The 144,179-nt window shown below is 45.9% G+C and overlaps 3 protein-coding genes across 7 annotated transcripts; all 3 read left to right on the top strand.

Moving 5' to 3' along the window:
* Positions 1-6,248: 6,248 nt before the first annotated feature.
* On the top strand, positions 6,249-6,830 carry LOC137519302 (platelet glycoprotein Ib alpha chain-like). Its single transcript, XM_068238248.1, has one exon. It carries the CDS (start codon positions 6,249-6,251, stop codon positions 6,828-6,830), a length of 582 nt encoding a protein of 193 aa, XP_068094349.1.
* Positions 6,831-43,974: 37,144 nt separating this feature from the next.
* STEAP1 (STEAP family member 1) lies at positions 43,975-90,184 on the top strand. Of its 5 annotated transcripts, none has more exons than XM_068238574.1 (6): positions 43,975-44,045; positions 44,734-44,809; positions 52,530-52,631; positions 68,429-68,566; positions 71,952-72,116; positions 89,305-90,184. In XM_068238574.1, the coding sequence occupies exons 1-6, from the start codon at positions 43,987-43,989 to the stop codon at positions 89,560-89,562; spliced, it is 798 nt and encodes a 265-aa protein (XP_068094675.1). In that variant the 5' UTR covers positions 43,975-43,986; the 3' UTR covers positions 89,563-90,184. The 5 variants fall into 5 exon arrangements, with proteins under 5 accessions (XP_068094675.1, XP_068094671.1, XP_068094672.1 ...); XM_068238570.1 differs by having other exon boundaries at positions 68,429-68,941; positions 89,305-90,180; XM_068238571.1 differs by lacking the exon at positions 52,530-52,631 and having other exon boundaries at positions 68,429-68,941; positions 89,305-90,183.
* An 8,722-nt stretch (positions 90,185-98,906) lies between these two features.
* On the top strand, positions 98,907-132,689 carry STEAP2 (STEAP2 metalloreductase). The gene is made up of 5 exons (XM_068235543.1): positions 98,907-98,993; positions 113,148-113,667; positions 115,855-116,382; positions 119,711-119,875; positions 131,551-132,689. The coding sequence occupies exons 2-5, from the start codon at positions 113,179-113,181 to the stop codon at positions 131,833-131,835; spliced, it is 1,467 nt and encodes a 488-aa protein (XP_068091644.1). The 5' UTR covers positions 98,907-98,993; positions 113,148-113,178; the 3' UTR covers positions 131,836-132,689.
* The last annotated feature ends 11,490 nt before the right edge of the window (positions 132,690-144,179 follow it).

Raw genomic sequence — 144,179 nt, 5'->3', positions numbered from 1 at the left:
TGATTGACTCTAAACTTTATTCCCAACCTTTAAATTGATACATTACTAATTTTAAAATGTTACTATGAAGGAAAATGAAGCAGGATAAAAAGGAATAATGTGGTTTGAATTATAAAACAACATATTTTTCTTATGAAATCTTTATGGTATGCGTGACTAGAGGCGTGGTGAGGGCGTGGCCAGGGGTGTGGCAGGGGCATGGCTTAAGTGTCCCTTTTTCTCATCTCAAAAAGTTGGGAGGTATGAAGTTGTACTATGTCTGCTGGCACTGGCAGCCGGGGGAGGGGCAGCAAGGCCAAGAGGAGAGACAGTAGCATTGCCGCCACCGTCAGCAGTTCTGCCGCATCAGTGTCCATTCCGCCGCTAGCCACTGGCCATCCAGCTCTTAGGGGGAGTCGCTGCAGAGGCGCAGCAGCGTGTAGCGGCCATTTTCCAGCTGATGGTGGATGAGCAGGCCACCACCAGCTCTACAACAGAGACCTCCACCCCTACCAGCACTCCTGTTCGCAGGAGCAGCAGCTGCCGCCCAGCAGTTGCTGGGGACTCGGTCATCACGTCGACCCCAGCGGGCAGCCTACCCTCAGTGAGCGCACTTTTCACTCCAGGCACCGCGATCGAAATCAGGGCTGTTACCAGCAGCGACTTTGAGGAGAATATTCTGGGCGCATTGGGCTATGTGGAGGAGTCACAGATGCAGACGATGGTTGTTGGGAGGGGGGTCCTTGCATGTGGCAGCAGAAGAGGAGTTTGGGGGGACATCATCCCAGCAGCAGTTGTTTGAGAAACGGGAGTATGATGTTGATGATGAGATGAAGGACCGTGACTACCATTCACAGGACAGGGATGTCAGCTCTGACTCTGAGGATGCGTCAGTGGGTTTGGCACAGAGGATCAGCATTGCAGACAGTGGCAAGAGCAGCAGTGGGCTTTTAAATGCGGGACCCACAGCCTGCTGCTTCATCTTCTGCCACTACCACCAGCCGCACCACTCAACCCCCAACCGCCACAGGGAGAAAAGCAGCAGCATCCCATTCAGGCCGTAGGGGAATCTTCACGTCCCCAATCTGGTGGTTCTTCATTCTGCCAACAGTGGACAGCAAGTTTGCCACATGCAATGTGTGCAAACTAAAGCTGAGCAGAGGTTGTGACCCCTCCAAGTATGGCACCTTCAGTTTCAAACATTTTGTTCAGCATGAGGAGTTCAAGAGGCTGAAGGAAGCTGGCACTGGCAGTGGTCAGACTCGGAGCAGCACCAGAATCCCCTCTGCCACTCCTGCCAACACTGAGGCCTGTTCAGGCAGCCAGTCCTCAGTGGCCTCCTCTGCTCCCTCCTTCCCGACCCGTGCAAGGAAAAAACACCGCCAGATCCTGTTGGGCGAATCTTTCCCTGTTGTTGGCAAGAGGGGAACATGAAGTGGCTGGGAATCACTATGCCTGCCCTACCACCCTTTACCACCACAACCTCCTGGCTCCGTCCTGATTAATAAGCCTGGTTGACAATTATTTTACAGCGGTGGTACCATCTCTACGTGCCATGGTACAATCTCCGGCATGCTCCTGGCACACGTTACACCTGCTGCATTGCCCTGCTCCTGCTGCCTGTGCTGCTCCCACCGCCAGGGTGCTACAGGCCACTGCTGCTGCTACCTATTATGCCCAAAACATAATTGCTGTGTAATTTTTTTGGAGGTGTCTGGGATGAAAACTGTGCTGTCCGAGTTGTGGGGAGGCCCCAACTGCGGCCGGACGACCACTTCCAGGAACCTCACGGTTGTTATGGTTTAACTGTGCCATGGTACCAACACTAGGTGCCATGGTGGACCATCTATGCTGCCTGCCACACTCCTCCTCCTCCTCCTGTCTCCTGCTGCCTGTGCTACCACCGCCAGGGTGCATCTACCTACTCCCCTGCTGCTGCTGTCTGTGTTACCCACCACCAGGGTTCACACAAAACTATATCTTCTGCTGCCAGTCTGCCACCAGCTATTACGCCACTACAATAGCTGTATTTTGTTGGGGGGGGGGGGAACTGTTTAATTTTTTTGAGGTGTTTGGGCTGAAAACTGTGATGTCCCAGTTGTGCATTGGACTTTGGACACAATGTGGGCTGCACGCAGGGCCGGCCCGCCCATGAGGCGGGGTGAAACATTTGCCTCAGGCGGCACTTCTGGGGGGGCGGCACCCGCCCCGTGGGTGTGGGGGAGCCGCCCGAGCTGGAGGGGATAGCGGGCAGGACGGGGGTATTGGGCCTAGCGGCGGGGAGGGGGGTCGGACCCCCCCCCTCCCTCGCCTGGGTCCCCCATCCTCCGCTCCCCTCCTGCTTTAAGGAGTTATGTCACTGGCTGAATTGTAAGAGGCAACGGGCGGGGTCACTCACCTCTTCCTTGTTAAGCGTGCGCTCCACTGACGACACTTCCTGCGGTCCGACCCCCCTCCCCGCCGCTAGGCCCAATACCCCCGTCCTGCCCGCTACCCCTCCAGCTCGGCGGCGGCGGCGGCGCCCCCCACGGGGGGAGGGGGGGGGGCGGCAGCAATAATTTTTTTGCCTCAGGCGGCAAAAAGTCTAGGGCCGGCCCTGGCTGCACGACCGCTGTCTGGAACCTTCTGATGTTAATTTACAGCCATTTCTTTTTTTTTTCTTTTTGTATTATAACTCCCCACATAAACAATTACTGTTTTCATTAAAAAATATGATGCTTCGTGCATCATTTACTATAAAAGATGTTTTGGAAGCAATTTAACCTCCTTGGCGGTAATCCCGAGCTGAGCTCGGGGTATGCCGCCGGAGGTCGCCGCTCAGGCCCTGCTGGGCCGATTTCAATTCTGAAAAAAGCAGCACACGCAGCTGGCACTTTGCCAGCCGCGTGTGCTGCCCGATCGCCGCCGCTCCGCGGCGATCCGCCGCGTGCAGCGGCGAAAGAGGGTCCCCCCAGCCGCCCGAGCCCAGCGCAGCCGGAACAAACAGTTCCGGCCGGCGCTAGAGGCTGGATCGGGCGGCTCTGACGTCAGGACGTCGACCGACGTCCATGACGTCACTCCGCTCGTCGCCATGGCGACGACAAAAGCGAAACAAGATAGGCCGCTCATTGCGGCCTATCTTGTTACTTTCGATTGCCGGAGGCGATCGAAAGAACGCAACAGGAGCGCCCTCTAGTGGGCTTTCATGCAGCCAACTTTCAGTTGGCTGCATGAAATATTTTTTTTTTTATTAAAAAAAAACCACGTTGCAGCCTCCCTGGCAAAATAAATAAACCGCCAGGGAGGTTAAAGGCCACTTCCGGTTTTCAATCTGGATACCCGGATTTACCCGGATAATGGGTATCTGGATCTATTCATACTGTTTGAATTCGGGTATCTGGATTTATCCAGATATTTTACTATCCGGATCTGGATCAACCCGGATATCAAAAAAAGGTATCTGAGCATCACTGGTGGTCACACTTCCGTCTTTCACCTGCATGGAGAGCTAGTCTGACCGCATGTTCTCTGCTCACAGCAATATCTTCAACATGCAAGCACCGCAAATAAACTCCAGGCCTTTTATCTGCTTAAAGAGGAACTCCAGTGAAAGCAACGTAATGAACAGAAGTGTTTAATTTTTTACAATAATTATGTATAAATGATTTAGTCAGTGTTTGCCCACAGTAAAATCTTTCCTCTTCCTGATTTACATTCTGACATTTATCACATGGTAACATTTTTACTGCTGGAAGGTGATGTCACTGGAAGGAGACGCTGCTTGCTTTTTTGGCAGTTGGAAACAGCTGTTATTTCCCACAATGCAACAAGGTTCCCACAGTGTAATGTCAGCACCATGGTCATGACATCACACTGTGGGAGGGGTTTCACCACAATATCGGCCATACAGAGCCCCCTGATGATCTGTTTGAGAAAAGGTAAAGATTTCTCATGGGAAAGTGAGAATCAGCTACTGATTAGGATGAACTCGAATCCTTGGTTACGGTTTCTCTTTAATTGATAATGACGGTGGACTTGCCCACACCTGCTAGACACACATGTACATCAGACACATATACTCTACATTCTAGGTTCTCAACGCGTGGTACGTGTACCCCAGGGGGTACTTCTGATGGTTCCAGGGGGTACTCGGGCTTCATATACTTAGCCAAGAATAACACATTTAGAGTTTTAGAAAATTAGAAATCTTATATAAACAACTCCAAATTAGTATTTTAGCTAATTAAAAGCAATATTAAATGCCTGGAAATGGTTTAGAACCAATTATGTACTATGATTAAATATATATTTCTCAAGGGGTACTTGTGATAATGTTTACTATGCTAGGGGGTACTTGGTTAGTACAGGGTGTTAAAAGGGGTACATACTGATAAAATGTTGAGAAACACTGCTCTACATCACACACACACACCCCAAGGGCTGCAGTATTTACACTCATGACCATAAAGCGTAAAAAGGTAGCTTGGTCAGCTGAGTTCAGGCTGCAGGGCAGGAGCTACCATAGGAAAAAATAGGCAGTTGCCCCAGGGCCAGGGCCGGCGCTACCATAGAGGCAAAGGAGGCAGCTGCCCCAGGGCCCCAGAGCTTGTAGGGGCCCCCAGTGGCTACAAGAGGAACATTTTTTTTTCAAATCGACCTTATAGTTTTTGAGAAAAATCGATTTTAAAGTTTCAAAGGAAAAAAAATACACATTTAAAAATCAGCCGACTTTAATGGTTACTAGCAAATCCACCTTAAATGCTAGAAACCTTAAATTTGCAGGATATTTTAAGGAGATCATTGGGAATAAGAGGAAAAAACAATTTTTCAAAAAGGCCTTATAGTTTTTGAGAAAATCGAAAGTTTCGAAGGAAAAAAGAATACTTTTAAATGCGGTAAATGTCACTTTTAGTACCTAACGGTAGTGTAATTTTAAATGTCTCAAAAGAAAGAGCAATAAATTTCCTGACGGGGTTTCCAGCGGGTCCATACGCAGCCGCGGCGCTTTGGCCAGGGATCGCTATACAGCCGCAATATGGCTGTATGAACATCCCTGGCGTTTGTTTCCTATTTTCCCAATTTTTGTTTTATGTTTAGAGTGTGGGAATTTTTTTTTTTTTTAAATTATGTGGAATCCCGCCTCCTGAAACTTTTTAACCCCTTGTCCCCCATGCAGGCTGGGGTAGCCAGAATGTGGAGCTTCGACCGATTTGGGCTTCAAACCCTGACTATACCAACTGCAAAAAAGGTCCCTTAATGCCAATTTTTTGCTCCGGGGTATCTGTTGGGGGGGGGGGGCAGGTTTATTTTGCCCTGGGGCCCCATTGTTGCTTAAACTGGCCCTGCCCAGGGCCCCAGAGCCTGTAGGGGCCCCCAAGGTGTCCCTCCCCCATCTTAAAAGTTGCTCCCCAGGGACTCTGTAGAGTCTATTAAGTTGGGGGGTGATTGGGGGAGGGTCAGCAGCCAGCTCAGGGGCCCAGGAGGGAAATTTGGCTGCAAAAAAAGGGCCTCTAATGGCGCTTTTTGCTCGGGGGGTGTCTGTTGGGGGGCCCCTAGGCTAATTTCACCCTAGGGACCAATTGTTACTTGAACCGGCCGTGTCAGGCTGACCATCTTCTGCATGAAAGATCTCATTCATTATTTCAGTTATATGAGATGAAATCCTAATTTTCCAGGACTGATTCTTTTTGCCTGAGGATCACAAGATGGAGAAACCATAGAAAGTGCAGCTGCTGGCACTGTAAGGCGTGAAAACAAAACAATGTATCTGTTTCTCAATGAACAAACAGCAAACATATATGATATCATCACCAGCTAAACTTTCCACACTCCCTCACTTGTCACAAGAGTAAACTTCAGTCTCCATGGTGATCCCACTCCTGAGAATTTCATGGAGGCAGATGTAAGTTCCTGGCAATCCCAATGCACTTTCATGCCTGCTTCACATTGGCACTAAAATGGTCCATTTGGCAGAGCTAAAGGTAACGAATACTATCGGAGGTGAACGGATCTTATGTTAATCAATAGGATCTGTTCCCATTGGCCCATTGCTCCATTAGAACAGACCTGTTCGGCCCATTCCACCATAGGAACAAGTTTGGGGAGGCTGTGATAAATCCTGAGCGACAGATGTGTCGCATTGACTGCACGCTAACAGAACAGAGGGTCGTGGATAAAAAACTGGTGCCTATTAAAAACTGATCCGTACCATGGATCAGGTTTTGATGTCTAGTGTGAACCGGGGCTAAGGGCTGAATGTTTCAGCAGGTCAAGAATGCTATTCAAGCAAAATGCCTCATCACACCTCCACTTCCACAACCTGCTGCACCTCCAGTAATGGGCCCACCACACCTCTGGCCACACCCCCTACTCCAGCTCCAGTCATGCCTCAACACACCTCCCCAACCTGCCACACCTCCAGTAATGTGCCCACCACACCTCTGGCCACACCCCCTGCTCCAGCTCCAGTCATGCCTCATCACACCACCACTTCCACAACCTGCAGCATCTCCAGTAATGGGCACGCCACACCTCTGGTCACACCCCCTGCTCCAGCTCCAGTCATGCCTCATTACACATCCATAACCTGCCACACCTCCAGTAATGTGCCCACCACACCTCTGGCCACACCCCCTGCTCCAGCTCCAGTCATGCCTCATTACACCTCCACAACCTGCCACACCTCCAGTAATGGGCCAGCCACACCTCTGGTCACGCTCCCTGCTCCAGCTCCAGTCATGCCTTATCACACCACCACTTCCACAACCTGCAGCATCTCCAGTAATGGGCACGCCACACCTCTGGTCACACCCCCCTGCTCCAGCTCCAGTCATGCCTCATCACACATCCATAACCTGCCACACCTCCAGTAATGGGCCCACCACACCTCTGGTCACACCCCCTGCTCCAGCACCAGTCATGCCTCATCACACCTTCACTTCCATAACCTGCAGCATCTCCATTAATGGGCCCACCACACCTCTGGCCACACCCCCTGCTCCAGCACCAGTCATGCCTCATCACACCTCCACTTCCACAACCTGCCACACCTCCAGTAATGGGCTCACCACACCTCTGGTCACACCCCCTGCTCCAGCCTAAAAATGGGTGTGGCCACGCACCAGATTGTGGATGTGGTTATGGGTGGAGCCAAATTTACACAAACTTAACAGTGGTGTAAGTAGGCCTGCCCAGCGAATTGTTGAATGAAGCCCCCTCTCCATTATTACAGAAATAAATACATAGCATATTACATACTGTAAATAGGCAGTGTCACTTTAACATAACTAGGCAGAGATACATGGCTTCTGTGCTGCTGGCTAGTCTGGCTTTCTGACTGCTGGGTGGGCTGGCCTGCTTCCAGCTTATCTGACAGTCCCCCCATAGCATTCCCTGGCCTTCTAGTGGACCCCCTCCCATGCTCCTACGGGTCTCCCATTGAGGCACCACAACTCCCAGCATGCCCCATAGAAGAACCACAGCCCCCTGCATGCCCCCATAAAGGTATTACAGCACCCAGCATGGCACTACAGCACCCAGCATGCCTCCATGGATACACCAGAGCTCCCAGCATGCCTGCCAATGCCACTGAGGCACTACAGGAGGTGGGTACTGCACCCTGACTCTGCCTGGGGGACATCCGGGGCACCCTAGAATAGGCCACTGATCTTTGGAGCTAGCAACGCCACTGTGCCTCGTCACAGCTCCACGCCCTCAAACTGACACACCTCCAGTAATGGGCCCACCCTACCTCTTATCACACCCCCTGTTGCAGTCCTAGTTATGCGTCATTACATCTCCACTTCTTCAACCTACCACCCCACCTCTTGTACCTCACCATAAACTATTGCATCCTGCCCCACCTACAGTCACGCCCCTACCACACCTCCACTTTTACAACCTGCCACCCACTTTCATTCAAAAATGGCTCGGGCAATTTTGGACACAGGGTGAAGCCAATAAGATGGTTCAATCTGCTCATGATGTCACTAGCGAGGTACTAGCACCCGCTTCTCACTGGTCGCTGGCTGATCAGAGGCCTGCTGGCGAGCTGCCTTTCACATGATAGGCAGCGGGAATGACTGGGGGGGGGCAGCTGAAATTTCGCCCCTATGTGCGAACGCCCATGTAGGAGAGAGTGATCAGCAATCGGGTTGCTTGTTGACAATTGACAAATTTGTTTTTGAGTCGAGCTTTGTATTATAAATAAAAGTGGATAAATAATTTACTTCTGGAAAAATCTGGATTCGGACAAATGATTTTGCCTGTTTCCAGTGTGCTTGAGGGCTGAAACCCACTAGAGCGTTTCTTTTGAGCGTTTAGGGAGCGCTTTAAATCGCTATCGATTTCCCTAAATGCTCTGCCAATATAAATAAATGGGACAGATTCCACTAGAGCAATTGAAATTGGGGAAATCGCAATCGCAGGACGTGCAGCATTTTGGGAGTGTTTCCATTCTAATGAATTGTATAGGAGCAGGCAAATTGCTCCCAATATTGCTTGCAAAACACTGAATCACAAATTGAGAGCAATTGCGATGGCGCTTTGCGCTTTCTAGTGGGTTCCAGGCCTTAAACGACTTACAAATGCTTACACAATGCTGTAACGTTTAAAGGACCACTATCATGAAAAATTGTGACATGTAAAATACATGAGTATGCATACTTATAAGAAGCACAATTCTCCCAGAGTAAATTGTACTTTAATACTTATAGTTACTTATCAATTTTTCCTTTACTCTTAATTACTAAAGCACTAAAGGGTAAGATGCCAGCTCACCCCTCTACTTTTTTTTCTTTAATTCTTCGTATTCAACTTTTTGCATTAACCACTTGTGTACCAGCAGTAGTCTCTGGCCCCTTACGGACCAAAGACTGCGGATACCAAAAAACTGGGTTTACAGATGAATCGCCGCATGTCTGGACCCACCGCTCTCGCTGGTCACACTGCTCACTCACCGCTGCACGTCCCTCGCTCTGCCATCGAGATGACGGCAGAGCTCTGTGAGCCAGTCAGGAGCAGATTTCATTGGCTCTTGAAGCTGTCAGCAATGTGATTGGCTCCCAGTGATCACGGGGTCAGAAGCCAATAAAATCATCTCGATGGCAGGGCAAGGTGCATGCAGTGAGGGAGAGATCGGCGGGAGCAGTGTGAGAGGCGGTCCGGGTGAGTGCGGTAATTGAAATCTATGCCTTGGCAGGAATAAGCAGCCACACACAGGGCATAGATTTCAATTACACTGGCCGGAAGCAGTTGAAGAATAACTGCAACTGCCCTCATTGTCACATGTAGGTGAGGAAGCACACACAGAAAAACAACATTTGGGCTACCCGGCTACAACATGTAGCTCCAACAAGTGGATATTACCTGCCTATTACCCCCACCCACGTCTCATCCACTGCACAGTGCAGTTAATCGAGGTGAACTAAGGTGAGCTACAGAAATAGTACTAAATCCAGGGTTGCAGTACATGCAGTTTTAGTACCACTTGTACATCTAAGCAATCATATAGATTCTACATGCAAATGTTGGCAATCCATGGAGGGGGGGGGGGGGGGGGCAAGATATGCAGCATTGTACAAGGTATACAAGGTATTATGATCAGCGTTTTCCTCCTTTTCTCGTTTGAACATTGTTTTGGCAGTTGGACCGCTACTTCAGTTCAGTAAATGGGTTTAAAAATAAATAAAAACACCGAGACTACCCCATGAAGAGATAGACTATTCCAAACCCTGCCACATATTTACTACTTACTGTAAGTGACTATTCTGGAACAAATGCACATTTTATACATATGCATTTACATGTATTTATATTTTACAATTATCCACAATAGTGGTTCTTTAATAACAGAAATACATAACAAAGGCAGTACATTTTGTACCAAAGGACAACTTGGTGTGCATGAGACAATATGAGACATTTGTAACTCTAGTGTTTGTTAGTAGGGGACTATTTCTGTACTTACTGGATGTATATTTTCAGCCTGGCATTCCTGTTGTATTTTAGACTTGCCATAAGGCCTTATGGCCACTAGATGCCCCCATATCATAAGAAATGTCTCATTGTGTAGACGTGCTGCTTGTATTATGGACAGGGAGTGTAATGGGCAAACATTAAAGAGGAACTGTAACGCCAAACGGCCCCTGGGGGGTACTCACCTCGGGTGGGGGAAGCCTCAGGATCCTAATGAGGCTTCCCACGCCGTCCTGCGTCCCTCGGGGGTCTCGCTGTAGCCCTCCGTACAGCCGTGACGCAATATTTACCTTCCTGGCTCCTGCGCAGGCGCTCTGATGCCTCTCGGCGCCGAAGTAGGCGGAAATAGCCGATCGCCGTCGGGTCTGCTCTACTGCGCAGGCGCAAGTTTCCGGCGCCTGTGCAGTAGAACGGACCCGTCGGAGATCGGGTATTTCCGTCTATTTCCGTGCCGAAAGTCGCCACAGCGCCCCCGCTGGAGCCAGCAAAGGTAAATATTGAACTGACAGTCGGCACAGTCGCCGGCTGTTCGGAGGGCTGCGGCGAGACCCCCGTGGGACAGAGGACGGCGTGGGAAGCCTCATTGGGATCCGGAGGCTTCCCCCACCCGAGGTGAGTACCCCCCAGGGGAGGTTTTTGTTGTTACAGAGTCTCTTTAAAGGGGAACTGAAATAAAAGGTATACAGAGGCGGCCATATGTATTTCCTTTTAATCAATACCAGTTGCCTGGCAGCCCTGCTGGTCTATTTCTCTGCAGTAGTATCTGAATAACACCAGAAACAAGCATGCAGCTAGTCTTGCCAGATATGACTTTAAAGTCTGACACACCTGATCTGCTGCATGCTTGTTCAGGGGCTATGGCTAATAGTATTAGAGAAAGAGGATCAGCAGCAGGGTTGCTCGTAAACAACGCCAGCGCGAATCTACGCGTCGTAGTACGCAACTACGCATCGTAGTTCGTAGGCGAAGTTTAAGAACTACACGTACGCATTTCCGCATAGTCGTAGTCCCGACGTATGTATTGCGAAGTCAACTACGCGTGCGGTAACTGCATCTAGATGGATCATTGAGCATGCGCAGAAATATTATTGCCCTTTTATACGCATACAATTCCGCATTGGAAGGTGGAATGTACGCTTATATTAGTTTATATATGAACATAGGTAGCAGATTATTGCGGAAATTTTTCCGCATAAGGGCATAAGCGGTCGCATCAACAACGCTAAGCACTACGCGAAGCTTGCGTATTTTAACGCGTAGTCTACGGAATGCAAACGTAGTGAAGTTTCTGATTACATAGCCGTAGATTGCGAAGCGTATTTGCGTAAAAATACGCGTAGTTCCAGCGTAGCGAAGTTGGCTGACTACGACCATCCCTGATCAGCAGGGCTGCCAGGCAACTGGTATTGCTTAAAAGGAAATAAACATGGCATCCTCCATATACCTCTCTCTTCAGTTGTCCTTTAACAACTGAAGTGAGAGGGATATGGAGGCTGCCATATTTATTTCCTTTTAACCAGTAGCAGTTGCCTGGCAGCCCTGAGGATCTTCTGCTTCTAATACTTTTAGCCATAGCCCCTGAACAAGCATGCAGCAGATCAGGTGTCTCTCTGACAATATTGTCAGATCGGACACATGCTTGTTTCTGGTGTGATTCAGACACTACTGCAGCTAAATAGATCAGCAGGGCTGCCAGGCAACTGGTATTAGTTAAAAACATGTCAACCTCCATATCCCTCTCACTTCAGTTCTTTTTTAACAATGAGTAAAATTTTGTAAGATTTTTGTCCAATTTAGGGCTGGTACTTCACACAGACGTCCGCACGGCTTCTGCCGGCATCTCGTTCGGCTGTGTCTTGGCGGCGTGATGTTCAGTAGAGTGACCAGACGTCCCGGATTGCCCGGGACACGTCCCGGATTCGGGGTCCGCTGTCCCAGGCTTAATGAGGTCCCGGGAAACGTCCCGCTTTCAGCAGCGGGACGTCCCGGCCTCGGGACTCTGGCCACTCTCTCCTCAATGAACTGGCAGCGGCGTCTATAGACGCCGTGCCAGTTCATTGCCTGCAGCCCCGCTCCAGCCTCCTCTTCCGGTGTCTGTTTCCGACACCGGCAGGCGAGCAGGGCTACGGCAAGATGGCTGCCGAAGCCCTGTACTGGAGACCTATTTGTGTATACAGGGCTTCGGGCGCCATCTTGCCGTAGCCCTGTCAGCGCGGGAGAGAAGAGCAGGAGGAACAAGACGGTCCCGGGACGGAGCAGCGCGCCAGAGGCCGGACACTTCTGCCAGGTGAGTAAATCATTATGTTTGCCCGCATTAGGTTTCTTTTCCAGGTGAAATGTTTGCCCGCATTGTTTCTTTTCTAGCGAAATGTTTGCCCACATTGCGTTTCTTTTCTAGCGAAATGTTTGCCCGCATTGTTTCTTTTCTAGCGAAATGTTTGCCCGCATTGTTTCTTTTCTGGTGAAATGTTTGCCCGCATTGTTTCTTTTCTAGCGAAATGTTTGCCCGCATTGCGTTTCTTTTCTAGCGAAATGTTTGCCCGCATTGTTTCTTTTCTAGCGAAATGTTTGCCCGCATTGTTTCTTTTCTAGCGAAATGTTTGCCCGCATTGTTTCTTTTCTAGCGAAATGTTTGCCCGCATTGTTTCTTTTCTGGTGAAATGTTTGCCCACATTGTTTCTTTTCTAGCGAAATGTTTGCCCGCATTGCGTTTCTTTTCTAGCGAAATGTTTGCCCGCATTGTTTCTTTTCTAGCGAAATGTTTGCCCGCATTGTTTCTTTTCTAGCGAAATGTTTGCCCGCATTGTTTCTTTTCTAGCGAAATGTTTGCCCGCATTGCGTTTCTTTTCTGGTGAAATGTTTGCCCGCATTGTTTCTTTTCTAGCGAAATGTTTGCCCGCATTGTTTCTTTTCTGGTGAAATGTTTGCCCGCATTGCGTTTCTTTTCTGGGGAAATGTTTGCCTGCATTGTTTCTTTTCTAGCGAAATGTTTGCCCGCATTGCGTTTCTTTTCTGGTGAAATGTTTGCCCGCATTGCGTTTATTTTGTACCGACATGTTGCCCGCATTGCGTTTATTTTGTACTGACATGTTGCCCGCATTGCGGTTATTTTGTGCTGACATGTTGCCTATTGCGTTTATTTTCTGGTGTCCGGGGTAACTGTTACTACATTTATTATTTAATGGTCATAGATGGCTATGTTTGCTGCTTTGTGGTTACGGTATACTATTAGCATCACACAGTTTCTGCACACCCATGATGCAAAGTCTCGTTTGTCCACATCATGGCGTAAACACTGCTTTCTTATGCCTCGCTGTTACATCATTACGTTAGCTCCGCCCATACAATGTCATGGCCACGGCCCATTTTTTCGCCCCCCCCCCCCCCAGTCTTCGCCGCTGCGCGCTCAGTCCTCCCCACTTTTCGACGCGCCCCCCCCCCCCCACGCCCCCCTCCCCGTCCCAGGTTGGACCCACAAAAATATGGTCACTCTATGTTCAGGCTTTCGGCAACTTTCAGTGGCGTCCTGATGCCATCTGCGTTTTTCATCCCCATGGGGGGACACTAGATGCGGAGGTTAATTGACCCTGGATGCTACATGTAGTGTCCAGGGTCAATTAAGCTCCGCGTCTAGTGTCCCCCCATGAGGATGAAAAACGCAGATGGCGTTGCCTCAAACAACGGGGAAAAAGAGAATCAGACTGCTGCATTCAAACAAACGCCGGTAAAAGCCCGGTATAAATGGGAGCGTTTAATGATGAGTTTCGGACGCCAGTGGTAAACACCCGCCAAACGTCCATGTGAACCAGCCCTTAAAGTGTACCTGAGACGGGGCCCCCTCAATAAAATATACATGTCTGGGGCGTCCTCCAGCCCCCTCCGGCCGGATCGCTCCCATGGCGTCCTCTTCTCCCTCTCTGTTCGCCCAATATTGACCCTGGAAAATCCGTCACTTGGGGGCCAATCGGCGCATGCACAGTCCGGCCAGCCGCGCTCCCCTGTCTTACTCCCGTCACTGGGAGTGTTCTGCGCCTTCGCATCAGTAGTACTGCTCAGGCGCAGTGCACTCCCGGTGAATGCGGCAGGAGCGCACAGGCCAGGACACGCATACGCATTAGTTGGCAGGGCCGGTTCAAGTAACAATTGGGCCCTAGGGCAAAATTAGCCTGGGGGCCCCCAACAGACACCCCACAAACCAAAAAGTTTCATTAGAGGCCCTTTGTTGCAGCCAAGTTTCCCTCCTGGGCCCCTGAGCTGGCTGCTGACCCTCCCCCAATCACCTCCCAATTTAACAGACTCTGCAGAGTCCCTGGGGAGCAACAGTTAAGATGGGGGAGGGACAACGTGGGGGCCACTACAGGCTCTGGGGCCCTGGGGCAATTGCCTATTTTTTCCTATGGTAGCTCTGGCCCTGGTAGTTGGCCCCGAACCGGAGGACTTTCCAGGGCCAATTGCGGGAGCATGGGAAGTCAGAAGAGGACAACGTGGGAGCAATCAGACCGGAATGTGCTGGAGGAAGCCTCAGGTATGTATAGTTTATTTATGTGGCCCCATCTCAGGTACACTTTAAGATCAGCCCGTGAGAATCGCGCAAAACGGTTTTGCAACCTGGCACATGTGATTTACTATGTGCACAAGCGGAAGCGAGATTTCACATGACACGTGTGCATGCAGTAGTACAATGTAGTTTAACAAATTGTACACACCCGGCCGACTGCAGGATATCGGTACAACAATCATCTGAGTTTATCTGCCTGTTGGACTCACAGCCACTTGGCTCCTCCACCTATTCTTGTATTCTCTGTTACTTTTTAGCTGCTGGCTGCTGCCACATGGCGGTAGCAAGAATTTTGGGCACCCGCTAGTGGCGGAGGTTTGGGTGTCCATTGAAATAGCGGTATTTAGGGGAAATGTAGGTGCCTGATAAATAGGGGGCACTGGGTTCAGATTACCCCTCAATGCTGCTATTTCAATGGGTGCCTATGGCAGCAACTGAAAAATTATGGTTTTTTTTTTTGGTTTTTTTTGCCGCGATTGGTGACAGACAGGGCTGGATTTACTATAAGGCACTGTAGGCACCTGCCTACAGGCGCCTGATGATGGAAAGGAAGCTCACTCACCTCCCAGAGTGCCTCCCTCCCTCCTTCCCTATGCAGAGTCTCAAGTGGAACATAAATGAGAGGTCTCTCACACAGATCTTGGCATTCCAAGCACCTCTAGTCACTTAGTATTAGGCAGCCCAGAGGTACACTCAGTATTAGGGGACACCTGTGGCTACCTACTCTAGACAGGGGAAGTATGGGGAACCAGTGACAGCAGGGCCAGCCAGCAAATTTGTGGTGCGGTTGGGGGTGTTTGTGGAGGACGTAGTGTAGGGTGCCAGAACATCTGTGCCTATAGGCTCCATGTAAATCCGGGGCTGGTGACAGATGGGGCAGTTAAAGAGACACTGAAGCGAAAAAAAAATGATGATATTATGATTTGTATGTGTAGTACAGCTAAGAAATAAAATATTAAGGTCAGATACATCAGTCTAATTGTTTCCAGTACAGGAAGAGTTGAGAAACTCCAGTTGTTATCTCTATGCAAAAAAGCTATTAAGCTCTCCGAGAGGGCTGTTATCTGACTTTTATTATCTCAACTGTAATTGAACTGTTTACTTTTCCTCTGCTAGAGGAGAGTTCATTACTTCACAGACTGCTCTGAAAGACTCATTTTGAATGCTGAGTGTTGTGTAATCTGCACATATTATAGAATGATGCAATGTTAGAAAAAACACTATATACCTGAAAATAAAAATATGAGAATATTTTCTTTGCTGCTAATCTTCTAGTAATTATTCATAGTACACAACCAATTCATTGTATAATATATTTTTTTTCGCTTCAGTGTCTCTTTAAAGTGAGGCGGGGGGGGGGGGGGGGCAAGGTGGCTAAGACAAGATTTTGTCAGAACTGAAATATATCAGTTGCTGTCAGTTATATATCAGTTGCTGTTAGTTATAACTGAAAGGACAACTGATGAGCTAGGTAATGTCCATTGTTTCCCTGTGGCTCAAGTTTAACAGCATGCTGACTCGAAAGCTGTTCTGGAGTAATGGCCATTTCCAAAATGGAGGACGGTGATTTCTATTGATCACAGTGGACAAATAGGACGCGGGAGAGGAGAAAGAGATGAGTAGACTACATGGGAGGGACAGTAAGTATGACTTGGGTATGTTTATTTTGACTGTTAATTTTCAGTTCAGGTTTGCTTGAGGTTAGACGTCCGGTAGTGTGTTTGTGTGGGGTGAAGGGGAAGTGGCAGTTAGGAATAGACATCCTGTGGGGTGTTTGTGCGGGGGGAAGGGGGAGTGGCAGTTAGAAGTAGCCGTCAGGTATGGTGTTTCTGTAGGGTGGCAGTTAGAGTTAGGTCAGGTAGAGTGTTGGGGGGTTAGGGTAAGAGGTCAGGTAGAGTGTTGGGGGGGGGGGGGTTAGTGTAAGAGGTCAGGTAGAGTGTTGGGAGAAAGGGGGGTTAGGCATCAGGTAGGGTGTTTGTGCAGGAGGGAGGTTAGGCGTCAGGTAGAGTGATGGGGGGGTTAGGGTAAGGTGTCAGGTAGAGAGTTTGTGCAGAGCGTGGTTAGGCATCAGGTAGGGCGTTTGTACAGGAGGGAGGTTAGGGTTAGGCGTCAGGTAGGGTTTTTGTGCGGGGGTGGGAGAAGTTAGGGTTAGGTGTCAGGTATGGTTTTTGTGCAGGGCGGTGGTTAGGATTAGGCATCAGGTAGAGTGTTGGGGGGTAGGGTCAGGCAGAGTGTTGGGAGGAAGGGGGGGGGGGGGTTAGGTGTCGGGGGGGGGGGATTGTTCTGTGGGAGAGAGAGATTTGGTTTAGCCACATAGCAAAATATCGGTGTTTAGTACCGATATTTTGTGGTCCTTATTTACTCTTTAATAGTAGAATATAGGAAAATGTACCAATATCTTACTATTGGCTTCCCTGGGTGCCCAGGCACTCTTTTATTACCTACACCCAGGGGCGAGCCTGGGGTGCCTGGCACCTGGGTGCAAGATTTTCTCTGGCGCCTATGGGACTGGTTAAATTTACCGCGCCCAACCACATAACCACACCAGTGTCCTGCCTAATCACACCCACACCTTCCACCTCTTTCCGCATGCATGTGATACCCCATTCCTACCCCTCTTCCATGGGCTTGCTCCTGGCTGGCTTTGGCTTCCTGCGAGTCTGCTAGTCTCTGGACTGACTCAGGCTGAGAGGCTCTGCGAGTGCGACACAGTCACACACTGCGTATTTATGGCTGCCTGCGGCCACCCTACTCTCACTGTCGTAGGCTCCTCCCCCCGCCAAGCCCAAGCGTGAGGTGGGCTGCCTGTATCTTTCCCGTTGCGCCGCGCAGCCTGCCAGTTTTGCCAACCTTTCACGTTATTTTTTTTACTGACAAATACCTAAAAATTTACTGACAAAAGATTATTTTTACTGACAAAATTTCCCCACTAAATGCACATAAGAGACAGCTTTTCCCCATGTAAATGCACATAACAAGAGACAGCTTTTCCCCATGTAAATGCACATAACAAGAGACAGCTTTTCCCCATGTAAATGCACATAAGAGACAGCTTTTCCCCATGTAAATGCACATAAGAGACCGCTTTTCACCAGCAAATGCACATAAGAGACCGCTTTTCACCAGCAAATGCACATAACAAGAGACCGCTTTTCACCAGCAAATGCACATAACAAGAGACCGCTTTTCACCAGCAAATGCACATAACAAGAGACCGCTTTTCACCAGCAAATGCACATAATAAGACCGCTTTTCACCAGCAAATGCACATAAGAGAGATTTTCACCAGTAAATGCACATAATTGACAAACAGACAGTGTCCCCAGAATATATAGCCAGGGATATATGTCCCCAGGATAGGTAGCCAGGGGGTATGTGCGCCCAGGATAGGTAGCCAGGGGGTATGTGCGCCCAGGATAGGTAGCCAGGGGGTATGTGCGCCCAGGATAGGTAGCCAGGGGGTATGTGCGCCCAGGATAGGTAGCCAGGGGGTATGTGCGCCCAGGATAGGTAGCCAAGGGGTATGTGCGCCCAGGATAGGTAGCCAGGGGGTATGTGCGCCCAGGATAGGTAGCCAGGGGGTATGTGCGCCCAGGATAGGTAGCCAGGGGGTATGTGCGCCCAGGATAGGTAGCCAGGGGGTATGTGCACCCAGGATAGGTAGCCAGGGGGTATGTGCGCCCAGGATAGGTAGCCAGGGGGTATGTGCGCCCAGGATAGGTAGCCAGGGGGTATGTGCGCCCAGGATAGGTAGCCAGGGGGTATGTGCGCCCAGGATAGGTAGCCAGGGGGTATGTGCGCCCAGGATAGGTAGCCAGGGGTATGTGCGCCCAGGATAGGTAGCCAGGGGGTATGTGCGCCCAGGATAGGTAGCCAGGGGGTATGTGCGCCCAGGATAGGTAGCCAGGGGGTATGTGCGCCCAGGATAGGTAGCCAGGGGGTATCTGTGCCCAGGATAGGTAGCCAGGTGGTATCTGTGCCCAGGATAGCTAGTGAGTGACAGGAGAGCGCGCCCCGCCGCCGCCACTCCCTCCTCCGCTCCCCCTCACCTTTCAGCAGCTTCAGTCAGACCTCAATCAGCGGGCGACCCGACCAGGAAAAGGGCGCCGGACCTACCCGCTCTATATGCGGAAGTGATGTCACTTCCGCATATCAGTGCGGCGTGCTAGGTCCTAGCGCCCGCCCGCCTGATCGAGGTCTGACGCGGCGGCTAGAGGGAGGGAGCTTGAAGCGGCGGCGGCGGCGGCCACAGGGGGAGAGCGGGGCCAGGCGGCGCCTCTCAGAGGCAGGCGCCTGGGTGCCTTGCACCCGCAGCACCCGCCCAGGCTCGGCCCTGCCTACACCCACATGGCACCTGTCTCTGGATCCCTTTGTCATTTTTAACAGCAGTTTTGAAGTATTTTTTAAGGTACCCTCAGCATGTCTGTTACATACTTTTATTCGTTTTTTGATGGCACCCATTACTTACCACCCACTAATTGGCACCCACTCACGGAAACAGTAAAAAAGGGCGCAGGAGGCTAGTGGACAAATCGGGCGCCGCCATTCACTCCCATAATAAATATCGTTTACTGGGCGCCGAACAGGAAAAAAAGGGCGCCCAGGAATAATAACGTTTTCCAACGGCGCCCGAAAATTTTTAATGTTTTATAACTGCTTGTGATGATTTACGTTTTCTATTTCAATGAAACATTATTTTAAATGTTATCCCTTACTGTTTGTAAAACATTATTATTCACAAAATAAAGCGATCAGTACGTAACGTAAATTGTAATATATTTTATCCCTTACTGTTTCTAAAACATTATTCTACACACAATACAGTGATCACTAAGGAGGGTCTTAGGTTTAGGAACCACCAGGGGAGTCTTAGGTTTAGGCACCATCAGGGGAGTCTTAGGTTTAGGCACCGCCAGGGGGTCTTAGGTTTAGGCACCACCAGGGGGGTCTTAGGTTTAGGCACCACCAGGGGGGGGGTGTTAGGTTTAGGCACCACCAGGGGGGTCTTAGGGTTAGGCACCACCAGGGGGGTGGTTAGGGTTAGGCACCACCAGGGGGGTCTTAGGGTTAGGCACCACCAGGGGGGTCTTAGGTTTAGGCACCACCAGGGGGGGTCTTAGGTTTAGGCACCACCAGGGGGTCTTAGGTTTAGGCACCACCAGGGGGGTCTTAGGGTTAGGCACCACCAGGGGGGTCTTAGGTTTAGGCACCAATACGGGGGTCTAGGGGTTAGGGGTAGGTACAGGGAGGGTTACTTACTAATTTTTTTTTAAACGTTATTATACATTTCACTTTTTAAACGGAACATTAACGTTTTCACAATTGCCGATTGCATGCACATTATTTAATGATTTATAACTTTATAAAAAATTATTTTTAAACGAAATATAGTACATTATATTTTTAAACGTTATCCATGTTTATCGTTTAAAAACCCCGCACCCTTTTTTCACGTACGCCCCACTCACACCTAGAGGTTCTGATGGGGTGGCTAATGTGTCAGAGCTGAGGGGATATTTTGACTACAGTTTTGATTCTATAGAGCTGGCTGCACAAGAAAGTAGCCTGTGTGGTTAAAAAGTTTTAAACCAACCAGAACCAACATCTGCCTGTGGCAGAAAAATAAGCTCCATTGTGATGTACAGAAGCGTGAGATGAGTCTCGATTGATAATTTGATAGGAGCTGTCCACACCTTGTAATGTGTTGGAGAGCCGGGGTGGGTGTGTTGTAGTGATGGGTGTGTCCTGCAGGGGGCGGACTGATGGTCGGGGCTAATGTGCTCTGTCCACAGCTTGCAATGTGCTGGAAAGCCGGGGTGGGCGTGTTGCAGAGATCGGTGTGTCCTGCAGGGGGCGGTCTGATGTGCTCTGTCCACAGCTTGCAATGTACTGGGAATGCATGTGTGGGCGTGTTGTAGTGATAGGTGTGTCCTGCAGGGGGCGGGCTGATGGTCAGAGCTGCACGCTCTCCGCACACTGTAATCACTCTGAGGGCCCGTTTCCACTCTCGCGGAAACGGCCGCGAATCCGCAGAGTTTCCCCGCAGGCAAATCGCGCGGGGAAACTCTGCCATAGGGGACAACGGCGCCGCCGGCCGAATCGCTTGCAGTAGCGATTCGGCCGGAAACCCCCACAGAATTCGCGGCGGAGGCTGCGATTCCCATAGCCGTGCATGGCACGGCTGATGGGAATCGCCTGCGATCCCGCCCACCCGCTCAGTGCCGGCGTGCGTCTACGAGACGCACGCCGCACTAGTGGAAACGAGCCCTGACTGCAGGATCCGGTGAGTTCGTTATTCACTCTCTCCTATCAGATCTGTCTTCAGGTCCTTCAAGTCTCAGCTACGTTTATTTGTTGTCTGTATAAACTCCAGCCGCGCTATACACGTTCTCTGCGTTACCAGTCGCTGTCTGTGATTCACCGGTGCTGACTGTAATTCACTGTTTTTTAACCCTTGCTTAAACTCCACTGATTGTGCATTAAAGGGAGGCTGCATTTATTAATTCATTGACTCCTTTTGAAAATGTTATATATCAGGCTGCTGTTCTGGAAGTATATACAGTTCACACTTTATTTACCTTTCCTGGCGTGTAAGGACACATTTAGGTACAGCTGGGAACACACTTGTGCACAGGAAAATGTGAGAACCCATGTAAATGTAATCAATGGGCTGTTGCACACTTCAATGCGTATTTCCCACTGACAGCAGTGAAGCATTTTCTCTATCAGTAGGCTCCGTTCACATTATCAAACGCATATGGCCGTGCGATTGGAACGCAATGCGTACGAACGCACGCCATTGCGTCTCCATGTGTGGCTGATCCCATTCACTTTTTGTGTTTTGGAAAAAAAATGTGTGCAGCATGCGTTCGTGAACCGCACTGGTACGGAACGCAGTCTATGCACTTCTGATGTTCATGCGTGTCGACCTCCCGGAAGCGTTCCCGAAATACAAGGCCTTACAATAGCGGTGTGTAGGAAACGCATGCAGTCAAACATGCATGGAAAACTCCAGCCTCAAACATAAAACCCATGTCTCCCAACGTTTGGAGCTCTAAAACACACCCCTGTTACATGTATCCATGGTGTCTGTTGGTCCTTCCCCTATTTAGTGATCCCTAGTGTCTATTGCCCCGCCCCTTCCTCTAAACAGTGATCCCTGGTGTCTAGTGGTTCTCCCCTCTATGCTGATCAACATAGTATGTAATAACATATATATTGTACATCATATTTAGATATACAGTAGTTAGCTACACAAGAGTAAGAAGGACCTGTACAACCAATAATACATTTACCATATATGATTCAAAGAGGTACAGCCAGTTCACATAAGTACATAGTAACAGTGTATTCCATATGTAAAAGTGCAGAGTGCTTAAAACCAACAGGGCAGATGTTGGATACAAGAAATATGAGGAAGTTCAGTGGAAAAAAACCCCAAACCCCAGAAAGTTCTGATAAGTCATACAAATGCATAGTGTGAGGTGTGGGGTAAATACAGCGGCAAGAAGAGTGAAAAGGAGTTTATTCAAAAGTGCGAGTGCATCAACTGAAATAGCCTCCCGGCAATGCAGGGGTTAAGAGAGTCACAGGCGTTAATCGGTGTATAAGCCATATAAGTATGTGGCTTAACCAGCGCGGAGAGCCCCCCCTACTCACCCGATCCACCTACATACCTCCATTACCGAGACATGTGGGGGGTGGTAGCCTGGCCCAGTCACATTGCGAACAGTTGGAAGGCAAGATACTAATCTAGGGGGATAGCCAAGGGGGGTTCACAGTTACAACTACTGGAAACCACCAGTCTAGGGCCAATTTAGGGGGAAGCCAATTAACATATCTGTATGTTTTTGGGATGTGGGAGGAAACTGGAAAGTGTGAGGAAACCCACACAGACACGGGAGAACATACAAACTCCATGCAGATAGTGTCCTGGCTGCAATTCAAACTGGAGACCCAGCGCTGCAAGGTGAGAGCGCTAACCACTACGCCACCGTGCTGCCCATTTCATCTCGGGTTCACTTGTTCTTATGGGCAGATTAGTCCCATGCCACCATGTCTTGTTGTGGTCTTTTACACTGTGGCGAGTTTATGCTTGTACCGTATGGTGGCTTTATATGCTGTAGTAAACTTACGCTGTAGTTACTTCCTGTTTGCCATGATGTCACACTGTGTCGTGCTGCAGACAGTGTGTGGAGATAGAAACTGTCACTGTGTGTGGAATGTGTGACTGTCATTTGAACTTTAGTTACTCACCAATTCATGAACTGGTCAGAGCTGTTCCCAGCTGGCTCCGTCCAGCACACAGTCAGCCTTACATGTCGCTGATAAACAATCAAATGAAAGTGCATTCTAAATATTTTCCAAACAACGGTGTGAATCATATATATTAGTGATATACACCTCTTCATAACCTATAATTAATCATTTTCCATGGATTGCAGTCCAAATTATTATTATTAGTATTTACATAGGACCGACATCTTCCGCAGCGCTGTACAGAGTATATTGTCTTGTCACTTAGCCGTCCCTCAGAGGGGCTCACAATATAATCCCTACCATAGTCCAATGTCCATGTAAGTATCATGTAATGAATGTATCGTAGTCTAGGGCCAATTTAGGGGGAAGCCAATATAAGAGACTCTGAAGTCTTCCTAAAATGAGGTTTTTATTTTAAAAACCTCATTACCATAATAGTCCGTCTTAAAACGCTGCATTCCCACGGCTGAAAACCCCCTTGATCACCCCAAACTCACGGGGGTACATCGCGGGCTCCTTCCGCATAGAGGCAGCGCAGCTCTGCCTCTATGCACGTCAATCAGCGTGGCTCGCCGCCTCTCCCCGCCCCTCTCAGTCTTCCTTCACTGAGAGGGGCGGGGAGAGGCGGAGATAAGCGTTGATTGACGCGCATAGAGGCGGCAGCAAAATCCACCACCAAGAAAGTCGTGGATTTTGCCTGCCATATACCCCATGAGTTTCGGGTGATCGAGGGGATTTTCCGCCGCAGGGATGCGGCGTTTTAAGAGGGACTATAATGGTTATGAAGTTTTTTAAATAAAAACCTCATTTTAGGGAGTCTTCAGAGTCTCTTTAACTTATCTGCATGTTTTGAGGATGTGGGAGGAAACCAGAGTGCCCAGAGGAAACCCACAGAGACACGGGGAAAAATACAAACTCTATGCAGATAGTGCCCTGGCTAAGATTCAAACTGGGGACCCAGCGCTGCAAGGTGAGAGAGCTAGACGCTACACCACTGTGCTGCCCTAAAAAATCACTGAACATAAGATGTGACAAATCCAGTCTTTTCAATGTCATGAGGGTATATTACTGCTATTTTTGCAAATGAGGGCTTCTAATTAGTTATACAGTGTAAACGAACAGAAAAACCGAAAAAATACACCTTTACAGGAAAGATATTGCAGTCTTAGGGCTGGTGCACACCAAAACCCGCTAGCAGATCCGCAAAATGCTAGCAGATTTTTAAACGCTTTTTTTTATTTTTATGAGGCGTTTTGCTAGCGTTTTGCGGATTGCTGCTGCGGTTTTCAGTATAGTAGATTTCATATATTGTTACAGTAAAGCTGTTACTGAACAGCTTCTGTAACAAAAACGCCTGCAAAACCGCTCTGAACAGGCGTTTTTCAGAGCGGTTTGCGTTTTTCCTATACTTAACATTGAGGCAGAAACGCATCCGCAATCCAAAAAATGCCTCACCCAGGCATTTTTGTTTCTGCAAAACGCCTCCCGCTCTGGTGTGCACCACCCCATTGAGATACATTGACCAAGCAGATCCGCAGCCGCAAGCGGATCTGAAAACGCCCAAAAAGCCGCTCGGTGTGCACCAGCCCTTAAAGCAGGTGCAGAGACAAACAACAAAATTGATACGAGGGATTTTATTTAGTCTAGAGGAGGTCTAGGGGTTTATTTAGTCTAGAGAAAAGACGCCTTAGAAGGGATCTAATTAACATGTATCAATACATCAGAGGGCAATATAATAGCTTGGCGGATGAGCTTTTTGTCCCTAGGCCTTCTCAAAGGACTAGAGGACATGATCTGCGCATGGAGGAAAAATATTTAAGCCATTTATTTAGGAAAGGGTTCTTTACAGTAAAAGTGATTAAGATGTGGAATGCATTGCCACAGGAAGTAATTATGGCAAATTCTATATCTGCATGTAAAGAGGGCTTAGATGCTTTCCTTGCGTTGAAAGACATCCATGCATACAATTACTAGGTAATGCCTAATGATGTTGATCCAGGGATTTTATCTGATTGCCATCTGGAGTCGGGAAGGAACTTTTTTCCCTTGTGGTGCTAATTGGACCATGCCTTGTAAGGGTTTTTCACCTTCCTCTGGATCAACACAGATATGTGAGGGAGCAGGCTGGTGTTGTACTTCACTTTCTGTTTGAATTCGATAGATGGATGTCTTTTTTCCACCCAACTATGTAACTTTATTTTCAAATAAAATATTGTTGCCATACATTGTACTAGGGACATAATTTAAATGTTGTAATATCCAGGACAAATGGGCAAATAGAATGTGTGGGTTTTATCCACCGTAGCACGTTTAATTTTAAAACTATAATGGCTGAAAACTGAGAAATAATGATTTTTTAAAAATTTTTGTTATTATTTCCATTCAAAAGCATAGAGAATAAAATAATTCTTAGCATAAGAACCACCCAAAGAAAGCCTAAATGGTGGCAAAAAAAAGAAGATATAGATCATTTTGGTGGGATAAGTAGTGATAAAGTTGTAAGCGAATAAATGAGAGGAGCGCTGAAATGTGAAAATTGCTCTGGTCCATAAGGGGAACACCACCTGTAATGGTCAAGTGGGTAATAAGATGTATACTAAACGAAAGATATATTAACTTCAGTTAATATAATGAATGATTAGGTAGAGTGCAGTTTAGTAAATGCTGAGGGTGTCATTTTATAGTGCGCAATGAGTAATTCTAGACACAGTCAGCTTTTGAACATCTGTTCTTGACAATGACCATTTAGTAGCCAATTAGACCCTACAATCACTGTAAGGCCTCGTTCACATCAGGGCCGTTTCTGTGCGCTTTTTACAGCGCATTGCCCTGTGCGATCAGCAAGGTATTGATTTTCCCCTGTAACTAAATGTAGCTGGTTCAGAATCAGAATCAGAATCAGAATTTATTTATTCGCCAAGTACAATGTGAGTTGTACCCGGAATTGGTTTTGGCACAGCAGGGTCGGTGGTGGTACATACAGTAGTAGATACATTCAGCATATACAGTAGATACATACAGGCATATACAGTAGATACATACAGTAGGAACAGTGAATCACAGGCATAGAAATAAAGCATAGAGAGACGCATACATAAAAGAGGAACCCCGGGGAAAGGACCAGGGGGGTAATCCGCTGCCGTCCAAGGCACTCAAAACGCTTTGCAGCGATACTTTGAATCAGATGCCCCCCAGTCTAACCCAAGGAGAGAGACAGAGAGAGGAGAGGAAAGAGAAAGAGAGAGAGTGAAAAAGACAGTGATAAGGACAGTGGTAAAGAGTTCCCCTAGGATTGCGGCGCAACCTGGTCGGTTGGTGTTCGTTTTTTGTCTCACTGGCTGGCATTTTCCGCTGCAGAGCTTGGTACACAAAGTGGCTGAGGTCGATGCATGGCTTCTGTGATGCAGTTGCCATAACTTCCATGCAGGGCTGGGTTGGACCTACGGCTAGGGTTAGTCCTGTGCTAGATCTGTAGCTCGGTGGAGTGCTGCTTGGTGTAGCCCCGGGGAAGATCGAAGTTCCAGGCAGAAGTCACCAGGATTTTAACTGGGGGAGCGTGCAGGCAGCTGTGGCAGCATCTGACTTACTGTGGTGGAGCGGACTCTGTGCCTTTAAATGCGGCGTCCTCCGGTTCCCCTGGCAGCGGCGGTGTAGCTGCCCACGTGGTCCATCTGCAGGGTAGCAGGAGCCGGGATGATCTTTAAAGCTGCGGACAGACCCCAGCGGCGCACAAGCCTCCTCTGGACTGGTCTTTGGTCGTAGCGTGGCTGCTAGGCATCTGCATCACCGCGTCCCTAGGTCTCTCCGGCAGCGGCAACATGTGGAGCAGAGAGGCAGCATGGATGCCGGGGGTCAGGCGAGCTCAGCCTTCGGCCGCCTGTCCAGGTCTGTACGATGCCCATGTGCAGCAGGCAGCTGATGGTGGTGGTGAGATGAGCGGCCATCTGCAGGCAGCAGCTGGGGCCGGCGACCACGAGGGCGATCAGCTGGTGCTGACCACGTGGTGAACCGGACCTCATTGTGGGTGGTCGGGCACTGTAGCTGTGGCTCGGGGAGAGCTTTACATCCTCCCGATGGAGTGGCGGAACTGGAGGGGGATCACCCAGGCTGTTTCTAGCCGTTGGTCCCGGGGAAAGGCAGGAAAAAAAGAGATGAGAGCCGGAGCCCTGTGGCCGTGGCTACCTCCTTGGCGCCATCTGCGCTGCGCTGAGCAGCGTTACAAAAACGTAGTGTTGCATGCATTTCTGTGCGTTGAGCTGGAAAGCGCACATCAATGCAAGTGAATGGGTGCGCTTTTTTAGCGCGTACAAGCGCATGCGTTTTTTACCCCTAATTGGAGAAAAAAATACATTTACATAGAAAAACAAAGTTTTATTGACAACTGCTACTGCTGCAATAAGAAAAACGTGCTTTAAAGAAGCGCAGCGCAACGCACAGAAACGCGCACTATAGCGCGCACAAGCGCATGCGTTTTTTACCACGCGCTTTCACACGTTTTTCAGCGCAGCAGATGTGAATGAGGCCTAAACCTATCACAGTGATCACACAGTTAATATAAAAAAATGCTCTGGTCAAGAGAGGTCAGGGATGCACATCCTAAAGTGGTTAAATTACCACTCCAGAGAAAAAAAGCAAGAAGTTAAAATCTGACAGAACTGACAGGTTTTGAACCAGTCCATCTCCTCATCTTCTCAAAGTTTTCATTGTTTTCAAAAGCATTTCCTGGACGGCAGTTTCTAAGTTTAAAGGTGGCCACACAGCATACAATTAAAAGATCCAATTTTTCACCATTTCGATCGGTTGTCCCGAAAAATCGAAAGCTTTTCTTTGTTTTTGATCGATAAATCCAATTGAATTGAATTTCCATTTTTGGAGATTGGACATGTTGGAAATTTCAGACCAACTTTATCAAGAATTGTATGGTGTGTGATGGATTGTCAATTGCTTGATGTACAGTTCCAATCATTTTTTTCTGAGCTTTCATTTGTTTTATTCATGATTGGGGGGAAATTGAACATAGGTGTGTGGTACATTGGTCAGATTTTTGAATTGTTACAATCAGTTAGAAAAAATTGATTGCTATTCTTGAATTGAACAAATATTTTTAAAAAATTGTATGGTGTGTGGCCACCTTAACTGTCACAATAGTGTGTACGTGAGTAGGGAGGCTGGCTGGTATCTTACTATTTTGTCAGCTAAGCTGCCGTTCAGGAAATGCTTTTGAAAACAAAGAAAAACATGAGAATCCCCCATGAAGAGATGAACTAGTCCAAAATGTGTTGGTTATGTCAGATTTTAGCTACCTACTTTTTTCACTGGAGTGGTTCTTTAAGTAACAGATGACATCACTATTATTTGCAACTGCCGGTTTGGGTTGGAGAACCACTAGGCCACAAGCATCTGTTCTCAAGGTAGGAGGTCCACTTTTTATGCACTTCAAGGGGACAAACAGAAACTGTACTTAAAGCGGGATTAAACTCTATATATGATGAATTAAAAAACCCACCCGTAACATCTTTTCCTGTGTCCAAAACTAGGCACCATGACGACTTTTCTTTATATTTATCCTGGGTGAGCATCTGACTTGACCTCACCTCTTCAAGAAAAAAACAATCACTCCAAAAAGTGCAATCGCTGAAAACACTACTTCCTCTTTCTTGGCTTTGCAAATAAGGGACTGAATGTTCTAACTGGTACATTCTCCTGACTATGAAATAACGATTTATTGGTTTGGCAATGATTTTTATTCATTTTAATTGTTTGCTGTCCAATTGGCTGTGACCGCTTTAAAGCAGCACAGACAGCCATACTAGCCCAGGAAAAAAATCATATCGAAGTAGATAAATGCTTGTTCTACTTACATATGTATTGTACTGTCCACATTTTGATTTCAGTGAATTTTATATAGTAAATAAAAAGAAACCTGTTCCAGGCATTTTCCATCTTTACTGCCTCTTACTGAAGCCGATCCTGATGTCATTTTCTTCCTTACTCTTTTTTTTCGCTTGCCTGAAATGGTGTATGTAATGCCAGAGATCCATCCCGCTGAGCTCTGCACTAGAAACTGCACTGTTATATCTAGTTTGCTTTGTAAACACATCTGAGCACAGCATAGATCATATTTCAGCAGCTTCTGCAGTGGGGTGAGGGGTATTTCCCTTCTCAGCCTTGTGTCACACTAAACTGCCCTCAGCCAATCAGTGAGGAGCAGGAATGTGGGAGGGGAGATAACAAGCTTCCCTCTCTTTGGCAATGTACCAGAAAGGAGCCAGGCTGGCTGAGATAAGATTCATTACAGCAGAAACATTTATGATTATATTGGAATGCTTGCGATGCAGACTGCATGTAGACTGCATAATAAACACAGAGCAATGGGTAAAAGGAATTTGATTTTATGGCTGACAATCCCACTTTAAGACCAGAGCCGTCTGTGCCCTTTTAAAGAGAACCCGAGGTGGGATTATATAATGCTAGTGGGGCACAGAGGCTGGTTGTGCACACTAACACCAGCCTCTGTTGCCCCATGGTGTGCCTCCAAGACCCCCCTGCACGCCGCTATACCCCCGCAGTGCTGGCGACACGCAGCATGTCGCCAGCACAATGTTTTCCTAAGCGCTGTCTGTCAGCGCCGCTCCCCCGCCTCCTCCGTATCGGCGCTACCCGCCTGCGTCACTTTCCTCCAATCAGCGGGAGGGAAGGGACACAGGCAGGTAGCGCCGATGAGGAGGCGGGGGAGCGGCGCTGACAGACAGCGCTTAGGTAAACATTGTCGCCAGCACTGCGGGGGTATAGCGGCGCGCAGGGGGGGTCTTTGAGGCACACCATGGGGCAACAGAGGCTGGTGATAGTGTACAAAACCAGCCTCTGTGCCCCACTAGCATTATAAAATCCCACTTTGGGTTCTCTTTAAGTCATGCAATTGGCTCGCAGTAATCACGCGTGGGAATAACAGCTTCCCAACAGGGCATAGATTTTAATCATCAAGGTCCGGGAAACGGTTAATTAATGTAGAATTCATTTTTTTATTATTTGAAAAACAGAGTTTAATCATACTTAAAGGGAATCTTAAGTCAAATAAAAAAAAAAGATTGTATCTTACCTGGGGCTTCTTCCAGCCCCCTGGAGTCCTACTGTGCCCACAACATTCTCCTGATCCCCTCCGGCCACCGGCGGCGACCACCGCAAAGCTGGCCTGTCGCCTGCGCATGCACATCCCCAAGCCGCGCAAACCCGGGTCATGCTCCCATGGCCGGAAGCGTTCTGCCCATGCTCAGTATGTATAATTCGCTACTGCGAACCATTGTTCTTTAACCCTCCTGGCGGTTTATGGAAATCTGCCAGGGGGCAGCAAAGCCGGTTTTTAAAAAAAAAAAAAAAATTTTTTTTCATGTAGCGAGACCTTGTCTTGCTACATGATAGCCGCTTCTTTGAACGGGATCTCCTGGAGGGCTTCTCCTGTCGCCATGGCGACGGGCGGGATGACGTCACCGACGTCGTGACGTCAAAGGGGACTCCGATCCACCCCACAGCGCTGCCTGGCACTGATTGACCAGGCAGCGCACGGGGTCTGGGGGGGGGGGGCGGCTGCGGCGTGATGGTTAGCGGCAAATCAGTGGGTAGTGGCGGCGATCGGATTGCACACGCAGCTAGCAAAGTGCTAGCTGCGTGTAGCAAAAAAAAAATTATGCAAATCGGCCCAGCGGGGCCTGAGCGGTGCCTTCCGGCGGCATAGCGCAGCTCGGGCTTACCACCAGGAAGGTTAGACACTTCCACGGCTGATAACTTTTCATGGAAATATATATATATATATATATATATATATATATATATATATATATATATATATATATATATATATATAATTTTTTTTTTTTTTTTAGATCTAAATGACAAATATTGTTATTTTTCTCTGTGCGTTTCATTGACAGGTCATGGAATAAACCGTCTGCGCAACACGGCAACCTATTTTTGCACCTCTATTCTATTTATAACTTCCAGTCTAGAAGGTCTATGCTTGAATAAGAAACCTAATTGTTTATAAATGTGTTGCAATATTCTTCAGACATGGTGAGGGTGACACAGACCTGGCAAATCTCCCCTCAGAAATCCTCCTCTGTAAGTTTGTTTACGAGGGAGCATGGCTGTGCCGGTGCAGCATAATGGGAGCATTGACAGGAGGGGGGATCGCTGGGCCGCACAACGCAGTCATCTGTTTGCTTGTCTGACCACAGGGTACAGCACTAACTAGCTGCGCTCTGACTTACAGCTGAGTTCTGGGCTCGCAGCAAAACACAGGCCAGAGATTCAATATACTAGGCGTCCTAAAAAGGAATGGAGATGGAGTGCTCTATGGTGCTTTAAAGGGAAACTTAAGTCTGATGAAAAAAAAGACTTTTACTCACCTGGGGCTCCCCTCAGCCCCCTGCAGCTGAACGGTGCCCTCGCCGTGTCCCTCCGATGCGCCTGGACTCGCCAGGGGCCACTTCCGGTTTGGCCGTCACCGGCCGACAGGCTGGGAACGCAGCTGATTATCCGCGTCCCCAGCCGCAATAGCGCCCTCTATAATGCTATTGAGGCCGGGGACGCGGATAATCAGCCGCGTTCCCAGCCTGTCGGCCGGTGACGGCCAAACCGGAAGTGGCCGCCGGCGAGACCAGGTGCATTGGAGGGACACGGCGAGGGCACCGTTCAGCTGCAGGGGGCTGAGGGGAGCCCCGGGTGAGTAAAAGTCTTTTTTTTATCAGACTTAAGTATTCCTTTAAAGCGGAATATAACCTTGCATTTTCAACTTTGCTCTAAAACATTATTTACAGCATATTATATTGCATATTATATGCAACCAGCATTTTTTTTTTTTTACTAGACCAGCATTGGAAGGGTTACACACAGAGGTTTAAAGTTCCATGGAGAGATATGCAGACGCATCCGAAGTTCAGATAGATACATTTAGGCTGCTTACACACTAAGACGTTACAGGCGCACGTTAGTGCAGCCTGTAATGCTCCCCAACGCACAGCAATGTAACACAAGTGGGCTTTTCACACAGCCCACGTTGCGTTACATGTAACGCTGCACGTTCTTAAGAAACTCCAGCATGCTACGGCTTTAGAGCGGCTTAAGCCGCGTTAGACTGTCTGCACATGCGCAATCATGTTGGGGAGGAGCGGAGAGCGGCCGGGCACATGGCTAATTAATATTCACTGCACGTTATGACGTGCAGTGTTTACTTCCTGGAGCGGCCGCTCTGTGCGGTGATTGGCCGGCGGAACCACGTGATGCCGCATGCGCACAAGAGTACGCATCACGGACGCCAGAGTGAGCTGCACAACGTGGCTCACTCTGACGTCCACAACGAAGAGCACCAGGCGTCACGTAGGTGCACGTTATGCGACCTTAACGTGGCACCTAACGCACCGTCTTAGTATGCAAGTAGCCTTCACTAAATAGAATGTAACAAGTGAGAAATGTTACACACTCTTTGGCTGTCCTCTAGCTCCTTCTCAGTCAGAGAGAGTGAGTCATGTTCCACACTTAGATACATTTAAGTAAACAAAATGTATCTATGTAAGCTTCGGATGCATCTGCATTTCTCTCCAGGAACTTTAAAGCTCTGTGTGTAACCCTTCCAATGCTGGTCTAGTAAAGAAGTAAGTAGAAAGCATAACACACATTCCGGGGTTGATTCACTATAACAAATAGCGTGCCTTATCAGAGTTAACATGCCTTATCAGAGTTAGCGTCCCTTATCAGAGAGAGTAGCATAGTGAGCGCCATGAACTTATGGCTGCTAATTGGCAAGACGAGGGCTTCACTCGTCCTGCCCCGGTGGGTCCAATCACATAGTTATTTGGGTTGAAAACAGACACACGTCCATCGAGTTTAACCAGAGAGTTAGCGTGCCTTATCAGAGTAGCATAGCGAGTGTTAGGAACTTATGCCTGCTAATGACGAGAACTCCACTCATCCTGCCATGAGCCCCTGCGGGTCCAATCACTTTAAAGGACATTATCCCCGCACTTTGATCGGCCCAATAGGCTGCCTGTCGAGTTTTCTATCAAGTGACAGGAAGCCTATTGGGCCAATCAAGGTGCGGGGATAATGTCCTTTAAAGTGATTGGACCCGCAGAGGCTCAGGGCAGGATGAGTGGAGTTCTCGTCATTAGCAGGCATAAGTTCGTAACACTCGCTACGCTACTCTGATAAGGCACACTAACTCCTATAAGGCATGTTGACTCTGATAAGGGATATTGACTCTGATAAGGCATGCTATTTGTTATAGTGAATCAACCCCTCCATGTGCTAAATCCAGGTCTCCCTCAGATGGACGTACACCTCTTTCCCCTTTAACTGTACTGTGGCCAGCAGCACTGCTCCTTGCGTAAGGATCCAGGGCTGTTGGGGTGGACAGACCGGATGTCAGTGTGCCAATTGCGTCATTATGAATTACGTCGGAACAGCGCCTTCATCAGATAAGGCAATGGCAGTATAGAGAGCATTTAAAAAAGACTCGGCAACCAAAGCAGGAAGCCCATGAGAGTTGGATCAGTTTATCTGCTCTAAAAGCTGCTATTGCATTTTTTTTAATATATTAATACATTATATATATATATATATATATATATATATATATATATATATATATATATATATATATATATATATATATATATATATATATATATATATATATATATATATATATATATATATATATATATATATATATATAGGAATGATAATATAATAAATGGGAAAGTTCGGGTGTTTGGTTGTTTGGATGTTTGTTACTCGATCACGCAAAAACGGCTGAATGGATTTGAATGAAATTTGGCACACACATAGTACATTACCTGGAATAAAGTGTAGGATACTTTTTATTCCCATAACCAGAAAGAGACAAATACAAATTTCACTGGAAAGTGTAAACTGCAGCCATGATTAAAGTGAACCTCCAGACTAAAAATTGACTCAGCAGCACTGGAAAGGCTTGGTGTTTCTTTAACAGTTTCACAGCATCAGAACTTTTTTTCTCTTATACAAGCCTTATTTTTAGCTGCACAGAAAAAAACTGCCCGGGCATTTTTCCCCTAATGCTGTGCAAAGCATGATGGGATTTCTAATGATGTTGTTCTCGTTCTGCTGTTTTGGTGCATTTTTTTTTTTTTTTACATTTTGAATTTGACATTTGAAGCCTAGGGTGCACAACTGGGAGGGGTTATCAGGACACAGGACAGTTGGAACTGTGTCTCCTGCTCCTTGTCACCTCCTTTCAACCAAAAAGATGGCTGCCCCCATGACAAAGATGGCAGCCCCCATGAATCACAAACATTTGCCTGTTCTTTTAAAACGGGGTGGGTAAGAGATTATATTACCTATCTATTCTAATTAACATAACTAATGTAACTTAATGACAGTATGTTTGTTTAGGCTGAAGTTCCCCTTTAAGCCCCGTCTACACTATGAGACATTGCAGCGATCCAATCGCCTCTTCCGCGTGCCCGCCGCGTCCCCGCTTGCCGCGCGTGCGCCGCATTCGATTCCCCGCTCGTCCCCGCCGGCGCCGCTTACCTTCTGCTCGATTCCCTGCCATTGTCCCCTCGCGGGGAGCGAGCAGGGAATCGGCGGTGCGGAGATCCGTCCTGTCGGATCTTATCAATCGATTGATAAGGAGCATCGGGCCGCATCTACTCGTGTAGATGCGGCTTTACACTGTTATACTGGAGGTGTGTTTAGCTTCTAAGGGTAGAATGGTTAATTTGCATATATTCAGCAGTGATGCACTGGGAGACATCTCAAGCTCACTCCAACCTGAATTATCGCAAATTCTTTCTGTTTTAGGAAAGCAAACTTTTGTTTTTCTTAACATCTTAGTAAGGGGGCTTTTAGGACCATTGTAGTCCCTTACACACTCCAATGAGTTCTGGGTCACCATGAGCTTGCTGGTTAGTCTGTACCTCTCGGTGTTACAAGCCCTACTCCATAGAGCCAAATTAATCCATGCCATGCACTGATGAGGATCAAACAATCTAAAACAGTCTGTATGCATGTTGGATTATTATGGCTCTGAACAAATTAACAAGCTGACACATCATTGCATTCCAGCGGTTCTGGAGGTGTGTTTAGCTTCTAAGGGTAACAATGGTTAATTTGCATTTATTCAGCAGTGATGCACTGGGAGACATCTCAAGCTCACTCCAACCTGAATTATTGCAAATTCTTTCTGTTTTAAGAAAGCAAACTTTTGTTTTTCTTACACTGTTAATGGTAGGGTTCTCAAACTTTGCACAGTTGGTCGATTTTCAAGGGGAATATTTTTGCCATTCTTGCTCTGTTAATGGCACAAGCCTCAAACCTGCCATTCTTGCACTGTTAATGGCACAAGCCTCAAACCTGGTATAGTTGATCATTGGGTGACTGGGGTTCAATTTCAGAAAGGTGGTGGAGCCACAAATAGACAATCAGATTTGTTTCATTCCAATGCAAATTATTGTTGCCAAACACCGCAAAGCTCACAAACTTGGTAATTGAGTAATTGATTAATTGTGTGTTAGGGTTAGGGAAGTGGGCACAGCCAACACCAGCCAAATACATAAGCGGCAACGCAGGGTCATAAGTGGGCGGAGACAAATACAAATTTTACTGGGAAAATGTAAACAGCACAGTAACTTACACTGTTAATGGTAGGGTTCTCAAACTTTGCACAGTTGGTTACTGGGTGACTGGGGTTAATATTCAGAAAAGTGGGTGGAGCCTACAAAAAACAATCAAAAATTACCTATTGATTTTTCAGGGGAATATTTCATTGCTGCCATTCTTGCACTGTTAATGGCACAAGCCTCAAACCTGGTACAGTTGATCATTGCGTGACTTGGGTTTAAATCGATATAAGGGGGTGGAGCCCCAAACAGCCAATCTGATTTGTTTCATTTTAATGCAGGTTATTGATGCCAAAGACCGCAAAGCTCACAAACTTGGTCAATGAGTAATTGAGTAATTGTGTGTTAGGGTTAGGAAAAGTGGGCGCAGCCAACACCAGCCAAATACATAATCGGGCAATGCTGGGTCATCAGTAGGCGGAGACAAATACAAATTTCACTGAGAAAATGTAAACTGCAGCAATTCTTACACTATTAATGGTAGGGTTCTCAAACTTTGCACAGTTGATCTCTGGGTGACTGAGATTAATATTCAGAAAAGTGGGTGGAGCCTACAAAAGCCAATCAGAATCCACCTATTAATCTTTAAGGGGAATATTTAATTGATGCCATTCTTGCACTGTTAATCACCTGTACCTGGTACAGTTGGCCATTGGGTGATTGGGGTTCAAATTCAGAAAAGGGTTGGAGTCACAGCCAATCAGATTTATTTTATTTCAATGCAAATTATTGATGCCAAAGACCGCAAAGCTCACAAACTTGGTCATTAAGTAATTTTGTGTTAGGGTTAGAAAAAGTGGGCGGAGCCAACACCAGCCAAATACATAACTGGGCAATGCCGAGTCTTCAGTGGGCGGAGACAAACACAAATTTCACTTTCACTGGGAAAATGTAAACTGCAGCCATTCTTACACTATTAATTGTAGGGTTCTAAAACTTTGCACAGTTGGTCACTGGGTGACTGGGATTAATATTCAGAAAAGTGGGTGGAGCCTACAAAAACCAATCACAATTCACCTATTGATTTTCAAGGCAAATATTTAATTGCTGCCATTTTTGCACTGCCTCTTGCACACTGCACGCGATTCCGATTCCGCTTTTTAATCAGTTTTTACATCCGATTCAGATTCTGATTTGCAGTGTGCAGGGAGCAAACTGCAAATCAGAATCTGAATCGGATGTAAAAACTGATTAAAAAGCGGAATCTGAATCGGAATCGCGTGCAGTGTGCAAGAGACCTAAATGGCACAAGCCTCAAACCTGGTACTGTTGATCATTGGGTGACTGGGGTTAAATATTTAGAAAAGGGGTGGGGCCACAAACAGCGAATCAGATGTGTTTCATTTCAATGAAAATTATTCATGCCAAAGACCACAAATCTCACAAACTTGGTCATTGACTATTGACAATTGTGTGTTAGGGTTAGAAAAAGTGGCCACAGCCAACAGCAGCCAAATACATACCCGGGAAACATTAGGACATCAGTGGGTGGAGAAAAATACAAATTTAACTGCCAGAATGTAAACTGCAGCCATTCTTACACTGTCTGTCAATGGCAGGGTTCTTAAACTTTGCACAGTTGGTCACGGGGTGACTGGGATTAATATTCAGAAAAGTGGGTGGAGCTTAAAAAAGCTAATCAAAATTCACCAATTGATTTTCAAAGGAGTGGAGCCACAGCCAATTAGATTTATTTCATTTCAATGCCAATTATTGATGCCAAAGACCGCAAAGCTCACAAACTAGGTCATCATTGAGTAATTGTGTGTTAGAATTAAAAAAAGTGGATAGAGCTAACACTAGCCAATTACATACCCGGGCAACGCCGGGCGACCAGCTAGTATATATATATTAACACAGCAGCTGTCTAGTGATAATTTCTCATATGTCCCTGCTTGTCAGCTCCCCAGCAGTTCCTTCTGCACATGGCTGGCTGTAAAACTAATTGTAACAACTGAGGAATGTAAACAAAAGATACTGTTATCTCCACTTCTGATTGGATCCTAAGCTGAAGGGGCTTTCCATGGCAGGAAAAAGTGCTGTGTTTAAAGGGGCACTATGGCTAATTTCTTTGTTTTTTGTCACTATAATATTAATATTTGTATGTGTACCATACTTAGGAACATGTATTGTGGTAGATTAAAAAAAAATTTTCACACAGCCAATTACTTTTACAGCTTTAGAGTCACGTCGGCAGATTTACCTTACTGACGCGACTTAGGCTAATCCATGTTGTAGTTGCCGGGCAGCGTAATCCGTGCGGATGCGTCGAGGTCAGCAGGCGGATGCGTCCCACTCTGGACGGCGGCTGCGTCCCACTCTCCACAGCAGCCGCATCCAGCACTTTATGGCAGATTGGGGGTGACCTCTAACGGCACAATAGTGCAGTTGGAAAATGGAAGGATCCTAACTGAGCTGACCAGAGGGGTGGGCAATAACGGCAGCTCCAACAACATAAAAAGATGCCTCCTACTACAACATGGATTAGCCTGTCGCGTCAGTAAGGTAAATCTGCCGACGTGACTCTAAAGCTGTAAAAGTAATTGGCTGTGTAAAAAAAAAAAATGTAATCTGCCGCAATACATGTTCCTAAGTATGGTACATGTACAAACCTTAATATTATAGTGACAAAAAAACAAAGAAATTAGCCATAGTGCCGCTCTAACTGTTTGAATGCTGTTCTTCTACGCTCAGAAACAGCCGTATCAGTCCGCCGACAGTGCGTACACACACCGGACTGTCGTTGGAATGCCCACCCAGTGGGAGGCAACGACGGACCCGTCGTTGCCTCCAGTCCGACGTGTGTACGGACCTTAAGGCTGTAAGTAATTTTTTAGAGCAAAGAATAAATGCTGCGTTTCAGACCACTTTAAAGGGCAATAGCCCTTGTAGGATCTTGTTGATTGAGCGCAGTCTATTCTGCTGTAATTCTGTCCAGCCAGTTATGTGAGTTAGATACCCAACTCTGTACAGCCAGCAGAACCGGTCTGTGATCTGGAAGGACCGGTACTGTGACAACATTGACATTCTGCTATAATAGGCAATGATTTTTACAACATCCCCAATGCACGTTCTGACACAAAACCCTTAAAAAAAAACAACGCACTCTTCACTTTACACTTAAAGAGACTCTGTACATAAAAAAAAAAACTCTCTGGGGGATACTTTCCTCAGGCAGAGGAAGCCTCAGGGTCTCAATGAGGCTTCACCCTTCCCTGTAGCTGCATGGAATCCAGCACTGGATCCCCGAATCCTCCGCCGACAAGCTTGACAAAGGATGATATATTTACCTCTCCGGGATCTTGCACAGTAGCGGCTCTTCGTTCAGGCAAGGCGGAAATAGCTGAGTCTGATTGTATCTGCTCTACTGCGCAGGCGCAAAAGGACTTGCACCTGTGCAGTAGAGCGGATCGATCGGGTTCGGCTATTTCTACTATAACCGGAATGAGGAGAGGCTAGTGCGCCTGGGCAGGATCACGGTAGGTAAATATTTACCTTGCCGCAGTTCGGGGGGACCCTGACACTTGAACGGAGGGGCGCAGGAGGACGTGGGAAGCCTTGTTAGGATCCAGAGGCTTCCCCCTCTCGAGGTAAGTATCCCCTATAGGGATTTATTTTGATTACAGATTCTCTTTAAAGAATATTTCCAGTGTGAAATAGAGAACCTGCATTGTAAGGCTCTCTGTTATTCTGCAAGGATCAGCAGGTAGTAGGGCCAATCATTCACCCGCTTACCCATAATTCATTAATGTGGTCCACTGGGCGCCCCTAATTTGGTACTCACAATAAGGTAAATTTAACCTGCTGGGCATTCTGATTCCCGCATCCATGTGGCCGTGGGAGGGTTTTTTCGCCCGATTTTTTTTTTTTATTTATATACAGTGGTGTGAAAAACTATTTGCCCCCTTCCTGATTTCTTATTCTTTTGCATGTTTGTCACACTTAAATGTTTCTGCTCATCAAAAACCGTTAACTATTAGTCAAAGATAACATAATTGAACACAGAATGCAGTTTTAAATGATGCTTTTTATTATTTAGTGAGAAAAAAACCTCAAAACCTACATGGCCCTGTGTGAAAAAGAAATTGCCCCCTGAACCTAATAACTGGTTGGGCCACCCTTAGCAGCAATAACTGCAATCAAGCATTTGCGATAACTTGCAACGAGTCTTTTACAGCGCTCTGGAGGAATTTTGGCCCACTCATCTTTGCAGAATTGTTGTAATTCAGCTTTATTTGAGGGTTTTCTAGCATGAACCGCCTTTTTAAGGTCATGCCACAACATCTCAATAGGATTCAGGTCAGGACTTTGACTAGGCCACTCTAAAGTCTTCATTTTGTTTTCCTTCAGCCATTCAGAGGTGGATTTGCTCGTGTGTTTTGGGCCATTGTCCTGCTGCAGCACCCAAGATCGCTTCAGCTTGAGTTGACGAGCAGATGGCCGGACATTCTCCTTCAGGATTTTTTGGTAGATAGTAGAATTCATGGTTCCATCTTTCACAGCAAGCCTTCCAGGTCCTGAAGCAGCAAAACAACCCCAGACCATCACACTACCACCACCATATTTTACTGTTGGTATGATGTTCTTCTGCTGAAATGCTGTGTTACTTCTACGCCAGATGTAACGGGACACACACCTTCCAAAAAGTTCAACTTTTGTCTCGTCGGTCAACAAGGTATTTTCCCAAAAGACTTGGCAATCATTAAGATGTTTTTTAGCAAAATTGAGACGAGTCTTAATGTTCATTTTGCTTAAAAGTGGTTTGTGCCTTGGATATCTGCCATGCAGACCGTTTTTGCCTAGTCTCTTTCTTATGGTGGAGTCGTGAACACTGACCTTAATTGAGGCAAGTAAGGCCTGCAGTTCTTTAGATGTTGTCCTAGGGTCTTTTGTGGCCTCTCGGATGAGTTTTCTCTGCGCTCTTGGGGTAATTTTGGTCGGCCAGCCACTCCTGGGAAGGTTCATCACTGTTCCATGTTTTTGCCATTTGTGGATAATGGCTCTCACTGTGGTTCGCTGGAGTCTCAAAGCTTTGGAAATGGCTTTATAACCTTTACCAGACTGATAGATCTCAATTACAGTACTTTTGTTCTCATTTGTTCCTGAATTTCTTTGGATCTTGGCATGATGTCGAGCTTTTGTGGTGCTTTTGGTTTACTTCTCAGTGTCAGATAGCTCCTATTTAAGTGATTTCTTGATTGAAACAGGTGTGGCAGTAATCAGGCCTGGGGGTGACTACAGAAATTGAACTCAGGTGTGATAAACCACAGTTAAGTTATTTTTTTAACAAGGGGGGGGCAATCACTTTTTCACACAGGGCCATGTAGATTTGGAGTTTTTTTTCTCACTAAATAATAAAAACCATCATTTAAAACTGCATTTTGTGTTCAATCATGTTATCTTTGACTAATAGTTAACGGTTTTTGATGAGCAGAAACATTTAAGTGTGACAAACATGCAAAAGAATAAGAAATCAGGAAGGGGGCAAATAGTTTTTCACACCACTGTATATCATGTAGCTAGCCTAGCGCTAGCTACATGATTCTCCCCTTGCTGCAGACTCCCTCCCACCCTTCCGAACGCCGCCGGCGATCACGCCCATAAGGAAATCCCATTCTGAACGGGATTTCCTTTAGGGCTTCCCCCATCGCCATGGGGACGAACGGAGTGACGTCATCGAGGTTGTGACGTCACAGGGACTCCCGATCCACCCCAAAGCGCAGCCTGGCAGCGATTAGCCAGGATGCGCACGGGGTCTGCGGGGGGGAGGCCCTCTTCCGCGTCGAGTAGCGGCGAGTGGCGGCGATCGGGTAGGACACGCAGCAAGCAAAGTGCTTGCTGCATGTTTAAAAAAAAAATATACAAATCGGCCCAGCAGGGCCTGGACACTCGTCCAGAACACTAGGGAGGTTAACCACTTAATGACAAGCAGACTTATAAAAACGTCCTGCTAGAGCCTCTTAACTGCTCCAGGACATTTTTATCAGTCAAACAGTGCTGCTGCCGCTGTGCACGTGCGCGCTCCCACGCGTGCACGTGCGTTCCCGCGAGCGTGCACGTGAAATTAGTGGGGAAATAAATCCATAGGAAAAATACACCTTTATTTCCAAATACTATATTCTCACCATACTTTGTACTAGGGACATAATTAAAATGTTGTGATAACCAGGACAAATAGGCAGATAAAATGTGTGGGTTTTATGTACAGTAGCAGTGTTCATATTAAAACTATATGGGGTGAAATTGGAGAAATAGTGAATTTTTTTTATTTTTTCCTTGTGTTTTCCCTTTAAGATGCGTAGAAAATAAAGTAATTACTGAAAACAACCCCAAAAAGCCTAATTGGTGGTGAAAAAAACAAGATATAGATCATTTCATTGTGATTAGTAGTGATTAAGCTATTGGCAAATGAAAGGGATGAGCACTGAAAGGTGAAAATTGCTCGTCCGTTAGGGTAAAAACCGCCTTGGGGTGAAGTGGTTAAAGGAGAACTGTAAGGTCGAAAAAGAAAAGAGTTTAACTTACCTGGGGCTTTCACAGCCCCCTTCCCCTCCCCCCACAGACGTCCTGTGCCCGCGCCGGGACAGAACAATCCTACGGTCCCCTACCGTGGCTCACTTCCGGTTTTTGCGACTTTAATGCCATGGGCCACTGCAGCTGCATGGCCCTGCCCCCAATGTCGCTCCCTCCCCCTCTCTCTCCACCCCCGTGTATCAGCAAATGGGGAGAGGTGTAGCTATTCCACACAGGTGAAGAGTTGAACTATATACACAGTATACTAGGTAGATCGCCCAAACACCGACCAGGGGATGGGCCTGATATACGGTATAGGGCTCAGGTGCTACACTCCTGTCACTTGAAATTGATATAAGGCTGCCTAGTAAATACACAAACTGCTGTAGTGGGAAGACAAAAAGACTTCAGAAGTCTGTGAACTGCATATGTTTGCACTTTTTGCCTTTCCACTACGTCAGTTTGTGTATTTATTAGGTAGCCCTATATCAATTTCCAGCGACAGGAGTGTAGAATCTGAGCCCAATATATGAGGCCTATCCCCTGGTCGGTGTTTGGGCGTTCTACCTAGTATACAGTGTATATTGTTCAACTCTTCACATTTTTGGGATTCCTACACTCCTCTCCATTTTCTGATACACATGTGGAGACCATTTTTCATGTTGGACGACTCTCTCAACAATTTCTATCCATTCAAGGATTTTTATTGCTAATTAACCACATAAGGACCGGCCAAGTTTTGTGTGATCTGTGCTGCGTGGGCTCTTCTGATCGGGATCAGACTCCCCCCCCCTTTTTTTTTCCACCTGGGGGGATGTCCTGCTGGGGGGGGTCTGATCACCGCCGGCTTGCTGTGTTTAGCGCGGGGGTCTTCAAAACCCCCCTCCGCAGCGCTATTCCCCCCTCCCTCTACTTCCCTCCCTCTCCTCCTCACTGTGGGCGGCACAGGACGGCGATCCATCCTGTACCGCCTCTGATAGGCTTCAGCCTATCAGACGGTGTTGATCCCCGGCCAATCAGAGGCCGGGGATCCCCGATCTCCTTTACAGCGCTGCTGTGACAGCAGCGGCGTGCAACGTAAACACCAGGGATTTCTTCCCCGGGTGTTTGCATTTCGCCTGCGAGACGCGATCGGACGCTTGCAGGCTGTTCACGGAGACTTCCCCCGTGAACTGACATGGAACGGTTTCCATGGAAATACCACTGCGACCAGCCGCCGCCTATCGGCATTGGCTGGTCGTTAAGTGTACACCTTATTGTGAGTACCAAATTAGGTGCGTCCAGTAGATCACATTTTGCATATTATTGATTCCCTAGTACGTTTTTTCGGACATATTCCAGTTCTCATAATTCATTAATGACAGAAACTTCACCCCTCCATCTCTAAGACAGCCTCCGCCATGTTTCCCGAAGTCTTCCGAAGCTTTGGCCACTTTCACCTGCTTTCCACAGCCCACCCCCAGCCCGGCAGCCACCAATGCCGAGCTGGGGGTGAGCCATGGCAAGAAGGTCGGGGTGCCCACATCGCTTTGGAAGACTTTAGGAAGAAGAAACACCATGATGGCTTTACCAAGTAGGGGAAGGGGGTGGAGTTTCTGTCATTAGTGAATTACGGGCCAGCGGTTGAGTATTAACCCTCCCACCTGCTGATCCATGCAGCAATAATAAAGAGCCTTGCATCTTTAGATACTTGATTAGAGATGGTCAATGAGATGCTAGTAATTCTGAATTGATTCTATAGATTTTATACTAATTATATGCAAATGTATGCAACTTTAAAACAAACCAATCAAACGCAGCACACCATTTAACTTATTTTTTATCTGTTCCTTGCTTTCAGATGTGTTTTTCAGCCTCACAGGAGTTGACTCATTAAACATCAGTAATATAACCGTGCACACACAGCACACGGCAATTTTACCGTTACTTCTGTGCATAAATACCACAAGATGGGCTAGTAGCATAACCAGTGGTATTCCGGTACCATGACATGCGGTACTCCAGTAGTGTGACCGTTACTGCGGTAACCCACAGTGAAATCAACCTGGTGGACAGAATGCCTGCCTTATGCGCCAGTTATTCTTGAAACTGCAGTACAACAGGCTTCCTCTACTTGAATTCAGCCGGTAAGCGGGTCAGTCAGGGGTGATACAAAATAGGAAGAACAATAGATACCAGATTACATTCACCAGAATCCCTACATTACAGTAGAAACCATGTTTGTACATGAGGAGGCGGGGCTTGTAGATCACAGGAAGTAGGTGGTGAGCTTTTGTAAGACCTCAGCGCTGTTAACAGGAAGTAACAGGCAAAAAAGGTCTAACAGGAAACCTGAGCTCAATGGTAAGAAGAAATGTATACATACTTGGCCCCCACTTCCGGCTGATCGCTCCCTTGCATCCTCTTCTGCCTCCTGGATCCTCCGCTATGGCTCCTGGTAATCCAGCCAGTCTGGGTGTGGCCATGCCTGGCTGCTCACACACTCCCGTCGCCGACTGGCCGAATTACCGGGAGCCATAGCAGAGGATCCAGGGGACGGAAGAAGACGGTGATGGAGTAATCAGCCTGAAAGGGGCTGGAGGAAGCCCCGGGTATGTATACATTTCTTTTGATCTCGGGCACACTTTAAGCCTGTATAGATAGGTGCACAACTGCAGGAAAGAATAGTGGGTTTTTGAAAAGTTTGGTTCCCAAGACAGTACTTGTAATTTATACTAATGAACATATTTACTTGCAGATTTTGCCTAGTTGGCTTACTTTAAAACAGACCTTCATTTCTGTTCACCTAATGCAGTGACATTTTTGTCTTCGCAGTGTTCGCATCTCTTATACTTTCCATCCATTAGGTGGCGTTTGTCTGACAATGGAGGAGAGCGAACCCACCAATCAGGTGAGTGATGTGCTGCTTTAGCTATGACAACCAAAGCATTCTCTTACTAAGGAATATGGAGGCTGCCATCCCTATTGCTTTATAAACAATGCTATTTGCCTGGCTTCCATGCCCAGCTTTAGGCTTTAGTTGTTTTTGAGTCGCACACCTGCAATAAGCATGCAGGCAGTGGAGTCAGAGCAGAGTCACAGCATCTGATCTGCATGCTCAGGGCCCATTCACACTAAAGAGCAAAATGCTGCATATACCGGAACACAAGTAAACGCAAAAACGAACAGTAAGGGCTTGTTCACACTATCAGCATTTGCTAATTTTTTTAAAGAGAAACTCCGAACAAGAATTTAACATTATCCCAATCAGTAGGTGATACCCCCTTTTACATGAGAAATCTATTCCTTTTCACAAACACACCATCAGGGGGCGCTGTATGACAGATATTGTGGTGAAACCCCTCCCACAAGAAACTCTGAGGACCGTGGTACTCCTGGCAGTTTCCTGTCTGTGAACCTTGTTGCATTGTGGGAAATAGCTGTTTACAGCTGTGTCCAACTGCCAAAAAAGCATGCAGCAGCTACATCACCTGCCAGCAGTAAAAATGTCACCATGTAATAAATGTCAGAATGTAAATCAGGGATTTATAAGATTTTACAATGGACAAACACTGACTAAATTATTTATACATAATTATTGTAAAAATGAAGCACTTTTTTATTACATTATTTTCACTGGAGTTCCTCTTTAAAGAAAACCTGAACTGAAAATTAAAAATCAAAATAAACATACACAAGTCATACTTACCTCCTGTGTAGTCTACTCCGTCCTCCATTTTAAAAATGGCCATTACACCATAACAGCTTTCTGGTCAACACACTGTTAAACTGTAACATCGCCCACTTGAGCCATAGGGAAACGTGGACACATCAGTTCTCCTCTCAGCCGTAACTGACAGCAACTGACATATAACTGACAGCAACTGATATATTTCAATTCTGACAAAATGTTGTCAGAACTGGAAGGGATCATTGTCAGAAGAAAATGGTGAGCTTCTGAGAGGAACTGATGGCAAGGTAACTATGTAATGTTCATTTGAAGTTACCTCATGTGTTTATTTTAAATAATTTTACTCAGTACAGGTTCCCTTTAAGCGCTGTCGATTTTGGAAAGTGTGTGTGTAATGATTTCCCATGACAGTGTTCACATGTGAGCGTTTTGATTTTTATTAAAATCACAAATGCGCTACATGTACTATTTTCTGAGCGTTTTGGCTCAATGGAATATATAGGGAAATCGCAAAGTGCTTGAAAATGCGCTTTGTATATCGATTTCCCGAGCGCTTTCATGAATAAATACATTGTATTTATTTATTCACTTCCGGGTCAAAGAGTTCACTTCCTGACTTATGTCAGGAAGTGAAAAAATCTATTTCTCCACAAAAATGCTTAGAAAAGCGTTTTTCTAAGCGCAAGTCACAGGGAAAACTCTTCAAAAATCACAGTGTAAATCACTCGGCACTTTGCAGTGTTCTCCCCAGGCTCTTTTAGCTGGGTGCTCCACCCGGCTAGTTTTGATGAGCACCCGGCTGTCATCGGCTCACCTCCTCCTATTCTGTAAGCATAATTGCTCACAGAAGCACTGGCCCTGCATTCTCTCATCTCGCCCCACTCGGCCACTTTTTCATGCCACCCGGCTACTATTCCATGCCACCCGGCTGGAAAAAAATTCTGGGGAGAACACTGACTTTGTAATGTGAAAAAGGCCTAAATGCATCCTATGTTATTAATTGGATACACAAGACAAAACACAAATGCACAACACAATCGCGGGACTGCAAGTACAACGTCCTGACCTGCTGCATTTTCCCACAGCCGGATCACAAACGCAGCACAAAAGTCACAGATCGGATGCAATGGAAGCCTGTAGAGATGGTGTCCATTCCCACTAGGCTTCCCACCGCACAAAAATCACAACTGCCCCGTGGAAATTCAGCACTGCCATTTCCCCCTCGTCTCGTCCCAGAGACCAGGAAGCATAGGGCTTCATGTTGGTTTGCAACAGAACCAATGGGAACCCTCCTGCAAAAGAGAAAATTCTCATTGGCTCATGTGGACCAATGAGAATTCCCCCTGTTGCTAGGTAGGATTCCTGCTGGAAAGGAAGTACATCACTGGGATGCCTGGCTTCCCCGTCGTATTTGCCTCATTCCTCGCATGCACGCCACACTGCTGCCAACGTTTTTAAATTTCCGTATCGCCCATAGACTTCCATGCATTCTGCCTCCGCTGTGTTGCCGTGGTAGTCTGACAGTAATGCACTGTTGTTGTGGAAGGTCGGCAGCAATTCGGAAACTTCCGGTGCGATGCGGTTAGTGAACTGGCCCCCATAGACTTTCATTGCTGTTGCGCCCTACGTGCACAAAGGGTAATGCAATCAAAGGGTCCACGTGTAAAAGGGGCCTAAAGGGCAACTGACCTGAGGCATAAACAACGCCAATTGCCTGGCTGTTCTGCTGATCCTCTGCCTCTAATACTTTTAGCCATAGACCCTCAACAAGCATGCAGCAGATCAGGTGGTTTGACTGGGTAAGCTGCATGCTTGTTTCTGCCATGTGATTCAGACACTATTGATGCCAGAAAGATCAGCAGGATGCTAGGCAACCTGCATTGTTTAGAAGGAGATAAGTATAGCAGCCTCCATATCTCCTCTCAGGTCAGTTGTAATTTAAAGTGGACCTGAATTCTTGCACAGGACAGAAGGAAAACAGAGATAAATGCACCCTGTATGTATTTAGAGAGTTTAGCCTGTTTAATTCCCCCTCATTTGTGTCTAATCACCAGTTGTAATTTGATCTCTCCCTTGTGTCAGCTGACTGACACGGCAGAGATGGCAGATAAGTTCATTTGAAAGCACAGGATGTTAACAATATGTCTGCTTCCATGAATCAGGAAGTAGACACACTGCAGATTTATTGTAGGATTTGTATCAGCTGTAACAAAGACATTTTTTTGTTTAAAGGTAATTATGCTGTTGCTTATTAGAACAGAGAGGAAGTTCTGTGTTCAGGTCCGCTTTAAATAGCAGAAGTAGCCCTGTTTCATAGAGTCTTCTGTTCTACTTGGCCAAAGTTATTAGGACGATGTTTAGTTGCAGAAGTCCCGTTTTACACAGTAAGGTAAGATCTGGGCATGCAGATCACGGAGTTATTATCAGGTGCTGTACATTGCTTTATTATATGAGCTGAGCAGCGAGTGGATGTGCTGTACAGACAAGCGCAGATTAATCACACATTGTTTCCAGTCTGGATGCTTAATTCACAAGCGTCATGTGATTTATCCTAGACTTGTGCTTTATTTGTTGATAATCCTCTCTCTTTTCCATGATTCTTTCCCCAGGCAGGTTTATTACAACTGTTTATACTACACAGCTCATAAAACCACTACTGACAAACATTCATATCAAACGAAAGGTTGAGCGCTGTACATCAAGTGCTTTATATTTGCACTAACTGAAGCTTTTTGAAGGATTAGCTTTCGAGAGCACAGTCTCCCTTCGTCAGGCAGTTGCACTCTAAGAAAGCTAATCTTTCAAAAAGCTACTGTTAGTATAGATATAAAGTTAGAAATTTAAAAAAAAGTTGGAAGTTTAACTTATCTGGGGCTTCTTCCAGCCCCCTGGAGTCCTTCTGTGCCCGCACCATCATTCTGCGCCGACTCGGCAAGTCACGGGCAACTGTGCATGCCTGGCCGTGCACCTCCTCAGTCACTCAATGCCCGACCTCCCGCCCCCCTTTGTGTAAAGAAGCACCAGCCCTGCATTCTCTCATATTGTCCCACCCGGCTACTATTTCATGCCACCCGGCTGGAAAAAATTCTGGGAAGAACACTGTACTATGCATTTCACATACCACTGCTGAGTTGTATGGAGCTCATAGTCATGTTATTGATGCTAAGTCAGCAATTCAGATTTAAAATTCAGGTCCAAGAGCAGTTAGAACTTGTTGAGGTTTTTATTGCTTATTTTTTTTTTTTGTAACTCTATTTTTATTAAAAGGTATATAAATGAATAGAACATGCTATACAGATAATAACAAAAAGGAGTACAGCGAAGTCATATAAAGATGCATCAAATGACAACTTCTTCTGTCTGGGATTCACAGACACTAACATGTGTCAAGCTAGGAAAGTCTGTCACCCGTATGAATCCCAAGCTTTTTTTTTTTTAGAGAAAAAAGAAAAACAGGATAAAGGAAAAAAAAGAAAACAATCATAGCTGTTGTACTCTGAGACAAATATGCAAGTGCATCATATAAAAAGTGTCCCATGGCTTTGCTGAGAGCATAGAAATTGCGGAATTAGTCATAAAAACGAGTCTTTAGTATATACCCTAGAGCAGAACTAAAGGGAGTGGAGCTAACAAGTAGAAGAGTGAGGGGAGTGAGATGGGGAGGGGGGTGCGGGGGGGGGGATTTGTTAGGATACAGTGTTCGATAACCTCAACCTACTGGATAGGAGGCTGAATGAAAAGACCATAAAGACGTAAGGGGTCTAGGACTCTGTTGGAAAGGGGAAGATGAATATGAGAAGTGGGTTTAGAATGGGGAGGGGAGCCTATATTTCCCGGGGTACTGAAGCGGTAGGTCCCATAATCAGGGATCTATTTAGTACTGTGATGCACCACCAGTTCAAGGGGGCATGTAGTCTGGTGAATATAGAGACCACGATCCCCAGATTTTATGGTATTGGGTTTCAATATCTCTCAATGAAGCTGTCATTTGTTCCATTGTCTTCATCCAGTTGATTTTAATTTTAATGTCTGAAATATTAGGGGGGGCTATATTCTTCCAGGCTGATGCTATTGAAAGCCTTGTTGCAGTTAGGATGTGGGTGATTAGGCGCATAGAAAACTTGGTGATTCCGGGGATAGGTTTGCCTAATAGTAAGGTGACTGTGTCCAGTGGGATAGAGATATCTGTGACTGATAATATCAGGTGGCAGACCTCTTCCCATAGTGGGGTGATTACAGGACAGGACCAAAAAATATGTTCGAGAGTGCCTTTGTGGGAACATCCTTTCCAGCAGGTATCAGGTGTATTAGGGTAGATATTTGCAAGAACTTCGGGGGTCAGATACCATCTAAATAAAAGTTTATATATATTTTCTTTGATTTGCGTGCAAATGGATGAGTGCTTAGCATTTTCCCAGATATCTTCCCAATCTGACTTGCTTATATTGATTGAGAGAGCTTTTTCCCATTTCTTCATATAGAGGTGGGAGGCCTCTAGAGTGTCTGAGTTTGATTGTAAGAGAGAATATATCTGGGAAATTAAGCCCTTTTGATGTCCCTTATGAAGACAGATTATTTCAAAGGCGGTGAGGGAAGGTAGTGAAGTTACCCCCTTAGTGTGGCTGTTAAGGACATGGGAAATTTGGTTCGCTTCCATGATTCCTGAAGGGGAGAGGGGTATTTTTTCTCTTAGTGAAGATAGTGTAATAAGTTTCCCAGAGGATTATTGCTTATTTTTACTCAATTTCTCTCACTGACCCATAAGCAATTAACACTTTCTCCTGAGTTTTCTCCCAGGAGATAATATTTCATCTTCTGTTTAGAATAACTTTTCACCACTCTGAAATTGAAAAAGTAGTTGGAAAAGTATTATCAAACTATTTTAAAGAGAATCTGTAACTTTAACAAGTGCCCCTGGGGGTACTTACCTTCTGAGGGGGCAGCCTCTGGATCCTATTGAGGCTTCCCCCGTCCTGCTCTGTCCCATGGTGGTCTCGTTTGGCCGCTCAGAACAGCAGCCATGTAAATATTTACCTTCCAGGCGCCAGCGCAGGCGCAGTAGCGGCTCTCGGCTCAGAATCAGGCGGAAATAGCCGATCCCAGTCGTGTCCGCTCTACTGCGCAGGCACAGATGGCTTGTGCCTGCACAGTAGAGCGGACCGACTATGATCGGCTATTTCCGCCTGATTCTGAGCCGAGAGCCGCTACTGCGCCTGCACTGGAGCAAGGGAAGGTACACATTGCAGGCGCTACTGCGCCACAGCCTGACAAATTGTCAGCTGTGGCTTATGAGGGGCCAAGCGAGACCACCATGGGACGGAGGAGGATGGGGAAAGTCTCATTAGGGTCCAGAGGCTTCTCCCTCCCAAGGTAAGTACCCCCCAGGGGCACTTTATAAAGTTACAGAGTCTCTTCAAGTATTTTCTTGCTTGCTGGTGATTAAAAAGTCATTTGATTGACACGTTTGAAAATATCACCTATGAGAAAATTCAGGAGAAAAAGTTAATTGCAAAAAGTTAATGGCCAATGTCTCTTAAACTTCTTATGACTGGTACACACCATACAATTTTCTGTTAGATTTTTCAGTTAAGGTGCGTACACACGCACTACCAGCGGCAACGACGGGTCCGCCGGACCCTCCCGCTGGGCGGTCTTTTAGCTGACAGTAGTGCGTGGCGGACTGATAAGGCTGTTTCTGAACAATCTGCTCAGCGGATCGTTCATAAAGAGCCTTATCAGTCCGCCGATAGTGCGTACACACGCACTACTGTCGGCTAAAAGACCGCCCAGCGGGAGGGTCCGGCGGACCCGTCGTTGCCACTGGTAGTGCGTGTGTACGCATCTTTAGATTTTTCAGTTAGATTTTCTGCATTAGATTATTTTCTGTAGAGACTGGTTATTATCTCTGGTGCATTGTCTTCTGGTTATCTCCTGCTGAGTAGAACAATGCCTAATTGCTCGGCACATAGATGGTTAGATAGATTATTTCCAACATGGTGGAAATTATCTATCTGATAGGTAAATCTAACAGAAAATCTAATCTAACAGAAAATTGCATGGTGTGTACCTAGCATTACACTTTAGTGTGAACACCTCAACAACAGGTAATTCACAATGTAAAAATGTCATATGCTCTTTAACTACTAACTAACTAACCCCATTGCAAAAAAAGGTATTTCTGCAACTTACCGTACATGGGTACACAAACAGAAATGAAACCTCAAACTCAATTCTAAGGGTGCCCATACATTACATGATTTTTCAATCCGATCATAATAATCAAATCTGGCTAGTATCAATGGCGGCCTGCTTCCCCCAAGTGTATTTGGCACAAACCCCCTGTGATGAGTTTCGCAGGAGCACTGACAAGACACCTGAGGATGGGGGGGGGGGGGGGGGGGGTAAAAGTGTGGAATTGATTATTAAATTCTGTCTCCAGGCAAAGATATGAAAATACCATCTAAAAGCTTACATGTGTTATGATGTTACTTGTTTGATTTAAGTGAGGCCTCTAGTAAAAACAATTTCCTGTCTTAAATATTTGATCTGAAGATGCCATTTACAACATATATGGCTTTGTGGATCTGAATTTTGTTATTCTGTTGGTCAGATTGCAAGGGGGCGGGGCACAGACTTAGCTTGTCCGAGAAGATTGCAGCCTATAGCAATGACAGTCTGTGGGACAGGAAGTGGCCAGTGTCTGGGCTGTTGACCAGTTTTATTTGCTATCAGCTGACCAGGGAGCTCAACAGACAAAAACAACCCCTGCAGTTGAGAGCTGCACAGGACTAGGGACTCGTTTTCTATAAAGGTAGAGGATCAGCACAGCAGCCAGGCAGGGAACATTTTTAAAACATTTTCCTTTTGTTGTCTCAAAAGCTTTACAATTTCTTTGAAATACAAAGAAGAATTAAGTATTATTATTATTTTTCCTTTGAAGTCACCTGTAAAAAATGAGGAGATGAACCAGTACGACCCCAGGAAAGCAGATGTCTGGACCCCCAAGCCATGGCTGGAGAACAAAGGAAACCTGGTTCTGGAGGTGTGTTTAGCTGCTAAGGGTAACAATGGTTAATTTGCATATATTCAGCAGTGATGCATTGGGAGACATCTCAAGCTCACTCCAACCTGAATTATCACAAATTCCTTCTATTTTAAGAAAGCAAACTTTTTTTTTCTGAATTTTAAGCTAATAGTGGAGACGCTTGAGCAGTAATAACATAAACGTGGAAAATGAAACGTGATTGATTATTCCTGTGATACAATGACAGCAGCCATGTTGTTTGTAAACATTACACAGAGGCAGGCTTATCTGCATCTTGAGCAAAAAAACTTAATCCCTCCTCCCCTCTGCCTCTGAAACCTCTGGCTAGTAATACCTCCCCCTCCTGCCCAGACTGAGCTCCCATGAGCCCTTGCTACTGTCTGAAAGTGCCTTGGCTCTCTGAAAATCTGTGGGCGTGGCTTGTTTAGTTTATAGGGAATTGGAGTATTAAAACAAAAACAAAAAAGTATTTGGCTTGAGGAATGCCCTATAAGCAATAGGAAAGGAACACAATTATGCAATGAGTAAAAGTTCATCTCGGATCCACTTTAAAGTAAACCAGAAGTTAAAATAAACTTAGGAGGTAAATGTATCTGCACAACTAATCCTAAACAAGCACATTTCTGGAGTCCCTGATTCTGATTTAAAGAGAAACCGTAACCAAGAATTGAACTTTATCCCAATCAGTAGCTGATACCTCCTTTCTTGTGAGAAATCTTTACCTTTTCACAAACGGATCATCAGGGGGCTCTGTATGGCTGATATTGTGGTGAAACCCCTCCCACAGGAAGCTGTGAGGACCATGGTCCTGGCAGTTTCCTGTCTGAGAACCTTGTTGCATTGTGGGAAATAGCTGTTTACAGTTGTTTCCAACTGTCAAAAAAGCAAGCAGCATCTCCTTCCACTGACATCACTTGCCAGCAGTAAAACAGTAAAAATGTCACCATGTGATAGATGTCAGAATGTAAATCAGGGAGAGGTAAACTTTTACAATTGACAAACACTGACTAAATCATTTATACATCATTATCGGAAAATGAAGCACTTTTTTATCACATTATTTTCACTGGAGTTCCTCTTTAAATTTTAAGGATTTTTACTTATCCGGGGCTTCTTCCAGACCCCTGTAGACTGTCAGCGCCTTTCAGCGCCTTTCTATTGTGCTCGGTCTCCTTTATTGTACTTTTGTGAGGTCCACAATCCAGCTGATGTGCGGGCAGGGGCGTAACAATAGACCCTGCAAGAGATGCAGCTGCAGGGGGCCCAGATGCCACAGGGGGCCCTGTCCTGAGAGACTGACAACTAAGGGCAAGGAAAGAGAAAACTTTCTGCTCTCTGCACAATTGTTCTAATAACTGCATCTGCTCAGCCACTGATAACAAATCATATAAAGTTTTGTAGACAAAGATTTGTAGACTGTCCCTATTTAGTGTACAGGGGAAGGGGGCCCCATCCAAAGTTTTGCAGGGGGGCCCAGTAATTTGTAGTTATGCCCCTGTGCGCGGGCCATTACACATGCACTGTTTTGGGCCACCCACCTTCTCCATCGCACTCCTATAACTAGGAGAGTTCTGCACAAGTGCAGTTACAGTCTTAACAAACAGTACATGCGCAGAACGCTTCAGACCACAGGAGCACACAAGGCCAGGACCGCACATGCACATTAGTCTGTGGCTGACCGAGTCACAGATTTAACGAGGGGCTAGAGGACAGTAGGGCATTGTGGTGCATCGTAACGGCCAAATTGTAACACAGAACGTCACACTGCAATGCAAAAGCAATGTGACGTTCACTCTGCGGCAGTTGCGGTCTGATGGAGTGCGGTATCACAATGCGCCGCATGCTACGCGTTTACCGCATAACTCCAGCATTAACAGTACAGTAAAGCATACTTTTCATTAACTAAATGCTTCACTGTTTGCAATGCAGAGTGCGGATTAGGTTCGGAACCAGTGGTGCTCATCCAATATTCAGATATCCGAACTACCCAGATAATCCGAACTTTTTCAGTTAAATGACCTCGTATCCGGATTCCGGATATCTGGGCAAATCCGGAATGCGGTATCCGGATTCGCATCGGAATCTGGATAGGAATTCGGTTATCCGGTCGCATATCCGAATCCGGATACTGTAACTAAGGAGATGACGTCCATGAAGTCATTGAGCCAATCAGAGGGCTCCCAGCCTAAGCCCTAGCAACCAATCACAAAAGAGAACCCTGGCCAGCCCCTCCTGACCTCATTGAGGCAATCAGAGGGCTCCCAGCCCAAGCCCTAGCACCCAATCACAGAAGGGGACTCTGGCCAGCCCCCCCCTGTATATAAGGAGGGCTGCCATGATGAGAAATCTCGTCCTTGCTTGTGACTGCTCACTGAGAGACATTCTCCACTGCTGCTGACTATCACTACACTATTGTTCTATTGTTTATTAGTTAGCTAGCTTGATTTCCTTAAGTGACAGTCAGAGTCTGTGCTGCAGGCCTGCAGCAGCTGCTATTAGGTCCTGTGTCTGTGTGTGCTGTGCACAGAGACCAGGCCTGCTGCTGGCCAGCTATTAGCCTTAGCTACAGTACAGGTTAGGGAATAGGATTACTGTGTTATTGTGTAGTTAGTACTGCAGTGCTAGTTAGTTGTTAGATTAGTACTACTTTGTTAGCTTACTACAGATTACTACAGTGCTGCTGTGCTGAGCAGTGTCAGTGTGACAGTTAGACAGTTAGGCCTCGATTCATAAAAGCAGTGCGATAAAAAAAATCTGGGAGGGAAAATACCGCACTCGGTATTTTCCCGGTCTGTGTGCTAATTCAAAAGGATTTTCCCAGCTGCCTCTGAAGTTCAGTAAATTACCGTAGCCCATTGAGCGGTAGAGATGCGGCGAACATCTCTGGGGCTTTTACTACTTCCGGGTCGCACTGACCCGGAGTAGTACGCCTGCGCTGCCCGGCGGAGCGCGTCCTTGATCGCGCTCCTGTTGCCGGACACTCTCTGCGCATGAGCGTGACGTCGTTCATGACATCACGCACACGCGCAGAAAGTGCCCGGCAACAGGAGCGCGATCTAGGACGCGCTCCGCCGGGCAGCGCAGGCGTACTACTCCGGGTCAGTGTGACCCGAAAGTAGTAAAAGCCCCATGGATTTGGAGATGTTCGCCGGGGAACAGTTCGGGAACCGTTCGCCACATCTCTATTGAGCGGTAGAGCAGAAGTGTAGCAGCGGTAGAGCAGAAGTGTGGCAATATCTCTTTTGCCCTGCACAGATGACTCACACAGACTTTCACTGCACAGATGACTCACGCAAACTTTCCCTGCACAGATGACTCACACAGACTTTCCCTGCACAGATGACTCACACAGACGGCTCTCTGCACAGATGACTCACACAGACTTTCCCTGCACAGATGACTCACACAGACTTTGGCTCTCTGCACAGATGACTCACACAGACTTTCCCTGCACAGATGACTCACACAGACTTCAGCTCCCTGCTCAGACTTTCGGCTCCCTGTACTTTGCATTGTTAACACCTCACCAGAGGTGTCGGTAACTATCGTCAGGCTTACCACTTATTGGAGGCTTTATGAATTGACATTTGCTGACAATTTACTGACATGTGTTGGAGGTAACTACAGCCAAGTCGGTAATTTTCCTCACTGCTCTGTAATTTCAGTTTTTCATGCGGTAACAGCCTTTATGAATTGACACATTGCTAAGTGCTCTGGAAAGTCTGGTGTTTTTAGCATTATCGCATGCAGTAATGCAGTAATGCTTTGTGAATTGAGGCCTTAGTGTGCACTGTCTTCTCCTCTGCTGTCTGTCACTCCGTGCTGATTTGCGTTAAAGTCCAACCCCGATTTTAATAAAGTACAAGTACCCCACATCATCTGTCTGTTTCAAAATTTTTATTGAAATTTTTGAATACAGTTTACAGAATACAACGCATAAACTTATACAGAACAGTTCAGACGGGTCAGGGGGGGTAGCGGGTATCCCCCAAGGTTCAAGTCATCTCAGTATGCTAGCTCATGGCATCATACATACTCTTCTGTAATGTCCACGGGTGAGATTCCTATAGTTGGATGTTATTCTGACCACTTTTATATTGATTAGGTAGGTCATGGCCCCTCCAACAGACAAAGGAGGGGAAAGAGTGGAGGGGGGGCGGAGGGGGGGAAGAAGGGTAAGAAAAACAGACAAGGGGGGGGGTCAAGGTCTAGACTCCAGCCTCAACCGAGGGTTAGGGCCTTCTCAGAAGTGCTGGGTAGATTCTTAGTTTGAAGTTGAGGCAATGTAGTGGCTCCATGTATCCCAAATTTTATGGTAAGCTTCAACCCTATCGTCTAATATGCTGGCCATCTGTTCCTGGACCATGTACGCAGAGACTCTGCGTTTCATCTCCTCAAAGGAGACAAATTGGGTGCGCCAAGCGCGAGCCACTGTTTGAGAAGCCGCTCCCAAGATAAAGTGAGCCAGAGTATTCTGGGGTTTAGTGAGCTGGGCTATTTTACAGTGTAAAAGCGCCGACCATGGGTCTTTAGTGACCTGCTTGCCAAATAACGTTTGAAACATTCTGTAGATCCTGGACCAGAATCTAGATATCATAGGACATGCCCAAAAGATATGCAACATGTCTCCTTTAGATTGGCAGCCTCGAAAACAGTGGCCCGATTCATTCCCGGGAACATGTCGGAGCCTGGCAAGGACCCAATACCACCGGAGTAGTACTTTATAGGCTGATTCTACCAAGGCTAAATTCAAGGAGAGTTTAGGTACTATATTCCAAATCGCCTCCCATTCCTCTTTGGGTTTAGTGCACCTCAGGTCAGACTCCCATCTGGCTACATACGCATGACGAAACGACAGAGGCGGGTCATTGAGCTGAGCATATAGATCTGAGATAGTCCCTGTGGCAAAGGGTTCAAGGGCACAGAGTCTTTCAAATCTGGTTAAAACAATTGGGAACTGGGCCTGCCGTGGAAAGAACGATTTCAACCAATGTTTTATTAGTAGATATCGGAATTGTTCCTTGTTTGGAATTTGATATTTTCCTCTTAAGTCTTCCCAAGACAGTATTCCTGTACTGTTAGTTAATGATTTAACTTGCTCTAGACCCTGCTCTCTCCACCATCTAAAGCTGCTCGGATTATCAAAAGCTGGGGTGAAGAGGGGGTTGTCAATAATGGATAGTAGAGGAAGGGTGGGCGACATCAAGTTTCTAGAGTAGCGGACTGCGTCCCACACTGACAAGCAGTGCCGCAGTGCAGCGCTCAAATTCTGAGGGCGAGATCGCTTGTGTAGCCAGATGGGGGTCTGTACAGACTGAGGGGCGGCTGCCGGTATATCGAATAGAGTCCACGTCGGCATCTTAGAGCCTTTGTACAGGTCTATGAGGTGGGTTATTTGGGCTGCCTGGTAATAGTTGGAAATGTTCGGGACCCCCAGACCTCCGTCTCTTTTGTGCGCATACAGAGTCTGCTTACAGACCCTTGGGCGGGAGTTATTCCAGATGAAGTTGTTTAGTTTGCACTGCAGCATTCTGAGAAAATGGGGGGGAACCCGGACTGGCAGCAGCCTAAAATGATAGAGCAGCTTGGGGAGGAGTGACATCTTGATGGAATTGATCCGACCCAACCAGGAGAGACCATAAGAGGACCACTGGGATAACGATAGTGTTATTGCCCTAGCTAAGGGATAATAATTATATTGAAATAGTGTATCGTAAGAGGCAGTCAGCTTGATTCCCAAATAGTCCAGTGCAGGGCCCGGCCACGTGAAATGGTAGCGGGTTTTGAGAGATTGGCAGGCCTCTGGAGCTAAAGTGATGTTGAGTAATTTAGATTTTTTAGGGTTTATCTGAAGGCCAGAGACTATGGAGAATGTGTTTAAAACCGACATTAGCTCTGGGATGGTGATTTGGGGTTTGGTAATAAAAAGTAGCAGATCGTCCGCAAATAGGTTTAGTTTATGTTGGATACCCGCTAGCTCCACCCCCGAGATTCCACCGTGCTGACGGATGGCTGCTGCTAATGGCTCCATGGCCATAATGAAGAGAATGGGCGACAGGGGGCAACCCTGCCTGGTGCCCCTGTGGATTTTAAATAAAGGGGAAGAATGGCCTGCATAGTGTATGCTGGCTGTTGGGTTAGAATATAACATTTTTATCCAGGAGGTGAACGGGCCCCCCAACCCCCATTTGTCCAGCACCGCATATAGGTACTCCCATGAGACCTGGTCAAAAGCCTTGTATATATCAAGAGAAAGGCATAGACCTGATATCTTCCTGGAGTGGAGTAGTTCAAAAATTTGGATTGCCCGTAGCGTGGCGTCAGAGGCTTGGCCACCCGGGACAAACCCCACCTGGTCCTTATGAATAATATCTGCCAGGAATCTATTGACTCGGGAGGCAAGAATTTTACATCACCTGTCTGAAGCAAGCTGGCGCTGGCAGTGGTCAGACTCGGAACACCAGAACCCCCTCTGCCACTCCTGCCGACACTGAGGCATGTTGAGGCAGCCAGTCCTCAGTGGCCTCCTCTGCTCCCTACACCGCTTCTCATGCAAGGAAAAACGCCGCCAGACCCTGTTGGGCAAGTCTTTCCCTGTTGGCAAGAGGGGGACATGAAGTGGCTGGGAATCACTATGCCTGCGTTACCACCCTTTACCACCACAACCTCCTGGCTCCTCCTGATTAACTATTACTAACTAAGCCGCCTGGTTCACAATTTTTCTTACAGCCGTGGTACCAACGTAGCGTGCCACATGCACGTGCCATGTACCACGTGCCACATACACATGCCACGTCCGGCATGCTCCTGTCACACGTTACACCTGCTGCTGCTGCATTGCCCTGCTCCTGCTGCCTGTGCAGCTCCCACCGCCAGGGTGCCACAAGCCACTGATACCACCTATATTAAACGCAAAACACAATTGCTGCATAATTTTTTGGAGGTGTCTGGGCTGAAAACTATGATGTTCCAGATGTGTGGTTGGACTTTGGACACAATGGGCTTGATTCACAAAGCGGTGCTAACTGTTAGCAGGCCCGTCAAAACCCCCTTGGCCCGTAAAAAAAAAAACATGATGCTACATGCCTCATTTACCCTAAAAAACGTTTTAGAAGCAATTTAAAGGCCACTTTCTATCTGGATATCCGAATCCGACCGAATATCCCGGATAATGGGTTTGGATATCTGATTCTATTCGGATTCCGGAACGTTCGGATCCAGATATCCGATTCAGATCCGGATATCTGGTATCCGGATCCAAAATTAATTCGGATTTTAAAAAGGGGTATCCGAGCACCCGTTTGAAACAGCTTTCCCATTCCATTCATTGTGTTCCTGGTGTTACAGGGAACTCAACACAACTCTCACTGTGAACCTCCCAGCCTATTGCCTGGTACACACCATGCAATTTCTAGTCAGATAGACTCGTCAAATCAGTCATTTCCGACAGGTCCGATCTTATCTCTTATCAATTTTGTACAAAAGTGATCGGAAAATGGATCAGAAAACCGATCGAAAATCAGATTGGACCTGTTGGAAATTATCGATTGGACCCATCGATCTGATGTTGTACAATAGCAGGGGTGTGTTTTAAAGTGGACCTGAACTCTTGCACTGGACAAAAGGAAATCAGAGAGAAATGCATCCTGTGTGAATTTAGAAAGTTTAGCCTGTCTAATTCCCCCTCATCTGTGACTTATCACAAGTTGTAATGTGATCTCTCAGCTGTGTAAGCTGACTGCTATGGCAAAGCAACTAATTGGTAAACAGAGGATGTTAACAATATGTCTGCTTCTATGAAAGCAGGAAGTGAACACGCTGCAGATTTATTGCAGCATTTGTTTCAGCTGTAACCAAAAAAAAAAAATGTTTTTCTTTAAAAGTTATTATGCTGTTGCTTATCTTTTAGAACAGAGAGGAATTCTGAGTTAGGGCTGGTGCACACCAGAGCGGTTCTGGAGCGTTTTTTAAAACGCTTGTAGGGGGGAAACCGCTTGGCTAATGGAAGTGAATGGGATGGTGCACACCAGAGCAGTTCGTTTTTTCCACAAACGCAAACTCGGGGCTGCTGCAGTTTTTAGATTTCTGAGACGTTTCTGCCTCAATGTAAATTATAGGAAAGTGGAAAACCGCTCTGAAAAGCGCTATATCAGAGCAGTTTTTCAGGCGTTTTTGTTACAGTAGCTGTTCAGTAACAGCTTTGCTGTAACAATATATGAAATCTGCTACACAAAAATGCTCCAGAAAACGCTAGGCGTGTTTAGAAAACCTCTCATGCCTAGAATCGCTCTGAAAATCTGCTTCAAAAACCTCTAGCGGTTTGTGGATCTGCTAGAGGTTTTTGGTGTGCACTGGCCCTTAATGGCAAAGAAAAAGTACCTTAAAGAGGATCTGTAACATCAAAAGATCCCCTGGGGGGTACTCACCTCGGGTGGGGGAAGCCTCCGGATCCTAATGAGGCTTCCCACGCTGTCCTCCGTCCCTCGGGGGTCTCGCTGCAGCCCTCCGAGAATAATGACGTCAATATTTACCTTCCCGGCTCCTGCGCAGGCGCTCTGACGGCTGTCGGCTCCGAACTACACGGAAATACCCGATCGCCGTCGGGTCTGCTCTGCTGCGCAGGCGCAAGTTTCCGGCGCCTGCGCAGTAGAGCGGACCCGACTGAGATCGGGTATTTCCGTGTAGTTCGGAGCGAAAAGCAGCCACAGCGCCCCCGCTGGAGCCTGCAAAGGTAAATATTGAACTGACAGTCGGCTCTGTCGCCGGCTGTTCGGAGGGCTGCAGCGAGACCCCCGTGGGACAGAGTACGGCGTGGGAAGCCTCATTAGGATCCGGAGGCTTCCCCCACCCGAGGTGAGTACCCCCCAGGGGATCTTTTTGACGTTACAGAGTCTCTTTAATCTGTTGCCTGCTGTGACCACAGATCACAAGATGTTTGTAGTGAACAGCGACCCTTTTTCTCTGGGGTCCGGCTCAATATATCCCATGAGCTCAGCACATGAAGTGGTTGGCCTTGTACACAGCTATGTACAGCCTCATTAGTGGGAGAAAACGCAGCTTACCATTAGGCCTTGTCTACTCTGGATGCCGCATTACCGGCCATAGCTTTCTGTTTAGAATGTGAACAATGGCAATACTGTCACCACTGCCCTCCGCTGTCACTTCACTCAAGCATGGAATTTGATTTCTTATTTACAGTGAAGAATATTTTGGTAGGAGAAAGTTATTTTTAAATGTTCAAACCTTTGAAGTCATGCTATAGGACTTTCCTCCACTCCGATATAATTGTGAGGGTTCCTTTGTTTTGCAATGTAGAGGTCGTTATTCTTTTTTTCATCAAGTGGAGGAAGTTGTTCATGGCTAGAGCTACTAATTAAAGGACAACTGCAGTGAGAAATACATGGAGGCAGCCATATTTAATTCCTTTTATACAATGCCAGTTGCCTGGCAGTCCTGCTGGTCTGTTAGGATGCAATAATGTGTGAATAATGCCAGAACAAGCATGCAGCTAATCTTGTCAGATTTGACAATAATGTCAGAAACACCTGATCTGCTGCATGCTTGTTCCGGGTCTATGGCTAAACGTATTAGCGGGAGAGAATCAGCAGGACAGCCAGGGAACTGGTATTGCTTAAAAGGAAATAAATATGGCAGCCTCCATATCCCTCTTGCTTCAGTTGTCATTTAATTACTTTAGTGACTCTCTTCTGGAGAGTCTAATGGGGTTTTCTAGACAAACTCTGTGGTTTTGACCAGCCAATGTTAAAGGACCTCTGTCGCGAAAATCTTAAAACTTAAAACATATGTAAACATATACAGATAAGAAGTACATTTCTTCCAGAGTAAAATGAGCCATAAATTACTTTCCTCCTATGTTGCTGTCACAGTAGGTAGTAGAAATCTGACAGAACCGACAGGTTTTGGACTAGCACATCTCCTTATGGGGGGTTCTCAGGGATTTCTTTATTTTCAAAATGCACTTAGTGAATGGCAGTTGCTCCGTCCAACTGCCAAAAAAATGTACGGTGAGCAGGGAAGCTGGCCAGCATCTTTGTATAAATCCGTTTCAGGGAGTGCCTTTATAAAGAATAAAGGCCTTGCTGTGAATCCCCTATGGAGAGATGGACTAACCCAAAACCTATCGGTTCTGTCTACTACCTACTGTAAGTGACAGCAACATAGGAGAATAGTAATGTATGGCTCATTTTACCCAGGAAGAAATTTACTTCTTATTTGTATGCGTTTTACATTTTAAGATTTTCACAACAGTTCCTGTTTAAAGTGGAACTGTAGATTTAATAATAATAATCACAGTGTTTCACGTACCTGGGGCTTCTCCAAGCCCCCAGCAGCTGTCCTGTCCCGCGCCGCTCCTCAACGAGTCTCCGTTCCCCCGCCGCCACTCGGTCCCGTACCTTGACTTGTAAGTCGATGCCAGCACGGCTCTGGCCAAGCGTATCCTTTCTTTGCGTTCCCCTCTGCAATAGCCGGGAACGCGAAGAAAGGATATGCATGGCCAGAGCCGCGCAGGCGCAGTGTCCCCGTGGGCGAAACCGAAAGTAGCTGGCGGCGGGCGAACAGAGGCTTGTTGAGGAGCGGCGCGGGACAAGATGGCTGCTGGGGGCTTGGGGAAGCCCCAGGTAAGTGAAACAATGTGTTTATTAGGAATCTACAGTTCCACTTTAAGGTGCCCATTAACAGTAAATCTTTAGAGGACAATCTTTTTTTTTTTTTTTTTTTTTTTTTGATTATTCAGATTGTATTATATAAAAACAGAGATTGGTGGTCCCAGTTGGTCCTTTACAATCACATTATTGATGGTTTCCTTAAAGAGAATCTGTAATTAAAAAAAGTGCCCCTGGGGGGTACTTACCTCGGGAGCGGAAGCCTCTGGACCCTAATGGGGCTTCCCCCGTCCTCCTGTGTAGCCTCCATCCAGCGCTGGCTCCCCTAGAGAAATGGCCACCATAGATCCATTGCTGGGTCCCACCAAAAAATCCAATACGCCCAGGTGCGGTAGCGCCTGCTGTACGCAGCGATATTTTTATATATCACAAATTTTATATATCGCAAATGTTATATTTGAGCACAAGCACAGTACCATCTTCCCACTTGGGCCCCCCCTGCAGCTGCATCCCTTGCAGGGTCTATTGTTACGCCCCTGACCTCTAACACCCCAAAACCACCACCATAGTCACCTATGGGGGGGGGGGGGTCTTCTACTTACTAAGTGGACAGTCACCATACTTCTTGCCATTTTGGGTTTGATCCTCTGCGCTACAACCCATCACACAGCATCCCAGAGGCCACTGGCGCAACCCAACCTGCTGAGAAAATCCTTGCTTGGCATCGCTGTAAAATGTTGGACTAGCAGTGTGTCCCTTACGCTTCTTCAGGCTGGCGCAACCTTTGTAATCTAGAAAATTATATCTCTTTTTACTGCTTTTCAAGAGGTCATGGGAGCAGATCTATAGGTCACGCAGGTATTTGCCTTCATGATAGAAACCGTGCCCTGACCTGTGTGGCAAAGACCAGGCATGGCTGTGGTCTCCTGTGTGGGGGAGGGGAATTGCCAAACATCCTGTTCAGTTAATAGAATGTTTGTAGACCTGGTATTGTTTGTTGGCACTGTGCTTTTGCAATGGAATGTTGCCAAGAGATAAACGAGCTATCAGTCCTATAGACAGGGATATGGTTCCAGTAGTCCCTCCCCACCTCAGCAGGAAGTAATATCAGCAATGACTTCCTTCGTTGTATGGTATGTAGACTACATGTCGTCCCTCACAGGAACCATGCACACTCTTCATCTGTGATACCGTTGGTCTGGTACGAAAGAGAACATAGGGTTGTTTGTTCTTGTGGTTTATTTGATGAGAATGACTGTATGTTGCCATGTAGAGAGGAGTGTCCTGGAGTACATACTTGAAAGACAAAAAGAAAGACAGAGAGCCCAAAATAATTTAGTAAGTTAAGCAGTAAGATGGATTATACAGTGGCGTAGCTAAGGAGTTATGGGCCCCGATGCAAGTTTTACATTGGGGCCCCAAGCACTCTGTACATAACAATTGATAAGGCGCACCAAAACCTGCCAATGGCAACTACAGTGTCAGAGGTGCAAGAAGGGGATGGGGAACAGTTTGTTAATGATTACCACTATGCAAAGTATCTATAGAAGTGATTATTCTGAGCACAGAACCAATAGAGAGCTAATACTGCAGTTAAAGAAGGGCCCTTGGGGCCCCTCTGGCTCAAGGGCCCTGATGCGGTTGCAACTTTTGCACCCCCTATTGTTATGCCCCTGGGATGATAATAGCACAAACATTTGGCTACTCCCAAATAAGAGTTGCCAACCTGAGACTCATAGGGACTACTAGCTCAGTCTCACTTGGGTCAAGGAGGAACCAGGCTTGTTCTTACGGCTAAAAATGTGGGTTAAAAACCGAACCACTCCACTCAAGGTTGATAAGTTAATATAACAAGGTAATTAATAGTATATAATAATAATATTAATAATATAATTCATATTATATAATAACATTAATAATGTAATTAGATAATATTACAAAATAATTAAAAACAAAGGAGGAAAGAGTGCACTTATCTCTGGAGAACCACAATAGCCGTAATGAGGCAAAAAGATTATTGATTTCGCCAGCTAACACTCCCGCTTCATTATCATTAGCGATTTATAAGGCGCCATCATCTACCTGTCAAGTGGCAGCCTATTGGGCCAATCAAAGCATGGGATCATATCCTAGAAAGCCACTGGACCTGACAAGTGGAGCGACCGCGAGTTACAAGGAGCGCGTGTAAGTTACTGCACTAACGCAGCATAGTGTGCGCTGAGCTTGCAATTCCCTCATTAAAGAGAATCTGTACTCTAAAATTCTTACAATAATACCATTCTATTCATTATGTTCTCCTGTGCCCCTCTGTGCTTGTCCCTGCTGCAATCCTGGCTTGTAATTGCCATTTTAGGCAGTGTTTCCAAACAAAAGACATGGCTTCTAACTAGAGTGTGATAGGCTTGAGAGTAGCTCAGTCTCTGACTCATACAGAGCTTGGAGAGGGTGTGTATAGCTTCTGCCAACGACAAGCAGTGCAGCACATTCCACACATTCCAGCCTCAGCTGACAGAGGAGAGAAGATTAGATCATATAACAGAGAAAACACAGCCACTGTGCAACTAGAAAAGGCTGCAGTAACACAGACCACATTAGAACAGGTATAGGAACTTATAGGATAGAAAAAATAAGGCTGAAAATGTTGTTACAGAGTCTCCTTAAAGAGAACCTGTACTGAGTAAAAATATTTAAAATAAACACATGAGGTAACTTCAAATGAACATTACATAGTTACCTTGCCATCAGTTCCTCTCAGAAGCTCACCATTTTCTTCTTACAGTGATCCCTTCCAGTTCTGACAACATTTTGTCAGAACTGAAATATATCAGTTGCTGCCAGTTATATATCAGTTGCTGCCAGTTACAGCTGAGAGGAGAACTGTGTCCATGTTTCCCTATGGCTCAAGTGGGCAATGTTACAGTTTAACTGTGTGCTGACCAGGAAGCTGTTATGGTGTAATGGCCATTTTCAAACTGGAGGACGGAGAATTCCATTGATCACGGTGGACAAACAGGATGCAGGAGAGGAAAAATAGATTGAGGAGTAGACTACACAGGAGGTAAGTATGACTTGTGTATGTTTATTTTGTCTTTTAATCTTCACTTCAGGTTTTCTTTAAGCTGCACTGCACAGCTTGATGAAACAAGCCCCATGTCTGCTCATGTCCAAAAGAATCAAAGGGAGAGAGACAGTCATTAACCTCCCTGGCGGTAAGCCCGACCTCAGGTCGGGCTACGCGCGCAGGAGGATTTCTCAGGCCCTGCTGGGCCGATTTGCATTTTCTTTCTGTACACGCAGCTAGCACTTTGCACGTGTACTTCCCGCTCCGCGCCGATTCGCCGCTATCCGCCGCGCCGCCCCCCCCCCCCCCCAGACCCCTTCTGCAGCCTGGCCTACCAGCGCCAGGCAGCGCTGAGGGGTGGATCGGGACTCCCCATGACGTCATGACGTCGATGACGACCGTCGCCATGGCGACCGGGGAAGCCCAGCAGGAAATCCCGTTCTAAACGGGATTTTCTGCTTCCACTGATCGCCGGAGGTGATCGCAGTAGGTAGAAGGATGCCGCTGCTCAGTGGCTATCATGTAGCTAGCGCTAGGCTAGCTACATGACTTTAAAAAAAAACTAAAAAAAAAAAACAGTGCTGCGCTGCCCCCTGGCGGTTCTAATTGACTGCCAGGGAGGTTAATCTAGTATATGGATGTGGAACTCCAGTCCTCAAGGGCTGAGGTCCTCGCACAGTTTTGGCACAACTCAAATTAACCACTTAAAGAAAACTGGACGAATATATTTGTCCAGTGTTGTTGTGGAGAGTGCACTACCTGTTTGTTACTAAATGAGGCACATGTGGTACCATTTTAACTGTGACGAGTTGTAGAATACATTTTGGTGTGTCTAAAAGCTGTGACCCACGTCACATGAAAAATAGGTAGGGACAAACTCAATCAAACATAAAAAGTCATTTTCAGAATTATGATGATAGTAACAAAAAGGTTTCTGTACCGTGTTAGCCAAACAAATTATATAGGTAGAAAAAAACAATGTTTTGTAAAAAATAATACCTTTTAATGGCTAACTGACTAGATCCCAGAAAGCATGCATCATGTAACTCTATCAGTTAGCCATTAAAAGGTATTATTTTTTACAAAACGTTTTTTTTTTACCTATATCAGAATTATGATCAAACTTGGGAAAGTTTTAGCAACACTACAAGAGACATATGTGGTATCATTTTAACCATGGTAAGTAGTAGAATAGAGTTTAAAGAGTTTTAGGGTTGAGGCGCATGTCTCTTGTATTCTTTTTAGTCACAAACTGAATCAAAAGAAATTAAATTTTCGCATATTCTGTACCAAAATAAAAGACTTGTAAAATGAAATCAAAGTTACCTTAGAAAACTGGCTTTTTTAAATATGTATGCCATGAGAGTATATTACTATTATTTTTGAAAATAAGGTCTTGAAATCATCGATAGTGTACAATGAGAAAGCAAAAAACTGAAAAAAGACACCTTTATTTCCAAATACAATATTGTCACCATACATAGGGCTAGAAACACAATCTAAATGTTGCAATAACCAGGATGGATGAGCTAATAAAATTAGTGGGTTTAACTCATAGAAAGCACTGTTTAATGTAAAGCTATAGAGGATGTAAATGGAGAAATAGTTCCCCCCCCCCCCCCCCCCTTATTTTCCCTTTAAAATACATAGAAAATAAGATGATTACTAAACAAAATTATCACACACTAAAAGCCTAATTTGTCCTAAAAATACAATATATAGATCATTTAGCTGTGATAAGTAGTAGTTAGGTTATTGGCGAATTAATGGGAGCAGCGCCTAGATATGAAAATTGCTTTTGTCCTTAAGTCATTAATTAATAGGACTGAATCAGGAAAGGTGTTGTTCATCAAGTAGAACACATTTCTCCATTTCTAACGCCATCTCAAACACTGGAATGGATATGGCCTTCAAGGACTGGAGTTCGACACCTACAGTATGTGTCGAGAGTTGAGGGCCCCAAACAAATTTTACTATATGATTCCCTTTAGTTATTCATCAGTCAGCAAGGTGGCAAAACACAAATGTAATGTAACATCAGTGTTTTTACGGTGCATCTAACCAGTGTTATATCATTAGTATTAGTAATTTCTATGTGTTTTCATCAGAAAATGGATTTACAGCTGAGCGGTTACACCCAGCATCCCAACAACATGGAAGAACCCTCTTACTATGATATGCTAGACTGGGACACCATCAACATCTCCCACCGGAAGATGGACCTCTTCCCCAATTGGCGTCTGCCGGTGAGGGTGGCCCTCTGGTTATCCTTGGTCGTTTTTGTGTATACGCTTCTCAGAGAAGTCATTCATCCATTTGTGATGTATAATAAGAATGAATTCTGTAGAATTCCGATACTTGTGGTCAACAAGGTCTTGCCCGTTGTGGCCATCACGCTGCTGACCATGGCCTATCTGCCGGGTATATTAGCCACCGTGATTCAACTGCACCGCGGCACAAAGTATGAACGATTCCCATCATGGCTGAACACGTGGATGCTAAGGCGCAAACAGTTTGGACTCCTGGGCTTCTTCATTGCAGCAATGCATGCCCTCTATAGCCTTTCTTACCCTATGAGGAGGTCCTACAGATACAAGATGCTGAACTGGGCCTTTGAGCAGGTATTGTAATACAATCTTGTGGTCCATGATACCCTTCCAAAAAACATTGGGAATGTATATGTTATGGCCAGATTCCGTCAGAGTGATATGATACGGGGAGTGGAGGGACAAATGTGAAGCCTTGAGACGTTAGAGGATGCTGGGACAAAATGGGGCGGGGCTGGGGAAATGCAGATGCCGCCGCTGAACCTTGCTGTTTTGCCCTTTCTTCGGGACTTGGCTGGTGAGCTCTCGTCAGAACTTGACCTGCCAGATAACGAAGTGGCCAGACTTTTGGATCTGGCTGTTACATATATAACCAGTACAGTGTGTGAGCTGAGTAAAGTGTATTATTAGCATTGGGGAAGAGTCTCCCTGAGGAGTGAAAGGGAATTGAAGGTGGCTTACCTTTAGGCCTTGTTCACACTAGCAACCCAAGCCATCTACGTTGCCGTGCGTTGTGCTGCAGATCCCATTACTACAATGAATGGATCAGCGTTAAATTTGGCCAAAAATGTGTGCAGCAGTGCGATATCCCCGTTTATGATACTCAACCCAGTAAAATTACTTTAAATGTAGATATCCTGAATGATTTACTGCTTTCTACTTTAGTTGTTAGGACAGCAACAGCACAATGTGTAAACGGCAAATTGATGTATAAGTATGACCACATGACCTCCCAGTGGGTGTGTTTGGATAGCGTGGAAGTTGGAGGTTCATTCCCGGTCTTATGCTAGGCATACACGGCTCGACCGCAGGCTTATCAATCGAGCTGCTGATGGCTCAATTGATAATATCGATCCGCTGGCTCCGAGCTGTGATGTGCCGGCATCGAGCCGCTGGCTCGATACTGGCGCATAAACGTGCCGTGTATGCCCGGCATTAGTTTGAGTTTGTGTGGCGCCATTGGCCATGGTGCTTGCTCTTGTGGTTTACCTCAATTCCATGCTTACTCCACTCTTCACAGGGTAGGTTTTGCCTGTCTGTGTGTGATTTTAATAAACTTTTGATATCTCCGTGACATTCTGTAGTTCCTGTACTGTCGCTGGGTATTGTGGACTGGCTGTAGCCCCTGTATTGTCACAGTGTATTCATACCTCCCAACATTTTCTCATCAGAAAGCGGGACACTTAGGCCACACTCCCAACATACCCTAGTCACGCACACCGAAACCATTTTTAATTAATATTAATCCCTAAAACTAAATTAACAATGTGGGGAGGAGGGAGAGGGTGGCCGTGGGTGGGGAGAAGGTAAAAACAAAATGATCGAGGCGCCAGCCGCACGATGTGGGATGGGTGGCCGCCATTACATTCCTCCCTCCCTTCCACCTAATGTGCCCCCAGTGTCCGCCCCCCCCCCCTGCTTGCAGAGTAAAGTGCGGAGCAGGCTGTCATTTAATCTTACCATTGCTCCTTGCGTTCCAGCATCTCATCTGGCTCTTCTCGGCTTCCTGATTCCTGTGACGTCACAGGAAGAAGGAAGCCGAGAAGTACCAGATGCCGGTATGCAAGGAGCAATGGTAAGATTAAATGACAGCCTGCTCCGCACTTTACTCTGCAAGCAGGGGGGGGGGGGCACCGGGGCAACATTAGGTGGAAGGGAGGGAGGAATGTAATGGCGGCCACCCATCCCACACCCCGCATTGGTGCGTCTGGCGCCTCGATCATTTCTTTCCCCCTCTCTTCCCAGCCGCCCGGGACACAAGGGGGGGCAGAGTGGGATAACGGGAGGGCCAAATCGGAACAGTCCAGCAGGATTTGGGACGGTTGGGGGCCTGGTGTAGCCCCCATACTGTCACAGTGTTTTGTGGACTGTCTGTAGCCCCCGTACTGTCACCGTGTATTGTGGACTGTCTGTAGCCCCTGTACTGTCACAGTGTATTGTGGACTGTCTGTAGCCCCTGTACTGTCACAGTGTATTGTGGACTGTCTGTAGCCCCTGTACTGTCATAGTGTATTGTGGACTGTCTGTAGCCCCTGTACTGTCACAGTGTATTGTGGACTGTCTGTAGCCCCTGTACTGTCACAGTGTATTGTGGACTGTCTGTAGCCCCTGTACTGTCACAGTGTATTGTGGACTGTCTGTAGCCCCTGTACTGTCACAGTGTATTGTGGACTGTCTGTAGCCCCTGTACTGTCATAGTGTATTGTGGACTGTCTGTAGCCCCTGTACTGTCACAGTGTATTGTGGACTGTCTGTAGCCCCTGTACTGTCACAGTGTATTGTGGACTGTCTGTAGCCCCTGTACTGTCACAGTGTATTGTGGACTGTCTGTAGCCCCTGTACTGTCACAGTGTATTGTGGACTGTCTGTAGCCCCTGTACTGTCACAGTGTATTGTGGACTGTCTGTAGCCCCTGTACTGTCACAGTGTATTGTGGACTGCCCCTGTACTGTCACAGTGTATTGTGGACTGTCTGTAGCCCCTGTACTGTCACAGTGTTTTGTGGACTGTCTGTAGCCCCTGTACTGTCACAGTGTTTTGTGGACTGTCTGTAGCCCCTGTACTGTCACAGTGTATTGTGGACTATCTGTAGCCCCTGTACTGTCACAGTGTTTTGTGGACTGTCTGTAGCCCCTGTACTGTCACAGTGTATTGTGGACTATCTGTAGCCCCTGTACTGTCACAGTGTATTGTGGACTATCTGTAGCCCCTGTACTGTCACAGTGTTTTGTGGACTGTCTGTAGCCCCTGTACTGTCACAGTGTATTGTGGACTATCTGTAGCCCCTGTACTGTCACAGTGTATTGTGGACTGTCTGTAGCCCCTGTACTGTCACAGTGTTTTGTGGACTGTCTGTAGCCCCTGTACTGTCACAGTGTATTGTGGACTATCTGTAGCCCCTGTACTGTCACAGTGTATTGTGGACTATCTGTAGCCCCTGTACTGTCACAGTGTATTGTGGGCTGTCTGTAGCCCCTGTACTGTCACAGTGTATTGTGGACTATCTGTAGCCCCTGTACTGTCACAGTGTTTTGTGGACTGTCTGGAGCCCCTGTACTGTCATGGTGTATTTCCTGTTTCACAGGTGAAGCAGCAGAAGGAAAGTAGCTGGATTGAACACGACGTGTGGAGGATGGAGATCTATGTGTCTCTGGGAATTATAGCTCTCGCTATCTTAGCCATATTGGCTGTGGCATCCATTCCATCCGTGGGCAACTTCCTGAGTTGGCGAGAATATCAGTTCATACAGGTACTGCCAATTTTTCATTACTTTTAAAGAGAACCCGAGGTGGGGTTCTGACAATGCTAGCTGCACACAGAGGCTTGGTCTGCCTATACAGCCCAGCCTCTGTTGCTACCCAGATCCCCCCTAAGTTCTCCCTGCGCTCTGCTATCCCCCATAAATCACAGCCACGCTGTCGACACGCAGCGTGTCGCAGCAGGCTGTGTTTACTTTTGGACTGTCAGTCTGCTGCTCCCCTCACCTCCTGCATAGCTCCGGTCCCCGCCCGTGTCCCTTCCCTCCCCGCTGATTGTAGGGAAGGGACACAAGCGGGGGCTGTAGCTATGCAGGAGGCGGGGGAGTGCCAAGACTGACAGTCCAAAGGTAAACACAGCCCGCACAGCACGGCTGTGATTTATGGGGGACTGCAGAGTGCAGGGGGAACTTAGGGGGGATCGGGATAGCAACAGAGGCTGGGCTGTATAGGCAGACCCAGCCTCTGTGTGCATCTAGCATTGTCAGAACCCACCGCGGGTTCTCTTTAAATTCTAAAATAATACATAACAACAAAGTGTAAGGATGTACTGTGCATTGTTTACAATCCAGGCCTTGTTCAGACAGACATGCTATTCAGGGTTTGATATTGTTATTATTGTGTACTAGCTCCAGGGGGTGTAGGTCTTTATTTGGAAGGCCTGCATAGAGGTCATTGCAATAGCCCAGCTGTGATGAGATGAAGGCGTGAACTAGGGTTGGAAGATCTTCTGAGGGAATGAGGTGCTTAATTTTTGCAATATTCCTTAGGTAAAAGAAGGAATGTTTCACAACAGCTGAAATTTAATTCCTGAAGTTTAATATCCAGACGATGGTCGCAAAGTCCTCCCGCCTAATTGCACATCATTTTCTATAAGGCTAATTTCACACGGACACATTGTGCTGCATTGGGCAATACAATTGCACAGCAAACACAATGCGCTTATAGTGTAAAGGTATGCTCATATTGGTGCATGCAGTGGAATCTGTTAGAATAACAAAAGCCATGCTGTGTGTTAGGCCTCATTCACACTGCTTTAGGCCCCTTTCACACTGGTGCCTTGCGTTACCCTGTTTTAGTGTAACGCTACGCGTGTAAAAAAAAACACTACTCCGTGTGATAAACGAACATTTGCATGTGACCACGAGTGTGTTTCAAGCACGCGATTACGCGCAAACGTTTGTTTATCACGCGGAGTAATGTTTTACGCACGCTAACCGCCGCGCGCGGCAGATTCGGTGATAACCGCTGTGGTAGCAGTTACCACACTTTTGTGAATCAACCCTGTTGGGACTTTTCCCATTCCGTGGCGATGCTGTTTTTATAGAACGTGTATTGCAATGCCTCAGTGTGAACCCAGCCTAAATCCAGTCCAGATGTGCTGAATCACTGATGACCTCATCCCCAGCCGCGGACGCTGCAGTAAACGCTTGCATTGATTGTCCCTGCTGCCATTTTTCATACAGTAGTAACAGGAATTGGGGGCAGCCAGTTTCCAGACAGTGCAGCGTTATTACATCAGCCAGAGTCACATTCCAGACTCACCGCAGATGACCTGGAGATTCCAGCCTCACATGTTCTATACTGATCAGAAACATGTGGCAGTGATAGGATTATTCATTATAAAATGAGGTACACACCAAATTACAACTGAAAGGAAACTGCAGACTGGAAGCTAGTACCACTCAGAGGGCTGGTGCCCACCAAGAGCGTTTTTTAAAACACTTTCTAGGAGGAAAACGCTTGGCTAATGAAAGTGAATGGGATGGTGCACACCAGAGCGGCTCATTTTTCCCCCAAACACAAACTTAGGTCTTGCAGCATTTTTTAGATTTCTGAGGCGTTTCTACAGGAAAGTGGAAAACTGCTCTGGAAAACACTAGATCAGAGCGGTTTTCCAGGCGTTTTTGTTACAGAAGCTGTTCAGTTACAACTGTACTGCAACAAAATATGAAATCTGCTAAACAAAATTGCTCCAAAAAACGCTAGGCATGATTATAAAATCTCTCTAAACATGTCTAGAATCGCTCTGCAAAACAGCTTCAAAAAGCAGCATTTGCGGATCCGCTAGCGGTTTTTGGTGTGCACTGGCCCAGACTTGGGTGTGTCAGGCATGAAAAAATGTACATTTTGTTATTCTAGTGTTTCCTGGAGCTCTTCTAAAAGGCAAATACTTTACCACTCCCATCATATGGAGTATGGGTGAGGTGGTGTTGCAAAGTGTTCTGGGTAAACCTGCCTGTCATCACTATCATGTGACTGCACTCCCTGAGGCTGCAAGGAGGCTAATGGTGGCCATTTATTACTAGATGGCAACCAGATCAACCATCAGATAGATTATTCCTCTCAGAGCGGGATCTACAGTATTACCCACCCACACACTGCAGTCAGATTTCCAATAGATTTCAGCATTAAACGCTAATAGAATCTATTAGGAATCTACCACACTACCATGGCCGCCTCTGACTCCCAAGCCAACAGGTCTCCCCTCATGTGTAATGTGTAACCCTGGCTGTGGAGAATGTTGTAGGCTCACCTGTCTTATGTGACGCTCACAGTGAATGCAGTGCGTTACCATAAAACAGGCATGTTAACCATTACAGTGAAGCATAATTTTCATTGACTGTAGACTTCACTGGATGCAATGCAACACATGGATAACGTGTGGCGATGACTTTTCCATTCTGTTGCGTTTCTGCTATTACAGGGAAAAGTGTACTGGTTAAGGGCTCTGCCTCTGATGCAGGAGAGCTGGGTTCAAATCTCTGCTCCTCCTGTTCAGTAACAGTAGGAGACCTTGGGCAAGACTCCCTAACACTGCTACTGCCTATAGAGCGCGCCCTAGTGGCTGCAGCTCTGGCGCTTTGAGTCCGCCAGGAGAAAAGCGCAATATAAATGTTCTGTGTTTGTGTGTTTATGCCCACTGTGAACCAAGCCTTACATTATACAACTTCATGTGTTTTCTGCTCTGTGACAAAACGCATGTGATTCTCATCTAAGTGTGCTCCTTGCCTGTAACCACTTCCCTACCCTGGTCATGTTCACCGTTCAACTCAGCTCTGATTACTTTGGCAATAACTTTATAAATAATTATCAATTGATCAATTATCCAATGATCAGCTAAATGATCTATGTATTGTTTTATTCAGGACAAATTATTTTTTTTGTGGCTGATATTTGTTTTTATTAATGACCTTATTTTCTATGTATTTTAAAAGGAAACTATGGAAAAAAAGTGAAAAAATACACAATTTATCCACTTTCATACATTCTAGCTTTAATGTAAATAACTTCTAGTGTACATTAAACCAACACATTTATTTGTCTATCTCTCCTGTTTATTTAAACAGTTCATTTGTTTTAATATGTATTAGTAACACATTCTATATACCTTATGGCCCATACTCACGGTCTACAATTGTCGCCACAACCACGTGGCACGCGCGTGTTGCGGCGACAGGTCGCCCGTGAGTATGAGGCGCGCACCCCGAACCGTCGCTCGTCGCTGCTGTCGGCAGGCGGATTGCCGCCGCAACTGTCGCCAGTCCGCGTGTGAATGCGGACTAGCAACAGCAACCAATACAGAATTCACGCCGCTTCCAGCGGGGGGGAGGGACGTCGGCGACAGCTTCCGTGTTCTTCCGAGTGTGTATGCAGAGGGACCTGGCGACGAGCTGTCGCCGAACTGTCGCGCACACGCTCCCGTGTGCTAGCGACAGGATACAGAAGTAGCCCGTGAGTATGGGCCATTACTCTCTTGTTACATCTGACTGCTCCTGGAATGTTTGTTTTACACTTGTTTACACATTAATCCTGCCACTGAATTCCCTGGGAGGAGGAGAGGGATTTGCTGTCATTCCTTTACAACTGTGTAGCATTGTTATCAGCTCAGAGATAAATAAACAGTGTTATCTAGGATTTTGTAGGGAGGGAAGTGCAGAGACTTTATTTTCACATCATGGAGCGTGAACTGGTTAAAGTGAACCTAAACTGTACTAAATAAAAAGAGTTTCACTTACCTGGGGCTTCTACCAGCCCCCCGCAACCGCCACAGCTTAGTTTAAATTCTGCCGACTGATCAGTCAGCAGTCCACTGCCCTTGCGCGACCATGGCTGCATGTATCCTTGTACTCATTCACGTCGGCAAGAGCTTCCTATGCAGTATGAGGTTTTCTCTTGCTGCAGATGCGCAGGATGCTCTCGATGACGTGAACGTGTACGAGGACCGCTGACTGATCAGCCGGCAGAATCGAAACTAAGCTGTTGCGGGGGACTGGAGGATCGTTGAGGACCAGTGCAGACACAGGGCAATTGTGGGGGGCTGGTAGAAGCCCCATGTAAGTGAAACTTTTTATTTAGTACGGTTTATGGTCACTTTAAAGGACAACTGAAGTGAGAGGGATATGGAGGCTGCCATATTTATTTCCTTTTAAGCAATAGAGTTGGGCCGAACCTCCGATTTTAGGTTCGCGAACCGGGTTCGCGAACTTCCGCGGAAGGTTCGGTTCGCGTTAAAGTTCGCGAACCGCAATAGACTTCAATGGGGATGCGAACTTTGAAAAAAAAAATAATTATGCTGGCCACAAAAGTTATGGAAAAGATGTTTCAAGGGGTCTAACACCTGGAGGGGGGCATGGCGGAGTGGGATACACGCCAAAAGTCCCCGGGAAAAATCTGGATTTGACGCAAAGCAGCGGTTTAAGGGCAGAAATCACATTGAATGCTAAATGACAGGCCTAAAGTGCTTTAAAACATCTTGCATGTGTATACATCAATCAGGTAGTGTAATTAAGGTACTGCTTCACACTGACACACCAAACTCACTGTGTAACGCACCGCAAACAGCTGTTTGTGTAGTGACGGCCGTGCTGGATTGGTGCGCACCATGGCGAGAGTGCAGGTTTTGGTGGCTTTACAGCCCATATGGTCGCCTGGCTGATGTAGCTGAATGACAGAACAGTGACTGTCCAGCTGATCAAATTTGGTCTGACCACAATGAAGCAACGACCTTATTATCTTTTGTGTGCCCCCCGAGACACTCATCTAGACGCCGGTCATTGCTTCATTGTGATACGCAAGCCCCTTCACCACGGCAAGGTAATGATCACGAAGGGGAATGGGCGCATGTACATGCCTTTTCTTTTGTTGTTGCAGCTGCCCGCAGTGCAGCCAGAAAAATTAGGCAGTCATGTACACGCACCAGAAAAATTATTACAGCGGCCGCTGCTAGCAGCGGCCTAAAAAATTCAGCAATCCGCCTGGAGTCCCGGTGGTGGCGGAGAAGGTAGTCAAGCGGCCTGCAGGCAGACATGCTGTGTGGCGGGACTGGGAGCGACTTAGTCTTCTTGGGGCAGGCCAGGCAGCCAGTCACACGGCGTGCAGGCAGAGATGCTGTGTGTGCGGGGACTGACTTAGTCTTGGGGCGAGCAGCAGCCCTCCGGGATCCATGCCTCATTCATTTTGATAAAGGTGAGGTACTTAACACTTTTGTGACTTAGGCGACTTCTCTTCTCAGTGACAATGCCTCCAGCTGCGCTGAAGGTCCTTTCTGACAGGACGCTTGCGGCAGGGCAGGAGAGAAGTTGGATGGCAAATTGGGACAGCTCTGGCCACAGGTCAAGCCTGCGCACCCAGTAGTTCAAGGGTTCCTCATCGCTGTTCACAGCAGTGTCTACATCCACACTTAAGGCCAGGTAGTCGGCTACCTGCCGTTCCAGGCGTTGGTGGAGGGTGGATCCGGAAGGGCTACGGCGAGGCGTTAGACTAAAGAATGTCCGCATGTCCGACATCACCATGAGATCGCTGGAGCGTCCTGTCTTTGACTGCGTGGACACGGGAGGAGGATTAGTGGCAGTGGTACCTTGCTGGCGTTGTGCTGTCACATCACCCTTAAAGACATTGTAAAGCATAGTTGACAGCTGGTTCTGCATGTGCTGCATCCTTTCCACCTTCAGGTGAGTTGGTAACAGGTCTGCCACTTTGTGCCTGTACCGAGGGTCTAGTAGTGTGGCCACCCAGTACAGCTCATTCCCCTTGAGGTTTTTTATACGGGGGTCCCTCAACAGGCAGGACAGCACAAAAGATGACATCTGCACAAAGTCGGATCCAGTACCCTCCATCTCCTCTTGCTCTTCCTCAGTGACGTCACGTAAGTCAACCTCCTCCCCCCAGCCGCGAACAATACCACGGGAAGGTTGAGCAGCACAAGCCCCCGGCACGCCTGCTGCGGGTGTTCTCCTGCCGCCGTCCCCTCCTCCTCCTCCTCCCCCAAAGAAACACCTTGCTCATCATCCTCTGAGTCTGACTCATCTTCTGCACACGACTTCTCTTCTTCCTCCTCCTCCCCCCTCTGTGCTGCCGCAGGTGTTGAGGAAACAGCTAGGTCTGATGAAAATTGGTCCCATGCCTGTACCTGCCGTAACGGTTCCTGGTCACGCTAATTCGCAGCTTCATCCGCCACTCTGCGCACAGCACGCTCCAAGAAGTAAGCGTAGGGAATTAAGTCGCTGATGGTGCCCTCACTGCGGCTCACCAGGTTGGTCACCTCCTCAAACGGCCGCATGAGCCTGCATGCATTTTTCATCAGTGTCCAGTTGTCGGGCCAGAACATCCCCATCTTCCCAGACTGTTTCATTCTACTGTAGTTGTAGAGGTAGTGGGTGACGGCTTTCTTCTGTTCTAGCAGGCGGGAGAACATGAGCAGGGTCGAATTCCAGCGAGTCGGGCTATCGCAAATGAGGCGTCTCACCGGCATGTTGTTTTTCCGCTGAATTTCCGCAAAGCGTGCCATGGCTGTGTAAGACCGCCTCAAATGTCCACAGACCTTCCTGGCCTGCTTCAGGACATCCGCTAAGCCAGGGTACTTTGCCACAAATCTTTGAACAACTAGATTCATGACATGTGCCATGCAGGGTATGTGTGTCAGCTTCCCCATATGCAAAGCGGCAAGCAGATTGCTGCCGTTGTCGCACACCACGTTGCCTATCTCCAGGTGGTGCGGGGTCAGCCACTCATCCACCTGTTTCTTAAGAGCAGCCAGGAGAGCTGCTCCAGTGTGACTCCGCTTTGAGACAAGACATGTCTAAGATGGCGTGACACCGTCGTACCTGGCATGCAGCATAGGCCCTGCGGAGCTGGGGCTGTGTAGCTGGAGAGGAGAACTGCCACTCAGCCAAGGAGGAGGAGGACAGCGAAGAGCATGTAGCAGGAGGAGAGGAGGTGGCAGGAGGCCTGCGTGCAAGCCGTGGAGGTGTCACAATTTGGTCCGTTGCGCCCTGCTTGCCATCGTTCACCACCAGGTTGACCCAATGGGCTGTGTACGTAATGTAGCGGCCTTGCCCGTGCTTGGCAGACCAGGCATCCGTGGTCAGGTGTACCCTTGACCCAACGCTCTTCGCAAGAGATGACACCACTTGCCTCTCAACTTCACGGTGCAGTTGGGGTATGGCCTTTCTCGAAAAATAAGTGCGGCCTGGCATCTTCCACTGCGGTGTTCCGATGGCCACAAATTTACGGAAGGCCTCAGAGTCCACCAGCCGGTATGGTAACAGCTGGCGAGCTAACAGTTCCGCCACGCCAGCTGTCAGACGCCGGGCAAGGGGGTGACTGGCCGAAATTGGCTTCTTCTGCTCAAACATTTCCTTCACCGACACCTGATTGCTGCTGTGGGCAGAGGAGCAGGAACCGCTCAAGGGCAGAGGCGGAGTGGAGGAGGGTGCCTGTGAAGGTGGAATTGAGAAAACGGCAGATGATGCACCTGAAGGAGGAAGAGGAGAAGGAGGGTGACTTTTCTTTTGTGTGCTGCTGCTGCTTTTGCTCAGGTGGCCATCCCATTGCTGTTTGTGCCTTTTCTCCAGGTGCCTTCGTAAGGCACTTGTCCCTACGTGAGTGTTGGCCTTTCCACGGCTCAATTTTTGTTGGCAGAGCGAACAGATGGCTTTGCTCCGATCTGAGGCACACACATTAAAAAATGTCCACACCGCTGAGCCACCCTGGGATGTGGGCACTATGGGGACCTCAGCAGCTGATGCTGAAGGGCAAGTTGGCTGGCTGTACATAGGTGGCGATACATGGTGCCGGACACTGCCACCAGCTGTTTCTGACGAAGAGCTGCCCCAGCTTCTTTCAGCAACTTCTCTCCTCCTACTCCTCTCTGACCCCCCCTCTGAACTGTCCCCCTCTTCATCTCCTCTATTGGGAACATACAGAGGATCCCTATCATCGTCATCATCGTAATCATCCTGCCCAGCTTCGCTTGCCTCAGACAAATCCAAACATGCACCATCAGTAGGTCCTTCATCCTCCTTACACGTTACATCCATAGTGTTGCCGCGTAACTCAGACATATGAGCTGGTGAAAATTCATCTGGCTGTAACAACAATGGCTGTGCATCAGTGATTTCAACACGAAATAATTCTTGCAAAGTGTCAAATGCAGCGGAAGTGGTGCTAGTAGTAGCGCTGGTGGCTGAGCAAGATGAGGTGTTCTGTGTTGCTAAATACTCAACCACGTCCTGACAATCTTGGGAGGTGATGGGACGTGCCTCCTTCCGAGCACTGTACTGTGGGCCAGGTCCACACGAAATTACATTTACACGACCTCGCGCAGACCTGCCGGGTGGCCTTCCTCTGGCTCTGGCACTACCTCTTCCTCTACCTGTTTTGTCCATATCGGGTATGCACGGAGTGGTATATAACACTGCGTGCACTCACGTAGGTAGGTGGGTTCACTTAACTGCACAGGTATGCGCACTGATGCGGTGGGTTCACTGAACAGAACAGGTATACAGTGGCGGGTTCACAGAACAGGTATGCAGTGGCAGGTTCACTGAACAGAACAGGTATGCAGTGGCGAGTTCACTGAACAGAACAGGTATTCAGTGGCGGGTTCACTGAACAGTACAGGTATACAGTGGCGGGTTCACAGAACAGGTATGCAGTGGCAGGTTCACTGAACAGAACAGGTATGCAGTGGCGGGTTCACTGAACAGTACAGGTATACAGTGGCGGGTTCACAGAACAGGTATGCAGTGGCAGGTTCACTGAACACAACAGGTATGCAGTGGTGGGTTCACTGAACAGTACAGGTATGCAGTGGCGGGTTCACTGAACAGAACAGGTATACAGTGGCAGGTTCACTGAACACAACAGGTATGCAGTGGCGGGTTCACTGAACAGTACAGGTATACAGTGGCGGGTTCACAGAACAGGTATGCAGTGGCAGGTTCACTGAACAGAACAGGTATGCAGTGGCAGGTTCACTGAACACAACAGGTATGCAGTGGCGGGTTCACTGAACAGTACAGGTATGCAGTGGCGGGTTCACTGAACAGTACAGGTATGCAGTGGCGGGTTCACTGAACAGTACAGGTATACAGTGGCAGGTTCACTGAACACAACAGGTATGCAGTTGCAGGTTCACTGAATAGTACAGGTATACAGTGGCGGGTTCACAGAACAGGTATGCAGTGGCAGGTTCACTGAACAGAACAGGTATGCAGTGGCGGGTTCACTGAACAGTACAGGTATACAGTGGCGGGTTCACAGAACAGGTATGCAGTGGCAGGTTCACTGAACAGAACAGGTATGCAGTGGCGGGTTCACTGAACAGGTATACAGTGGCGGGTTCACTGAACAGAACAGGTATACAGTGGCAGGTTCACTGAACACAACAGGTATGCAGTGGCGGGTTCACTGAACAGTACAGGTATACAGTGGCGGGTTCACAGAACAGGTATGCAGTGGCAGGTTCCCTGAACAGAACAAGTATGCAGTGGCGGGTTCACTGAACAGTACAGGTATACAGTGGCGGGTTCACAGAACAGGTATGCAGTGGCAGGTTCACTAAACAGAACAGGTATGCAGTGGCGGGTTTACTGAACACAACAGGTATGCAGTGGTGGGTTCACTGAACAGTACAGGTATGCAGTGGCGGGTTCACTGAACAGTACAGGTATACAGTGGCGGGTTCACTGAACACAACAGGTATGCAGTGGCGGGTTCACTGAACAGAACCGGTATACAGTAGCGGCTCCACTGAACAGTACAGGTATGCAGTGGCGGGTTCACTGAACAGTACAGGTATACAGTGGCGGGTTCACTGAACAGAACAGGTATACAGTAGCGGGTCCACTGAACAGAACAGGTATGCAGTGGCGGGTTCACTGAACAGTACAGGTATACAGTGGCGGGTTCACAGAACAGGTATGCAGTGGCAGGTTCACTGAACAGAACAGGTATGCAGTGGCGGGTTCACTGAACAGGTATACAGTGGCGTGTTCACTGAACAGAACAGGTATACAGTGGCGGGTCCACTGAACAGAACAGGTATGCAGTGGCGGGTTCACAGAACAGGTATGCAGTGGCAGGTTCACTGAACACAACAGGTATGCAGTGGCGGGTTCACTGAACAGGTATACAGTGGCGGGTCCACTGAACAGAACAGGTATGCAGTGGCAGGTTCACTGAACACAACAGGTATGCAGTGGTGGGTTCACAGAACAGGTATGCAGTGGTGGGTTCACAGAACAGGTATGCAGTGGTGGGTTCACAGAACAGGTATGCAGTGGCAGGTTCACTGAACAGGTATGCAGTGGTGGGTTCACTGAACAGGTATGCAGTGGTGGGTTCACTGAACAGGTATGCAGTGGTGGGTTCACTGAACAGGTATGCAGTGGTGGGTTCACAGTACAGGTATGCAGTGGTGGGTTCACAGTACAGGTATGCAGTGGTGGGTTCACAGAACAGGTATGCAGTGTTGGGTTCACTGAACAGGTATGCAGTGGTGGGTTCACAGTACAGGTATGTAGTGGTGGGTTCACAGAACAGGTATGCAGCCAGGAACAAGCTAAGCCTAACTAATCTTTCCCTATGAGAGACAGTCTGCAGCAGCTCGCCCTACTCTCACTAATGCAGGCACACGAGTGACCGTAATGGCCGCCGCTGCCTGCCTTATATAAGGGGGGTGGGGCTCCAGGGGCTAGTGTAGCCTAATTGGCTACACTGGGCCTGCGGACTGTGATGTAGAGGGTCAAAGTTGACCCTCCATGTGCATTATGGGGCGAACCGAACTTCCGCAAAGGTTCGCCTGCGTGACGCGAACGCGAACCACGGAAGTTCGCATGGAACCGTTCGCAGGCGAACCGTTCGGCCCAACTCTATTAAGCAATACCAGTTACCTGGCTATTCTGCTGATCCTCTGCCTCTAATACATTTAGCCATAGACCCTGAACAAGCATGCAGCAGATCAGGTATTGCTGACATTATTGCCAGATCTGACAGATTGGCTGCATGCTTGTTTCTGTTGTGATTCAGACACTACTGCAGCCAAAATAGATCAGCAGTGCTGCCAGGCAACTGTTATTGTTTAAAAGGAAACCAATATGTCAGCTTCAATATTTGTCTCACTTCAGTTGTCCTTTAAGCCATGCAAGCAGAGGATTTCACCAAGCCCTGTGCAAACACTGTAATGCCTGGTACACACTATGCAATTTCTGGTCAGATAGATATGTCAAAATTATAATTTCTGACAGGTTCAATCTGATTTCCGATCAGTTTTCTGATCAGTTTTGCATAGAAGTGATCAGAAAATCAATTGGTTATTTTCTCCCTGGAAATTGCAGTCATGCTTTCAGATCCGATCACAATAATCACTGTGTACTAAAGGGAAAGGACGGCTCTGGTCTTTAAAGGATACCCGAAGTGACATGTGACATGATGAGATAGACGTGTATGTACAGTGCCTAGCACACAAATAACTAGGCTGTGTTGCTTTTTTTCTTTCTCTGCCTGAAAGAGTTAAATATCAGGTATGTAAGTGGCTGAGTCAGTCCTGACTCAGACAGGAAGTGACTGACAGTGTGACCCTCATTGATAAGAAATTCCAACTATAAAACACTTTCCTAGCATAAAATGGCTTCCGAAAGCAGGAAGGAGATAAAAAAGGTCAACAGTTCATAAATTTTAGCTCTGGCATACTTTAATTAATGTGTCATTGAGTAAAAACAATAAAACAAGTACAACTTTAAAAGTAGATTTAAACATAAAATAAAACTGTAGAATATCTTAAAAAGTCATTTTTAGGAGAAGAAAGATAGATACAATCGTTTATTTAATTGTTTATTTTTGCCGCAGGTATCCTTTAAGGAGCTAGAGCATCCGGTCCAGTAGTGGTCTAGAATGGCCACAGACCTAAACATATGCAGGCTGTTTGCAAATCTTTATTCATATATGGAACAGGACGCTGTATTGTCATTTCCATGCATTAGATCCTGGTGTTAGTGCGGCCATAGTGCGATGTCTGTGTTACATGGTAATTCGCCATAGGTGAAGGTTCATCCGCCGGGCACGATACCGATTGAACGATGACACTTAGCAATGGAACAAGGACTGTGTATCCAAGATACCACAACAATGTTTTGCAGTTTGAGAAAAAGGATCAAACCTTTATTTGCTCAAAATGCAAAAATACTGTATTCTCTATAGAAAAAGCTGTGACACTTCAATCATAAAGAGCACATACAGTACGTAACGATAAAACATTATTAGTACAAATCTTCATATGGTCAATGTTATGGCAAATTTTTGGTTTGAGGTGGAAAAAAAACTTTTCTAGGCTCTTTTTCTACCTCAAGCCAAAAATTTGCAATACCATTGACCATATGAAGATTTGTACTATTAATGTAAGTTTGATCGAATAAAGTGTCTCAATTTTTTCTATAGAGAATATTTTTGGATTTTGTGCAACTAAAGATTTGAACCTTTTTCTCGACCTGCAAAACAATGGTGTGGTATCTTGGATACACAGTCCTTGTTCTATTGCCAAGTGTTCTATGGGGGCTAAGTGGATGGCCCTGAGAAGGACTATTTTTTCACCCTGTGGCCCATATGCAGTTAACTTTTTCTCCAGCGTTTTCTCCTAGGTGATATTTTTAAACATGTAATTAAAATTCCTTTTAAAGTGAACCTCCGGACTAAAAATCGACTCAGCAGCACTGAAAAGGCTTTGTGTTTCTTTAACAGTTTCACAGCATCAGAACTTTGTTTCTCTTATACAAGCCTCATTTTTAGCTGCACAGAAGAAAACTGCCCGGGCAGTTTTCCCCTTATGCTGTGCAAAGCATGATGGGATTTCTGATGTTGTTCTCGTTCTGCTGTTTTGGTGCAATTTTTTTTTTTTTACATTTTGAATTTGACATTTGAAGCCTAACGTGTGCAGCTGGGAGGGGTAATCAGGACACAGGACAGTTGGAACTGTCTCCTTTTTCCTTGTCACCTCCTTTCAACCAAAAAGATGGTTGCCCCCATGACAAAGATGGCAGCCCCCATGCATCACAAACATTTGCCTGTTTTTTTAAAACAGGGTGGGTAAAAGATTATATTACCTATCTATTCTAATTAAAATAACTAATGTAACTTAATAACAGTATGTTTGTTTAGGCTGAAGTGCCCCTTTAAAGAGAACCTGAGGTGGATCTTCGGAGGGCAGATGGGACACAGCCATGTTCTCTGTCTCCTGACATGCCTCTATGTCCCCCCACCGCCGCATTCTGCACCCCCCCCCCCCCCCCCGCCACACTATAGCCCCCCAAGTTTAGCGACAAGATTTGTCGCTAACTCGGAAGTAGTCAGAGGAGAGAGGAATTCCCTGTTTAAAATGCCCGCCAGGGGCGTACCTACAGGGTTTCCTGAGCTGCTATTGGGCAGCTCTGTCTGCCTGGCCACGCCTCCTGCCACTCCCCCCACCTCCCTGCACGCTATGAGAGACACACACTCAGTGCAGTGTCATGACCGAGGGTTCACGCAAGTGAAAGTGGGCTATTGCAGCCCACGAGAGTGGCAGTTTTTGCGGCTACCTGATCTGCTGAGCCCTGCGGATCAGGTAGCCTACTTTTTTTTTATTTTTGAGCCCACCTCGGTTTCTCTTTAAGTCACCAGAAAGCAAGAAAGTACTCAATAATTTTGACAGTACTTCATCTAGTTTTCGGTACTTTTTTTTCAGTGCTGGAAAAATTTTAAATAGAAGATGAAAAATTGATCTCCTAGGAGAAAACTCAGGAGAAATAGTGAATTGCAAATGGGCCTTTGTGTCAAAAAGGAGTACTTTCCCTAAACTAAGGATGAGATTGAACCATGACATCGAGGATAAGTTCAAAATTTGCCATTGAGTCTCTGTCCCTGTCTATGTGCCACCGCTCACTCAGCGATGGGGAAAATAACCCGGCTAAAGAGACACTGAAGCGAAAAAAAATTATGATATAATGAATTGGTTGTGTAGTACGGATAATTACTAGAACATTGGTAGCAAAAAAAATATTCTCATGTTTTTATGTTCAGTTTTACAGCTTTTTTATAACATTGAATCATTCTCTAATATTTGCAATTTACACACTACTCAGCATTCTAAATGTTTTTACAGAACAGGCAGTGAACTTTTGACCTGTCCTGAACTGTTCTCTGCAAAAGAAAAAAACAATACAGTTGAGATAAAAAGCATCTGAAGTCAGAGCTCTCTGCGACTTTAAAAAGTCATAAAGCTCAATGGCTATTTGCATAGATAACAACTGGAGTTTCTTAACTCTTCCTGTACTGGAAACAAATATTAGACTTATGTCTCTGCTCCTAATGCTTTATTTCTTAGCTGTGCTACACAACCAATTCATTATATCATATTCTTTTTTTTTTGCTTCAGTGTCTCTTTAAAGAGAGAGCTCATAGTTAGCAGGGGCACGCGTGCCCCTGCTAAAAGGCCGCTATCCCGCGGCTAAACGGGGTCCCTTCACCCCTAGAGGCAGGGCTAACGGCTGCAGCCCTGCCTCCAGTCACGTCTTCAGCGGCGCATCGCCGCCTCTCCCCCGCCCCTTTCAGTGAAGGAAGACTGAGAGGGGCGGGGGAGAGGCGGAGATACGCGCTGACAGACGCGCGTGGGGCAGGGCTGCGGCGGTTAGCCCTGCCTCAATCAGGAAGAGATCCCCGGCTGCACGGAGGGGATTTCGGGGGGCAAGGGACCCCCGTTTAGCCGCGTGATAGCGGCGTTTTAGCAGGGGCACACATGCCCCTGCTAACTATAAGCTCTGAAGCGAGTTTTATTCTCGCTTCAGAGTCTCTTTAAAGAGAATCTGTATTGTTAAAATTGCACAAAAGTAAACATACCAGTGCGTTAGGGGACATCTCCTATTACCCTCTGTCACAATTTTGCCGCTCCTCGCCGCATTAAAAGTGGTTAAAAACAGTTTTAAAAAGTTTGTTTATAAACAAACAAAATGGCCACCAAAACAGGAAGTAGGTTGATGTACAGTATGTCCACACATAGAAAATACATCCATACACAAGCAGGCTGTATACACCCTTCCTTTTGAATCTCAAGAGATCATTTGTGTGTTTCTTTCCCCCTGCAGCTATCTTCCACTGAAGTGTCAGGCTGTTTCTTCCTGCAGAGTGCAGACAGCTGTGCCTGTATGTAATTCCTCAGTATGTGAAAGCCCAGCCAGCTCAGAGGAGGATTTATCCAGTTGGAAAAGATAAGAGAGAAGAGAGAAGCTGCTCTAATCTAAATAATACACAGGCAGTGTGCAGAGAGGGGCCTGGATGGGGGAGTTCATAGCAGAACCACAACAGTGAAGAACTTGGCAGCCTTCCAGACACAGGCCTGACAAGTCTGACAAGAGAGAGATAAGTTGATTTATTACAGAGATGGTGATAGTAGAACGTGCTGCAGTAAGCCAGAACACATTAGAATAGCTTTTGGAACTTGTAGGATGATAAAAAACAGGATGCAATTTTTGTTACGGAGTCTCTTTAAGACTTTCTCATCACGTATATTCTCCGCTTTTCTCCACCCCTAGCACATCACAGACACGGGTTACCCCATCCGAACTTGGGCAAACAGAGCTGAAAAGCTGTGAAATTTCACTAGACGGCAGTTGGAATTGTTACGCTAATCCGGGGAGGCGGTGGAGAATGGAATTAAAACAATATGGATAGATCAGACAGGATGAAGCGGGGAAATCAGAAATAGAAGTAATTCAGACGTGGTGGATGGGAGGTTGTTGACCTTTGATGAGTTGGAAAAAACATATGAGCTGTAAAATGTGGTTTTCTTTCATTAGCTGCGACATGCAGCAAAATCTCAGTCGGGGAAGGGGGGGGGGGGTTGCTGAGGGTCACAGAAAAAACTCAACAACACATATACAAACATGTGGAACAAACCATCATGCAACAAAAACAATGAAACATTTGTAAAGCACTTTTCTCCCGTAGGACCCAAAGTGCAAAGATTGTCTCGAATCAGTACATAGTGACAGTTATTATTATTTATTAGATCTACAGTATATAGCACCAACATATTACGTAGCACTGTACAATACATAAGATTGCAGACAATGATAACCCGAGTGACCAACAACACAAAACAGGTAATAAACAATAAGATACTCAACACAATACATGTAATAATACAATCCCAGATCTTACACTGGAGTGGCAGTCCCAATAATACAAGTTCATATTATTCTGGGTAGAGTGCACAATCAAGTATGATACACAAGGGGAGGGGAGGGGGGGAGCTTCCAACGGCTTACAATCTAGAGGGAGAGGGTGGTGGCACAAAAGGAAGGGGGTTGCGTTGAGAGGTTCTGGGCAGAGAGAGGGCAGCGTTGCAGTGGGGTAGGCCTCCTTGAAGTTTTGTTGAGGGCTCGTTTGAAAGTGTTGAAGGAGGGGGCAAGCCTGATGGGCAGTGGGAGAGAGTTCCACAGGATGGGGGCAGGTCTAGTGGAGTCCTGTAGTCGAGCATGGGAGTGCGAGATGCGTGGGGTGGTTAGAAGGAGGTTGTTGGAGGAGCGAAGTGGGTGGCCAGGTGTGTATCTGCTGACCAGGTCAGAGATGTAGGTCGAGCAGGACTTGTGTATAAATTTGTAGGTCAAACATAGGATCTTGAAGCTGATTCTGAAGCGGATTGGAAGCCAATGAAGGGATTTGCATAGGGGAGTCGTGGAGACAGAATGGTGGGAGGAGTGGATTACTCTGGCTGTGGTGTACAGGGGGAAAAGTTAAGCAATCATAAATGCCAGACTAAACAGGTGGCTTTTCTTCTTTTGTTTACTAAAATACAATTATGCAAATGGACTTTACTAAATATTCTTACAGTTTCATAACTATTGTTTTTACTTCTATTGACCTCCACAGAGCAAGATGGGGTACGTGGCGTTATTACTCTCTACAGCGCACGCCGCAGTGTTTGGCTGGAATAAGTGGGCGGACTTGAAGCAGTTTATTTGGTACACGCCCCCCACGTTCATGCTGGCGTCGATCCTCCCCACCCTCGTCCTGCTCTGCAGAGCGATCTTCTTACTGCCCTGCTTCAGTCGGAGGATCCAGAAGATCAGATGTGGCTGGGAGGCCAACAAGCCAGCGGGAAGGAACTGTGCGCTCACCCACTTGTAGCGTTTATTACAAATACCGTATTCATAAACTTCTGTCTCTGCCGGGATTTATAGGCTTGTTATTGTTAAAGTACACTCTGCACTCACCAGAAGAAAAAACGTTTTCAAATAAGGAAAAAAACTGAATAAACATGCGTATAATAGCCAACTGTGCAGATCCTGTACTAGATTGATGAACTAATCATTTTATGGTCACTTCTGTTTACTTTAGGGTGGATGAGAAAAACTTTATGCTGCCCTTGTACAAACAAGTCAGTGGTTTTGAGTTGCTATTCTCTGACACTTAAAGTGGACCTGAACTCTTGCACAAGACAGAGGGAAACAGAGAGAGATGCACCCTATGCGTATTTAGAGATTTTAGCCTATCTAATTCCCCCTCATCTGTCACTATTCACAAGATAAAGTGTAGAGAAACCGAGAGCCCAATATAGTGTAGTATGTTAAGCATAAATGAAGTAAAGGTTATCGTGAGAAAATTATACTCACAAACGTGGGTTACCACAAAGGCAACCACTGTATAGGCAGGTGAGGAGATTAGACCTGTCCTCACTCAGGGATAAGAAGTCGCTCTCTGTAGATGCGAAAGGGGGTAGATCACCCCTCCACCAGGGGTGGACACGGTATAGCAGTAGGAGAACAGAGGCGCCAGCAGGATAAAAGCAGATAAAAACTTTAAAATTTGCTGGGAGGAAGTGGTGGACTTACCTCCATAAAGCAGACACGAAAGACTGCCTGAATAGCAGCAATCACATTTATTAAATAGTACCCCAAAAAATAGTATATTTTCACTGAGGCGCTACACCTGCTATTGCCGAATTTCTGTTTTGTCCCCATGTTTATTGCCTGATGAAGCGGGTGTGGCCTGCGAAACGCGTTGCACTTTTGGGGTACTATTTAATAAATGTGATTGCTGCTATTCAGACAGTCTTTCGTGTCTGCTTTATGGAGGTAAGTCCACCACTTCCTCCCAGCAAATTTTAAAGTTTTTATCCGCTTTTATCCTGCTGGCGCCTCTGTTCTCCTACTACTATTCACAAGATGTAATTTGACCACTCAGCTGTGTCAGCTGACTGCCACGGCAGAGCAGCTAATAGGTAAACATGGGATGTTAACAACATGTCTGCTTCTATACAAGCAGGAAGTGGACACACTGCAGATGTATTGCAGGATTTGTATCAGCTGTAGCAAACAAATTTTTTTCGTTTAAAGGATATTATGCTGTTGCTTATCTTTTAGAGCAGAGAGGAAGTTCTGAGTTCAGGTTCGGGCTCTTTTAGCTGACATGCCGAAGTGACGCTAAGCATGTCTGCCTGTCTTGGATTCTCCCTGTTCTGTGCTTAGTGGTGATCTTAGTGGTGATCACCAACTAGATGGGAGCTGCCATGCAGGCAAATAAAAGCAGGCAGCAGAATTCAGCTATGGAAATAAATATCACTGGAAACAATCTGTGGTGAGCATGTGTTACCCTCTGAGATGCAGATACTGCCATCTTACTATAGTTTCAGTGAATACTTGCTTTAAACTGCATTCCAGGCAAACAGCTAAATATACATGAAATCTGGTACTCCCAAATGACTGTTCTATGCAGCTAGTTCTGTGATTCAGTTGGATGTAGACAGTACAGTCATGACCTGACTATGCAGAGCAGCAGCACATTGATGAGTCATGTCTGTGTTCACCCCTTTTGTTCAGAAGCTTAGAGTGTAAAATGGGCTTTACACAGTGCAAACAGCTGTTTAATTTTTTAGCGCATACACAACTGAATAAAAGGGTGCAATGGTGGTACTTGCTTATGAAGGTTACAGCCAGCTCTCAGAACCGTCAGACAAGGGTAAAAAAAGGTGTCTTGTCACAGACAGGACCTCACAGATTTTACCCTTTGCTGGAGAGGTTAAACTTATAAACTTAAAAGTATTTAGTATTCAAGTACACTTTAACCCTTCCTTGCACCTCCCCCCTCCCCCCAAAAAACAAACAAACCCCATCAAGCTAACCCCCAGGTGCTACAATACTTCCAGTGATAGGGAAAGGTAATAAAATTAAGCCAGGGAGGCTTTGTCAGGTCGCTTGTCTTCCAATTCCGGGTCACTTGTCTGCCATCTAGTGGTAAATGCTGTGCCAAGTGTACCGCTACTCTACCTGCTAGAAACAGAACTGATAACTGGTACCATTTTAGCCACCCAAAGACTCCCCAGAACATTACCATAAAGGGGCGGGACTGTTGGCTATTCTAGAGTATGGGATGGATGGAGCTTTTCTACTATCACAATCAACATAGAACCATGGACCCTCCAAAGAAAGGAGCACCAGGAACCAAATGAAGCATCCTGGAAAGGTATCACCTCTCCCCACAACAGGCATCATTAGGGCCAGTTCTAGACTTTTCCACGCTTGAACCAATACATGCCGAGGAAACCCCCAAGGCAACAGTTATATCTTACCCAGCAGACACATAGGTGGCTGTATTGTTGTTTGCCTTTATGCGTTCAGAAATCTCATTGGTTGCTTTGGTTCTGGTATTACAATAAAGATTTATTCGATATACAGTATTGTTGTCGTTTGTAGTGCACATCATTTTATGGGGTCCCTCCCTCTATCCATTCACGTAAACTGAACTGACACCCCCCACGGATGAAGCATGCTTGAATAGTAGAGATGGGACTTGTGAGCATGTGGCTGTTCTGCATATTAAATATCTATATACTATATTTTAGAGCAGATGAGGCTGTTGACCTGCATGGGACACTTCCTGGTCAATGGAGATAATGTCGGTAGGGTGTGGCAGGGGGAATTTTCAAGTGCTTTACAGATAATCTGAAGTAAAAAAAAACATATACCTAAGGAGAGGAAAGTCTCTGGGTCCCATAGAGCCTTCTTCTTCTCCTCACGGTCCCCGCATTCCAGTGCTGGATCCCCGATGCAAATCTCCCACTGCGGGAGGCTTCGGAAGTCTTTGGAAGCACTCGGGTTTAAAAAGACGGGCGACTCTGTACTGCACACACGCGGGTGCTCGAGAGGTCACTTGCGCAGTACGGAGCCACTCGTCTTCAAGAGCCCGAGTGCTTCCGAAGCCCACCAGAAGCAGAAGAGAGCATGCTTCGTCGGAGTCAGAGACTGCTAATGGGAGAGCCGGCGGGGACCGTGAGGAGACCAGGAAGGCTCTATAGGACCCAGAGCCTTCCCTCTCCTTAGGTGAGTATCTGTTGGTTTTTTTTGCTTTGATTTTTTTTGTTGGGGGGGGTCACTCCAGACTCCCTTTAAGTCGACCCATCCTCATTGTGGCTGAACTAGAAAGAGACATGCTACTGAAGTCATCCGCACACCTACTACACATCACCCCCTACCAAGCACAGCCAAATCTGAACTCACATCCAGACCTGTTCTCCAGCCACCTGCTATTCCATCACAAAGCCACAGTAGTGACACAGTCAGCAATAAAACCCACAAACCGTTCTGGCTGCATGCTTCACCCGATGAGAAACCCACATAACAACTGATGCATTACATCACCAAGGCCAGTACAAGTGTGCAGCATAGCTTTGCGGTTGCACAGACAGCAATAAAAACCACTAATGGTAAAAGCAAGCAAAACATGCACAATGAAATTTGATAAGGATCGACAGACGTCTCTCTCCACATACTGCACACCAAAAATATACAGGAGATAGGGCAGCAAGTCAGTGCTGGCTCCACAAATAATACACTGGGAGGGCAGTGCTTAGGAGAACACATGGAGAAGCATTTGAACAGCCGATTTGTAAAGCTCTGATTTGCTGTGATGACTTTTATTGAACACATGATCATTCATGGCCAGCAAATCAGAGCCTTACAAATCTGTCAGCTTAATAAGGGACACTGAACAGTCAATAAAAATAAATCCGGAAGTTACCTGGGGCTTCCTCCAGCCACCATAGGCCGCAAGGTTCCCCGGTGCCCTCCTGGCTTCTCTCCCGGTTCCGCTGGCGGCTCTGTTACTGGGCCTGGCGACTTTTGGGCTGAAGGTTGGCAGCACACTTCCTGGATGGGAACACTCCACGTCATCACGCTGGCCGGCGTGACAGACCTGCACATGCGCAGTTTTCTAACTCTGAACCGTGCATGTGCAGGACTGTCACGCCGACCGGTGTGATGACGCGTAGCGTGACCGTCCATGAAGTGTATAGCCGACCTTGAGCCCGAAAGTCGTCGGTAACGGAGCCGCCAGCGGGACCGGAAGAGGAGCCAGGAGGACGCCAGGGGACCCTGTGGCCTACGGTGGGCTGGAGGAATCCCCAGGTATGTACCAATTTCATTTTTATTGACGTCTCAGGGTCCCTTTAAACTGGTCAAGGAGTCAGAAATCGGTGGTTTCATAAACTGAAGAGTCGGAGTCATATGATTTTTTAACCAAATCCATAGCCTTTGTAAAAATTAGACTAAGGAGTCGGAGCAATTTTGGGTACCTGGAGTCGGTGGTTTCATAAACTGAGGAGTCCGAGTTGGATGATTTTTGTACTGACTCCACAGTCCTGCCCATGGGGCACTGACCTGCTAGTTAATAAAATGTGCAGCTGACCTCGGGCTATATTTACCAATAGGGAAGGCAGAGATGGTAAATGTCAGTTTGTAACCAAATCATTGACCCATTTCCAGCATTAGCGCTGCTGCTAATGAACCTGTTCTGCGGTTAATGTATCACCCATGTCACTTACCAATAATATATGGGCATGTATACATATTAACTCACTTCTTTGTGTGCAGCATCCCCTGCCGATATCTGGCAACTCGCAGCACCGACAACTGCTTCATTGAAGACACATGCTCACCCAATCAATTTTCTCTCCAAGTAGGCAACACCCTGTTGGGCTTTAGGGGAAAAAAAAGTCACATATATTGGGGCAGAGATCCATCCTTGCAAGACGAAGGGCTCATTCACACTAGGGGCATTTTCTGCATTTCTTGAAGCACGTGCGATTTTTAGATTCGCCCACAAAACGCCTGTGCAATGAATCGCTATGAGAAAGTTCATATCGTGCATTCAGCAAAGCAGTGCCTGTACCATTTTTGAGGCAATTTGGCCTCAATAGAAGGCAGGGCTGGATTTACCATAAGGCACAGTAGGCACGTGTCTACAGGCACCTGATGATGGAAAGGCGGCCCAATCCCCTCCTCGAGTGCCTCACTCCCTTTTTCCCTAGGCAGAGTCCTGATGAGATTGTAAAGGAGAGTTTACTCACCCTGCTTGAGAGATCTCCCTTTAGTCAGGGGCACCTCTAGCTACTTAATATTGAGTGTACTTCTGGCTATCCAATACTAAGGAGCACCTGTAGCTTCCTATGATGGGCAAAGGAAGTAAGGGAGAAGTGACAGCTGGGACAGCCAGCACATTTGCGGTGCAGTTCGGTGGGGGGTTTGTAGGTTCATGGAGGGTGAAGTCTAAGGTGCCAGGACATCTGTGCCTATAGGCTACTATGAGGTAAATCCGGGCCTGATAGAAGGTATAGGTAAAAACGCAAACACTCACAAAACCACTTTATGCGGCGATTGCGCCGCTCATGCTTTTAAAGCTAATGGGAACCGGATTTAAAAAAAAGTCAGATACTCACCTAAGGGAGGCTCTGGGCCCCATAAAGCATTCCCTCTCCTCTCCCGGTCCCCGCTGCTCTTCTGGCTCTCCTGTCAAATACCGCTGTCTCCCGGCCAAAGGGAGGCTTCGGAAATGCTTCGGGAGCCCGAGTGCTCCCGAATGACGGGCCACTCTACACTGCGCATGCGGGCGCGCCCTCTATGACGCACTCGCGTGTGCGCCGCCTATCTTCGGGAGGACTCGGCTTCCGAAGACTTCCGAAGTCCCCCTTGGCGGGGGATACGAACAGAGGAACCAGCGCAGCACCAGGAGAGGAGAGGGATGGCTCATTAAGACCGAGCCTTCCCTCTCCTTAGGTGAGTATCTGACTTTTTTTTTTTTTTTTTAAACAGGGTTACATTAGCTTTAAGAATAAATACATTGTATTTATTCTTTTCCGGGTCAAAGAGTTCACTTCCTGACTTGCGTCAGGGAGTGAATGACAAAACCGCTCTGGAAAAGAGCTTTAACCAAAAACGCAGAGGGGGGGAAAAAACCCGCCCCACAAAACCGCAAAACGCTTGCGTGTGTGATTACGATTTTAGATGTGAATGAGGCCTTACTCTGTGGGTAGCTCAATATGAAACGTATTGAAGGAGGGGGACAGGCGGGGGTGGTACACCTAAAGGGCAGCATCGGCAGTGGAGCCCACACCTATCTGCCTGCCAGCGCACCTGCTCCGGTGTTCGGTGTCACCACAAGCATTTGTACCATGTGGCACCAGGCACATGTAGTGTTATCATATATGTGCCAGGTGGTACAGGTGCTCACGGTAACAACGGAGGAGGGCAGGAGTTGCGCCGGTGGAGAGGTGAGGCTTTACACCACACACGGGCGCAGGGTGGACATTTATACACATGGGGGGACCGTCGGTCATCGCGATAATGAACGACGTTACTGAGCATTTGCAAAACAGGATTTTCCAGCATGTTCGATCAATCCTTCTGACCGATTTTGGCTGAAAACCGATTACAAAATCAATCAGGTGGCAAGGTTGCAGCACAAATGTTCTTCCATTTCGATAAAATTATCGAATCAGAAGGTCGATCGAGCTGCAATAGCAAGTGATGCACGGACACATTTATACGACAAGACTTGACAAGAAGGCTGAGGCTAAGTTCACAGTGGGATGTTAAAGTCGCACGTTATAAAAAAAATTGTAACGTAGAGAAACGCATTGCTATAGTAAATCAATTCGCCGTTTACAGTGCACACGTTGCGTTGTTGTATAATGCAACACGTTAAAAGAAAGTACTGCATGCAGTGCGTTAATACACAACATGAGCTGCGTTAGTCTGTTTGCACATGCTCAGTACTGACTTTCACAGGTGCTGAGTAAATAATGACATGACGGCATTTATAATCATCATTATGCGACCATAAAGTCGCATTTAAATGACGTTCATGCATAACGCAGTAGAACTTAATGTATATCAACACAGTGTGCTATGTGCGCCTTTACGTTACAATCTGTGTTGCGACCTTAACCTATTTTAGTTCCTGGACGTAGAAACTACGTCCAGGAACCATGCGCGCTACCGCGCGCTCCCGCAGCCGATTGCGCGCGTGCACACGCGCTTCTGGCCCACGGTTCGTTAGCCAGGAAATCAGTGAATCGGGCTATGATGCCCTATCACTGATTCCTCTCCCCCGCTGAAAAAGCGACAGCTTCTCTCGGAAGCTGCGCCTTTTCTGGCTGTTACCTCCCCCATGTGTCTCTCTAAGCGTCTGTTACGCTTAGAGTGACGTCATGTAAACAAACTCATGGCCGCCATCTTGTGGCCAAAAAGTAATACTACAACTAAAAGTAAAAAAAATAAAAATCAACACACATTTACATTATAATCCTATTGTTTACATCCCACCCTCCCAAAACTACCCAAATAAAATGTATAATATAAAAAAAAAACATTACTATGAAAAAAAACATGTAATATTTACCTAAGGGTATAAACTTTTTAAATATCAATGTAAAGATGAAATATTTCTATATATTTTTTTATTTTAAACTTGTAAATAGTGATAGATGCAAAACGGAAAAAATGCACCTTTATTTCCAAATAAAATATTGTCGCCATACATTGTGATAGGGACATAATTTTAACGGTGTAATAACCGGGACATATGGGCAAATACAATACGTGAGTTTTAATTATGGAGGCATGTATTATTTTAAAACTATAATGGCTGAAAACTGAGAAATAATGAATTTTTTCAGTTTTTTTCTTATTCTTCCTGTTAATATGCATTTACAGTAAAGTGGCTCTTAGCAAAATGTACCCCCCCCCCCCCCAAAGAAAGCCTAATTGGTGGCGGAAAAAACAAGATATAGATCAGTTCATTGTGATAAGTAGTGATAAGGTTATAGGCTAATGAATGGGAGGTGAACATTTCTCAAGTGAAAACGACGGAACGCGAATGGGTTAACGTCGCATCATAACGCAATGTACTACTGTGAATCTAGCCTAAAGCAGAACTTTAACCCAGGATTCAACTCCATCCCAATCAGTGGCTGATATCCCTTGTCCCACAATCTTTAGCTTTTCTTGAATAGATCATCAGGGTGTCTGATATTGTGGTGAAACCCCTCCCACAGCGTGATGTCATGACCAAGGTCCTGACGGTTCCCTCTCTGTGAACCTCATTGCATTGTGCCAAGCAACTTGTATATCGCTCTGTGCTTAGAACTCTACGGGCCTGAGCCCACTAACGCAGTTGTGTCCGCTTTTCAGTTACACATCAATGTTACAGATGTTAAAAAGCGGACTGAAGCTGACACAACTGCGTTAGTGGGTTCAGGCCCTCAGTAACGAACATTGTTTACAGATCACCTGGCAGAACCAAAGATGTCACCACCAGTGATACATTTCAGAATGTAAATCGGAGAGGAAAGATTTCACAATGGACAAACCCTGACTAAAAAAACTATAAATGAATACAGTAAATAATAAGCAATTTTAGTCGACATGTTATTTTCCCTACAGTTTCTCTTGAGGGCCCGTTTTCACTACTGCGGAAACCGGGCCGAATTCGGAGAGTTTCCCCCGCGGGGGAACCGAGCGGGGAAACTCTGCCATAGGAAACTATGGCGCCTGTAAGAATTGATATTAAAGAGACCCTGTATCTCAAGTCTTTACTAGACTTCAGTACCTGAGACTAGAATTCAAGTATACTTACATTCTAACCGTGCGGTCGGCCGAATCGCTTACCTTAGCGGTTCGGCCGTCATTGCCGTCAGTTTCCGTGCGAGAGGCTGCGAATCCCATAGCCGTGCATGGCACTGCTTCTGGGATTCATCAGCGTTCCCGCTGACCAGGAAGTGCCACCGCCCTCAATCTTCTTTACCTGGGTGGCTGTTTTGGCCCTCAGTCTTCTACCGGGCCCTCAGTCTTCTTTACCTGGGTCACTGTTTTGGCCAGAATGTAATCTCCACCTGCCTGGTGCCTGTACCTCAGTGCACACAATGTGGCCATTTTTAGGGACAACACCTGCACCTCTGCCTGACAATCAGAAATAAGGAACCATTAGCAAAGCATCTATGCTACCTTCACTTCCACCACTGATGATTTTGCAACATAGTATCCACAGCACCCCCCACCTTCTCCCCCGTCTGGTGCTCCAGCCATCCCTCCTCAGCACCTTCCCAGGCAAAGCAGCAGCAGCGACAGCCAATCAGCGAGCGCTTCTCATTCCCCGCGGTGTAGGCGGCCGCTTAGAGGCGCTCCAGAATTGGCTGCAGAGATCCCGGCGAGCTGGCAGCCGCTCCTCCGGTCCACCGATCCTCGGCAGCATCACGTCATCATGTCCCCCTGACTGCTCATAGCCAGGTGAGCTGCACGTCATCCCCGGGCTCCTCTATGGTGGCTGCTGTGCTATCCGGGTACCAGGAGGGGGATCAGGGTGCATGCATCCATACCACTCATTCATATACAGTCTTTCCTGCTATCGTTTACCAGGGATGTTGTTTTGTGCTATCACTGATCCATTCCTAGGTGCAAAACAATGATAGAATATTTAGGGGCAGTGCTGATGGGCAGTGTATATTTAGGGGCAGTGCTGATGGGCAGTGTATATTTAGGGGCAGTGTATATTTAGGGGCAGTGTATATTCAGGGGCAGTGCTGATGGGCAGTGTAGTCAGTCAGTAGTGCTGTGTATCATTGTAGACTGAGGTGAATGTAATGCTTAACTGTGATAGGCATCTGTTTGGCTAAAAAATTGGGGTGCCTTTTTGTTCTGTGATATTTGTTTTCTTATATATATATATATATATATATATATATATATATATATATATATATATATATATATATATATATATATATATATATATATATATATATGTACACACAGTACATATATATATGGGACATGTGTATGTAAGCATATAATGTGGCAAAAAGTAAACAGCTGTTCCTAAATGTTTCTTAGATTCTGACCACACTATTTAGCTCAGAGATGCTTTTTTGGCTTGTGAGCTACTTTAAAAAATTAGGGAGTCAAAATGATCGACCCATGTACAATTTTGGGAGCACACTTCTATATCAGAATCAGAATCGTTTATTTCGCCGAGCATAACTGGGTCATGCCCAGAATTGTGTTTGGCACAGCACATACATCGCTACCGAGAGGTACATAGACAAAAGGCGATACAATAAGAACATGTCAGTAATACAAAATTCTCGAATATGTAGGTACACAAATATACATTCAGCGTCTGTGTGCAACTTCCAGACGCCCTGCTGAAGTCTACCAAAATGTGCAGGGAGAAGTCAATCAGTTTAAAGTGGAGGCTGGTGACTGGTTGTTCGGACAAGAAAACGTGTTCCTTTTGCAGACCGCTACTTTGCAGTTGGTAGGGCACTGATAGACGGTGGAAGGATGTTAAGGGAGTTCAGGAGGCCAACGACCGAGGGGACGAAAGAGTTCTTATGTCTGGTGGTCTTGGTGGGGATGACCCGAAGTCTCCGGCCCAATGGTAGTGGGGAGAAGAAGCAGTGGCCTGGGTATGAGGGGTAACTTGCGATCCTCAGTGCCCTGGCACGCAGTCTTGTGTTATACAGGAGGTCAAGTGGAGGGAGAGGTCTCCCAATAATCCTCTCCGCTGACCTGATGATCATCTGTAGTTTATGCCTGTCGCTGGTGGTGGCTCCTGCATAACAGACCAAGATGGAGGAGCAGAGGATCGATTCGGTGGTGGCTGAGTAGAAATGAGTTAAAATCTCCTGCGCCATGCTGAACTTCCTCAGTTGGCGGAGGAAGAAGAGCCTCTGCTGGGCTTTCCGCTGGGTTGCCGTAAATGCAAAATGTAGTGGAGTCGGGATCTACCGTGAAGTCCTTCCTGATCTACCTAATGGACACTCCTGATCTAGCTTAACCTCTGAATTCCGAGGATAACCCTAATCTTATAATTCGTGTCCAGTTCTAAGGTCATCCCCTACCTTGTCCCTAAACTTAACCTAACCCCCCTGCCTTGTACTAACTTTAAACTTAACTCACCCTTGTCCTCAGTGGCATAGCAAGACATCATGGGGCCCCATAACAAAACTTTCATAGGCCCATCAGATGTAGGCACTCTTAAGCAATGCTACCTGCCCCTACCCTACGGAAATGAGTTAACTGGGCAATTTACATTCTCATGCAATCAACACGGTACAAAGTTCATGGGCAGTAACTAGAAAGTCAGAGTGGGTAGAGAAACACCAGAGAGTTAATGGTGATTGCATTAAGTACATCTAGGCCCCCTCTGCTCCAGGGCCCCATAGCAGCTGCTATGGCTATTGCTCCCCCCTTGCTTGTCCTGTCCCTAACCATTACCTCACCCCTAACTAGCATCTAACCCTAACCTAACTTTTTGCCTTATCCCCAACCTTAACCTCACCTCCTGCTATATCCCTAAACTTAACCTCATCCGCATGACCTCACTCCCTGACCAGTTCCTAACTTACTAAAATATACTCAGCAGCACTTGGTGTTTGGTGTACACAGGCTTGGTGTTTCTTTAACAGTTTCACAGCATCAGAACTTTGTTTTTCTTACCCAAGCCTCATTTTTAGCTGCACAGAAGCTAAGCTCCGCCCCATAAAAGTAATCTGCCTGGGCATTTTTCCCCTAATGCTGTGCAAAGCATGATGGGATTTGTGATGTTGTTGTTCTTGTACTGCTGTTTTGGCACAATTTTTTTTTTTTTTTAATTTGAGGTTTGAAACCTAGCGCACACAGCTGGGAGGGGTGATCAGGACACAGGACAGTTGGAACGGTGTCTCATGCTCCCTGTCACCTCCTTTCAACCAAAAAGATGGCTGCCCCCATGAAATCACAAACATTTTCCTGTTCTTTTAAAACAGGGTGGGTAAGAGATTATATTACCTATCTATTATAATTGACATAACTAATGTAACTTAATGACAGTATGTTTGTTTAGGCTGAAGTTCCTCCTTAACTTCATCCCCTGCTCTGTCCTAACCTTTACCTCATCTCTGCCTAGTTCCTACCTCTATACCCACACACCTGGCCTGGGCTTAACTGTAGCCTTGCATTCTTCCCTGTGCCTAACTCTGACCTCACCCCAGTCTGTGCCTTACCCAGATCTAACACCATCTTTACTGCAACCCACCCCTATAAGCCCTAACCTCAACACCTCCCTCCCAGGTCCTTGACACCAACCTTGAACTACGCTCTGTGTTCCAGTGTAGAATCAACCTTCTCCTATCTACATTGGCTACATCTACTATTATAGCAATAGGGGATACAGAGGTTTGCGGCTGCACCAGTGGCCTTGGGCTAGAGGGGCCCAACCTCAAACGCAATAATCACTTCTATGGATGCTTTGAAGACTGTAATCATTCACAAAACTGGTCCAGTGCCTATGCTTACTTCTCTGATACTGTGTATGACCTTGGCAGGTTTCTGGCGCCATATCACTTGTTATTTAAAGAGTGCTTGGGGGCCCCAATATAAAATTTGCACTGAGCCCCAAAGCTCCATAGCTACGCCACTGCCTAGCTCCATACTTTCATCTAACCAATAACCCAGACTGTGTGCATAAGGTGATTAAAATGGGTCCCTGACTCATACTGTGATATAGATTCACAGATCGATACCACTGTTCACTAACTGTGGAGTGGTTTATTGTCCTTAAAGAGGAACTCCAGTGATAATAATGTAATAAAAAAAGCGCTTCATTTTTACAATAATTATGTGTAAATGATTTAGTCAGTGTGTGCCTGTTGTAAAATCTTTCCTTTCCCTGATTTACATTCTGACATTTATCACATGGTGACATTTTTACTGCTGGCAGGTGATGTCAGTGGAAGGAGATGCTGCTTGCTTTTGTTTTTGTCAGTTGGAAACAGCTGTAAACAGCTGTTATTTCCCACAATGCAATGAGGTTCACAGACAGGAAACTGTCAGGGCCATGGTCCTGACATCACACTGTGGGCGGGGTTTCACCACTATATCAGCCATACAGAGCCATGCAACCCAGATGATCTGTTTGTGAAAAGGAAAAGATTTATCATGGAAAAGGGGGTATCAGCTACTGATTGGGATGAAGTTCATTTCTTGGTTACGGTTTCTCTTTAAGTCATCATCCTGCAGGTTCGCTGGCTGTGCAGTTATTAGTGAGCCTATTTTGGTGGACAGAACTGAACTGCAAGAGGGATGACAACTGTCAAAAATGAGTTACTTACTTATGTGCAAGGTCAGGGCTCCAGCAGAGTGCTGCATCAACAGAAATCGCGGTTGTTGCACATGATCTGCAGGTGACCCATGCAGGACAAAGTACTTCTGGGCCTCATCAACCCTTTCTCCCAAAAATATATGTTTGAAAATAAATATTATTTGCATTTTTCCAGCTGAGCGCAGCATTAAAGGTTACCTAAACAGAACTTTAAAAAAAGAGTTTAACTTGCCCGGGGCTTCTATCAGCCCCCTGCAGCCGCCGTGTGCCCGTGCCATCACGGAATGATCCTCTGGTCCCTCGCAGCGGCTCTGTTCCGTTTTCGGTGACTAGGCCAGTCGATAGTTACTGCACCTGCATGGCTCTGGCTGCACATGTACTTGATCATGCTCCTGCTGCCGGGAGCGTCCTGCACATGCACAGTACGAGCCCTGCACATGCACAGGATGCTCCTGCTGATGGGCAGGTGATTGAGGACGTGCGCGACCAGGTCCATGCAGGCGCGGTAGCCATCAACTGGCCCAGTCACTGAAAACAAAACTAAACCGCTGCAAGGGACCAGAGGTTCATTCTGTGACAGCGCTGGCACAGGGCGGCTGAAGGGGGCTGGTAGAAGCCCCGGGCAAGTTAAAACTCTTTTTTTTTTACGTTCTGTTTAGGTTCCCTTTAAAGAGAATCTGAAGCCAGATTAAAAATGGCTTTTTTAGCTTATATTCAGCAGGGGCATGTTTGGCCCTTCTAAAACGCCGTTATCCCATGGCATAACAAGGGGTCTTTACCCCCCAAATCCCCCCTGCAAAATCCACGACTTTCTTGGTCGTGGATTTTGCTGCCCCTGTGCGCTTCCGTGTGAGGCAGGGCTATGAGCTGCAGCCCTGCCTCACACGCGTCTGTCAGCGCGTATCTCCGCCTCTCTCCTGCCACTCTCAGCGAAGGCAGACTGAGAGGGGCGGGGGAGAGGCGGAGATACGCGCTGACAGACCCATGTGAGGCAGAGCTGCAGCTCATAGCCCTGCCTCTCATGGAAGCGCTCTCTGGGCACCACGGAGGGCATTTGGGGGGTAAAGACCCCCCGTTATGCCGCGGGATAGCGGCGTTTTAGCTGGGGCAAACATGCCCCTGCTGAATATAAGCTAAAAAGCCATTTTTAATCTGGCTTCAGATTTTCTTTAAAGAGGCCCTAGTTCTGGCTCATTTGTTTTTCATAATGAATATTGTATGGAATCCTATATAATAAAACCTAACTGTCCCCGCATTCTCCTGTCCCTGTGTCCTTGGGTCCGTGCTTTTTACTACTGTGCCGCACGGACAGCCGCTGGGACAGGAGGACGGGGCCGGGTGGGCGTGTGCGTGGGCGGACGGGTGCGCGCGCTTGCAGTGGGTGCGCGCGCATGCGCCCAGACATGCGGCGGTGGCGGCGTTAAGAAACAAACCTAGAGCCCTTTTTTAAACGGGCTAAGGTCACTAGTATATAATAATTTGCTAGGTGCAAAATTGTGTGCATCTCACAATGATTGGGTTGTTTATGTACGTGAAATGTTCGTTTACACTGTGTTCCAAAGCCAGTGGAAATAATACCTGGTCTCCCAGAATGCTCTGGGAGGAGAATTTTGCATAGCTAAACAGCCTAGGCTAAGCATCAATGGGAGGGCGGGGCTACATACCAATTTACAGCAATATATTGGTATAGGAAGAATTTCTAAAGCTGAAACAAGGATACATAATGTAAAAGTGAGTATCCTGAATAATTGGCTACAGTACTATATATCACTGCAGTACCTCTTTAAGAAGAACGTTACACGCCTCCTTTTGCGAACATTCTCAGTTCCATGCAGGTTCGGCACGATGAGCCAATACTGGATGCAAAATCAAGATATGTGGGTGTTGTTTTTTATTTCATTTTAAAGAACAAAACATTCTGGACATTGTGAAACTGCATTTCACAATATGTCATTTGCCAGAATGAAATCTCGTTTCCAAGGAAAACAATAATGTATTAAGATATTTCCCCAAAAATGTGTAAGCATTAGCTCTGTTATTATTATTATTATTATTGCCTGTGTTTATGTACTACCACCCTTTTATGCAGCCCAGCCTAGAACATTACTATTCATATTCCAGGGTATATCTCAGTGGAGATCAGGGCCAGATTTCTGTAAAGGCAACAAAGGCCCAGGCCTTGGGCGGTTGCAGCACAAGGGAGCACCTGAACATGAATGAAGGGTTGCTACGTATGAAAGAGCAGGCTTACAATAGAGAGCAACACATGAAAAAGAGAAAGCGATGCCCAAGGGAGCTGTTTATGAAAGAGAGGGGCGCTGCTGTACATGGATGATACACATGGAAGAGGGGGCGGCACATGACATGGGAGGGGTTGCTGCACATGGATGATAGACATGGAAGAGGGGGCTGCACATGGAATGGGAGGGGCTGCAGTACATGGATGATACACATGGAAGAGGGGGCTGCACATGGAATGGGAGGGGTTGCTGTACATGGATGATACACATGGAAGAGGGGGCTGCACATGGAGTGGGAGGGGGCTGCTGTACATGGATGATACACATGGAAGAGGGGGCTGCACATGGGATGGGAGGGGCTGCTGTACATGGATGATACACATGGAAGAGGGGGCTGCACATGGAATGGGAGGGGCGCTGCTGTACATGGATGATACACATGGAAGAGGGGGCTGCACATGGAATGGGAGGGGCTGCTGTACATGGATGATACACATGGAAGGGGGGGCTGCACATGGAATGGGAGGGGTTTCTGCACATGGATGACACACATGGAAGAGGGGGCTGCACATGGAATGGGATGATACATGGATGATACACATGGAAGAGGAAGCTTCATGTGGAATGGGAGGGGCAGCAGTATATGGATGATACACATGGAAGAGGGGGCTGCACATGGAATGGGAGGGGGTGCTGTACATGGATGATACACATGGAAGATGGGGCTGCACATGGCATGGGAGGGGTTGCTGCACATGGATGATACACATGGAAGAGGGGGCTGCACATGGAATGGGAGGGGCTGCTGTACATGGATGATACACATGGAAGAGGGGGCTGCACATGGAATGGGATGGGCGCTGCTGTACATGGATGATACACATGGAAGAGGAGGCTGCACATGGGATGGGAGGGGCTGCTGTACATGGGTGATACACATGGAAGAGGGGGCTGCACATGGAATCGGAGGGGCTGCTGTACATGGATAATACACATGGTAGAGGGGGCTGCACATGGCATGGGAGGGGCTGCTGTACATGGGTGATACACATGGAAGAGGGGGCTGCACATGGAATGGGAGGGGCTGCTGTACATGGATGATACACATGGTAGAGGGGGCTGCACATGGCATGGGAGGGGCTGCTGTACATGGATTATTATTATTATTATTTAGTATTTATATAGCGCCGACATATTACGCAGCGCTGTACAGTGTATATATATATATATATATATATATATATATATATATCTTGTCACTAACTGTCCCTCAAAGGAGCTCACAATCTAATCCCTACCATTGCCATATGTCTATATAATGTAGTGTATACATTGTAGTCTAGGGCCAATTTTAGCGGGAGCCAATTAACTTATCCGTATGTTTTTGGAATGTGGGAGGAAACCGGAGTGCCCGGAGGAAACCCACGCAGCCACGGAGAGAACATACAAACTCTTTGCAGATAGTGCCCTGGCTGGGATTCGAACCAGGGTCCCAGCGCTGCAAGGCGAGAGAGCTAACCACTACGCCTCCATGCTGCCCATGATACACATGGTAGAGGGGGCTGCACATGGCATGGGAGGGGCTGCTGTACATGGGTGATACACATGGAAGAGGGGGCTGCACATGGAATGGGAGGGCTGCTGCACATGGAAGTGGAGACACAACATACAAAAAGTATAAATCCTTTCTTGGTGGGGATGACGCCTCCTTAGCAGTTTTAGGAGAAGCCAGTTGAGCTGCCCGTATGAGCAGGGCTGTGGAGTCGGAGTCGAGGAGTCGGAGCAGTTTTGGGTACCTGGAGTTAGAGTCGGTGGTTTCATAATCTAAGGAGTTAGAGTCGAATGATTTTTATACCAACTCCACAGCCCTGCGTATGTGTTAGAGATTTTTTTTTGGGGGGGGGGGGGGGAATCCGAGGTCAATATGTAATCAATATTTTTTCATCAGTTTTCTCCTAGGTGATATTTTCACAGCTTGTCAATGAAATGCCTTTTAAACCACCTTCAAGTGGGCATACTGTGTGCACAAAATAATGTTTACAGTACTTTTTTTTAACCTACTTTTTGGTACTTTTTCGATTGCAAAGTGCTGAAAAGACAATGAAAAATGGTCTCCTAGGAGAAAACTCAGGAGAAATTAATTGCATGTGGGCCAGAGTGTCTGCGAGAATCCACCCAACTATGTAAATACATTAAAGGGACTCAGAGACAAGTCTTAAGCTAGTTTTTTACTTACCCAGGGCTTCCTCCAGCCCCGTAAGCACAGATGCGTCCCTCGCCGTCCTCCTGCTGTCTCCCATTCAGCCCGCAGTGATCCCCGGTAACGGGCTCAGTTGAAGCCAGTCAGGGTCTTCTGCGCATGCGCCGGACCTACTGCAGCATTCGCAGTAGACCCGGGGTAACGTCACTGAGCCTATTACTGGGGCTCACCGCGGCTGAACGGGAGATCGGAAGAGGACGGCGAGGGATGCAGCCGTGCTTATGGGGCTGGAGGAAGCCCCGGGTAAGTAAAAAAAGCTAGCTTAAAGAGGAACTCCAGTGAAAATAATGTAATAAAAAAATGCTTCATTTTTACAATAATTATGTAGAAATGATTTAGTCAGTGTTTGCCCATTGTAAAATCTTTTAAATCCCTGATTTACATTCTGACATTTATTACATAGTGACATTTTTACTGTTGGCAGGTGATGTAGCTGCTGCATGTTTTTTTGGCAGTTGGAAACAGCTGTAAACAGCCATTTCCCACAATGCAACAAGGTTCACAGACAGGAAACTGCCAGGAATACGTACTTTTCTTGTTTCTTGTGGGAGGGGTTTAACCACATTATCAGCCATACAGCGCCCCCTGAAGGTCTGTTTGTGAAAAGGAATAGATTTCTCATGTAAAAGGGGGTATCAGCTACTGATTGGGATAAAGTTCAATTCTTGGTCAGAGTTTCTCTTTAAGACTCGTCTCTGAGTATCTTTAACCCTGTCCTATCAATATGACCTCTGGGTGGGTCCTGGACGTGAGCTATGTTTTTACTCTTTACACAAGCTGCGGTCCCTTTAAATCTAGAGTGTGTCCTAGGAAAGGAGTCTGGGAATATGAGCAACTCAATGTTACTGGTGTGTTCTTTGGATGTCCTGGAATGTGGAATAGAAGAGAAGGAACTGAGCGAATCTTCCCATTCCAGCTGGGTACACCCCTGGCTTTTGCTCTGGCCAGACAGGAAGCCTGGGCTAGATAAGGCGCAGGTGCAGTGAGCTGCTCTGGGAAAACCCCAAACTCTGGACCAAGTGGGCGTATGTTTCCCAAACTTGTAGTGTGACAACTGCTGCAAAATTGAGATACGTGGGTGTTCTTTTTTTATTTCCTTTTAAAGAACTTACATTTTGGACATTGTGAAACAGCATTTCACAACATGTTATTTCCCAGAATGAAATGTCATTTCCAAGGTAAATAATAATATACCGTATTATGACATTTCCCTGAAAACCGGTTTTATGGTTAAGTATTAGGTCTGTTATTATTATAGTATTATCGCCTGTGTTTATGTACTACCACCCTGTAGCCCAGCCTAGAACATTACTACTCCTATTCCGTGGTATTCCTAATTGGAGATCACGCCTCCTTAGCAGTTTTAGGAGAAGCCAATTGACATACCCTTATGTGTGTTAGATATGGGGGGAAAAAACAGAGGCTCATATGCAATTAACCTTTTTTCTTGAGTTTTCTCCTAGGCCAGGCTTTGTCCAGGCATGGTGGCTGGATAGTGTACTGGTTAAGGGCTCTGCCTTTGACATGGGAGACCAGGGTTCGAATCCTGGCTAGGTCAAGTACCTATCAGTAAGGAGTTCAAGGCAAGACTCCCTAACACTGCAGGGTGGCCTCTTGAGCGCGTCCCTGTGGCTGCAGCTCTTGAGCGCTTTGAGTCCGAAAGGAGAAAAGCGCTATACAAATGTTCCAATTATTATTATTATTGTCTACCAGGGTTCCTTAAGTACTTTGCAGGGGTTTCTTGGCATTTCTCCCCATCCTGGGAGAAGTATGATAGAGCACATTAAAATATTACATGACCATTATATAATATGAACATTTGGTTAGCGCTTTCTCCTGTCGGACTTAAAGCACTCAAGAGGCCACCCTGCAATGTTAGGGAGCCTTGCCTAAGGACTCCTTACTGAATAGGTACTGACCCTAGCCAGGATTTGAACCCTGGTCGCCCATGTCAAAGGCAGAGCCCTTAAAGTGGAGCTGTCAGCCATACTATCACAGGATAAAAAAAGCACATATATAAGTAGATAAATACCTGCTCTACTTACATAACATGTATTGCACTGTCCACAGTTTGATTTTAGTGATTTTTCTACAGTAAAAAAAGCATTTCCTATTTGAACTGTGGCTATTTTGAAGCTAATCCTGATGTTACTTCCTCCCTTACTCTCCTCTGCCTGATTCTGTATGCATTGCCCGCCCTCCACTATAGAAAGTGCATTGTCTCAGCATTAGAAATATTGGCCAATCAGAGAGGAACAGGAGGTGTGGGAGGGGAAAACGGGAGGGAAAGAGGCTTCAGCCAATCTGGCTGTATTAGTTAAGTCTGAGGGGAAAGTAGAGAAGCAAAAAAGGACAACCCAGCATGCCCTACAACTTCCTTTGTGTGGTAGATGTACCAAATAAAAGCCAGGGAAACTGGGGAATGGTGTTTTTAAGGAGAAGACAAATAAGAGTGATTTTTTTTTACTTTTGGATTGTCTGGTTAGCATCCTAGTTACTTGTTTACCAGATAAAAATAAAGAATTGATTTTATGCCCGACAGTTACACTTTAACCAGTAATAGGGAGTAAACAGTCCATGCAAAGTAAACCAACAACCGTTTCGGGGCCACAGCAGGTCCCCTTTGTCAATGTTTGTTTGCATTCCGTCCTGATACCTTGATAAAGAGGACCTGCTGTGGCCCCGAAATGGTCGTTGGTTTGCTGTGAATGGACTGTTGTCACTTGGGATGGTCGGAAATGTTGATTTCCGATTCCGCAGAAACTCCGATTTCCGCCAATGCCGATTACCGATTCTGCGGATTTCCGATTGATTTCCTAGTCCGGTTTTCTGAGTAGTGTTTTTTTGGGTCATTTTTTGCATTCTCTGATTGGCCAAATACTTCCGAGTTGGCTCTGCATTCTCTGATAGGTCCGATGCTTCCAAATTCTGTGATTGGGCTAAAATTACCGAGCTGTAGTAATGCAGTATTTCCACAAAAATCCGGTTTTCGAGTTCCGATCGCAAATCCGGCAATTTCAATTGTGCGAAATCCGAATGAGCATCTCTAGTTGTCACAATACGTCAATAAACAATGCTTTATCCTGCAAGATTGAGTGTGCGGACCTTCTGGAATATTTGGCTGTAAACAGAAACACTAAATTGGGGGTCAAACAAGCGCATTAGTCAAGAGCACTAGAATAAGGATGTCCTGGAATAGAAGAGAAGGAACCGGGTGGATCTTCCCATTCCAGCTGGGTACACCCCTGGCTTTTGCTCTGGCCAGACAGGAAGCCTGGGCTAGATAAGGCGCAGGTGCAGTAAGCTCCTCTGGGAACGACCCAAGCTCTGAACCAAGTGGGTTGTGGGTTTCCCGAGCCTTTAGTGTGAATCCTGGGCCAGGCATTTGTCCCAAGTTGAACTACAGTGTTTCCCCCAAAAAGTTAATTCATCTGGACGCGGTTTATTACCCCAAAGAATATCTGTGCACAGATGGCACGTGGCGTTAGCGCTCTTGCCTTGCAGCGCTGGGTACCCGGTTCAAATCCAGCCAGGTCAACATCTCCAAGGAGTTTGTATGCTCTCCCCGTGTCTGCGTGGGTTTCCTCTGGGCACTCCGGTTTCCCCTTACATCCCAAAAACATACAGATAAGTTAATTGGCCTCCCTATAAATTGGCCCTAGACTATGATACATGCACTACAGGATACATACATAGACAAATGGCTATGGCAGGGATAAGATTGTGAGCCCAGTGTTCTACCCAGGCTCTTTTAGCCGGGTGCTCCACCCGGCTAGTTTTTGTGAGCGCCCGGCTGTCATCGGCTCACCACCTCCTCTGCTGTAAGCAGAATTGTGCAGAGAAGCACCTGCCCTGCATTCCCTCATATGGCCCCACCCGGCTACTTTTTCATGCCACCCGGCTGGAAAAAAAAGTCTGGGGAGAACACTGGAGCCCCTCTGAGGGACAGTTAGTTACAAGACAATATACTTTGTACAGTGCTGCGTAATATGTCGGCGCTATAGAAATACTAAAATAGTTATAGTTCCCCATCTTATTACCCTTTGTAGTATGTTTAAATCATCAAACTGTAATTTAGCCATTACTAATCCTCAGCGTTGCCACCGACTCCACCAGGGATTATGGGATAAGCACTAGTTAGCATGTCAGATTTTCATTATTTTCCGGTTAGTGTGAAAATATTCCAATCCTGTGATGTAACATGTTATGTGTCGCATCAGCAGCCCTAATAGCGTTATGGCCTCATTAAAAATGTGCTTTAAACTTTCAGTTTATTCTATACTAGTACACAGAGGCTTAAATGACTACTTGTTATTTATTTATTTTTTTCACAAAACATCCCCTGATCAATAAAGCAAATACAGGATAATCGTTTATGTCAAGTGATATGAATTCCAGTATGTGAGAAATAAAAACAAATACTATTTGTATCAGTTATTGCAATGAATCTTAAAAGTGGGATACAACTTATGTATTACCAATACAGTTATCATATTTGCTTCTGTGTACAAGTAGTATTGTTTGTCTACAAATTTGCAAAGTACATTTTATCTGCTGTGAATGCTGCTACTGCATTTTATTGCATAGCTGCTGTGTGTGTGTGTGTGTATATATATATATATATATATATATATATATATATATATGTATATGTATGTATGTATGTATTAGGCCTGAAAGATAAATCGAATTTAAACCGAAATCGCGATCACCAAGATCACAATTTCGGAATCGTCAAAGTGGCAATTATAGCGATCACGTCATTTCCACATGGGGGAAGTTTGAAGAAGTGGCTTCAAACTTCCCTAAAGTCCCGCCGCATGCGGCCGCAGCATTAGACATACCTTCCGCACGAGTCCAAAGCTGTCCTCCTCTATCGCCATCTGTCGGCTCTTGTGCTTGGCAAAACTCCGGTGTTCCTGTATGTCACATGACATATAGGAAGTATTCCGTGCATTAGAGCCTGCAGGAGGCGAAGTGGATAGGAACGCATCGTTGGACTCGTGCTGGAAGCTATGTCCAGAACTGATGCAGCTTGGGGGACAGAGGAGGCACAGAGAGGGACAGAGGAGGCACAAAGAGAGACACAGAGGGGGCACAGAGGAGGCATAAAGAGGCAAAGGGGGCACAAAGAGAGACAGGGGAACAGAGGGGGAACAAACAGGCAAAGAGAGGGAACAAAGCTTGATTTGAAGGAAATTGTGAATCGAATCTAAATTGCAATTTCAGACAGAAATCGCTCAATTCAATTTTTTCCTAAAATCATTCAGGCCTAGTATGTATGTATGTATGTATGTATGTATGTGTATATGTATATATATATATATATATATATTCCGTTCTGCTGTAGTTGATTTAGTGCTGTGAATAATCTTTTACAGCAAAGAGGAAATGCTGAGTTTCATACCACTTTAAATAATATAAAGTTAGGACCTAGGTCCTGACATCACACTGTGGGAGGGATTATACCACAATATCAGCCATAAAGATGTCCCTGATGATCTATTTGAGAAAAGGAATAGATTTCTCATAGGATAAGGGGTATCAGCTACTGATTGGGATGAAGTTCAGTCCTTGGTTGCAGTTCCTCTTTAAATAACTCAGAGAAGCTCTTTTGCATAGATACTGGAAGCTTCCTGTACTGGAAAACAACATGAGACTTTTTCTTTGCTACTAATGTTCTGTTTTTTATCTGTACTATACACATACAATTCATCATCTCGTTTATTGTCGTTTCAGATTTTCATCAGATAGGTGAAACTGCTGGTTATCAGATGTATTTAAAATACTTTTTTTTCTAGAACTAAAGGACGGAGAACAATTTTCTGGGCCATGGAATCCATCACAATGATGGGAAGTCCGAAAAGCGTGAATGAAACTTTCTTACCCAATGGCACCAACGGCATCAAAGAAGACAAAACCACCATCGGCATCCTGGGAAGCGGAGACTTTGCCAAGTCCTTGACCATCCGGCTGATACGGTGCGGCTACCACGTGGTGATCGGCAGCCGGGAACCCAAATGTGCCGCCGACTTTTTCCCCCATGTGGTGGACGTGACCCACCACGAGGACGCCATTTTGAAAGCCAGCATCATCTTTGTAGCAATACACAGAGAACATTACTCTTCCCTGTGGGACTTGAAGCACTTACTGAGCGGGAAGGTACTGGTGGACGTCAGCAATAACATGAGAGTGGACCAGTACCCAGAATCCAACGCTGAGTATCTGTCTTCCCTCTTTCCAGACTGCTATGTGGTAAAAGGCTTCAATGTTATCTCCGCCTGGGCCATGCAACTAGGCCCCAAAGACGCCAGCTGCCAAGTAAGTCTAAATCCCCTGTCCACAGTTATACATAGAGCTACATTTATTTTTTTATTTCTTTTTGGGGGGGGGGGGGGGGACGAAAAAATTGGCAGTGCTCCTTATCAGGCTGTATCTGAAATGACTACCAACAGAGGCGTGCAGAGCCCCCTAGAGGCTAAATACACACCTTTTATTCAAAACAGATGCAAATTATGCAGTAAACTCTAAACTCAGATTAAAACAGTATACAAACTGAAATAGCACATGGATGCAGCTAGCAATAAGTAAACTTTCTTACATTTGCATGCTGACAGAGATACAGTATGGTGAAATCAGGCCTCAGGCAAGATAGCTGACTTGGCTCTCCATATCCTTGACACTTGCCTAGGTGGCCTTCTGTGTGATCTGACTCCACATGTTAGTATTATAGCAATGTTCTATTCAACGAGATGACATTACTAGATTTAGTAGCATCAGCCCTATTTTAGTAATAGGATTACACAGTTAAGGTGGCCACTAATTTGCAATTTGCCAAGTGATCGTTTATGAACATGAACGGTTGGAAATTATTGTTTGGGACCACTAATGGACAAAAATCTCCTAACTAGTCCGATCGGATTGATTCTGTCAATCTGATTATATTGGTTGGGAGATTTTTGTCGGTTAGTGCTCCCAAACGATTATTTCCGATTCTTCATATGAAATAATCATTCAGCAAATTGTATCATTAGTGACCACTTTTACACTTACCGTGTAGGGCATGAAAGCCATGCCCGCCAACCTGTCACTTCCCAGCAGAGATGTGGCTACAAATTATGGGAGCACACTGCAATTTGTTGATGGGGTCCCCAATACTAGACACACTTAAAGAGAACCTGTACTGAGTAAAAATATTTAAAATAAACACATGAGGTAACTTCAAATGAACATTACATAGTAACCTTGCCCTTAGTTCCTCTCAGAAGCTCACCATTTTCTTTTGATAATAATCCCTTCCAGTTGTGACAATATTTTGTCAGATCTGAAATATATTAGTTGATGTCAGTAAAATATCAGTTGCTGTCAGTTATGGCTGAGAGGAAAACTGATGTACCAGGTAATGTCCATGTTTCCCTATGGCTCAAGTGGGCGATGTTATAGTTTAACTGTGTGCTGACCAGAAAGCTGTTATTGGTAATGGCCATTTTCAAAATGGAGGACGGACAATTCCCTTGATCGCAGTGAACAAACAGGACGCGGGACAGGAGAAAGACACTGAGGAGTAGACTACTTGGAAGGTAAGTATGTAAGCCTTTCCATCTAAATGAGCCGACATGGCAATATATAGTCTCTTATGGATTCTGATATCTTGTTCATTGTATCCAAGGTGTGGACACAGAGATTGATTGCCCACACATCTTCCAAAATCACTTTTGGAAATCTTTGTACCTTTCCAGCAGGGTCTTTTGACTTGTGATGTCATTTCCTGCTTGGGAGAAAAAACGTACTTTTCATTCAGAGTAATGGCAAGTGGGTGGGTGTAGCTTTGGTCATTGGTGCGGGTGATCACTCCAAATTTGCAATGTTTCCTGCTTTGTGCAGCTAATTACTCATGCAGGAATATTGGGAATCACTGGATAGTTACTGGGTGGAACACAGAAATTGTAAAAGTACCAATTTCAGAGTTGTTGAAACTGCTTTTCACAGTTAAAGGCCTTTTTAAACAGGTATAGCTGGCTGAAAACTGAAACAAATAAAAGTCAGATACTTATTAGCGGGAAGAGGATCCAGTGAGAGGCTTCCTATGTCTTCCTTGACCCCACTGCTGCTGGACGACCCTTTTCTTCTTTGCAGCCATGGTCCCATCTGTGTACAAGGTCAGGAACACTGCGCAGGCGCCAGTATAAAGGAAAAGGATGAGGGGGGGCATTTCAGCTGCTCGTGGGTCAAGATGAGGAGAAGCTTTTTGCTAGTTGGACTCTCAGGAGCTCCAGCAGCCTTTAACACTTTTTGCCTGCACCTGCAAATGGGTCTCTGGAGTAGAACAGCTAGCATTGCAAAATGTAACACAAAATTTGTATACATATATGACTTGATGTATATTTGTACATTTGAAATGTGTTCAGCGTCTCTGTAACTTACTGCTATGTCTGTGAATGTGACATGTCTCTAAATGAAAACAAGTTGCTGTATTGGTTCACTAGTGGTGTTTTGTGGTGTTTCCAGGTGTATATCTGCAGCAATAATGTCCAAGCCCGCCATCAAGTCATCGAGCTGGCTCGCCAAATGAACTTCATCCCGATCGACATGGGGACATTATCTTCCTCCAGGGAGATTGAGAACTTGCCTCTCCGTCTTTTCACTCCATGGAAGGGTCCTGTCGTGGTGGCCATCAGCCTGGCAACCTTCTTCTTCATCTACTCTTTCGTCAGGGACATTATTCACCCGTACGTCAAAAACCAGCAGAGTGACTTCTACAAGATCCCCATAGAGATTGTCAATAAGACCTTGCCCATTGTTGCCATCACGCTCCTGTCGCTGGTGTACCTGGCAGGACTCCTGGCGGCGGCCCACCAGCTGTATTATGGCACAAAGTACCGCCGCTTCCCCCAGTGGCTGGAGAGCTGGCTGCATTGCAGGAAACAGCTGGGACTGCTAAGCTTCTTCTTTGCGGCTGTCCATGTGGTCTACAGCCTGTGCCTGCCTATGAGACGGTCTGAGCGTTACTCCTTTCTCAATGCAGCTTATCAACAGGTGAGACTTGTTCTTCCTAATGAAGTGATGGTGAGTTTGGGCTGCATGGACAAAAGGTGATAACTGCTCCTGATGCACTTCCGCAGTCTTACCTGGAGTCTGAGTTGCTGGTTTCATAAACTTTTTGTAAACTTTTTCATAAAATTTTTGTACCGATAGCGATTCCACAGCCCTGCTTAAATTCAGGCTGTCCTCATGAGAAAAACAAACAGTAATTGAAAGTATAATAACCTTGGGGGTTCCGTAGAATCCAGTCTTTGTGCTGTATAGTTGAGACTGCTGGTTAGTTGTGTTCCGGATAACCGAGACTCTACCGTAGTAGGAAGTGTTCAGACCCTACTGCAGCCCACTCATCCAACATAGAGACCCTGTTTGCCTATTCAACTCCTGCCAGTCTAATAGGTTTCTTCTGGTCATTTGTGACTAAGGTCTGGGCATGCCCAGTGGAACGAGACACTCGTGCATGAATGAAAATAGCTTTGCACATGCATTTGGTTCTACTAGGCATGCCCAGACCTTGATTGCACGTGCTCAGTTGGGATGGGTTCATCCACAGTTGAATAGGAGACCCTGCACAGAAAAGATGATCTGTAGAGGTATACTTAAAGCCTCTGGACCATCGGGATGCTTCCAACCACTGGGGTAAGTATCTAACTTTTTTTCGCTTCAGGTATACTTTATTAGATGAACAGGAGCTATTCTACTAAGGAACAGTTACGTTGTGGGTTATCGATTGGACCTTCTAGTCACTGTCACTTTTTCAGTGGGAAAATCCACTGTAAACTCAGCATTGGTTAGCCTGTCAGTCCATGGCTTCCATTAGTATATTGTTATTGTAGTGTAATAGTACAGAAAGACATTAAGCTTTTGATGCTTGATTGTGATAATGTTGTCTGTCAGTTTGATGCCTGCACAGGCATCCCTTGTATTTGGCCCCTGCCTTCATATAGGCAAAAAACAATCTGCAGTGGAAATTTTCTAGCCAATTGCTTTATCCCTGGGTGCTGTGGGGATCAGTGATGGTCTAGGAGAACTCATAGAGAATCATGTGATCGGTTTGGTCAGGTGATAGATATGCAAGTCTCTGATTTGCTAGTCATGATCATGTGATAAAGCAGCATATGATCACAGCAAATCAGAGCTTGCATATCTATCACCTGACCAAACCGATCACATGATTCTCTGAGTTCTCCTAGACCATCACTGGTCCCCACAGCACCCAGGGATAAAGCAATTGGCTAGAAAATTTCCACTGCAGAAGATTGTTTTTTGCCTATATGAAGGCAGGGGCCAAATACAAGGGATGCCTGTGCAGGCATCAAACTGACAGACAACATTATCACAATCAAGCATCAAAAGCTTAATGTCTTTCTGTACTATTACACTACAATAACAATATACTAATGGAAGCCACGGACTGACAGGCTAACCAATGCTGAGTCGAGGAGTTGGAGCAATTTTTTGGTACCTGAAGTCGGAGTCAGTGGTTTAATAAACTAAGAAGTGTGGATTATTTTTGTACCCATTCCACAGCCCTGCAGCAATGTGTGTAATAGACTTAGGCCTCAATTCACTAAGATCATGCTGGAGATAATAAGGCAAGAGAGTTCCTTAAGTTACCTCCTCTGTAGTTAATTTACCTCCTCTGTAGTTAATTTACCTCCTCTGTAGTTAATTTACCTCCTCTGTAGTTAATTTACCTCCTCTGTAGTTATTTTCACATGCAGTTAATTAACAGCCTGTCTTTAACTCTGGAGTTATTTTAAGGATTGAAGAGTTAACTTAAAGACAGAAGAGTTAACTTTAGGTTTGCCTGAGGTAAAATGGCCTCAATTCACTAAGCTTATCTCCTGTCTTTAATAACTCTTCTAGAGTTGTTACCATGGTGATAAGGCATGCAGTATTCAGGAAACATTTTACCTCAGGCAAACCTAAAGTTAACTCTTCTGTCTTTAAGTTAACTCTTCAATCCTTAAAATAACTCCAGAGTTAAAGACAGGCTGTTTATTAACTGCGTGTGAAAATAACTACAGAGGAGGTAAATTAACTACAGAGGAGGTAAAATAACTACAGAGGAGGTAACTTAACTACAGAGGAGGTAACTTAAGGAGTGAAGAGATAAGATAACTCTCTCTTATGTGGAGGTAAGTTTTCTCTTGCCTTATTATCTCCAGCATGATCTTAGTGAATTGAGGCCAATGTTTCCTGAGTACTACATGCCTTATCACCATGGTAACAACTCTAGAAGAGTTATTAAAGACAGGAGATAATATTAGTGAATTGAGGCCATATACTCCTGTCTTGCGGGTGTCCAGCAATGTGTGTAATACATACATGTCAAACTCCGGCCCGCAGGCCAAATTTGGCGCTCAGAGCCATTAAATTTGGCCCTCAAGTGGTTTCCCCACTTTGCATTATGTTTGGCCCACTCTAGACCACCAGGGAAGCTATATTGGAGGTGAAGCCTTCGAACACCAGGGAAGACAATTGGTTGAGGCAGGGGAACTGTAATAAACACTAGGGAACTGTATAGAGGAGGGGATGGGTCTCTGGACACCAGGGAACTGTACTGTATATTGTAGGAAGGACCACTAGACACCAGAGAACTTTATAAGGCAGGAAGGTGGCCAGTAGACATTGAGGTTGCCCCGTGACTAGGTCCCAGTGTGCAATTTTGGCCCACTTTGTATTTGAGTTTGACACCCCTGGTGTAATATAATAACATCCCTGTCTTGCAGGTGCCCAGGAATGTGTGTAATATATGTAATATAATAATACCGCTGTCTTGCATGTGCCCAGAAATGTGTGTAATATGATAACACCCCTGTCTTGCAGGTGCCCAGAAATGTGTGTAATATGATAACACCCCTGTCTTGCAGGTGCCCTGGAATGTGTGTAATATGATAACACCCCTGTCTTGCAGGTGCCCAGGAATGTGTGTAATATATGTAATATAATAATACCGCTGTCTTGCATGTGCCCAGAAATGTGTGTAATATGATAACACCCCTGTCTTGCAGGTGCCCAGGACTGTGTGTAATATGATAACACCCCTGTCTTGCAGGTGCCCAGGAATGTGTGTAATAGAAGAACACCCCTCTCTTGCAGGTGCCCAGGATTGTGTGTAATATGATAACACCCCTGTCTTGCAGGTGCCCAGGAATATGTGTAATATGATAACACCCCTCTCTTCCAGGTGCTCAGGAATGTGTGTAATATGATAACACCCCTGTCTTGCAGGTGCCCAGGAATATGTGTAATATGATAACACGCCGTTCTTGCAGGTGCCCAGAAATGTGTGTAATATGATAACACCCCTGTCTTGCAGGTGCACAGCAATGTGGATAATTCGTGGAATGAGGAGGAAGTGTGGAGGGTGGAGATGTATATCTCATTTGGCATAATGAGCCTGGGGCTGCTCTCCTTGCTGGCAGTGACTTCCATCCCCTCTGTCAACAGCGCCTTAAACTGGAGAGAATTCAGCTTCATTCAGGTACAGTCACAGCTCTTTACTGCAGTGCTGCGAATAATGTCTGCTTGCTGGCTTATCCCCGCTGTGATTCCAGCCTAGCTGTATCCTAGCAACCAGGCAGAGCAACTCTGACAACAGCTTGGTGGTCCTAAACAGGGGTTTAATGCTGCATTTAAAAAAGAAATAGCGTATATAGAAAAAAAGGCGCATGGAAATTTGGGTGCCCAATAATCCCAGGTACAGTATTTAATGTCAATTTTTTACTGTGTAAAAAATCAGTATTAAAGTGAACCTGAGACCAAGGAATAAAAAAGTTTTATACATACCTGGGGGCTACCTCCAGCCCTCTTCGCGCTAGTCCCTTGCTGTCCTACTCCGCAATCCGGCCCGGTAATTTCGGCAAGTCGGAGCTTACTGCGCACGTGCTCCCCCATCGCACTCCCGTCACTGGGAGAGTTCAGGAAATGCTTTTGAAGACAAAGCACAAACCCTGAAAATCCAGCATGAGGAGATGGACTAAGCCAAAACATGTCAGTTTTTAACTGCTTACTTTTTTTTGCTGGAGTGGTCCTTTAAATTGATATAGTTCTTATTTTTAAATGTTAAAATGAAGGCTAACTAATGATGATAGAGAGGATCAGTGTGGTCTGAGTGATTGAACTGTGTATTTTGCTTTAGAATTCTTTCTTGTATCAGTGATTAGGGGTGTGACAGGGATGTGATTAGAGGTGTGGCAGGATTGTGCCGGATGTGAACCTCATTCCATTGTGGGAAATAACAGCTTTTTTTAACTGCCAAGCAAGCAGTATCTCCTTCTGTGCATAGAACTCTCAGTAAGGCCCAGTGCACACCGAGAGGTTTTTTGAGCGATCCGCCGGCCGCATCCGCCTATAAAAACGCTTGGCTAATGCAATGGGATGGTGCACACCGGCGGTTTGAGGTTTTTGCCAAGCCGCAAACGTGCCTCCTGCAGCGCGTTTGCGGGTTTCTGAAGCGTTTCGTCCTCAATGTAAAGTATAGGAAAAACGCAAACCGCTCTGAAAAACGCTACTTCAGAGCGGTTTGCCAGGCATTTTTGTTACAGTAGCTGTTCAGTAACAGCTTTTACTGTAACAATATGTGTAATCTGCTACACAAAAACGCACCCAAAACCGCTAGGTATGTTTAGAAAACCTCTCTAAACATACCTAGAATCGCTCTGAAATCAGCTCCCAAAACCGCTAGCGTATTGCGGATCTGCTAGCGGTTTTGGTGTGCACTGGGCCTAACAAACATTCCATACAGATCACCTGGCAGAACTAAAGTTGTCACCACCTGGGATACATTTCAGAATATAAATCGGAGAGAGGAAAGAATCGACAATGGGCAAACACTGACTAAATAATCTATAAATGAATATTGTAAAAATATATAAGCAATTTTATTTAATGTTATTTTTACTACAGCTCCTCTTTACGCCTAACCCTGGGGGGCAAAGCAGGTCATTTTGCTGCTTGCTCACTGCCGCGCAGTGCCTAACTTGTTTCCAGCACCTGCCGCCAATCCCCCCCCCCCCAAACTAATCTATTCGAGAAAATGTAATGATTTCTGGTGGGAAAGGTGATATCGGCTACTGATTGGAATATTCATTCCCGGGTTACCATGCCTCTTTAATCACCCCCCACGTCTAACTTTGACCATCCCCCTCCCCCGGCCACCAGTCCCATGGAGAAGAAAACACAGTTTGCACCTGCACTTCACATGTCTGCATTTAATTATAAATGACTGATCTGATTGGCTGAGCATTTTGCACAGGTGAATGAATCACACTTCCATTGCATCAGACTGTCCCGCTTCCTCTATGTCTGCTGCCATTTATATCCCTTCCTGGAACCACAGCGCACATTGGCAAACAGCGACGCGCTCACAGTCAACACTAAACTTTACTTTGGCTCCTTGTTTTTTCCCTTAGCATTTACATGTCATGTCTCAGGTTCCACACAGGCTGCAGTAACACAGACCTTCCACTGAAGGCTGAACTCACAGCTGCAAAATGTGGTCTCATCTTCCTGATAAATATTGACAAATCATTACTGGGGGGTTGGAACGTCACTGGCTGCCATTAATCGCACTGTACACTGAAATACTGGTGCGCTTTAAAGGACCACTACAGAAAAAAAGTAAGTAGTTAAAATCTGACAGGTTTTGGACTAGTCAATCTCCTCATGTGGGATTCTCAGGGTTTTCTTTGTTTTCAAAACCATTTCCTGAATGGCAGTTGAAAACTCTAACTGACAAAATCGTATGCACCTGAGTAGGGAGGCTGGCAGATACAGTGGGTTGCAAAAGTATTCGGCCCCCTTGAAGTTTTCCACATTTTGTCACATTACTGCCACAAACATGCATCAATTTTATTGGAATTCCACATGAAAGACCAATACAAAGTGGTGTACACAGGAAAAGTGGAACGAAAACCGTACATGATTCCAAACATTTTTTACAAATCAATAACTGCAAAGTGGGGTGTGCGTAATTATTCGGCCCCCTGAGTCAATACTTTGTAGAACCACCTTTTGCTGCAATTACAGCTGCCAGTCTTTTAGGGTATGTCTCTACCAGCTTTGCACATCTAGAGACTGAAATCCTTGCCCATTCTTCTTTGCAAAACAGCTCCAGCTCAGTTAGATTAGATGGACAGCGTTTGTGAACAGCAGTTTTCAGATCTTGCCACAGATTCTGGATTGGATTTAGATCTGGACTTTGACTGGGCCATTCTAACACATGGATATGTTTTGTTTCAAACCATTCCATTGTTGCCCTGGCTTTATGTTTAGGGTCATTGTCCTGCTGGAAGGTGAACTTCCGCCCCAGTCTCAAGTCTTTTGCAGTCTCCAAGAGGTTTTCTTCCAAGTTTGCCCTGTATTTGGCTCCATCCATCTTCCCATCAACTCTGACCAGCTTCCCTGTCCCTGCTGAAGAGAAGCACCCCCCAGAGCATGATGCTGCCACCACCATATTTGACAGTGGGGATGGTGTGTTCAGAGTGATGTGCAGTGTTAGTTTTCCGCCACCATAGCGTTTTGCATTTTGGCCAAAAAGTTCAATTTTAGTCTCATCTGACCAGAGCACCTTCTTCCACATGGTTGCTGTGTCCCCCACATGGCTTGTGGCAAACTGCAAACAGGACTTCTTACGCTTTCTGTCAACAATGCCTTTCTTCTTGTCACTCTTCCATAAAGGCCAACTTTGTACAGTGCATGACTAATAGTTGTCCTATGGACAGAGTCTCCCACCTGAGCTGTAGATCTCTGCAGCTCGTCCAGAGTCACCATGGGCCTCTTGACTGCATTTCTGATCAGTGCTCTCCTTGTTCAGCCTGTGAGTTTAGGTGGACAGCCTTGTCTTGGTAGGTTTACAGTTGTGCCATACGCCTTCCATTTCTGAATGATAGCTTGAACAGTGCTCCATGGGATGTTCAAGGCTTTGGAAACTTTTTGTAGCCTAAGCCTGCTTTAAATTTCTCAATAATTTTATCCCTGACCTGTCTTGTGTTTTCTTTGGACTTCACGGTGTTGTTGCTCCCAATATTCTCTTAGACAACCTCTGAGGCCCTCACAGAGCAGCTGTATTTGTACTGACATTAGATTACACACAGGTGCACTCTATTTAGTCATTAGCACTCATCAGGTAATGTCTATAGGCAACTGACTGCACTCAGATCAAAGGGGGCCGAATAATTATGCACACACCACTTTGCAGTTATTTATTTGTAAAAAATGTTTGGAATCATGTACGATTTTTGTTCCACTTCTCACGTGTACACCACTTTGTATTGGTCTTTCATGGGGAATTCCAATAAAATTGATGCATGTTTGTGGCAGTAATGTGACAAAATGTGGAAAACTTCAAGGGGGCCGCATACTTTTGCAACCCACTGTATCTTACTATTTTAGCATTTATACTGCCATTCAGGAAATGCCTTTGAAAGCTAAGAAAACCCTAAGAATCCCCCATGAGGAGATAGACTAGTCCAAAGCCTGCCAGTTCTGCAGTTAAATTGCTAACTTTTTTTTTTTTTTTTTTTTTTTTTTTGCTGTAATGGTCTTTTAACTGATAAACTGTTCCACAGCAGTGGCTTGTGAAAAAGCTTGCAGTTGAAATTCATATAATGTGTAGTGACCCATAGGGAAGCATAGACGTTACTTTCACCTGGGCTGCAAGTCAGTTGTCTGGCTAGTAAGTAGTAACCTCCTCCTGCCCAGACTGAGCTCCCATAAGCCCTTGCTACATGGCTGTCAGCGTGCCAAGGCACTGGAGGAGCTGTGGGCGAGGCTTGTTTAGTTCAGTGTATAGGAATTAGGGCCCTTTTCCACCAGCGCGTTTGCGCTGGCTGAATCGCAAAGTCGCAAACCGCTAGCGATTTTACAATCACTACGGTTTGCTTTTTAACATAGGAATCGCGGTAGGTCATTTCCACTACCGCGATTCGTTTTTTACCCGAAAGCGAACGCGCAGCGGAGCGATATTTGCCGCGATTTTGCTATGCAGTGCATAGCATAGCAAAATCGCGGCTGCAAAACGTCGGGGAATCGCCGGTTTTGCGATTCAGCAATCGCTAGCGTTCAGCGTGAACGCTAGCGACTGCAGGTGGAAAAGGGCCCTTAGGGTATTAAAGCAAAAACAAAAAAGTATTTGGCTTGAGGAATGCCCTATAAACAATAGGACAGGAACACAATTATGCAATGAGTAAAAGTTTATCTCTGATCCACTTTAAATTCAGCAGTATGAGGCGATTTCCATTAAATAAGTCCTGGTAGTGCTTTGCCAACTGGAATGTGGCACTATATTTAGACAACTTTTAAGTGTCTGCTTTGCATAAAATATTCTGCTGGTAAAATCATCCTATAGCAGCCCGGCTGCTCTGCTGCTGCTGCCGATAACTAGGTCACCCCAGCCTGTTCTCATATTCTTGGAGATGCATATGGGAAGGGAAAAGGCAATGTTTGCAGAGAGAAACTCAATGTCTTCCTGTTTGGCTCCATATTCTACAAAGGTTAATGACTACCATTATCTCAGCCTCATTTGTATGTGGGTAAGAGACCCACCAGTACTCCACGGCATAACTAAGATGAACTGAGAGACAGCAGTTTCATCGTTTGCTGCCAGTCAGTGGATTAGTGCAGGTTATAAGGGAAGGAGGTACCCCAAAAAGTATGAAACACTTAAAAACAGAATAAAAGGGTAAGAGGAATTTACCGCAGGATGGCACATGGTTTAGGGCAAAAAAATAGTTTATTTTTTGAAAAAAACAAACAGATGATGCGTTTCACAGCAGTCGAACTGCTTCTTCAGACTCCTGTGGAACGCGTTGCCTGGTGTGTTTTGTTTGTTTGTTTGTTTTTTACAAATAAGCTACATCTTTTTTACCCGTAAGCCTCGTTCACATCTGCTGCGCTGAAAAACGTGTTAAAGCGCAGGGTAAAAAACGCATGCGCTTGTGCGCGCTTTCGTCCGCGTTTCTGTGCGTTGCGCTGCGCTTCTTTAAAGCACGTTTTGCTTACTGTAGCAGCAGCAGTTGTCAATAAAACTTTGTTTTTGTATGTAAATGTATTTTTTTCTCCAATTAGGGGTAAAAAATGCATGCGCTTCTATGCGCTTGTACGCGCTTCTATGCGCTAAAAAAGCGGACCCATTCACTTGCATTGCTGTGCGCTTTCCAGCTCAACGCACAGAAATGCCTGCAACACTACGTTTCTGTAACGCTGCTCAGCGCAGCGCATAGATGTGAACCAGCTACATTTAGTTACATGGAAAAATCAATACCTTGCTGATCGCACAGGGCAATGCGCTGTGAAAAGCGCACAGAAACGGCCCTGATGTGAACGAGGCCTTAACCATGTGTCATCCTGAGTTAAAAAGGAACTTCAGCGAAAAGGGGAATAACATGAATCAATACATTGCAAAGTGAGAAATTAAAAAATAGAGAGAGATCAAGATATGATTGATATTCGCCATGCAATTTGTTCATATTCATAATCAGCCTGCACGTAATCATCTTGACTACTGGTAGACATGAGAAAAAAAAAGGAAACACAAACTGCCATTATCTATAACCACACCCCCTAACAATGCGATAGGCTAAAAGGTTTTTTTTGTTTTTTTTAATAGCTATACATGATACATATGCACAAAGAGAGATACTGGTTACTTGGTAGCTGGGAAAAGCCATTATTTCCCACGATGCAACAAGGTTCACAGACATAAAACTGTTAGGACCATGGTCATGACATCACACTGTGGGAGGAGTTTCACCTCAATAGCAGCCACACAGACCCTCCTGATGATCTATTTGAGAAAAGGTAAAGCTTCCTTATGGGAAAGGGGGTATCAGCTACTTGGTTACAGTTCCTCTTTAAGTTCCTCTTACCTTTCAAACTATTTTTAAGTGTTTTATACTTTTTATGGTACCTGCCTCCCTCTCAAGTTACCCCCTATGGGGGTTGTTATCAGTTCAGGCCATTGACAGTCTCCCCCTTTGTGACCCTACACAGTTTCTGGAAAGTAAGAAAATCAATTCAAGAAATGTGTGATTGAATACATCTCACCTAAAGTTTATATACTGTGGTTTGCGTTCTACAACCCAGGATTGTGAATACCACTTTTATTGGTCTTATTTTTACTATTTTCATAACTTACTACACCATAGGGGACTCCTTGTTTCTCCTGTGCTCTGTCCTGTTTCTAGAAGTTTTCCAGACCTCTGTGATTAGTGCGGGTGTTGGGAGTGGGAGTTTCTGGATTGTCTCATAGGGTAGATGGTCAAAGATATGCAAATCATTCTGGCTTGCATGCAAATTGTAGGCAGCTTGAAACAGGGCCAATCAGAAGTGACAGGAAGTTAATTCGATTGGCCCATTTCCAAGATGCATATAGATTGCATGCAAGCTGGAATTTTTTTTTAATTTCACTGAGCATCTCTGTCTCATAGCAACAGCATCTCCACAGGGAGTGCAGCCAGTTCTGTTGCCATGGTTGCAGAGATGAGCTTACTGTCAGTTTGTGAATTCTTAGTCGCCTACTGAAATGAAAAGATGATTTTTAATAACATTGAATTATTAAAATACCGTGCAGCACAGATCTACAGCAGAGACGAGCAACAAAATTGATACGTGGGATGGAAGGTCTCACTTATCGAGAAAGGTTAGATAAACTGGGTTTATTTAGTCTAGAGAAAAGACGCCTTAGAGGGGATCTAATTAACATGTATAAATACATCAGAGGGCAATATAATGGCTTGGCGGATGAGCTTTTTGTCCCTAGGCCTTCTGAAAGGACTAGAGGACATGATCTGCGCATGGAGGAAAAACATTTTAGCCATTTATTTAGGAAAGGGTTCTTCACAGTAAGAGTGATTAAGATGTGGAATGCATTGCCACAGGAAGTCGTCATGGCAAACTCTATACCTGCATTTAAAGGGGGCTTAGATGCTTTCCTTGCGTTGAAAGACATCCATGGCTACAATTACTAGGTAATGCCTAATGATGTTGATCCAGGGATTTTATCTGATTGCCATCTGGAGTCGGGAAGGAATTTTTCCCTTTAGGGGCTAATTGGACCATGCCTTGTAAGGGTTTTTTCGCCTTTCTCTGGATCAACAGGGATATGTGAGGGAGCAGGCTGGTGTTGTATTTTGTTCTCTGGTTGAACTCGATGGACGTATGTCTTTTTTCAACCAAAATAACTATGTAACTATGTAACTAATTATTACTGCAATTTCACAATGAGCGTGGAACTTCCCTTTAGGCTGGAAGCACACTTGACCGTGTAGAGGACGAGTTTTCTGCCATTAGCGTTTGTCTTTTTCCTCTTCATTTTGCACTAACCCGTGGCTGGATTTCTGGAGAGTCCACAAAGTCCTGGGCCCCCTATCCTTTGTACAACCCTAGGGACAAAAGGGTTCATCTGCCACGCTTTTGTACTGCCCTCTGATGTATTTATACATGTTAATCACTCTCAGTCACCTTTTTTTTTCAAATCAAGTAGACCCAGTTTGTCCAGCCTTTCTTGGTAAGTGAGCTCTTCCATCCCTCCGATTAATTTAGTTGTTTGTCTTTGTTCTCGTTCTAGAGGTCAATGTCCTTTCTATAGTGTGGTGCTCAAAAACTGTATCCCGTACCCCAGATGTGGCCTCACAAGTGATTCATACAGAGGGAGTAGTATACTAGCATCTTGAGATATTATTTCCCTTTTTATGCATCCTGGAATTTGATTTGCTTTAGCTACTGCTGCTTGGCATTGTATACAATTACTTAGCTTGTTAGCATCTAGTATTCTCAAGTCCTTCTCCAAGTCTGATGTTCTCAGCTGTATGCCATTTATTTTATATGGTGCTCTACCACTGGTCCATCCAAGGTTTTACCTTTATCGACATTAAATTCCATCTGCCATGAGCCTGCCCATATGGCCGTGTTGTCAAGGTTCTGTTGTAATATGTATGCCACTGTCCGTTTTAGTGTTGATAATTCTACATAATTTTGTATCATCTGCAAAGATGGCTACATTACTCTGTATTCCATCTACTAAATCATTAATACATAAATTGTAAAGAATTGGACCATGTACAATGTATGTACAATAAAAGCTGTTTGTACTAGAGGTAGTCCCTGACTTACAAACGCCCACCTTGGAACGACCCGCTGATACGAACGCTATGGATTCTCTGTGGGAACAAGTTAAAAAAAGAGTTGAAGTTGTAGTTTTTGAGAAAATCGATATTAAAAAATGTCAAAGAAAAAATGGCTTTTAAACATAAATAAGCAAGTACAGGTGGCAGAGGTGACACAGAGGGGGGCACAGAGGAGGTACAGGGGACAAAGATAGCACAGTGTTCCGACTAAAGAATACATTCAGGTTAAGAACAAACCTACAGTCCCTATCTCGTTCGTTAACCGGGGACTACCTGTACTTTAAAACTTTGTATCTGTTGTAAGGCATACTTCCTAAGTTTATGCAATTCTTTCACTAACTATTTTGTTATGCAATTAGAAATGTGAATGTTTGTAGACCGTAGATATGTTGGACTATGTGGGGGGCATAAGACCCCCGCCATGAGGTCCCAGTAGTGAGCTGGGTCAGGTACAGAGGACAGGGATAAACTGTGTCTGGCTTTATAGAGGAACTCCTAGCTCAAGGCCTGCAGTAAATTACATGGAATGACAGAGAAATGCTTGTATTTTGCACACAATGACAATACAGTGTGGTCCTTCAGACTTGAGCCCCGCAGATCCGTGTCAAGTGCGGCTGTAGAAATCGCTTGGCGTGAGGATGGGGAAGTCTTTACAAGGTCTCCTGAGCAGGAAATTACACAGATCTAATTCCAGGAGATAACAGGAGATGTAATTCGGGAAGATCAGGGGGAATTATAGTGGACACACAGATGTAATTCTGGTAGATAATAGAGCTCTTTATCCCTACCTGCGCTGGCATACTGTCAGTGGAATGTGAGCAGTAGCTATGGCAACATCACCGCCTTATAACTGTATAGGGTGCAGCTGCTCCAATACCTCATGAGGTGTCCCTAAACTCCAAATCATTAAGGCCCCTTTTACACTTAAAGAGAAACTCCGACCAAGAATTGCACTTTATCCCAATCAGTAGCTGATACCCCCTTTTACATGAGAAATCTATTCCTTTTCACAAACAGACCATCAGGGGGCGCTGTATGACTGATATTGTGGTGAAACCCCTCCCACAAGAAACTCTGAGGACCGTGGTACTCCTGGCAGTTTCCTTTCTGTAAACCTCGTTGCATTGTGGGAAATAGCTGTTTACAGGTGTTTCCAACTGCCAAGAAAGCATGCAGCAGCTACATCACCTGCCAACAGTAAAAATGTCACCATGTGATAAATGTCAGCATGTAAATCAGGGATTTAAAATATTTTACAATGGGCAAAAACTGACTAAATCATTTATACATAATTATTGTAAAAATGAAGCACTTTTTTTATTACATTATTTTCACTGGAGTTCCTCTTTAACACACTTCTTTTGTGTTGCATTAAGCCCAATTTACACTTCAGTTGGTACTTGTTTTTTTTTTTTTCTTCTCCATAGCAGTGCATTATGAAAAATCTTTCAGTTAAAACGCGTATAGTGTGAACTGAGCCATTGGGAAACATGGGCATTACTTTGAAAATCAGTTGTCCTTTCAGTTATAACTGAGAGCAACTGATTAAGTGTAACCGGCCTTACTCTATCTAAAAGCAGGGTTACGCAACAGCACAGAAAATGTATGGGGCCTAGTACACTAACCTTGTTGCATGGTCTTGCACCGGAAGCTTCCGATCCACTGCCGCAAAAATGGTTACGGAAGCCAGGCCTAAAGGTGGCCACACAATATACAATTTTTTTATACATTTTTTTTTTTTGCATTCGAGAATTTTACGATGGATTTTTCCATTTGATTGTAACTTTTGATGTATGTCACCAATGTATTGTGTTGGATTTTTCCCCAATTATGAAAAGAACAATTGAAAACTCTGAAAAAAATGGCTAAGGTCTAGAAAGCAAGGAATTGACAATTTATCCTACACCATTCAGATTTCGGATAAATTCAAAATTTTCCGCCATTACTGATTGACTTACTGGTATATAGAAAAAAATGGGAAACTTGATAACAGTTCTCATTTGAAAAATAAATAAACGTTTAATTTTTCAGTGTGATCGATTGTTTTTTATTATTAATAATATTGTTATTGATTTATAAAGCGCAAACATATTCCGTGGCGCTGTACATAGTATGAAAACAAACAAGGGGTACATAATGATACAGACAATGATATACATCAAATATGGACACTGGTACAAAATACAGAACTGGTGGTTACCATGACAGATGTAACATGATGAATAAAATGTATAACAAAGAGTGAGCTACGAAATGAACACCAAAATCCAAGACACAAAAGGGTGGGAGAGCCCTGCCCCTGCGAGCTTACAATCTAAAGGAATGGGGGTGAGGGAACAAGAGGTGGGGGTTTTATCACAAATGGTAAAACCATATTGTTTTTTGTATGGTGTGTGGCCTCCTTGAGGAAAGGCTTTATGATTAAAGGACCACTATCGCGAAAAAAGTAGGCAGTTAAAGGATACCCGAAGTGACATGTGGCATGATGAGATAGACATGTGTATGTACAGTGCCTAGCACACAAATAACTAGGCGGTGTTCCTTTTTTTCTTTCTCTAACTGAAAGAGTTAAATATCAGGTATGTAAGTGGCTGACTCAGTCCTGACTCAGACAGGAAGTGACTACAGTGTGACCCTCACTGATCAGAAATTCACCCTTTTACCTCTTTCCTGCTCTCAGAAGTCATTTTCTGCTAGGAAAGTGTTTTATAGTTGGAATTTCTTATCAGTGAGGGTCAAGACTGAGTCAGCCACTTACATACCTGATATTTAACTCTTTCATACAGAGAAAGAAAAAAAGGAACACAGCATAGTTATTTGTGTGCTAGGCACTGTACATACACATGTCTATCTCATCATGTCACATGTCACTTTGGGTATCCTTTAAAATATAACAGAACCTGTCGGTTCTGTCAGATTTGAACTGCCTACTTTTTTCACGATAGTGGTCCTTTAAAAATAATTTACAGCAAATATAGGTGAAAAGGATTAACTAGGAGGTTCATATTTTTAACTTTTTATCTCCCCTCAGTCCACCCTCGGCTATGTGGCGTTGCTGATCAGCACCTTCCACGTGTTAATCTACGGATGGAAGCGCGCCTTTGAGGAGGAGTATTACCGCTTTTACACACCGCCAAGTTTCATCATCTCGCTGGTCCTCCCAACCATCGTCATCCTGGGCAAGATTGTGCTGCTGTGTCCGTGCGTCAGCAGGAAGCTGCGACTCATCAAGCGAGGCTGGGAGAAGAGCCACTTCAAAGAGAACTCAAGCAGTAATGCAGCCCACGTCTCCCCGGAGAGGGTCACCGTCATGTGATGGGAGACCTCCATCTACATGTTGTCAGTACATCACTTACCTGACTGGCCAGCAGGGGGCACAATATCCTGCAGTGGCAACAAACTACTGGAGAACAGAATGTCCTGGGCCTAATTTATCAAAAGCGCAAGGAGGAATATTTGTATTACCTAAAGCATCCAATCAGATTGTTCCGTTCATTTCTTGCCCCTGCAGTGGACAGCTGTCAGTGGGAAACTGCTGGGTTGCTAGGAGCAATAATAAGTGGAGAAAGTAATAATGATTTACAATGTATTCCAAGGCTTAAAGCACACCTCTCATGAGGGAAACCAAGCAGTTACCTTGTGAAAAAAACCTGCATGTCAAAATGACTGGAAGTTCCAACGTTGCAGATTGTGCCATATGAAAGCAAAGCTGAAACAAAAAACAAAACTAAAAAAAAGACTAAAAAAAAGAAAAGACATAATGAATTGAATGTGTAGTACTAATGACGAATAGCACATTAGTAGCAAAGAAATGAGTCTCATTTTTTATTTTCATTTATAAAGCTTTTTATGTTTTATATAACATTGCACCATTCTGTCATATTTGTATTTAGAAACCACAGCCTGTCTTTTAAGCTATAAAACAAATGGGCTGCAAACTGTCAGAGGGATGTACCGGTGGAGCTATATAACAACACTAGGTCCAATTAGGGACTAAATAGCCCTATAAGAGTACTAAAACCTAATTGCCTTTATTATTAAAAGTAATATGCATGTATACCAATCAAACTAGGAGAAAGAAAGACTGGGAGGGTCCTTGTTTATCCCCTCCCCCCCAACCCCCACTCCAAACAGTGTTTCATGGAGCAACTATCTCCCAGGTTTCTTTAAAGGGACTCCGAGCTCACAATAAAAAAGAAAGTTGAACTCACCTGGGGCTTTCTCCAGCCCAGTGCTGGTCGGGAGGTCCCACGACGGCGATTAAAGCGCGCATGCGCAGTACTTTCACGCCGGTCGCCGTGATGACGCGAGGTGGCCGGCGTGTGACGGCATCCGCGTCATACGCGGAAGGAGCAGCCCGACACTCGGGAGAGTGTCGCCCGGGCTGCGGCCTGTCAGCCATTCCGGATCGGGGTGTTGGAGAGGAGCCAGGACGCCGTCGTGGGACCTCCCGACCAGCACTGGGCTGGAGAAAGCCCCAGGTGAGTTCAACTTTCTTTTTTATTGTGAGCTCGGAGTCCCGGCCCGTTCAGATCAGAAATGCGGATGGCTATGCGTGCGGAACGCGTGCGGACCGCAACGCGTACGAACGCATGGCCATCCGCGTTTGTGTGCGTTGCGTGGCTGATCCCATCACTAAAAAGTGAATGGGACAGCCACGCGTTTTTGCAAAATCTGCGTGCAGCATGCGTTCCCGGATCGCACAGGTCCGGAACGCATGCAGTGTGAACATCAGACATTGCACTCTATGCAATGTCTGATGTCGTGCGTTTTGGCCACCTGCACGCGTTTCCAAAACGCGGCTGGAAACGCGTGCAGTGTGAACGGGCCCTAAGGATATATCACACTTTAAAATATACATTTGTTTTAACATACAAAGGCAATTACCTGTTAGTACCCTTATAGGGCTATGTAGTCCCTTAGTGGACCTAGTGTGAGCTATAAAACAAAGCAGAAATAATGACCCTTTGAATTTTCCTGCAGTAAAACCTTATCTCAAGCTGTCTCTCTCACTGTTTCTTGGCTGTTTAAGTGCTTCAGAAAACAGGACTGTATTCAGCCCAGTGGGTGAAATAGCTCAGAGAAGCACTTTTGCATAGATGACAATTGAAGTTTTTTAACTTCCTGTACTGGTAAACAATATGAGACTCTTTTTCTTTGCTACTAATGTTCTATTTCTTAGCTGTACTATATATAAAATTCATTATCTCAAGTTTATTTTAGCTTCAGGTTTTCTTTAAAGAGGAACTCCAGTGAACATTTTACTGTTGGCAGGTGATGTAGCTGCTGCATGGTTTTTGGCAGTTGGAAACAGCTGTAAACAGTTATTTCCCACAATGCAACAAGGTTCACAGACAGGAAACTGACAAAAAAAAAGTTCAAACTTTTCTTGTGGGAGGGGTTTCTTGTGGGAGAGGTTTCACCGCAATATCAGTCATACAGCGCCCCCTGATGGTCTGTTTGTGAAAAGGAATAGATTTCTCATGTAAAAGGGGGTATCAGCTACTGATCGGGATAAAGTTCAATTTTTGGTCGGAGTTTCTCTTTAAGGAAAATGTAAATGCCAAGAGTGAGTTTAGCTACACAGCTTCCCTATTGGTCCAAGTCGCCTGTCCTATTTGAGGACCAGTTGGAGGTGGAAGGGTGCGTACACACGTCCATTTTTTATTCGCCAGTTTTACCACTTTCATGTCATATGAGGACCAACCAGATTTTAAATACTATGAACAGAGAGTGTAGATAAGCTCTCATACTATATGGAGGTGGTAAAATTGGCCAGTGATTGGCCAATCGTAATTGAATGTGTGTATGCAACCTTGAAGGTCCACTATCGCAAAACACTTTGGAAAATCTAAAATAAATGTAAACACATACAAATAAAAAATACGATTCCTCCAGAGTAAATTGAGCCATAAATTACTTTTCTCCTAAGTTGCTGTCACTTACAGTAGGTACTAGAAATCAGACAGAACTGACAGGTTTTTGACTAGTCAATCACCTAATGTTTTTTTTTTGTATTTTGTTTATTTTGTACAAAAGTAATCCCTGGAAAGAATCCATACAAAGATGCAGCCCCACCACCACCTGTTTGCACACTATTTTGGCAGTTGGACTGATCAACTGCCATTCACTAAGTGCTTTTGAAATAAAGAAAACCCGGAAAATCCCCCATGAGGAGATGATCTAGTCCAAAACCTGTCTGTTCTGTCAGATTTCTACTACCTGCTGAAAGTGACAACGACATGGGAGAAAAGTAATTTCTAGCTCATTTTCCTCTGGGAGCACTGTACTTCTTAGGTCGTATGTGTTTAAAGTATTTTACATTTTACAATTTTTGCGATAGTGTTCCTTTAAGATGTTGGAGGGGTGGGATTGAGCTCGACAGGAAAAAGTCAAAATTTGCATTTTTCTTCGGCCTCCTATGCTTCTGGATCCTCTGATCACTTTGATGTGTTATTTTATTTATCTTTTAATTATGTGTTTTTACATCCTAAGCTCAGTTTCCATCCCGCAACTTCATCAAAGGTTTCTCTAATTATTTTTTCACAGTTCCTAGCAGTCACTTCTAATTAAATGTAACACGTTTTTTTTTTCTTCTTTCCACACTCGTGATTAACAAGGCCTATTATTTCCAGCAACCATACTTCATTTTTTTCTGTTTACAATTCCCTTCCTTGTGCCAAATACACGTCGCCTACAAAGCATGACGGAAGCCATTTTGTGAGGCTGTTGCCGCCGGGTTACAATGTTCTCAGTGACACTTCAAAATGGTTTCTTGAATGCTGCGACTATATTGTAATGAGTGTTGTTAATTTTAGATCCTGCCATTTATAAATAATCAGCCTTTTCTCCCTTCCTGCTACCCCCCACTTTAGTGAGTAGCAATGACTTGATCTACGTCATGGTGGGGTTGGGTCAGCTGTGATCCTCACCGTACTGCCATTGGCTGGCATTCTGGGAGGAGGCGTGATCAGCCCCGCCCCTCCATGACGCGGACTGCCTCACTTACCTGGCTGAGGGCTGGAAGGAGAAAGGGGGATTGTAAAGAGCCGTAGGGTGTTGGCGGAGAAACACCGGTGACCAGTGATCCGTTACCTGTTAGCCCTGCAAGTTACTATTGTTATGTTGTGAAAGGAAGCACTTTTCCGTTGTAAATGTAATTACATTTTTTTTTATAATTGCATTTCTAAGAAACGCAGTTGTAAAAATTGTTCTTGAACTTTTTGAACTAGCTTTGAATGGCCAATTCACATATAAGGCCACGTTCCTTCTGGCATTAAAACGTTCTGTTTAGAGGAACGAAACAGAATGGATACAAACAGAAACCAATGGTTCCTGTGCAAAGCAATAGGATTCATTCACATCTGTCCATTTGGAACAGGTCCATTCCGACAAGCGAAACCCAACTGCATGATAATTCCAGGTCCACCGGTATCGCGTTCCATTTGGGTCCCTGCATGGAAACAACGCTGGTATACCAATCCCAGAGCCCCATCAGGCTCCCGTTAATTAATAAATCAATAGAAGGATACATAGACCCAGCGAGGATTCTCATTGGTTCACTGAATAATCGACCAATGAAAACCCTCCCTGGTCCTCAGGGAGGATACACATTAGTCTTTTACATGCCAATGGGAGCCTGGTACTTCTGATGAGTCTCGTTGATCTGTATACCATTGTTTCTTCTGTGCAGAGGACCCCGAGCAGTGGTGCCAGCAGGGCTAGATTTTGGGGCCACAAAGGCCTGAGTCTTGGGCGGCAGCTTGCCAAGGGGCGGCTGGACATGGATGAGGGAGTGCAGCCTATGGAAGAAGAGCCTGTAAATGTATTATGGAAGCTGCAATTAAGGAGAAACACATGGATATAGGGAGCCACTGCTGCTCAGGGGATCTGTATATAACTGAAGGGGCTGCTGTATGTGAAGGTTAGACATGGAAGAGGGGGCTGCACAAGGAATAGGAGGGGGTGCTGTACGTGAAGGTTAGACATGGAAGAGGGGGCTGCACAAGGAATAGGAGGGGGTGCTGTACATGAAGGTTAGACATGGAAGAGGGGGCTGCACATGGAAAGGGAGCTGCAAGAAGGTTGGCCTAGGAGTGGAAAAACTATAAATCAGGCCATGGGTGCCAGTGGCGGGGGGGGGAAAGAGAACGTGAAGGCGGCAGCCATCAAGTGATGCCCCATTCCCTTCTATAGAAAAGAGCTACACCACCATGATGGTCAGTGGCAGTGCTAAGCGCTGTGCATTGTATGGTTGTGGGCAAATTTAGTTATTTTCTGCTTCATAGTGGAACTATAGTTTCCAAAATAACCGGCCCTGGAAACCGATACTCTTTACTGTGTAAAAATGTTAATAAAATAACATTACTCACAAGGTAAGAGTTGTTTTTACCATGTAGTAAAGTAGCAGTGTCTGGGTGAGGCGGAGATCACAGAGAAGGTATAAGGCCGGGTTCCCACTTTAGCTGAGAAGGGACATTTTTCTGTCCGTTCTCCGCTTATTGTAAAACTGACAGTGAACAGCTCCTGTTTTATATATAGCAGTCGTTCACACTTATCACTCTGCAAGGATCCATTGGACCTGTTGTGGTAATAAGTGGACCACACTTCTATGCAGTCCACGATAATCCCGGAAGAGCAGATGTTCCTCATGTAGCCTATGGGGATAATGCATCTGCCCTGGGCTCCAAACGGACCATCAGAGCGGACACTAACTACACTGCTCCCACTGGCCGCACGTACTCCAGCACAAGTGGGAACCGAGCCTTACAGAATCATCTCTGTACTGGCAGGAACAGCAATTGTCCGGTGCCCATTGTCCTAAATGGCCAAATGTAGCAGCAGCTTTGAAAATGATTAATTCAGGTAAACCTCGGGTCAAAAATCAGATACTTATCTAAGCAGAGGTGAAGCCATCCTTGGACCCTCTGGAAGATCAGGGCCTCACTCCTCTTCATGCATGGCCGCAGGGCAGCCATCAGGGGGGGACAACTGACACTGCAGTGAGGGGCCTCTGGCTTCTGGGGGCCCTGGGCCCCCCAAAAGCGCTGGAAGGGCCGTATGTGCTGCGGCCTGTGGCTCACTAACTAGCATACTGGGCCACCACCTATACCTGGCTATCTATACTGGGGCTGGAACCACCAGACAGAAGGGGACAAGAGGTAACACAGGGGGATAAATGAAGCACAGGGGGAACAGAGGTGGACAAAAGAGGCACATGGAGAAAAGTGATGAGACGGGAACATGAGGTCACACAGAGGGACAGAAAAGAGGCACAAACTGAGGTGAGACGGAGGGGGACAAAAGAGGTACAGGAAGAAAGGAGAGGGGCAAAAGAGAACGGATAAAGGATAAGAACGGACCTACAAGTCCCTATCTCATTTGTTAACCGGACACTACCTGTATTTTGCTAGTAGTTGGCTCCACCCACAACATGCCATGATCACGCCCACTTTTTGCCGCATCACGCTGTGCGTGCGTTATCTTTAGTGTCGAAGACATGCACATTTTTTGCCGCAGCGGACTTCGTACAGGGGCACGGGGGTGGGGTGGCTAGTGGACGGGCACAGCAACCAGTAGGTGGGCCCAGGCCTGTTGATGTGTGAGGGGCCCCAAAATTTCTGATGGCGACCCTGCATGGCCGTGCCTGCACAGTAGTACGGAGTCACTCGAGATTGAGCGCCTCAAAGCACAGCTGTACTTGCGCAAACATAATTCAGATATGGGCCTCACTCCTCTTCATGCATGGCCACGCCTGCACAGTAGCACGGCGTCAGTAGTAAACGAGGGCCTCAGAGCACAGCCATACTCATGCAAACGGATTCAGATCTGTGCCTCACGCCTCTTCATGCATGGCCACGCCTGCGCAGGAGCACGGAGTCTCTAGTGAACGAGGGCTTCAAAGCACAGCTGTATTCGTGCAAATGGAATTCAGATCCGGGCCTAACTCCTCTTCTTGCGTGGCCACGCCTGTGCAGGAGCACAGAGTCACTTGTGAACGAGGGCCTAAAAGCACCACCGTACTCACGCAAATGCCACATGGTCACATTTGCATGAAGAAAAGCGTGGCCTGGAACTGAATTCCACTCTTGTCAGATTCTTTTGGGTGTCCACGAGTGGCAGCTGGTGCAAGTGACAACGTGGGAAGCCTCTACAGCAGAGGTAGGGCACCTATGGCTCGGGAGCCAGATGTGGCTCTTTTGATGTCTACATCTGGCTCCCAGACAAATCAGTAGGGGTTGATTCACTGCTCAAGCAGCGCAGCTTAGTGTGGTAGTGAAAATTACATTTTCAAAGTAGGCACGCTACTGTTGTAACGTGCACCACTAACTTACTCGCACTTTGCCCAAAACTAACGGCCACTCCAGATGTCCCACCCTGGACCCTGTCTTGTCCAGTGACTTTATAGGACGAGATCCCCGCACTTTGATTGGTCCAATAGACTGCCTGTCACTTGACAGACAGCCTATTGGGCCAAAGTGCGGGGATTGCATCCTGCAAAGTGAATCAACCCCCAAGTCAGCTAGCTAATTGTACAAGCTATTACTCGTACAATTAGCTAGCTATTTTTCTTGTAGGTATTTCTCCTGTCTGGCTCTCAGGGAGATTGTTGATGTTGCTGAAAGCCAAGAGAAGCTAAAGTCGTGTCTGACACTTCCGCTGCCTGGTGGATCAACTGTATACAAATCACCATGGTAACATGGCCCTCTGCTGCGCATGCGCACTGTCCCAGTTTGAAACATATTGTATAGCTGTCACAGAATTACATTTTAAAATATGTGGCGTTTATGGCTCTCTCAGCCAAAAAGGCTCTTGACCCCTGCTCTACAGGATCTAGACCAGGGGTCTCAAACTCGCGGCCCGCGGGCCATTTGCGGCCCTCGATACAATATTTTGTGGCCCTCGCCGGCAAAAGCTTCCTTATAGTTCGCTTCAGTGCTCCCAAGTAATCCGCCGCATCCCGCCGCTAAACGAGGGCTGCAGAACCCCCAAATCGCCCGGGGGGCAATCCGCCGGCATTTCCTGGAAGGGGCAGAGCTTTCAGCTTCAACTCTGCCCCTCCTGACGTCAATCGCCGCCTCTCCCCGCCCCTCTCTGTGAAGGTAGAGTGAGAGGGGCGGGCAGAGGCAGCGATGCGCCGCGATTGTGAAATTCCTTATGCGGCCCAGCCTCATCCTGACTTTGCCTCCTGCGGCCCCCAGGTAAATTGAGTTTGAGACCCCTGATCTAGACGCTTCCTTCTTCTTAGGTAATTTTCCAATTTTTGACCTGCGGTTTCCTCAGTTACACTTTAACGGGAGGAACTGATATCAGATGTGCACTTGCGCGGTAATGTAGATCTGTTTTAGCATAGGGGATGAGGCAAAAAGTCACTTCCGTCACATCGCGCCGTACCACGTCAGTATGAAAGTCGCACAGACTTTCATTGCCCTGCAGTGGGGTGCAGTAAAATCACCCCACCGCCCCATTGTAAAAGGGCCCTTATGATTTCCATGCATAACGCTCAAACTAGTATTAATTCTTCTATAAAACTGATCAACAATCTTACAGCTCAGCTGAATGTTTGCAAATCTTCAGTCGCCAAGATCTGTAAAGATTTTTAACTTTTTTTTCCCACAGCAATGGGCGATAACTTTTTGTAACATGCACACAGACTTGTAACTTCTGCCAAACCCATAGAGGTCTTGATAACTTTTGAAAATGATCCAGAACCGCGATCCAATCGCAGAGCATCATCAGGACAATATGTACTTCTCTCTAATGGTCTCAAAAGCAAAGATTTTTTTTTTTTTAAAGTGACACTGAAGTGAAAAAAAACGTATGATATAATGAATTGCATGTGTAGTAAGGATGATTAACAGAACATTAGTAGCAACGAAAATAGTTTCATATGTTTCTTTCAGTTATATTGCCTTTTTTTTTATAACATTGCATCATTCTTCATTATTTGCAGTTTACAACTACACTCTGCATTTTAAAAATAGAACAGAGGTAATGACTGTTTTGAACTTGCAGTAAAATCTTATCTGAAGTTGTCTTTCACAGTTTCTTTGATGTGTGAGGCCTCGTTCACATTGCGTTCCGTCCGCATTGGGAGGTTTTTTACACATATTTTTTTTCGATTCCTGCTACTTGGGTGGGCAATTCGTTTTTGTGCTTAGCAGTTTTCTAAGTGTTTTTTTTCCAAGCAGTTTTGTAATTCACACCCTGACGCAAGCCAGGAAGTGAACTCTTTGACCTGGAAAAGAATAAATACAATGTATTTATTCTTAAAAACGCGAGCGCAATTGTCTTATTGCGCGTTTTGTTCGCCTGTTCCGATACCTTCCATTGAGGCGGAATTGCCCCAAAAATGGAACACGCACCGCTTTGCTAGCCGCACCGTGCACGACCCGCGCTGATATGAATCTTCTCATAGACATTCATTGGCCACACGGTCGTTTTTAAAAACCGCACGCGGCTGAAAAAAACTTGTAAAAACGCCTGCAGTGTGAACAAGCCCTAAGTGCTTCAGAAAATAGCACTGCTTTCTGACTAAATTAGTCGGAGAGCTCAGAGAAGCTCTTTTGCATAGAAAGCAAGCAAAGTTTCTTAACCCTTCCTGTACTGGAAACAATGTACTACTAACGTTCTACTTCTTAGCTGTACTACACATACAATTTATTATGTCATAAGTTTATTTTCACTTCAGATTCCCTTTCATGAAACAAGTTGGATGTTGGTAATGTATGGAGCGAAGTCGTCATAGAGTAGCACGCTGTGAGAAAGTACAATATGCGCATAATGTTTCCATGTTGTGGCAATACCATTTTGATGGACTTTGTTTTTTAGTTTTACTTCCGAGAACCGATTTGTGCACTTTTCTGTGTATTTGTGCAGTGTTTGAACCTCTTCCATGGTGTTACAGGGATTTTAATAGCAGGCTATATTGTGTTTTATAGTCATGGCAATCCTTCACAGCATCTGCTTTTTTTGGTGATGTTGTTTGTTTTATTTTTTTAATCGAGTAATTTGTAAACTAAAAAAAAAAAAGAGGTTTTGATTCATGAATGTAAGAGTTGTCTAAGATGACAGATATTATATGTAATATACATGTGTATGCTGCCAAACATGACGTACATGGATCTCTGTGTAGCATGTGTGCCAATAAATACTTTTACAATTGTTCATAAAGTCGTTGAGTAATGCAGTGTCATTTCCTTGTGGGGATTAAAGACTAATCCCAGGTAAGTAAAGAAAACGCTAAAGAGGAAATGTTGTGAAAATTTCATACAGCCTTATCAATCCCTGCCATGTACTGATGAGGACCAAAAGTCCGAAACAGGCTGTCTACATGTGGGTTTGATATGGCTGTGTAAAACTTAAAGCTATAGGCTTGCTATATACCAGCGGTTCTGGATGCTTGCTTGGCTTAACAAGGGCGTAAAGGGATAATTTGCATATTTAGTGGTAGTGCATTGTGGGTAACCACAAATGTTCATTTATAACTTAATTATTGCAAATTTCCTTCTGTTTTAAGAAGGCAATTACACCAAGCTGTGCTTTTTTAGTAGGAGGGCTTTTTGGTCCCTTTTATCCCCCTACACATTCCTAGTAGTTTGGGTCACCCTGAGCTGCTTGGTTACTCTGTTATGAAAATACCAACATGAATAAAATTTCTTATTTTTTATATTTATAAATTATTTAGTCAGCTTTTGCCCATTGTAAAATCTATCCCCACCCCAATTTACATTCTGAAATTTATCACTGTCCACATCTTTCCTGCTGGCAGATGCATCACTGTGAAATGTTTGTTTACTCTGTGTTCTGAAGCCAGTAGAAACAACTCTTGGTCTCCCAGAATGCGCTTGGAGAAGAATTCTGCACAGCTAAATAGCCTAGGATAAGTTCTTTGGACTTCATGGTGTTGTTGCTCCCAATATTCTCTTAGACAACCTCTGAGGCCGTCACAGAGCAGCTGTATTTGTACTGACATTAGATTACACACAGGTGCACTCTATTTAGTCATTAGCACTCATCAGGCAATGTCTATAGGCAACTGACTGCATTCAGATCAAAGGGGGCCGAATAATTACGCACACCCCACTTTGCAGTTATTTATTTGTAAAAAAATGTTTGGAATCATGTATGATTTTCGTTCCACTTCTCATGTGTACACCACTTTGTGTTGGTCTTTCACGTGGAATTCCAATAAAATTGATTCATTTTTGTGGCAGTAATATGACAAAATGTGGAAAACTTCAAGGGGGCCAAATACTTTTGCAAGCCACTGTACTCGTTCGCGATCACGCGAGAGCCGTAGCTTCAGCAATGAGCTTCACTGTCGCTTTGGCGACGATCGGACATGACGTCATGCACAGTCCCGATCCTCCCCATAGCGAAGCCTGGAGCTGATTGGGAGGCTGCGCCATCGTGGGATCCCTGGGGGGTACGTATACTGGCAGCGATCGGGGGCAATCGGTGGGGACCAGAGGGACTTGCCACACATAGTTAGCTAGTGAAGTGCTAGCTTAACAATTTAAAACAGTTTTTTATTAAAAATAAATCCTCCCGGGGCCATGTGATCCCCTGCGGCGGCTAGCCCGACACTGTGTCAGGCTTACCGCCAGGGAGGTTAAACCACATCCAGAGATGATAACATTATATTTTGTTTACATTCCTCTTTTGATACTACCGTCTTTCCCCTAAAATAAGACCTACCCCGAAAATAAGGCCTCCCTTATATTTCAAGCATGCTTGAAATATAAGACCTACTCCGAAAATAAGGCCTAGCTGGGGGGGGGGGGGGCGCTGTGTGTATGGGGTGGTTGTGGGCTCTTACCACACCTCCCTTGTGGCTGCGTCCCCCACCATTCCAAGTAATTTTCCCGGTGGTGGCGGCGGCGGCAGAATGGTATTCAAGCTATGAGGGCGCCCTTTGACCCTCACGCTGCACGCAGTGCGCTTTGCCGGCTTGGCGCTGACGCTCCCCTCATGTGATAATCAATGTGCCCCTGGGACGTATCAGCAAGGCGCACAATTATGATAGGAAGGGAGCGCCAGCGCAAAGCCGGCAAAGCGTACTGCGTGCAGCGTGAGGGTCAAAGGGCGCCCTCATAGCTAGAATACCATGTCGCCGCCGCTGCAACCACCGGAGGAATTACTAGGAACGGAGGGGGACGCAGACACAAGGGAGGTGCGGTAAGAGCCCACACACCTCCCCATACACACAGCGTCTAGCCCCTCCCCCTGAAAATAAGCCCTAGTACATATTTCCTCCCCAAAAAGAATATAAGACAGTGTCTTATATTCTGGGAAAGACGGTATTAGTTACAGCCAGCCACGCTAAAACGGAACTGTACTGAGCTGACAAGCAGAGACAGATGAGAAATTACCACTAGATAGCTGCTGTATATATATATATATATTAAAATCTATGAATAAAATGCAATGGCAGCTTTGACTGCAGATAAACTGTACTTTGGGAATTTGTTATTTGTAGACAGACAATATTACTTTTGCGCAAAAGCAAATATGGTAATAAAAAGTAGGAAAACACATTTTTTATTGAATGTTATGTCAGAGTTTTATTCCACTTTAAGCATGGGGCCCCACAAAGTATTTTTGCGGGGTTAGACCTATGCATCCTGGTTGTGCCCCTGTGCGGTGCCTATTTGAATA

The sequence above is a fragment of the Hyperolius riggenbachi genome, chromosome 5, assembly GCF_040937935.1.
Source record: "Hyperolius riggenbachi isolate aHypRig1 chromosome 5, aHypRig1.pri, whole genome shotgun sequence".
Classification (NCBI taxonomy): Eukaryota; Metazoa; Chordata; class Amphibia; order Anura; family Hyperoliidae; genus Hyperolius; species Hyperolius riggenbachi.
Note: the sequence above shows the minus strand (reverse complement) of the source record. Positions and strands in the feature narration are given on the sequence as shown.

Bases quoted from the DNA above. Each gene is read 5' to 3' on its own strand.
- STEAP1 (XM_068238570.1), top strand. From the start codon at position 43,987: ATGCGCCAGTTATTCTTGAAACTGCAGTACAACAGGCTTCCTCTACTT. The intron at 44,810-52,529 runs GTGAGTGATGTG...TTTCCTTTGAAG, and splicing joins AGAGCGAACCCACCAATCAG to TCACCTGTAAAAAATGAGGA. The intron at 68,942-71,951 runs GTATTGTAATAC...CCTGTTTCACAG, and splicing joins TGAACTGGGCCTTTGAGCAG to GTGAAGCAGCAGAAGGAAAG.
- STEAP2 (XM_068235543.1), top strand. From the start codon at position 113,179: ATGGAATCCATCACAATGATGGGAAGTCCGAAAAGCGTGAATGAAACT. The intron at 113,668-115,854 runs GTAAGTCTAAAT...TGGTGTTTCCAG, and splicing joins CCAAAGACGCCAGCTGCCAA to GTGTATATCTGCAGCAATAA. The intron at 116,383-119,710 runs GTGAGACTTGTT...CCTGTCTTGCAG, and splicing joins TCAATGCAGCTTATCAACAG to GTGCACAGCAATGTGGATAA.
- LOC137519302 (XM_068238248.1), top strand. From the start codon at position 6,249: ATGCCTCATCACACCTCCACTTCCACAACCTGCTGCACCTCCAGTAAT.